Here is a 144,179-nt window from a genome sequence, read left to right on the forward strand (position 1 = left end):
AATACGGCGTTTACATAACATTTCTTACGCATTGGGGTTCGAACACTCGAACACCTATTCGGATTCTCCGGCACAGTGGCAGATATGTAAATACGGCGTCTACATACCATTTTTACGCATTACGGTTCGAACACTCGAACACCTATACGGATTCTGCTGCACAGTGGCAGATATGTAAATACGGCGTTTACAAACCATTTCTTACGCATTACAGTTCGAACACTCGAACACCTATATGGATTCTCCTGCACAGTGGCAGATATGTAAATACGGCGTCTACATACCATTTTTACGCATTACGGTTCGAACACTCGAACACCTATACGGATTCTCCTGCACAGTGACAGATATGTAAATACGGCGTTTACATACCATTTCTTACGCATTACGGTTCGAACATTCGAACACCTATACGGATTCTCCTGCACAGTGGCAGATATGTAAATACGGCGCTTACAAACCATTTCTTACGCATTGGGGTTCGAACACTCGAACACCTATACGGATTCTCCTGCACAGTGGCAGATATGTAAATACGACGTTTACATACCATTTCTTACGCATTACGGTTCGAACACTCGAACACCTATACGGATTCTCCTACACAGTGGCAGATATGTAAATACGGCGTTTACAAACCATTTCTTACGCATTACGGTTCGAACACTCGAACACCTATACGGATTCTCCTGCACAGTGGCAGATATGTAAATACGGCGTTTACATACCATTTCTTACGCATTGGGGTTCGAACACTCGAACACCTATACGGATTCTCCTGCACAGTGGCTGATATGTAAATACGGCGTTTACAAACCATTTCTTACGCATTACGGTTCGAACACTCGAACACCTATACGGATTCTCCTGCATAGTGGCAGATATGTAAATACGGCGTTTACATACCATTTCTTACGCATTGGGGTTCGAACACTCGAACACCTATACGGATTCTCCTGCACAGTGGCAGATATGTAAATACGACGTTTACTTACCATTTCTCACGCATTACGGTTCGAACACTCGAACACCTATACGGATTCTCCTGCACAGTGGCAGATATGTAAATACGGGGTTTACAAACCATTTCCTGCGCATTACGGTTCGAACACACGAACACCTATACGGATTCTCCTGCACAGTGGCAGATATGTAAATACGGGGTTTACATACCATTTCTTGCGCATTACGGTTCGAACACTCGAACACCTATACGGATTCTCCTGCACAGTGGCAGATATGTAAATACGACGTTTACTTACTATTTTTCACGCATTACGGTTCGAACACTCGAACACCTATACGGATTCTCCTGCATAGTGGCAGATATGTAAATACGGGGTTTCCATACCAATTCTTGCGCAATACGGTTCGAACACTCGAACACCTATACGGATTCTCCTGCACAGTGGCAGATATGTAAATACAGCGTTTACAAACCATTTCTTACGCATTACGGTTCGAACACTCGAACACCTATACGGATTCTCCTGCACAGTGGCAGATATGTAAACACGGCGTTTACATACCATTTGTTACGCATTACAGTTCGAACACTCGAACACCTATACGGATTCTCCTTCACAGTGGGAGATATGTAAATACGGCGTTTACATACCATTTGTTACGCATTACAGTTCGAACACTCGAACACCTAAACGGATTCTCCTGCACAGTGGCAGATATGCAAATGCGGCGTTTACAAACCATTTCTTACGCATTACGGTTCGAACACTCGAACACCTTTACGGATTCTCCTGCACAGTGGCAGATATGTAAATACGGCGTTTACATACCATTTGTTACGCATTACAGTTCGAACACTCGAACACCTATACGGATTCTCCTGCACAGTGGCAGATATGTAAATACGGCGTTTACAAACCATTTCTTACGCATTACGGATCGAACACTCGAACACCTATACGGATTCTCCTGCACAGTGGCAGATATGTAAATACGGCGTTTACATACCATTTCTTACGCATTGGGGTTCGAACACTCGAACACCTATACGGATTCTCCTGCACAGTGGCAGATATGTAAATACGGCGTTTACAAATCATTTCTTACGCATTACGGTTCGAACACTCGAACACCTATACGGATTCTCCTACACAGTGGCAGATATGTAAATACGGCGTTTACATACCATTTCTTACGCATTGGGATTCGAACACTCGAACACCTATACGGATTCTCCTGCACAGTGGCAGATATGTAAATACGGCGTTCACATACCATTTCTTACGCATTACGGTTCGAACACTCGAACACCTATACGGATTCTCCTGCACAGTGGCAGATATGTAAATACGGCGTTTACATAACATTTCTTACGCATTGGGGTTCGAACACTCGAACACCTATTCGGATTCTCCGGCACAGTGGCAGATATGTAAATACGGCGTCTACATACCATTTTTACGCATTACGGTTCGAACACTCGAACACCTATACGGATTCTGCTGCACAGTGGCAGATATGTAAATACGGCGTTTACAAACCATTTCTTACGCATTACAGTTCGAACACTCGAACACCTATATGGATTCTCCTGCACAGTGGCAGATATGTAAATACGGCGTCTACATACCATTTTTACGCATTACGGTTCGAACACTCGAACACCTATACGGATTCTCCTGCACAGTGACAGATATGTAAATACGGCGTTTACATACCATTTCTTACGCATTACGGTTCGAACATTCGAACACCTATACGGATTCTCCTGCACAGTGGCAGATATGTAAATACGGCGCTTACAAACCATTTCTTACGCATTGGGGTTCGAACACTCGAACACCTATACGGATTCTCCTGCACAGTGGCAGATATGTAAATACGGCGTTTACATACCATTTCTTACGCATTACGGTTCGAACACTCGAACACCTATACGGATTCTCCTACACAGTGGCAGATATGTAAATACGGCGTTTACAAACCATTTCTTACGCATTACGGTTCGAACACTCGAACACCTATACGGATTCTCCTGCACAGTGGCAGATATGTAAATACGGCGTTTACATACCATTTCTTACGCATTGGGGTTCGAACACTCGAACACCTATACGGATTCTCCTGCACAGTGGCTGATATGTAAATACGGCGTTTACAAACCATTTCTTACGCATTACGGTTCGAACACTCGAACACCTATACGGATTCTCCTGCACAGTGGCAGATATGTAAATACGGCGTTTACATACCATTTCTTACGCATTGGGGTTCGAACACTCGAACACCTATACGGATTCTCCTGCACAGTGGCAGATATGTAAATACGACGTTTACTTACCATTTCTCACGCATTACGGTTCGAACACTCGAACACCTATACGGATTCTCCTGCACAGTGGCAGATATGTAAATACGGGGTTTACAAACCATTTCCTGCGCATTACGGTTCGAACACACGAACACCTATACGGATTCTCCTGCACAGTGGCAGATATGTAAATACGGGGTTTACATACCATTTCTTGCGCATTACGGTTCGAACACTCGAACACCTATACGGATTCTCCTTCACAGTGGCAGATATGTAAATACGGGGTTTACATACCATTTCTCACGCATTACGGTTCGAACACTCGAACACCTATACGGATTCTCCTGCACAGTGGCAGATATGTAAATACGGCGTTTACATAACATTTCTTACGCATTAGGGTTCGAACACTCGAACACCTATACGGATTCTCCTGCACAGTGGCAGATATGTAAATACGGCGTCTACATACCATTTTTACGCATTACGGTTCGAACACTCGAACACCTATACGGATTTTGCTGCACAGTGGCAGATATGTAAATACGGCGTTTACAAACCATTTCTTACGCATTACAGTTCGAACACTCGAATACCTATACGGATTCTCCTGCACAGTGGCAGATATGTAAATACGGCGTCTACATACCATTTTTACGCATTACGGTTCGAACACTCGAACACCTATACGGATTCTCCTGCACAGTGACATATATGTAAATACGGCGTTTACATACCATTTCTTACGCATTACGGTTCGAACATTCGAACACCTATACGGATTCTCCAGCATAGTGGCAGATATGTAAATACGGCGCTTACAAACCATTTCTTACGCATTGGGGTTCGAACACTCGAACACCCATACGGATTCTCTTGCACAGTGGCAGATATGTAAATACGGCGTTTACATACCATTTCTTTCGCATTACGGTTCGAACACTCGAACACCTATACGGATTCTCCTGCACAGTGGCAGATATGTATATACGGTGTTTACAAACCATTTCTTACGCATTACGGTTCGAACACTCGAACACCTATACGGATTCTCCTGCACAGTGGCAGATATGTAAATACGGCATCTACATACCATTTTTACGCATTACGATTCGAACACTCGAACACCTATACGGATTCTCCTGCACAGTGGCAGATATGTAAATACGGCGTTTACAAACCATTTCTTACGCATTACGGTTCGAACACTCGAACACCTATACGGATTTTAATGTACAGTTGCAGATATGTAAATACGGCGTTTACATACCATTTCTTACGCAATACGGTTCGAACACTCGAACACCTATACGGATTCTCCTTCACAGTGGGAGATATGTAAATACGGCGTTTACATACCATTTGTTACGCATTACAGTTCGAACACTCGAACACCTATACGGATTCTCCTGCACAGTGGCAGATATGTAAATACGGCGTTTACAAACCATTTCTTACGCATTACGGTTCGAACACTCGAACACCTTTACGGATTCTCCTGCACAGTGGCAGATATGTAAATACGGCGTTTACATACCATTTGTTACGCATTACAGTTCGAACACTCGAACACCTATACGGATTCTCCTGCACAGTGGCAGATATGTAAATACGGCGTTTACAAACCATTTCTTACGCATTATGGTTCGAACACTCGAACACCTATACGGATTCTCCTGCACAGTGGCAGATATGTAAATACGGCGTTTACATACCATTTCTTACGCATTGGGGTTCGAACACTCGAACACCTATACGGATTCTCCTGCACAGTGGCAGATATGTAAATACGGCGTTTACAAATCATTTCTTACGCATTACGGTTCGAACACTCGAACACCTATACGGATTCTTCTACACAGTGGCAGATATGTAAATACGGCGTTTACATACCATTTCTTACGCATTGGGATTCGAACACTCGAACACCTATACGGATTCTCCTGCACAGTGGCAGATATGTAAATACGGCGTTCACATACCATTTCTTACGCATTACGGTTCGAACACTCGAACACCTATACGGATTCTCCTGCACAGTGGCAGATATGTAAATACGGCGTTTACATAACATTTCTTACGCATTGGGGTTCGAACACTCGAACACCTATTCGGATTCTCCGGCACAGTGGCAGATATGTAAATACGGCGTCTACATACCATTTTTACGCATTACGGTTCGAACACTCGAACACCTATACGGATTCTGCTGCACAGTGGCAGATATGTAAATACGGCGTTTACAAACCATTTCTTACGCATTACAGTTCGAACACTCGAACACCTATACGGATTCTCCTGCACAGTGGCAGATATGTAAATACGGCGTTTACAAACCATTTCTTACGCATTATGGTTCGAACACTCGAACACCTATACGGATTCTCCTGCACAGTGGCAGATATGTAAATACGGCGTTTACATACCATTTCTTACGCATTGGGGTTCGAACACTCGAACACCTATACGGATTCTCCTGCAGAGTGGCAGATATGTAAATACGGTGTTTACAAATCATTTCTTACGCATTACGGTTCGAACACTCGAACACCTATACGGATTCTCCTACACAGTGGCAGATATGTAAATACGGCGTTTACATACCATTTCTTACGCATTGGGATTCGAACACTCGAACACCTATACGGATTCTCCTGCACAGTGGCAGATATGTAAATACGGCGTTCACATACCATTTCTTACGCATTACGGTTCGAACACTCGAACACCTATACGGATTCTTCTGCACAGTGGCAGATATGTAAATACGGCGTTTACATAACATTTCTTACGCATTGGGGTTCGAACACTCGAACACCTATTCGGATTCTCCGGCACAGTGGCAGATATGTAAATACGGCGTCTACATACCATTTTTACGCATTACGGTTCGAACACTCGAACACCTATACGGATTCTGCTGCACAGTGGCAGATATGTAAATACGGCGTTTACAAACCATTTCTTACGCATTACAGTTCGAACACTCGAACACCTATACGGATTCTCCTGCACAGTGGCAGATATGTAAATACGGCGTCTACATACCATTTTTACGCATTACGGTTCGAACACTCGAACACCTATACGGATTCTCCTGCACAGTGACAAATATGTAAATACGGCGTTTACATACCATTTCTTACGCATTACGGTTCGAACATTCGAACACCTATACGGATTCTCCTGCACAGTGGCAGATATGTAAATACGGCGCTTACAAACCATTTCTTACGCATTGGGGTTCGAACACTCGAACACCTATACGGATTCTCCTGCACAGTGGCAGATATGTAAATACGGCGTTTACATACCATTTCTTACGCATTACGGTTCGAACACTCGAACACCTATACGGATTCTCCTGCACAGTGGCAGATATGTAAATGCGGCGTTTACAAACCATTTCTTACGCATTACGGTTCGAACACTCGAACACCTATACGGATTCTCCTGCACAGTGGCAGATATGTAAATACGGCGTTTACATACCATTTCTTACGCATTGGGGTTCGAACACTCGAACACCTATACGGATTCTCCTGCACAGTGGCTGATATGTAAATACGGCATTTACAAACCATTTCTTACGCATTACGGTTCGAACACTCGAACACCTATACGGATTCTCCTGCACAGTGGCAGATATGTAAATACGGCGTTTACATACCATTTCTTACGCATTGGGGTTCGAACACTCGAACACCTATACGGATTCTCCTGCACAGTGGCTGATATGTAAATACGGCATTTACAAACCATTTCTTACGCATTACGGTTCGAACACTCGAACACCTATACGGATTCTCCTGCACAGTGGCAGATATGTAAATACGGCGTTTACATACCATTTCTTACGCATTGGGGTTCGAACACTCGAACACCTATACGGATTCTCCTGCACAGTGGCAGATATGTAAATACGACGTTTACTTACCATTTCTCACGCATTACGGTTCGAACACTCGAACACCTATACGGATTCTCCTGCACAGTGGCAGATATGTAAATACGGGATTTACATACCATTTCCTGCGCATTACGGTTCGAACACACGAACACCTATACGGATTCTCCTGCACAGTGGCAGATATGTAAATACGGGGTTTACATACCATTTCTTGTGCATTACGGTTCGAACACTCGAACACCTATACGGATTCTCCTGCACAGTGGCAGATATGTAAATACGACGTTTACTTACTATTTTTCACGCATTACGGTTCGAACACTCGAACACCTATACGGATTCTCCTGCATAGTGGCAGATATGTAAATACGGGGTTTCCATACCAATTCTTGCGCAATACGGTTCGAACACTCGAACACCTATACGGATTCTCCTGCACAGTGGCAGATATGTACATACAGCGTTTACAAACCATTTCTTACGCATTACGGTTCGAACACTCGAACACCTATACGGATTCTCCTGCACAGTGGCAGATATGTAAATACGGCGTTTACATACCATTTGATACGCATTACAGTTCGAACACTCGAACACCTATACGGATTCTCCTTCACAGTGGGAGATATGTAAATACGGCGTTTACATACCATTTGTTACGCATTACAGTTCGAACACTCGAACACCTATACGGATTCTCCTGCACAGTGGCAGATATGCAAATACGGCGTTTACAAACCATTTCTTACGCATTACGGTTCGAACACTCGAACACCTTTACGGATTCTCCTCCACAGTGGCAGATATGTAAATATGGCGTTTACATACCATTTGTTACGCATTACAGTTCGAACACTCGAACACCTATACAGATTCTCCTGCACTGTGGCAGATATGTAAATACGGCGTTTACAAACCATTTCTTACGCATTCCGGTTCGAACACTCGAACACCTATATGGATTCTCCTGCACAGTGGCAGATATGTAAATACGGCGTTTACATACCATTTCTTACGCATTGCGGTTCGAACACTCGAACACCTATACGGATTCTCCTGCACAGTGGCAGATATGTAAATACGGCGTTTACAAATCATTTCTTACGCATTACGGTTCGAACACTCGAACACCTATACGGATTCTCCTACACAGTGGCAGATATGTAAATACGGCGTTTACATACCATTTCTTACGCATTGGGATTCGAACACTCGAACACCTATACGGATTCTCCTACACAGTGGCAGATATGTAAATACGGCGTTTACATACCATTTCTTACGCATTACGGTTCGAACACTCGAATACCTATACGGATTCTCCTGCACAGTGGCAGATATGTAAATACGGCGTTTACATAACATTTCCTACGCATTGGGGTTCGAACACTCGAACACCTATTCGGATTCTCCGGCACAGTGGCAGATATGTAAATACGGCGTCTACATACCATTTTTACGCATTACGGTTCGAACACTCGAACACCTATACGGATTCTGCTGGACAGTGGCAGATATGTAAATACGGCGTTTACAAACCATTTCTTACGCATTTCAGTTCGAACACTCGAACACCTATACGGATTCTCCTGCACAGTGGCAGATATGTAAATACGGCGTCTACATACCATTTTAACGCATTACGGTTCGAACACTCGAACACCTATACGGATTCTCCTGCACAGTGACAGATATGTAAATACGGCGTTTACATACCATTTCTTACGCATTACGGTTCGAACATTCGAACACCTATACGGATTCTCCTGCACAGTGGCAGATATGTAAATACGGCGCTTACAAACCATCTCTTACGCATTGGGGTTTGAACACTCGAACACCTATACGGATTCTCCTGCACAGTGGCAGATATGTAGATACGGCGTTTACATACCATTTCTTACGCATTACGGTTCGAACACTCGAACACCTATACGGATTCTCCTGCACAGTGGCAGATATGTAAATACGGCGTTTACAAACCATTTCTTACGCATTACGGTTCGAACACTCGAACACCTATACGGATTCTCCTGCACAGTGGCAGATATGTAAATACGGCGTTTACATACCATTTCTTACGCATTGGGGTTCGAACACGCGAACACCTATACGGATTCTCCTGCACAGTGGCTGATATGTAAATACGGCGTTTACAAACCATTTCTTACGCATTACGGTTCGAACACTCGAACACCTATACGGATTCTCCTGCACAGTGGCAGATATGTAAATACGGCATTTACATACCATTTCTTACGCATTGGGGTTCGAACACTCGAACACCTATACGGATTCTCCTGCACAGTGGCAGATATGTAAATACGACGTTTACTTACCATTTCTCACGCATTACGGTTCGAACACTCGAACACCTATACGGATTCTCCTGCACAGTGGCAGATATGTAAATACGGGGTTTACAAACCATTTCCTGCGCATTACGGTTCGAACACACGAACACCTATACGGATTCTCCTGCACAGTGGCAGATATGTAAATACGGGGTTTACATACAATTTCTTGCGCATTACGGTTCGAACACTCGAACACCTATACGGATTCTCCTGCACAGTGGCAGATATGTAAATACGACGTTTACTTACTATTTTTCACGCATTACGGTTCGAACACTCGAACACCTATACGGATTCTCCTGCATAGTGGCAGATATGTAAATACGGGGTTTCCATACCAATTCTTGCGCAATACGGTTCGAACACTCGAACACCTATACGGATTCTCCTGCACAGTGGCAGATATGTAAATACAGCGTTTACAAACCATTTCTTACGCATTACGGTTCGAACACTCGAACACCTATACGGATTCTCCTGCACAGTGGCAGATATGTAAATACGGCGTTTACATACCATTTGTTACGCATTACAGTTCGAACACTCGAACACCTATACGGATTCTCCTTCACAGTGGGAGATATGTAAATACGGCGTTTACATACCATTTGTTACGCATTACAGTTCGAACACTCGAACACCTATACGGATTCTCCTGCACAGTGGCAGATATGCAAATACGGCGTTTACAAACCATTTCTTACGCATTACGGTTCGAACACTCGAACACCTTTACGGATTCTCCTGCACAGTGGCAGATATGTAAATACGGCGTTTACATACCATTTGTTACGCATTACAGTTCGAACACTCGAACACCTATACGGATTCTCCTGCACAGTGGCAGATATGTAAATACGGCGTTTACAAACCATTTCTTACGCATTACGGTTCGAACACTCGAACACCTTTACGGATTCTCCTGCACAGTGGCAGATATGTAAATACGGCGTTTACATACCATTTGTTACGCATTACAGTTCGAACACTCGAACACCTATACGGATTCTCCAGCACAGTGGCTGATATGTAAATACGGCGTTTACAAACCATTTCTTACGCATTACGGTTCGAACACTCGAACACCTATACGGATTCTCCTGCACAGTGGCAGATATGTAAATACGGCGTTTACATACCATTTCTTGCGCATTACGGTTCGAACACTCGAACACCTATACGGATTCTCCTGCACAGTGGCAGATATGTAAATACGGCGTTTACTTACTATTTTTCACGCATTACGGTTCGAACACTCGAACACCTATACGGATTCTCCTGCATAGTGGCAGATATGTAAATACGGGGTTTCCATACCAATTCTTGCGCATTACGGTTCGAACACTCGAACACCTATACGGATTCTCCTGCACAGTGGCTGATATGTAAATACAGCGTTTACAAACCATTTCTTACGCATTACGGTTCGAACACTCGAACACCTATACGGATTCTCCTGCACAGTGGCAGATATGTAAATACGGCGTTTACATACCATTTGTTACGCATTACAGTTCGAACACTCGAACACCTATACGGATTCTCCTGCAAGGTGGCAAATATGTAAATACGGCGTTTACAAACCATTTCTTACGCATTACGGTTCGAACACTCGAACACCTATACGGATTCTCCTGCATAGTGGCAGATATGTAAATACGGCGTTTACATACCATTTCTTACGCATTGGGGTTCGAACACTCGAACACCTATACGGATTCTCCTGCACAGTGGCAGATATGTAAATACGGCGTTTACAAACCATTTCTTACGCATTACGGTTCGAACACTCGAACACCTATACGGATTCTCCTGCACAGTGGCAGATATGTAAATACGGCGTTTACATACCATTTCTTACGCATTGGGGTTCGAACACTCGAACACCTATACGGATTCTCCTACACAGTGGCAGATATGTAAATACGGCGTTTACATACCATTTCTTACGCATTACGGTTCGAACACTCGAACACCTATACGGATTCTCCTTCACAGTGGCAGATATGTAAATACGGGGTTTACATACCATTTCTCACGCATTACGGTTCGAACACTCGAACACCTATACGGATTCTCCTGCACAGTGGCAGATATGTAAATACGGCGTTTACATAACATTTCTTACGCATTAGGGTTCGAACACTCGAACACCTATACGGATTCTCCTGCACAGTGGCAGATATGTAAATACGGCGTCTACATACCATTTTTACGCATTACGGTTCGAACACTCGAACACCTATACGGATTTTGCTGCACAGTGGCAGATATGTAAATACGGCGTTTACAAACCATTTCTTACGCATTACAGTTCGAACACTCGAACACCTATACGGATTCTCCTGCACAGTGGCAGATATGTAAATACGGCGTCTACATACCATTTTTACGCATTACGGTTCGAACACTCGAACACCTATACGGATTCTCCTGCACAGTGACAGATATGTAAATACGGCGTTTACATACCATTTCTTACGCATTACGGTTCGAACATTCGAACACCTATACGGATTCTCCTGCATAGTGGCAGATATGTAAATACGGCGCTTACAAACCATTTCTTACGCATTGGGGTTCGAACACTCGAACACCCATACGGATTCTCTTGCACAGTGGCAGATATGTAAATACGGCGTTTACATACCATTTCTTTCGCATTACGGTTCGAACACTCGAACACCTATACGGATTCTCCTGCACAGTGGCAGATATGTAAATACGGTGTTTACAAACCATTTCTTACGCATTACGGTTCGAACACTCGAACACCTATACGGATTCTCCTGCACAGTGGCAGATATGTAAATACGGCATCTACATACCATTTTTACGCATTACGATTCGAACACTCGAACACCTATACGGATTCTCCTGCACAGTGGCAGATATGTAAATACGGCGTTTACAAACCATTTCTTACGCATTACGGTTCGAACACTCGAACACCTATACGGATTTTAATGTACAGTTGCAGATATGTAAATACGGCGTTTACATACCATTTCTTACGCAATACGGTTCGAACACTCGAACACCTATACGGATTCTCCTTCACAGTGGGAGATATATAAATACGGCGTTTACATACCATTTGTTACGCATTACAGTTCGAACACTCGAACACCTATACGGATTCTCCTGCACAGTGGCAGATATGTAAATACGGCGTTTACAAACCATTTCTTACGCATTACGGTTCGAACACTCGAACACCTTTACGGATTCTCCTGCACAGTGGCAGATATGTAAATACGGCGTTTACATACCATTTGTTACGCATTACAGTTCGAACACTCGAACACCTATACGGATTCTCCTGCACAGTGGCAGATATGTAAATACGGCGTTTACAAACCATTTCTTACGCATTATGGTTCGAACACTCGAACACCTATACGGATTCTCCTGCACAGTGGCAGATATGTAAATACGGCGTTTACATACCATTTCTTACGCATTGGGGTTCGAACACTCGAACACCTATACGGATTCTCCTGCACAGTGGCAGATATGTAAATACGGCGTTTACAAATCATTTCTTACGCATTACGGTTCGAACACTCGAACACCTATACGGATTCTTCTACACAGTGGCAGATATGTAAATACGGCGTTTACATACCATTTCTTACGCATTGGGATTTGAACACTCGAACACCTATACGGATTCTCCTGCACAGTGGCAGATATGTAAATACGGCGTTCACATACCATTTCTTACGCATTACGGTTCGAACACTCGAACACCTATACGGATTCTCCTGCACAGTGGCAGATATGTAAATACGGCGTTTACATAACATTTCTTACGCATTGGGGTTCGAACACTCGAACACCTATTCGGATTCTCCGGCACAGTGGCAGATATGTAAATACGGCGTCTACATACCATTTTTACGCATTACGGTTCGAACACTCGAACACCTATACGGATTCTGCTACACAGTGGCAGATATGTAAATACGGCGTTTACAAACCATTTCTTACGCATTACAGTTCGAACACTCGAACACCTATACGGATTCTCCTGCACAGTGGCAGATATGTAAATACGGCGTTTACAAACCATTTCTTACGCATTATGGTTCGAACACTCGAACACCTATACGGATTCTCCTGCACAGTGGCAGATATGTAAATACGGCGTTTACATACCATTTCTTACGCATTGGGGTTCGAACACTCGAACACCTATACGGATTCTCCTGCACAGTGGCAGATATGTAAATACGGTGTTTACAAATCATTTCTTACGCATTACGGTTCGAACACTCGAACACCTATACGGATTCTCCTACACAGTGGCAGATATGTAAATACGGCGTTTACATACCATTTCTTACGCATTGGGATTCGAACACTCGAACACCTATACGGATTCTCCTGCACAGTGGCAGATATGTAAATACGGCGTTCACATACCATTTCTTACGCATTACGGTTCGAACACTCGAACACCTATACGGATTCTTCTGCACAGTGGCAGATATGTAAATACGGCGTTTACATAACATTTCTTACGCATTGGGGTTCGAACACTCGAACACCTATTCGGATTCTCCGGCACAGTGGCAGATATGTAAATACGGCGTCTACATACCATTTTTACGCATTACGGTTCGAACACTCGAACACCTATACGGATTCTGCTGCACAGTGGCAGATATGTAAATACGGCGTTTACAAACCATTTCTTACGCATTACAGTTCGAACACTCGAACACCTATACGGATTCTCCTGCACAGTGGCAGATATGTAAATACGGCGTCTACATACCATTTTTACGCATTACGGTTCGAACACTCGAACACCTATACGGATTCTCCTGCACAGTGACAAATATGTAAATACGGCGTTTACATACCATTTCTTACGCATTACGGTTCGAACATTCGAACACCTATACGGATTCTCCTGCACAGTGGCAGATATGTAAATACGGCGCTTACAAACCATTTCTTACGCATTGGGGTTCGAACACTCGAACACCTATACGGATTCTCCTGCACAGTGGCAGATATGTAAATACGGCGTTTACATACCATTTCTTACGCATTACGGTTCGAACACTCGAACACCTATACGGATTCTCCTGCACAGTGGCAGATATGTAAATACGGCGTTTACAAACCATTTCTTACGCATTACGGTTCGAACACTCGAACACCTATACGGATTCTCCTGCACAGTGGCAGATATGTAAATACGGCGTTTACATACCATTTCTTACGCATTGGGGTTCGAACACTCGAACACCTATACGGATTCTCCTGCACAGTGGCTGATATGTAAATACGGCATTTACAAACCATTTCTTACGCATTACGGTTCGAACACTCGAACACCTATACGGATTCTCCTGCACAGTGGCAGATATGTAAATACGGCGTTTACATACCATTTCTTACGCATTGGGGTTCGAACACTCGAACACCTATACGGATTCTCCTGCACAGTGGCTGATATGTAAATACGGCATTTACAAACCATTTCTTACGCATTACGGTTCGAACACTCGAACACCTATACGGATTCTCCTGCACAGTGGCAGATATGTAAATACGGCGTTTACATACCATTTCTTACGCATTGGGGTTCGAACACTCGAACACCTATACGGATTCTCCTGCACAGTGGCAGATATGTAAATACGACGTTTACTTACCATTTCTCACGCATTACGGTTCGAACACTCGAACACCTATACGGATTCTCCTGCACAGTGGCAGATATGTAAATACGGGATTTACATACCATTTCCTGCGCATTACGGTTCGAACACACGAACACCTATACGGATTCTCCTGCACAGTGGCAGATATGTAAATACGGGGTTTACATACCATTTCTTGTGCATTACGGTTCGAACACTCGAACACCTATACGGATTCTCCTGCACAGTGGCAGATATGTAAATACGACGTTTACTTACTATTTTTCACGCATTACGGTTCGAACACTCGAACACCTATACGGATTCTCCTGCATAGTGGCAGATATGTAAATACGGGGTTTCCATACCAATTCTTGCGCAATACGGTTCGAACACTCGAACACCTATACGGATTCTCCTGCACAGTGGCAGATATGTACATACAGCGTTTACAAACCATTTCTTACGCATTACGGTTCGAACACTCGAACACCTATACGGATTCTCCTGCACAGTGGCAGATATGTAAATACGGCGTTTACATACCATTTGTTACGCATTACAGTTCGAACACTCGAACACCTATACGGATTCTCCTTCACAGTGGGAGATATGTAAATACGGCGTTTACATACCATTTGTTACGCATTACAGTTCGAACACTCGAACACCTATACGGATTCTCCTGCACAGTGGCAGATATGCAAATACGGCGTTTACAAACCATTTCTTACGCATTACAGTTCGAACACTCGAACACCTTTACGGATTCTCCTGCACAGTGGCAGATATGTAAATATGGCGTTTACATACCATTTGTTACGCATTACAGTTCGAACACTCGAACACCTATACAGATTCTCCTGCACTGTGGCAGATATGTAAATACGGCGTTTACAAACCATTTCTTACGCATTACGGTTCGAACACTCGAACACCTATACGGATTCTCCTGCACAGTGGCAGATATGTAAATACGGCGTTTACATACCATTTCTTACGCATTGCGGTTCGAACACTCGAACACCTATACGGATTCTCCTGCACAGTGGCAGATATGTAAATACGGCGTTTACAAATCATTTCTTACGCATTACGGTTCGAACACTAGAACACCTATACGGATTCTCCTACACAGTGGCAGATATGTAAATACGGCGTTTACATACCATTTCTTACGCATTGGGATTCGAACACTCGAACACCTATACGGATTCTCCTACACAGTGGCAGATATGTAAATACGGCGTTTACATACCATTTCTTACGCATTATGGTTCGAACACTCGAACACCTATACGGATTCTCGTGCACAGTGGCAGATATGTAAATACGGCGTTTACATAACATTTCCTACGCATTGGGGTTCGAACACTCGAACACCTATTCGGATTCTCCGGCACAGTGGCAGATATGTAAATACGGCGTCTACATACCATTTTTACGCATTACGGTTCGAACACTCGAACACCTATACGGATTCTGCTGGACAGTGGCAGATATGTAAATACGGCGTTTACAAACCATTTCTTACGCATTTCAGTTCGAACACTCGAACACCTATACGGATTCTCCTGCACAGTGGCAGATATGTAAATACGGCGTCTACATACCATTTTAACGCATTACGGTTCGAACACTCGAACACCTATACGGATTCTCCTGCACAGTGACAGATATGTAAATACGGCGTTTACATACCATTTCTTACGCATTACGGTTCGAACATTCGAACACCTATACGGATTCTCCTGCACAGTGGCAGATATGTAAATACGGCGCTTACAAACCATCTCTTACGCATTGGGGTTTGAACACTCGAACACCTATACGGATTCTCCTGCACAGTGGCAGATATGTAGATACGGCGTTTACATACCATTTCTTACGCATTACGGTTCGAACACTCGAACACCTATACGGATTCTCCTGCACAGTGGCAGATATGTAAATACGGCGTTTACAAACCATTTCTTACGCATTACGGTTCGAACACTCGAACACCTATACGGATTCTCCTGCACAGTGGCAGATATGTAAATACGGCGTTTACATACCATTTCTTACGCATTGGGGTTCGAACACGCGAACACCTATACGGATTCTCCTGCACAGTGGCTGATATGTAAATACGGCGTTTACAAACCATTTCTTACGCATTACGGTTCGAACACTCGAACACCTATACGGATTCTCCTGCACAGTGGCAGATATGTAAATACGGCATTTACATACCATTTCTTACGCATTGGGGTTCGAACACTCGAACACCTATACGGATTCTCCTGCACAGTGGCAGATATGTAAATACGACGTTTACTTACCATTTCTCACGCATTACGGTTCGAACACTAGAACACCTATACGGATTCTCCTGCACAGTGGCAGATATGTAAATACGGGGTTTACAAACCATTTCCTGCGCATTACGGTTCGAACACACGAACACCTATACGGATTCTCCTGCACAGTGGCAGATATGTAAATACGGGGTTTACATACAATTTCTTGCGCATTACGGTTCGAACACTCGAACACCTATACGGATTCTCCTGCACAGTGGCAGATATGTAAATACGACGTTTACTTACTATTTTTCACGCATTACGGTTCGAACACTCGAACACCTATACGGATTCTCCTGCATAGTGGCAGATATGTAAATACGGGGTTTCCATACCAATTCTTGCGCAATACGGTTCGAACACTCGAACACCTATACGGATTCCCCTGCACAGTGGCAGATATGTAAATACAGCGTTTACAAACCATTTCTTACGCATTACGGTTCGAACACTCGAACACCTATACGGATTCTCCTGCACAGTGGCAGATATGTAAATACGGCGTTTACATACCATTTGTTACGCATTACAGTTCGAACACTCGAACACCTATACGGATTCTCCTTCACAGTGGGAGATATGTAAATACGGCGTTTACATACCATTTGTTACGCATTACAGTTCGAACACTCGAACACCTATACGGATTCTCCTACACAGCGGCAGATATGCAAATACGGCGTTTACAAACCATTTCTTACGCATTACGGTTCGAACACTCGAACACCTTTACGGATTCTCCTGCACAGTGGCAGATATGTAAATACGGCGTTTACATACCATTTGTTACGCATTACAGTTCGAACACTCGAACACCTATACAGATTCTCCTGCACTGTGGCAGATATGTAAATACGGCGTTTACAAACCATTTCTTACGCATTACGGTTCGAACACTCGAACACCTATACGGATTCTCCTGCACAGTGGCAGATATGTAAATACGGCGTTTACATACCATTTCTTACGCATTGGGGTTCGAACACTCGAACACCTATACGGATTCTCCTGCACAGTGGCAGATATGTAAATACGGCGTTTACAAATCATTTCTTACGCATTACGGTTCGAACACTCGAACACCTATACGGATTCTCCTACACAGTGGCAGATATGTAAATACGGCGTTTACATACCATTTCTTACGCATTGGGATTCGAACACTCGAACACCTATACGGATTCTCCTACACAGTGGCAGATATGTAAATACGGCGTTTACATACCATTTGTTACGCATTACGGTTCGAACACTCGAACACCTATACGGATTCTCCTGCACAGTGGCAGATATGTAAATACGGCGTTTACATAACATTTCTTACGCATTGGGGTTCGAACACTCGAACACCTATTCGGATTCTCCGGCACAGTGGCAGATATGTAAATACGGCGTCTACATACCATTTTTACGCATTACGGTTCGAACACTCGAACACCTATACGGATTCTGCTGCACAGTGGCAGATATGTAAATACGGCGTTTACAAACCATTTCTTACGCATTTCAGTTCGAACACTCGAACACCTATACGGATTCTCCTGCACAGTGGCAGATATGTAAATACGGCGTTTACATAACATTTCTTACGCATTGGGGTTCGAACACTCGAACACCTATTCGGATTCTCCGGCACAGTGGCAGATATGTAAATACGGCGTCTACATACCATTTTTACGCATTACGGTTCGAACACTCGAACACCTATACGGATTCTGCTGCACAGTGGCAGATATGTAAATACGGCGCTTACAAACCATTTCTTACGCATTACAGTTCGAACACTCGAACACCTATACGGATTCTCCTGCACAGTGGCAGATATGTAAATACGGCGTTTACAAACCATTTCTTACGCATTATGGTTCGAACACTCGAACACCTATACGGATTCTCCTGCACAGTGGCAGATATGTAAATACGGCGTTTACATACCATTTCTTACGCATTGGGGTTCGAACACTCGAACACCTATACGGATTCTCCTGCACAGTGGCAGATATGTAAATACGGTGTTTACAAATCATTTCTTACGCATTACGGTTCGAACACTCGAACACCTATACGGATTCTCCTACACAGTGGCAGATATGTAAATACGGCGTTTACATACCATTTCTTACGCATTGGGATTCGAACACTCGAACACCTATACGGATTCTCCTGCACAGTGGCAGATATGTAAATACGGCGTTCACATACCATTTCTTACGCATTACGGTTCGAACACTCGAACACCTATACGGATTCTTCTGCACAGTGGCAGATATGTAAATACGGCGTTTACATAACATTTCTTACGCATTGGGGTTCGAACACTCGAACACCTATTCGGATTCTTCGGCACAGTGGCAGATATGTAAATACGGCGTCTACATACCATTTTTACGCATTACGGTTCGAACACTCGAACACCTATACGGATTCTGCTGCACAGTGGCAGATATGTAAATACGGCGTTTACAAACCATTTCTTACGCATTACAGTTCGAACACTCGAACACCTATACGGATTCTCCTGCACAGTGGCAGATATGTAAATACGGCGTCTACATACCATTTTTACGCATTACGGTTCGAACACTCGAACACCTATACGGATTCTCCTGCACAGTGACAGATATGTAAATACGGCGTTTACATACCATTTCTTAGGCATTACGGTTCGAACATTCGAACACCTATACGGATTCTCCTGCACAGTGGCAGATATGTAAATACGGCGCTTACAAACCATTTCTTACGCATTGGGGTTCGAACACTCGAACACCTATACGGATTCTCCTGCACAGTGGCAGATATGTAAATACGGCGTTTACATACCATTTCTTACGCATTACGGTTCGAACACTCGAACACCTATACGGATTCTCCTGCACAGTGGCAGATATGTAAATACGGCGTTTACAAACCATTTCTTACGCATTACGGTTCGAACACTCGAACACCTATACGGATTCTCCTGCACAGTGGCAGATATGTAAATACGGCGTTTACATACCATTTCTTACGCATTGGGGTTCGAACACTCGAACACCTATACGGATTCTCCTGCACAGTGGCTGATATGTAAATACGGCATTTACAAACCATTTCTTACGCATTACGGTTCGAACACTCGAACACCTATACGGATTCTCCTGCACAGTGGCAGATATGTAAATACGGCGTTTACATACCATTTCTTACGCATTGGGGTTCGAACACTCGAACACCTATACGGATTCTCCTGCACAGTGGCTGATATGTAAATACGGCATTTACAATCCATTTCTTACGCATTACGGTTCGAACACTCGAACACCTATACGGATTCTCCTGCACAGTGGCAGATATGTAAATACGGCGTTTACATACCATTTCTTACGCATTGGGGTTCGAACACTCGAACACCTATACGGATTCTCCTGCACAGTGGCAGATATGTAAATACGACGTTTACTTACCATTTCTCACGCATTACGGTTCGAACACTCGAACACCTATACGGATTCTCCTGCACAGTGGCAGATATGTAAATACGGGATTTACATACCATTTCCTGCGCATTACGGTTCGAACACACGAACACCTATACGGATTCTCCTGCACAGTGGCAGATATGTAAATACGGGGTTTACATACCATTTCTTGTGCATTACGGTTCGAACACTCGAACACCTATACGGATTCTCCTGCACAGTGGCAGATATGTAAATACGACGTTTACTTACTATTTTTCACGCATTACGGTTCGAACACTCGAACACCTATACGGATTCTCCTGCATAGTGGCAGATATGTAAATACGGGGTTTCCATACCAATTCTTGCGCAATACGGTTCGAACACTCGAACACCTATACGGATTCTCCTGCACAGTGGCAGATATGTACATACAGCGTTTACAAACCATTTCTTACGCATTACGGTTCGAACACTCGAACACCTATACGGATTCTCCTGCACAGTGGCAGATATGTAAATACGGCGTTTACATACCATTTGTTACGCATTACAGTTCGAACACTCGAACACCTATACGGATTCTCCTTCACAGTGGGAGATATGTAAATACGGCGTTTACATACCATTTGTTACGCATTACAGTTCGAACACTCGAACACCTATACGGATTCTCCTGCACAGTGGCAGATATGCAAATACGGCGTTTACAAACCATTTCTTACGCATTACGGTTCGAACACTCGAACACCTTTACGGATTCTCCTGCACAGTGGCAGATATGTAAATATGGCGTTTACATACCATTTGTTACGCATTACAGTTCGAACACTCGAACACCTATACAGATTCTCCTGCACTGTGGCAGATATGTAAATACGGCGTTTACAAACCATTTCTTACGCATTACGGTTCGAACACTCGAACACCTATACGGATTCTCCTGCACAGTGGCAGATATGTAAATACGGCGTTTACATACCATTTCTTACGCATTGCGGTTCGAACACTCGAACACCTATACGGATTCTCCTGCACAGTGGCAGATATGTAAATACGGCGTTTACAAATCATTTCTTACGCATTACGGTTCGAACACTCGAACACCTATACGGATTCTCCTACACAGTGGCAGATATGTAAATACGGCGTTTACATACCATTTCTTACGCATTGGGATTCGAACACTCGAACACCTATACGGATTCTCCTACACAGTGGCAGATATGTAAATACGGCGTTTACATACCATTTCTTACGCATTACGGTTCGAACACTCGAACACCTATACGGATTCTCCTGCACAGTGGCAGATATGTAAATACGGCGTTTACATAACATTTCCTACGCATTGGGGTTCGAACACTCGAACACCTATTCGGATTCTCCGGCACAGTGGCAGATATGTAAATACGGCGTCTACATACCATTTTTACGCATTACGGTTCGAACACTCGAACACCTATACGGATTCTGCTGGACAGTGGCAGATATGTAAATACGGCGTTTACAAACCATTTCTTACGCATTTCAGTTCGAACACTCGAACACCTATACGGATTCTCCTGCACAGTGGCAGATATGTAAATACGGCGTCTACATACCATTTTAACGCATTACGGTTCGAACACTCGAACACCTATACGGATTCTCCTGCACAGTGACAGATATGTAAATACGGCGTTTACATACCATTTCTTACGCATTACGGTTCGAACATTCGAACACCTATACGGATTCTCCTGCACAGTGGCAGATATGTAAATACGGCGCTTACAAACCATCTCTTACGCATTGGGGTTTGAACACTCGAACACCTATACGGATTCTCCTGCACAGTGGCAGATATGTAGATACGGCGTTTACATACCATTTCTTACGCATTACGGTTCGAACACTCGAACACCTATACGGATTCTCCTGCACAGTGGCAGATATGTAAATACGGCGTTTACAAACCATTTCTTACGCATTACGGTTCGAACACTCGAACACCTATACGGATTCTCCTGCACAGTGGCAGATATGTAAATACGGCGTTTACATACCATTTCTTACGCATTGGGGTTCGAACACGCGAACACCTATACGGATTCTCCTGCACAGTGGCTGATATGTAAATACGGCGTTTACAAACCATTTCTTACGCATTACGGTTCGAACACTCGAACACCTATACGGATTCTCCTGCACAGTGGCAGATATGTAAATACGGCATTTACATACCATTTCTTACGCATTGGGGTTCGAACACTCGAACACCTATACGGATTCTCCTGCACAGTGGCAGATATGTAAATACGACGTTTACTTACCATTTCTCACGCATTACGGTTCGAACACTCGAACACCTATACGGATTCTCCTGCACAGTGGCAGATATGTAAATACGGGGTTTACAAACCATTTCCTGCGCATTACGGTTCGAACACACGAACACCTATACGGATTCTCCTGCACAGTGGCAGATATGTAAATACGGGGTTTACATACAATTTCTTGCGCATTACGGTTCGAACACTCGAACACCTATACGGATTCTCCTGCACAGTGGCAGATATGTAAATACGACGTTTACTTACTATTTTTCACGCATTACGGTTCGAACACTCGAACACCTATACGGATTCTCCTGCGTAGTGGCAGATATGTAAATACGGGGTTTCCATACCAATTCTTGCGCAATACGGTTCGAACACTCAAACACCTATACGGATTCTCCTGCACAGTGGCAGATATGTAAATACAGCGTTTACAAACCATTTCTTACGCATTACGGTTCGAACACTCGAACACCTATACGGATTCTCCTGCACAGTGGCAGATATGTAAATACGGCGTTTACATATCATTTGTTACGCATTACAGTTCGAACACTCGAACACCTATACGGATTCTCCTTCACAGTGGGAGATATGTAAATACGACGTTTACATACCATTTGTTACGCATTACAGTTCGAACACTCGAACACCTATACGGATTCTCCTACACAGCGGCAGATATGCAAATACGGCGTTTACAAACCATTTCTTACGCATTACGGTTCGAACACTCGAACACCTTTACGGATTCTCCTGCACAGTGGCAGATATGTAAATACGGCGTTTACATACCATTTGTTACGCATTACAGTTCGAACACTCGAACACCTATACAGATTCTCCTGCACTGTGGCAGATATGTAAATACGGCGTTTACAAACCATTTCTTACGCATTACGGTTCGAACACTCGAACACCTATACGGATTCTCCTGCACAGTGGCAGATATGTAAATATGGCGTTTACATACCATTTCTTACGCATTGGGGTTCGAACACTCGAACACCTATACGGATTCTCCTGCACAGTGGCAGATATGTAAATACGGCGTTTACAAATCATTTCTTACGCATTACGGTTCGAACACTCGAACACCTATACGGATTCTCCTACACAGTGGCAGATATGTAAATACGGCGTTTACATACCATTTCTTACGCATTGGGATTCGAACACTCGAACACCTATACGGATTCTCCTACACAGTGGCAGATATGTAAATACGGCGTTTACATACCATTTCTTACGCATTACGGTTCGAACACTCGAACACCTATACGGATTCTCCTACACAGTGGCAGATATGTAAATACGGCGTTTACATAACATTTCTTACGCATTGGGGTTCGAACACTCGAACACCTATTCGGATTCTCCGGCACAGTGGCAGATATGTAAATACGGCGTCTACATACCATTTTTACGCATTACGGTTCGAACACTCGAACACCTATACGGATTCTGCTGCACAGTGGCAGATATGTAAATACGGCGTTTACAAACCATTTCTTACGCATTTCAGTTCGAACACTCGAACACCTATACGGATTCTCCTGCACAGTGGCAGATATGTAAATACGGCGTCTACATACTATTTTTACGCATTACGGTTCGAACACTCGAACACCTATACGGATTCTCCTGCACAGTGACAGATATGTAAATACGGCGTTTACATACCATTTCTTACGCATTACGGTTCGAACATTCGAACACCTATACGGATTCTCCTGCACAGTGGCAGATATGTAAATACGGCGCTTACAAACCATCTCTTACGCATTGGGGTTCGAACACTCGAACACCTATACGGATTCTCCTGCACAGTGGCAGATATGTAGATACGGCGTTTACATACCATTTCTTACGCATTGGGGTTCGAACACGCGAACACCTATACAGATTCTCCTGCACAGTGGCTGATATGTAAATACGGCGTTTACAAACCATTTCTTACGCATTACGGTTCGAACACTCGAACACCTATACGGATTCTCCTGCACAGTGGCAGATATGTAAATACGGCATTTACATACCATTTCTTACGCATTGGGGTTCGAACACTCGAACACCTATACGGATTCTCCTGCACAGTGGCAGATATGTAAATACGACGTTTACTTACCATTTCTCACGCATTACGGTTCGAACACTCGAACACCTATACGGATTCTCCTGCACAGTGGCAGATATGTAAATACGGGGTTTACAAACCATTTCCTGCGCATTACGGTTCGAACACACGAACACCTATACGGATTCTCCTGCACAGTGGCAGATATGTAAATACGGGGTTTACATACCATTTCTTGCGCATTACGGTTCGAACACTCGAACACCTATACGGATTCTTCTGCACAGTGGCAGATATGTAAATACGGCGTTTACTTACTATTTTTCACGCATTACGGTTCGAACACTCGAACACCTATACGGATTCTCCTGCATAGTGGCAGATATGTAAATACGGGGTTTCCATACCAATTCTTGCGCAATACGGTTCGAACACTCGAACACCTATACGGATTCTCCTGCACAGTGGCAGATATGTAAATACAGCGTTTACAAACCATTTCTTACGCATTACGGTTCGAACACTCGAACACCTATACGGATTCTCCTGCACAGTGGCAGATATGTAAATACAGCGTTTACATACCATTTGTTACGCATTACAGTTCGAACACTCGAACACCTATACGGATTCTCCTGCACAGTGGCTGATATGTAAATACGGCGTGTACAAACCATTTCTTACGCATTACGGTTCGAACACTCGAACACCTATACGGATTCTCCTGCACAGTGGCAGATATGTAAATACGGCGTTTACATACCATTTCTTACGCATTGGGGTTCGAACACTCGAACACCTATACGGATTTTCCTGCACAGTGGCAGATATGTAAATACGACGTTTACAAACCATTTCTTACGCATTACGGTTCGAACACTCGAACACCTATACGGATTGTCCTGCACAGTGGCAGATATGTAAATACGGCGTTTACATACCATTTCTTACGCATTGGGGTTCGAACACTCGAACACCTATACGGATTTTCCTGCACAGTGGCAGATATGTAAATACGGCGTTTACATACCATTTCTTACGCATTACGGTTCGAACACTCGAACACCTATACGGATTCTCCTGCACAGTGGCAGATATGTAAATACGGCGTTTACATAACATTTCTTACGCATTGGGGTTCGAACACTCGAACACCTATACGGATTCTCCTGCACAGTGGCAGATATGTAAATACGGCGTCTGCATACCATTTTTACGCATTACGGTTCGAACACTCGAACACCTATACGGATTCTGCTGCACAGTGGCAGATATGTAAATACGGCGTTTACAAACCATTTCTTACGCATTACAGTTCGAACACTCGAACACCTATACGGATTCTCCTGCACAGTGGCAGATATGTAAATACGGCGTCTACATACCATTTTTACGCATTACGGTTCGAACACTCGAACACCTATACGGATTCTCTTGCACAGTGACAGATATGTAAATACGGCGTTTACATACCATTTCTTACGCATTACGGTTCGAACATTCGAACACCTATACGGATTCTCCTGCACAGTGGCAGATATGTAAATACGGCGCTTACAAACCATTTCTTACGCATTGGGGTTCGAACACTCGAACACCTATACGGATTCTCCTGCACAGTGGCAGATATGTAAATACGGCGTTTACATACCATTTCTTACGCATTACGGTTCGAACACTCGAACACCTATACGGATTATCCTGCACAGTGGCAGATTTGTAAATACGGTGTTTACATACCATTTCTTACGCATTGGGGTTCGAACACTCGAACACCTATACGGATTCTCCTGCACAGTGGCAGATATGTAAATACGGCGTTTACAAACCATTTCTTACGCATTACGGTTCGAACACTCGAACACCTATACGGATTCTCCTGCACAGTGGCAGATATGTAAATACGGGGTTGACATACCATTTCCTGCGCATTACGGTTCGAACACTCGAACACCTATACGGATTCTCCTACATAGTGGCAGATTTGTAAATACGGGGTTTACATACCATTTCTTGCGCATTACGGTTCGAACACTCGAACACCTATACGGATTCTCCTGCACAGTGGCAGATATGTAAATATGGGGTTTCCATACCATTTCTTGCGGATTACGGTTCAAACACTCGAACACCTATACGGATTCTCCTACACTGTGGCAGATAAGTAAATACGGGGTTTACATACCATTTCTTGCGCTTTACGGTTCGAACACTCGAACACCTATACGGATTCTCCTGCACAGTGGCAGATTTGTAAATACGGGATTTCCATACCATTTCTTGCGCATTACGGTTCGAACACTCGAACACCTATACGGATTCTCCTGCACAGTGGCAGATATGTAAATACGGGGTTTACATACCATTTCTTGCACATTACGGTTCGAACACTCGAACACCTATACGGATTCTCCTGCACAGTCGCTGATATGTAAATACGGCGTTTACTTACCAATTCTCCCGCATTACGGTTCGAACACTCGAACACCTACACGGATTCTCCTGCACAGTGGCAGATATGTAAATACGTGGTTTACGTACAATTTCTTGCGCATTACGGTTAGAACACGCGAACACCTATACGGATTCTCCTGCACAGTGGCAGATATGTAAATACGAGGTTTCCATACCATTTCTTGCGCATTACGGTTCGAACACTCGAACACCTATACGGATTCTCCTGCACAGTGGCAGATATGTATATACGGGGTTTACATTCCATTTCTAGCGCATTACGGTTTGAACACTCGAGCAACTATACGGATTCTCCTGCACAGTGGCAGATATGTAAATACGGCGTTTACTTACCATTTCTCACGCATTACGGTTCGAACACTCGAACACCTATACGGATTCTCCTGCACAGTGGCAGATTTGTAAATACGGGGTTTGCATACCATTTCTTGCGCATTACGGTTCGAACACTCGAACACCTATACGGATTCTCCTGCACAGTGGCAGATATGTAAATATGGGGTTTCCATACCATTTCTTGCGCATTACGGTTCGAACACTCGAACATCTATACGGATTCTCCTGCACTGTGGCAGATAAGTAAATACGGGGTTTACATACCATTTCTTGCGCATTACGGTTCGAACACTCGAACACCTATACGGATTCTCCTGCACAGTGGCAGATATGTAAATACGGGGTTTACAAACCATTTCTTGCACATTACGGTTCGAACACTCGAACACCTATACGGATTCTCCTGCACAGTCGCCGATATGTAAATACGGCGTTTACTTACCATTTCTGCCGCATTACGGTTCGAACACTCGAACACCTATACGGATTCTCCTGCACAGTGGCAGATATGTAAATACGTGGTTTACATACAATTTCTTGCGCATTACGGTTCGAACACTCGAACACCTATACGGATTCTCCTGCACAGTGGCAGATATGTAAATACGGGGTTTCCGTACCATTTCTTGCGCATTACGGTTCGAACACTCGAACACCTATACGGATTCTCCTTCACAGTGGCAGATATGTAAATACGGGGTTTACATACCATTTCTTGCGCATTACGGTTTGAACACTCGAACAACTATACGGATTCTCCTGCACAGTGGCAGATATGTAAATACGGCGTTTACTTACCATTTCTCACGCATTACGGTTCGAACACTCGAACACCTATACGGATTCTCCTACACAGTGGCAGATATGTAAATACGGGGTTTCCATACCAATTCTTGCGCATTACGGTTCGAACACTCGAACACCTATACGGATTCTCCTGCACAGTGGCAGATATGTAAATACGGCGTTTACAAACCATTTCTTACGCATTACGGTTCGAACACTCGAACACCTATACGGATTCCCCTGCACAGTGGCAGATATGTAAATACGGCGTTTACATACCATTTCTTACGCATTGGGGTTCGAACACTCGAACACCTATACGGATTCTCCTGCACAGTGGCAGATATGTAAATACGGTGTTTACATACCATTTCTTACGCATTACGGTTCGAACACTCGAAAACCTATACAGATTCTCCTGCACAGTGGCAGATATGTAAATACGGCGTTTACAAACCATTTCTTACGCATTACGGTTCGAACACTCGAACACCTATACGGATTCTCCTGCACAGTGGCAGATATGTAAATACGGCGTTTACATACCATTTGTTACGCATTACAGTTCGAACACTCGAACACCTATACGGATTCTCCTGCACAGTGGAAGATATGTAAATACGGCGTTTACAAACGATTTATTACGCATTACGGTTCGAACACTCGAACACCTATACGGATTATCCTGCACAGTGGCAGATATGTAAATACGATATTTACATACCATTTCTTACGCATTGGGGTTCGAACACTCGAACACCTATACGGATTCTCCTGCACAGTGGCAGATATGTAAATACGGCGTTTACAAACCATTTCTTACGCATTACGGTTCGAACACTCGAACACCTATACGGATTCTCCTGCACAGTGGCAGATATGTAAATACGGGGTTGACATACCATTTCCTGCGCATTACGGTTCGAACACTCGAACACCTATACGGATTCTCCTACACAGTGGCAGATTTGTAAATACGGGGTTTACATACCATTTCTTGCGCATTACGGTTCGAACACTCGAACACCTATACGGATTCACCTGCACAGTCGCCGATATGTAAATACGGCGTTTACTTACCAATTCTCCCGCATTACGGTTCGAACACTCGAACACCTACACGGATTCTCCTGCACAGTGGCAGATATGTAAATACGTGGTTTACATACAATTTCTTGCGCATTACGGTTAGAACACTCGAACACCTATACGGATTCTCCTGCACAGTGGCAGATATGTAAATACGAGGTTTCCATACCATTTCTTGCGCATTACGGTTCGAACACTCGAACACCTATACGGATTCTCCTGCACAGTGGCAGATATGTATATACGGGGTTTACATTCCATTTCTAGCGCATTACGGTTTGAAAACTCGAGCAACTATACGGATTCTCCTGCACAGTTGCAGATATGTAAATACGGCGTTTACTAACCATTTCTCACGCATTACGGTTCGAACACTCGAACACCTATGCGGATTCTCCTGCACAGTGGCAGATTTGTAAATACGGGGTTTGCATACCATTTCTTGCGCATTACGGTTCGAACACTCGAACACCTATACGGATTCTCCTGCACAGTGGCAGATATGTAAATATGGGGTTTCCATACCATTTCTTGCGCATTACGGTTCGAACACTCGAACACCTATACGGATTCTCCTGCACTGTGGCAGATAAGTAAATACGGGGTTTACATACCATTTCTTGCGCATTACGGTTCGAACACTCGAACACCTATACGGATTCTCCTGCACAGTGGCAGATATGTAAATACGGGGTTTACAAACCATTTCTTGCACATTACGGTTCGAACACTCGAACACCTATACGGATTCTCCTGCACAGTCGCCGATATGTAAATACGGCGTTTACTTACCATTTCTGCCGCATTACGGTTCGAACACTCGAACACCTATACGGATTCTCCTGCACAGTGGCAGATATGTAAATACGTGGTTTACATACAATTTCTTGCGCATTACGGTTCGAACACTCGAACACCTATACGGATTCTCCTGCACAGTGGCAGATATGTAAATACGGGGTTTCCGTACCATTTCTTGCGCATTACGGTTCGAACACTCGAACACCTATACGGATTCTCCTGCACAGTGGCAGATATGTAAATACGGGGTTTACATACCATTTCTTGCGCATTACGGTTTGAACACTCGAACAACTATACGGATTCTCCTGCACAGTGGCAGATATGTAAATACGGCGTTTACTTACCATTTCTCACGCATTACGGTTCGAACACTCGAACACCTATACGGATTCTCCTGCACAGTGGCAGATATGTAAATACGTGGTTTACATACAATTTCTTGCGCATTACGGTTCGAACACTCGAACACCTATACGGATTCTCCTGCACAGTGGCAGATATGTAAATACGGGGTTTCCGTACCATTTCTTGCGCATTACGGTTCGAACACTCGAACACCTATACGGATTCTCCTGCACAGTGGCAGATATGTAAATACGGGGTTTACATACCATTTCTTGCGCATTACGGTTTGAACACTCGAACAACTATACGGATTCTCCTGCACAGTGGCAGATATGTAAATACGGCGTTTACTTACCATTTCTCACGCATTACGGTTCGAACACTCGAACACCTATACGGATTCTCCTACACAGTGGCAGATATGTAAATACGGGGTTTCCATACCAATTCTTGCGCATTACGGTTCGAACACTCGAACACCTATACGGATTCTCCTGCACAGTGGCAGATATGTAAATACGGCGTTTACAAACCATTTCTTACGCATTACGGTTCGAACACTCGAACACCTATACGGATTCCCCTGCACAGTGGCAGATATGTAAATACGGCGTTTACATACCATTTCTTACGCATTGGGGTTCGAACACTCGAACACCTATACGGATTCTCCTGCACAGTGGCAGATATGTAAATACGGTGTTTACATACCATTTCTTACGCATTACGGTTCGAACACTCGAAAACCTATACAGATTGTTCTGCACAGTGGCAGATATGTAAATACGGCGTTTACAAACCATTTCTTACGCATTACGGTTCGAACACTCGAATACCTATACGGATTCTCCTGCACAGTGGCAGATATGTAAATACGGCGTTTACATACCATTTGTTACGCATTACAGTTCGAACACTCGAACACCTATACGGATTCTCCTGCACAGTGGCAGATATGTAAATACGGCGTTTACAAACCATTTATTACGCATTACGGTTCGAACACTCGAACACCTATACGGATTATCCTGCACAGTGGCAGATATGTAAATACGGTGTTTACATACCATTTCTTACGCATTGGGGTTCGAACACTCGAACACCTATACGGATTCTCCTGCACAGTGGCAGATATGTAAATACGGCGTTTACAAACCATTTCTTACGCATTACGGTTCGAACACTCGAACACCTATACGGATTCTCCTGCACAGTGGCAGATATGTAAATACGGGGTTGACATACCATTTCCTGCGCATTACGGTTCGAACACTCAAACACCTATACGGATTCTCCTACACAGTGGCAGCTTTGTAAATACGGGGTTTACATACCATTTCTTGCGCATTACGGTTCGAACACTCGAACACCTATACGGATTCTCCTGCACAGTGGCAGATATGTAAATACGGGGTTTCCGTACCATTTCTTGCGCATTACGGTTCGAACACTCGAACACCTATACGGATTCTCCTGCACAGTGGCAGATATGTAAATACGGGGTTTACATACCATTTCTTGCGCATTACGGTTTGAACACTCGAACAACTATACGGATTCTCCTGCACAGTGGCAGATATGTAAATACGGCGTTTACTTACCATTTCTCACGCATTACGGTTCGAACACTCGAACACCTATACGGATTCTCCTACACAGTGGCAGATATGTAAATACGGGGTTTCCATACCAATTCTTGCGCATTACGGTTCGAACACTCGAACACCTATACGGATTCTCCTGCACAGTGGCAGATATGTAAATACGGCGTTTACAAACCATTTCTTACGCATTACGGTTCGAACACTCGAACACCTATACGGATTCCCCTGCACAGTGGCAGATATGTAAATACGGCGTTTACATACCATTTCTTACGCATTGGGGTTCGAACACTCGAACACCTATACGGATTCTCCTGCACAGTGGCAGATATGTAAATACGGTGTTTACATACCATTTCTTACGCATTACGGTTCGAACACTCGAAAACCTATACAGATTCTCCTGCACAGTGGCAGATATGTAAATACGGCGTTTACAAACCATTTCTTACGCATTACGGTTCGAACACTCGAATACCTATACGGATTCTCCTGCACAGTGGCAGATATGTAAATACGGCGTTTACATACCATTTGTTACGCATTACAGTTCGAACACTCGAACACCTATACGGATTCTCCTGCACAGTGGCAGATATGTAAATACGGCGTTTACAAACCATTTATTACGCATTACGGTTCGAACACTCGAACACCTATACGGATTATCCTGCACAGTGGCAGATATGTAAATACGGTGTTTACATACCATTTCTTACGCATTGGGGTTCGAACACTCGAACACCTATACGGATTCTCCTGCACAGTGGCAGATATGTAAATACGGCGTTTACAAACCATTTCTTACGCATTACGGTTCGAACACTCGAACACCTATACGGATTCTCCTGCACAGTGGCAGATATGTAAATACGGGGTTGACATACCATTTCCTGCGCATTACGGTTCGAACACTCAAACACCTATACGGATTCTCCTACACAGTGGCAGCTTTGTAAATACGGGGTTTACATACCATTTCTTGCGCATTACGGTTCGAACACTCGAACACCTATACGGATTCTCCTGCACAGTGGCAGATATGTAAATATGGGGTTTCCATACCATTTCTTGCGGATTACGGTTCGAACACTCGAACACCTATACGGATTCTCCTACACTGTGGCAGATAAGTAAATACGGGGTTTACATACCATTTCTTGCGCATTACGGTTCGAACACTCGAACACCTATACGGATTCTCCTGCACAGTGGCAGATATGTAAATACGGGATTTCCATACCATTTCTTGCGCATTACGGTTCGAACAGTCGAACACCTATACGGATTCTCCTGCACAGTGGCCGATATGTAAATACGGGGTTTACATACCATTTCTTGCACATTACGGTTCGAACACTCGAACACCTATACGGATTCTCCTGCACGGTCGCCGATATGTAAATACGGCGTTTACTTACCAATTCTCCCGCATTACGGTTCGAACACTCGAACACCTACACGGATTCTCCTGCACAGTGGCAGATATGTAAATACGTGGTTTACATACAATTTCTTACGCATTACGGTTAGAACACTCGAACACCTATACGGATTCTCCTGCACAGTGGCAGATATGTAAATACGAGGTTTCCATACCATTTCTTGCGCATTACGGTTCGAACACTCGAACACCTATACGGATTCTCCTGCACAGTGGCAGATATGTGTATACGGGGTTTACATTCCATTTCTTGCGCATTACGGTTTGAACACTCGAGCAACTATACGGATTCTCCCGCACAGTGGCAGATATGTAAATACGGCGTTTACTTACCATTTCTCACGCATTACGGTTCGAACACTCGAACACCTATACGGATTCTCCTGCACAGTGGCAGATATGTAAATATGGGGTTTACATACCATTTCTTGCGCATTACGGTTCGAACACTCGAACACCTATACGGATTCTCCTGCACAGTGGCAGATATGTAAATACGGGGTTTACAAACCATTTCCTGCACATTACGGTTCGAACACTCGAACACCTATACGGATTCTCCTGCACAGTCGCCGATATGTAAATACGGCGTTTACTTACCATTTCTGCCGCATTACGGTTCGAACACTCGAACACCTATACGGATTCTCCTGCACAGTGGCAGATATGTAAATACGGGGTTTACAAACCATTTCTTGCACATTACGGTTCGAACACTCGAACACCTATACGGATTCTCCTGCACAGTCGCCGATATGTAAATACGGCGTTTACTTACCATTTCTGCCGCATTACGGTTCGAACACTCGAACACCTATACGGATTCACCTGCACAGTGGCAGATATGTAAATACGTGGTTTACATACAATTTCTTGCGCATTACGGTTCGAACACTCGAACACCTATACGGATTCTCCTGCACAGTGGCAGATATGTAAATACGGGGTTTCCGTACCATTTCTTGCGCATTACGGTTCGAACACTCGAACACCTATACGGATTCTCCTGCACAGTGGCAGATATGTAAATATGGGGTTTCCATACCATTTGTTGCGCATTACGGTTCGAACACTCGAACACCTATACGGATTCTCCTGCACTGTGGCAGATAAGTAAATACGGGGTTTACATACCATTTCTTGCGCATTACGGTTCGAACACTCGAACACCTATACGGATTCTCCTGCACAGTGGCAGATATGTAAATACGGGGTTTACAAACCATTTCTTGCACATTACGGTTCGAACACTCGAACACCTATACGGATTCTCCTGCACAGTCGCCGATATGTAAATACGGCGTTTACTTACCATTTCTGCCGCATTACGGTTCGAACACTCGAACACCTATACGGATTCTCCTGCACAGTGGCAGATATGTAAATACGTGGTTTACATACCATTTCTTGCGCATTACGGTTCGAACACTCGAACACCTATACGGATTCTCCTGCACAGTGGCAGATATGTGTATACGGGGTTTCCGTTCCATTTCTTGCGCATTACGGTTTGAACACTCGAGCAACTATACGGATTCTCCTGCACAGTGGCAGATATGTAAATACGGGGTTTACATACCATTTCTTGCGCATTACGGTTCGAACACTCGAACAACTATACGGATTCTCCTGCACAGTGGCAGATATGTAAATATGGGGTTTACATACCATTTCTCACGCATTACGGTTCGAACACTCGAACACCTATACGGATTCTCCTGCACAGTGGCAGATATGTAAATACGTGGTTTACATACAATTTCTTGCGCATTACGGTTCGAACACTCGAACACCTATACGGATTCTCCTGCACAGTGGCAGATATGTAAATACGGGGTTTCCGTACCATTTCTTGCGCATTACGGTTCGAACACTCGAACACCTATACGGATTCTCCTGCACAGTGGCAGATATGTAAATACGGGGTTTACAAACCATTTCTTGCGCATTACGGTTTGAACACTCGAACACCTATACGGATTCTCCTGCACAGTGGCAGATATGTAAATACGGCGTTTACTTACCATTTCTGCCGCATTACGGTTCGAACACTCGAACACCTATACGGATTCACCTGCATAGTGGCAGATATGTAAATACGTGGTTTCCATACCAATTCTTGCGCATTACGGTTCGAACACTCGAACACCTATACGGATTCTCCTGCACAGTGGCAGATATGTAAATACGGGGTTTCCGTACCATTTCTTGCGCATTACGGTTCGAACACTCGAACACCTATACGGATTCCCCTGCACAGTGGCAGATATGTAAATATGGGGTTTCCATACCATTTCTTACGCATTGGGGTTCGAACACTCGAACACCTATACGGATTCTCCTGCACAGTGGCAGATATGTAAATACGGGGTTTACATACCATTTCTTACGCATTACGGTTCGAACACTCGAACACCTATACAGATTCTCCTGCACAGTGGCAGATATGTAAATACGGCGTTTACAAACCATTTCTTACGCATTACGGTTCGAACACTCGAACACCTATACGGATTCTCCTGCACAGTGGCAGATATGTAAATACGGCGTTTACATACCATTTGTTACGCATTACAGTTCGAACACTCGAACACCTATACGGATTCTCCTGCACAGTGGCAGATATGTAAATACGTGGTTTACAAACCATTTATTACGCATTACGGTTCGAACACTCGAACACCTATACGGATTCTCCTGCACAGTGGCAGATATGTAAATACGGTGTTTACATACCATTTCTTACGCATTGGGGTTCGAACACTCGAACACCTATACGGATTCTCCTGCACAGTGGCAGATATGTAAATACGGCGTTTACATACCATTTCTTGCGCATTACGGTTCGAACACTCGAACACCTATACGGATTCTCCTGCACAGTGGCAGATATGTAAATACGGCGTTTACTTACCATTTCCTGCGCATTACGGTTCGAACACTCAAACACCTATACGGATTCTCCTGCACAGTGGCAGATATGTAAATACGTGGTTTACATACAATTTCTTGCGCATTACGGTTCGAACACTCGAACACCTATACGGATTCTCCTGCACAGTGGCAGATATGTAAATACGGGGTTTCCGTACCATTTCTTGCGCATTACGGTTCGAACACTCGAACACCTATACGGATTCTCCTGCACAGTGGCAGATATGTAAATACGGGGTTTACATACCATTTCTTGCGCATTACGGTTTGAACACTCGAACAACTATACGGATTCTCCTGCACAGTGGCAGATATGTAAATACGGCGTTTACTTACCATTTCTCACGCATTACGGTTCGAACACTCGAACACCTATACGGATTCTCCTACACAGTGGCAGATATGTAAATACGGGGTTTCCATACCAATTCTTGCGCATTACGGTTCGAACACTCGAACACCTATACGGATTCTCCTGCACAGTGGCAGATATGTAAATACGGCGTTTACAAACCATTTCTTACGCATTACGGTTCGAACACTCGAACACCTATACGGATTCCCCTGCACAGTGGCAGATATGTAAATACGGCGTTTACATACCATTTCTTACGCATTTGGGTTCGAACACTCGAACACCTATACGGATTCTCCTGCACAGTGGCAGATATGTAAATACGGTGTTTACATACCATTTCTTACGCATTACGGTTCGAACACTCGAAAACCTATACAGATTCTCCTGCACAGTGGCAGATATGTAAATACGGCGTTTACAAACCATTTCTTACGCATTACGGTTCGAACACTCGAATACCTATACGGATTCTCCTGCACAGTGGCAGATATGTAAATACGGCGTTTACATACCATTTGTTACGCATTACAGTTCGAACACTCGAACACCTATACGGATTCTCCTGCACAGTGGCAGATATGTAAATACGGCGTTTACAAACCATTTATTACGCATTACGGTTCGAACACTCGAACACCTATACGGATTATCCTGCACAGTGGCAGATATGTAAATACGGTGTTTACATACCATTTCTTACGCATTGGGGTTCGAACACTCGAACACCTATACGGATTCTCCTGCACAGTGGCAGATATGTAAATACGGCGTTTACAAACCATTTCTTACGCATTACGGTTCGAACACTCGAACACCTATACGGATTCTCCTGCACAGTGGCAGATATGTAAATACGGGGTTGACATACCATTTCCTGCGCATTACGGTTCGAACACTCAAACACCTATACGGATTCTCCTACACAGTGGCAGCTTTGTAAATACGGGGTTTACATACCATTTCTTGCGCATTACGGTTCGAACACTCGAACACCTATACGGATTCTCCTGCACAGTGGCAGATATGTAAATACGGGGTTTCCGTACCATTTCTTGCGCATTACGGTTCGAACACTCGAACACCTATACGGATTCTCCTGCACAGTGGCAGATATGTAAATACGGGGTTTACATACCATTTCTTGCGCATTACGGTTTGAACACTCGAACAACTATACGGATTCTCCTGCACAGTGGCAGATATGTAAATACGGCGTTTACTTACCATTTCTCACGCATTACGGTTCGAACACTCGAACACCTATACGGATTCTCCTACACAGTGGCAGATATGTAAATACGGGGTTTCCATACCAATTCTTGCGCATTACGGTTCGAACACTCGAACACCTATACGGATTCTCCTGCACAGTGGCAGATATGTAAATACGGCGTTTACAAACCATTTCTTACGCATTACGGTTCGAACACTCGAACACCTATACGGATTCCCCTGCACAGTGGCAGATATGTAAATACGGCGTTTACATACCATTTCTTACGCATTGGGGTTCGAACACTCGAACACCTATACGGATTCTCCTGCACAGTGGCAGATATGTAAATACGGTGTTTACATACCATTTCTTACGCATTACGGTTCGAACACTCGAAAACCTATACAGATTCTCCTGCACAGTGGCAGATATGTAAATACGGCGTTTACAAACCATTTCTTACGCATTACGGTTCGAACACTCGAATACCTATACGGATTCTCCTGCACAGTGGCAGATATGTAAATACGGCGTTTACATACCATTTGTTACGCATTACAGTTCGAACACTCGAACACCTATACGGATTCTCCTGCAAAGTGGCAGATATGTAAATACGGCGTTTACAAACCATTTATTACGCATTACGGTTCGAACACTCGAACACCTATACGGATTATCCTGCACAGTGGCAGATATGTAAATACGGTGTTTACATACCATTTCTTACGCATTGGGGTTCGAACACTCGAACACCTATACGGATTCTCCTGCACAGTGGCAGATATGTAAATACGGCGTTTACAAACCATTTCTTACGCATTACGGTTCGAACACTCGAACACCTATACGGATTCTCCTGCACAGTGGCAGATATGTAAATACGGGGTTGACATACCATTTCCTGCGCATTACGGTTCGAACACTCAAACACCTATACGGATTCTCCTACACAGTGGCAGCTTTGTAAATACGGGGTTTACATACCATTTCTTGCGCATTACGGTTCGAACACTCGAACACCTATACGGATTCTCCTGCACAGTGGCAGATATGTAAATATGGGGTTTCCATACCATTTCTTGCGGATTACGGTTCGAACACTCGAACACCTATACGGATTCTCCTACACTGTGGCAGATAAGTAAATACGGGGTTTACATACCATTTCTTGCGCATTACGGTTCGAACACTCGAACACCTATACGGATTCTCCTGCACAGTGGCAGATATGTAAATACGGGATTTCCATACCATTTCTTGCGCATTACGGTTCGAACAGTCGAACACCTATACGGATTCTCCTGCACAGTGGCCGATATGTAAATACGGGGTTTACATACCATTTCTTGCACATTACGGTTCGAACACTCGAACACCTATACGGATTCTCCTGCACGGTCGCCGATATGTAAATACGGCGTTTACTTACCAATTCTCCCGCATTACGGTTCGAACACTCGAACACCTACACGGATTCTCCTGCACAGTGGCAGATATGTAAATACGTGGTTTACATACAATTTCTTACGCATTACGGTTAGAACACTCGAACACCTATACGGATTCTCCTGCACAGTGGCAGATATGTAAATACGAGGTTTCCATACCATTTCTTGCGCATTACGGTTCGAACACTCGAACACCTATACGGATTCTCCTGCACAGTGGCAGATATGTGTATACGGGGTTTACATTCCATTTCTTGCGCATTACGGTTTGAACACTCGAGCAACTATACGGATTCTCCCGCATAGTGGCAGATATGTAAATACGGCGTTTACTTACCATTTCTCACGCATTACGGTTCGAACACTCGAACACCTATACGGATTCTCCTGCACAGTGGCAGATATGTAAATATGGGGTTTACATACCATTTCTTGCGCATTACGGTTCGAACACTCGAACACCTATACGGATTCTCCTGCACAGTGGCAGATATGTAAATACGGGGTTTACAAACCATTTCTTGCACATTACGGTTCGAACACTCGAACACCTATACGGATTCTCCTGCACAGTCGCCGATATGTAAATACGGCGTTTACTTACCATTTCTGCCGCATTACGGTTCGAACACTCGAACACCTATACGGATTCTCCTGCACAGTGGCAGATATGTAAATACGGGGTTTACAAACAATTTCTTGCACATTACGGTTCGAACACTCGAACACCTATACGGATTCTCCTGCACAGTCGCCGATATGTAAATACGGCGTTTACTTACCATTTCTGCCGCATTACGGTTCGAACACTCGAACACCTATACGGATTCACCTGCACAGTGGCAGATATGTAAATACGTGGTTTACATACAATTTCTTGCGCATTACGGTTCGAACACTCGAACACCTATACGGATTCTCCTGCACAGTGGCAGATATGTAAATACGGGGTTTCCGTACCATTTCTTGCGCATTACGGTTCGAACACTCGAACACCTATACGGATTCTCCTGCACAGTGGCAGATATGTAAATACGGGGTTTACATACCATTTCTTGCGCATTACGGTTTGAACACTCGAACAACTATACGGATTCTCCTGCACAGTGGCAGATATGTAAATACGGCGTTTACTTACCATTTCTCACGCATTACGGTTCGAACACTCGAACACCTATACGGATTCTCCTACACAGTGGCAGATATGTAAATACGGGGTTTCCATACCAATTCTTGCGCATTACGGTTCGAACACTCGAACACCTATACGGATTCTCCTGCACAGTGGCAGATATGTAAATACGGCGTTTACAAACCATTTCTTACGCATTACGGTTCGAACACTCGAACACCTATACGGATTCCCCTGCACAGTGGCAGATATGTAAATACGGCGTTTACATACCATTTCTTACGCATTGGGGTTCGAACACTCGAACACCTATACGGATTCTCCTGCACAGTGGCAGATATGTAAATACGGTGTTTACATACCATCTCTTACGCATTACGGTTCGAACACTCGAAAACCTATACAGATTCTCCTGCACAGTGGCAGATATGTAAATACGGCGTTTACAAACCATTTCTTACGCATTACGGTTCGAACACTCGAATACCTATACGGATTCTCCTGCACAGTGGCAGACATGTAAATACGGCGTTTACATACCATTTGTTACGCATTACAGTTCGAACACTCGAACACCTATACGGATTCTCCTGCACAGTGGCAGATATGTAAATACGGCGTTTACAAACCATTTATTACGCATTACGGTTCGAACACTCGAACACCTATACGGATTATCCTGCACAGTGGCAGATATGTAAATACGGTGTTTACATACCATTTCTTACGCATTGGGGTTCGAACACTCGAACACCTATACGGATTCTCCTGCACAGTGGCAGATATGTAAATACGGCGTTTACAAACCATTTCTTACGCATTACGGTTCGAACACTCGAACACCTATACGGATTCTCCTGCACAGTGGCAGATATGTAAATACGGGGTTGACATACCATTTCCTGCGCATTACGGTTCGAACACTCAAACACCTATACGGATTCTCCTACACAGTGGCAGCTTTGTAAATACGGGGTTTACATACCATTTCTTGCGCATTACGGTTCGAACACTCGAACACCTATACGGATTCTCCTGCACAGTGGCAGATATGTAAATATGGGGTTTCCATACCATTTCTTGCGGATTACGGTTCGAACACTCGAACACGTATACGGATTCTCCTACACTGTGGCAGATAAGTAAATACGGGGTTTACATACCATTTCTTGCGCATTACGGTTCGAACACTCGAACACCTATACGGATTCTCCTGCACAGTGGCAGATATGTAAATACGGGATTTCCATACCATTTCTTGCGCATTACGGTTCGAACAGTCGAACACCTATACGGATTCTCCTGCACAGTGGCAGATATGTAAATACGGGGTTTACATACCATTTCTTGCACATTACGGTTCGAACACTCGAACACCTATACGGATTCTCCTGCACGGTCGCCGATATGTAAATACGGCGTTTACTTACCAATTCTCCCGCATTACGGTTCGAACACTCGAACACCTACACGGATTCTCCTGCACAGTGGCAGATATGTAAATACGTGGTTTACATACAATTTCTTACGCATTACGGTTAGAACACTCGAACACCTATACGGATTCTCCTGCACAGTGGCAGATATGTAAATACGAGGTTTCCATACCATTTCTTGCGCATTACGGTTCGAACACTCGAACACCTATACGGATTCTCCTGCACAGTGGCAGATATGTGTATACGGGGTTTACATTCCATTTCTTGCGCATTACGGTTTGAACACTCGAGCAACTATACGGATTCTCCCGCACAGTGGCAGATATGTAAATACGGCGTTTACTTACCATTTCTCACGCATTACGGTTCGAACACTCGAACACCTATACGGATTCTCCTGCACAGTGGCAGATTTGTAAATACGGGGTTTCCATACCATTTCTTGCGCAACACGGTTCGAACACTCGAACACCTATACGGATTCTCTTGCACTGTGGCAGATAAGTAAATACGGGGTTTACATACCATTTCTTGCGCATTACGGTTCGAACACTCGAACACCTATACGGATTCTCCTGCACAGTGGCAGATATGTAAATACGGGGTTTACATACCATTTCTTGCACATTACGGTTCGAACACTCGAACACCTATACGGATTCTCCTGTACGGTTGCAGATATGTAAATACGGCGTTTACATTCCATTTCTTACGCAATACGGTTCGAACACTCGAACACCTATACGGATTCTCCTACACAGTGGCAGATATGTAAATACGGCGTTTACAAACCATTTCTTACGCATTATGGTTCGAACACTCGAACACCTATACGGATTCTCCTGCACAGTGGCAAATATGTAAATATGGCGTTTACATAACATTTCTTACACATTGGGGTTCGAACAGTCGAACACCTATACGGATTCTCCTGCACAGTGGCAGATATGTAAATACGACGTCTACATACCATTTTTACGCATTACGGTTCGAACACTCGAACACCTATACGGATTCTCCTGCACAGTGGTACATATGCAAATACGGCGTCTACATTCCACTTTTACGCATTACGGTTCAAACACTCGAACACCTATACGGATTCTCCTGCACAGTGGTAGATATTTAAATACGACATTTACTTACCATTCCTCACGCATTACGGTTCGAATACTCGAACACCTATACGGATTCTCCTGCACAGTGGCAGATATGTAAATACGCGGTTGACATACCATTTCCTGCGCATTACGGTTCGAACACTCGAACACCTATACGGATTCTCCTGCACAGTGGCAGATTTGTAAATACGGGGTTTGCATACCATTTCTTGCGCATTACGGTTCGAACACTCGAACACCTATACGGATTCTCCTGCACAGTGGCAGATATGTAAATACGTGGTTTACAAACAATTTCTTGCGCATTACGGTTAGAACACTCGAACACCTATACGGATTCTCCTGCACAGTGGCAGATATGTAAATACGGGATTTCCATACCATTTCTTGCGCATTACGGTTCGAACACTCGAACACCTATACGGATTCTCCTGCACAGTGGCAGATATGTATATACGGGGTTTACATTCCATTTCTTGCGCATTACGGTTTGAACACTCGAGCAACTATACGGATTCTCCTGCACAGTGGCAGATATGTAAATACGGCGTTTACTTACCATTTCTCACGCATTACGGTTCGAACACTCGAACACCTATACGGATTCTCCTGCACAGTGGCAGATATGTAAATACGGGGTTTCTATACCAATTCTTGCGCATTACGGTTCGAACACTCGAACACCTATACGGATTCTCCTGCACAGTGGCAGATATGTAAATACAGCGTTTACAAACCATTTCTTACGCAATACGGTTCGAACACTCGAACACCTATACGGATTCTCCTGCACAGTGGCAGATATGTAAATACGGCGTTTACATACCATTTCTTACGAATTGGGGTTCGAACACTCGAACACCTATACGGATTCTCCTGCACAGTGGCAGATATGTAAATACGGCGTTTACATACCATTTCTTACGCATTACAGTTCGAACACTCGAAAACCTATACGGATTCTCCTGCACAGTGGCAGATATGTAAATACGGCGTTTACAAACCATTTCTTACGCATTACGGTTCGAACACTCGAACACCTATACGGATTCTCCTGCACAGTGGCAGATATGTAAATACGGCGTTTACAAACCATTTCTTGCGCATGACGGTTCGAACACTCGAACACCTGTACGGATTCTCCTGCACAGTGGCAGATATGTAAATACGGGGTTTACATACCATTTCCTGCGCATTACGGTTCGAACGCACGAACACCTATACGGATTCTCTTGCACAGAGGCAGATATGTAAATACGGGGTTTACATACCATTTCTTGCGCATTACGGTTCGAACACTCGAACACCTATACGGATTCTCCTGCACAGTGGCAGATATGTAAATACGGCGTTTACTGACTATTTTTCACGCATTACGGTTCGAACGCTCGAACACCTATACGGATTCTCCTGCATAGTGGCAGATATGTAAATACGGGGTTTCCATACCAATTCTTGCGCATTACGGTTCGAACACTCGAACTCCTATACGGATTCTCCTGCACAGTGGCAGATATGTAAATACGGGATTTACATACCATTTCTTGCGCATTACGTTTCGAACACTCGAACACCCGTACGGATTCTCCCGCACAGTGGCAGATATGTAAAAACGGGGTATACATTCCATTTCTGGCGCATTACGGTTCGAACACTCGAACACCTATACGGATTCTCCTGCACAGTGGCAGATATTTAAATACGGGGTTGACATACCATTTCCTGCGCATTACGGGTCGAACACTCGAACACCTATACGGATTCTCCTACACAGTGGCAGATTTGTAAATACGTGGTTGACATACCATTTCTTGCGTATTACGGTTCGAACACTCAAACACCTATACGGATTCTCCTGCACAGTGGCAGATATGTAAATATGGGGTTTCCATACCATTTCTTGCGCATTACGGTTCGAACACACGAACACCTATACGGATTCTCCTACACTGTGGCAGATAAGTAAATACGGGGTTTACATACCATTTCTTGCGCATTACGGTTCGAACACTTGAACACCTATACGGATTCTCCCGCACAGTGGCAGATATGTAAATACGGGATTTCCATACCATTTCTTGCGCATTACGGTTCGAGCAATCGAACACCTATACGGATTCTCCTGCACAGTGGCAGATATGTAAATACGGTGTCTACATACCATTTTTACGCATTACGGTTCGAACACTCGAACACCTATACGGATTCTCCTGCACAGTGGTACATATGCAAATACAGCGTCTACATTCTACTTTTACGCATTACGTTTCAAACACTCGAACACCTATACGGATTCTCCTGCACAGTGGTAGATATGTAAATACGACGTTTACTTACCATTCCTCACGCATTACGGTTCGAACGCTCGAACACCTATACGGATTCTCCTGCACAGTGGCAGATATGTAAATACGGGGTTGACATACCATTTCCTGCGCATTACGGTTCGAACACTCGAACACCTATACGGATTCTCCTGCACAGTGGCAGATTTGTAAATACGGGGTTTGCATACCATTTCTTGCGCATTACGGTTCGAACACTCGAACACCTATACGGATTCTCCTGCACAGTGGCAGATATGTAAATATGGGGTTTCCATACCATTTCTTGCGCATTACGGTTCGAACACTCGAACACCTATACGGATTCTCCTGCACTGTGGCAGATAAGTAAATACGGGGTTTACATACCATTTCTTGCGCATTACGGTTCGAACACTCGAACACCTATACGGATTCTCCTGCACAGTGGCAGATATGTAAATACGGGGTTTACATACCATTTCTGGCACATTTCGGTTCGAACACTCGAACACCTATACGGATTCTCCTGCACAGTCGCCGATATGTAAATACGGCGTTTACTTACCATTTCTGCCGCATTACGGTTCGAACAGTCGAATACCTACACGGATTCTCCTGCACAGTGGCAGATATGTAAATACGTGGTTTACATACAATTTCTTGCGCATTACGGTTCGAACACTCGAACACCTATACGGATTCTCCTGCACAGTGGCAGATATGTAAATACGGGGTTTCCATACCATTTCTTGCGCATTACGGTTCGAACACTCGAACACCTATACGGATTCTCCTGCACAGTGGCAGATATGTAAATACGGGGTTTACATACCATTTCTGGCACATTTCGGTTCGAACACTCGAACACCTATACGGATTCTCCTGCACAGTCGCCGATATGTAAATACGGCGTTTACTTACCATTTCTGCCGCATTACGGTTCGAACAGTCGAATACCTACACGGATTCTCCTGCACAGTGGCAGATATGTAAATACGTGGTTTACATACAATTTCTTGCGCATTACGGTTCGAACACTCGAACACCTATACGGATTCTCCTGCACAGTGGCAGATATGTAAATACGGGGTTTCCATACCATTTCTTGCGCATTACGGTTCGAACACTCGAACACCTATACGGATTCTCCTGCACAGTGGCAGATATGTAAATACGGCGTTTACAAACCATTTCTTACGCATTACGGTTCGAACACTCGAACACCTATACGGATTCTCCTACACAGTGGCAGATATGTAAATACGGGGTTTACATACCATTTCTTACGAATTGGGGTTCGAACACTCGAACACCTATACGGATTCTCCTGCACAGTGGCAGATATGTAAATACGGCGTTTACATACCATTTCTTACGCATTACAGTTCGAACACTCGAAAACCTATACGGATTCTCCTGCACAGTGGCAGATATGTAAATACGGCGTTTACAAACCATTTCTTACGCATTACGGTTCGAACACTCGAACACCTATACGGATTCTCCTGCACAGTGGCAGATATGTAAATACGGGGTTTACATACCATTTCCTGCGCATTACGGTTCGAACACACGAACACCTATACGGATTCTCCTGCACAGTGGCAGATATGTAAATACGGGGTTTACATACCATTTCTTGCGCATTACGGTTCGAACACTCGAACACCTATACGGATTCTCCTGCACAGTGGCAGATATGTAAATACGGCGTTTACTGACTATTTTTCACGCATTACGGTTCGAACACTCGAACACCTATACGGATTCTCCTGCATAGTGGCAGATATGTAAATACGGGGTTTCCATACCAATTCTTGCGCATTACGGTTCGAACACTCGAACACCTATACGGATTCTCCTGCACAGTGGCAGATATGTAAATACGGGATTTACATACCATTTCTTGCGCATTACGTTTCGAACACTCGAACACCCATACGGATTCTCCCGCACAGTGGCAGATATGTAAATACGGGGTATACATTCCATTTCTGGCGCATTACGGTTCGAACACTCGAACACCTATATGGATTCTCCTGCACAGTGGCTGATATTTAAATACGGGGTTGACATACCATTTCCTGCGCATTACGGTTCGAACACTCGAACACCTATACGGATTCTCCTGCACAGTGGCAGATTTGTAAATACGGGGTTTGCATACCATTTCTTGCGCATTACGGTTCGAACACTCGAACACCTATACGGATTCTCCTGCACAGTGGCAGATATGTAAATATGGGGTTTCCATACCATTTCTTGCGCATTACGGTTCGAACACTCGAACACCTATACGGATTCTCCTGCACTGTGGCAGTTAAGTAAATACGGGGTTTACATACCATTTCTTGCGCATTACGGTTCGAACACTCGAACACCTATACGGATTCTCCTGCACAGTGGCAGATATGTAAATACGGGGTTTACATACCATTTCTTGCACATTACGGTTCGAACACTCGAACACCTATACGGATTCTCCTGCACAGTCGCCGATATGTAAATACGGCGTTTACTTACCATTTCTGCCGCATTACGGTTCGAACACTCGAACACCTACACGGATTCTCCTGCACAGTGGCAGATATGTAAATACGTGGTTTACATACAATTTCTTGCGCATTACGGTTCGAACACTCGAACACCTATACGGATTCTCCTGCACAGTGGCAGATATGTAAATACGGGGTTTCCATACCATTTCTTGCGCATTACGGTTCGAACACTCGGACACCTATACGGATTCTCCTGCACAGTGGCAGATATGTAAATACGGGGTTTACATACCATTTCTTGCGCATTACGGTTTGAACACTCGAACAACTATACGGATTCTCCTGCACAGTGGCAGATATGTAAATACGGCGTTTACTTACCATTTCTCACGCATTACGGTTCGAACACTCGAACACCTATACGGATTCTCCTGCACAGTGGCAGATATGTAAATACGGCGTTTACAAACCATTTCTTACGCATTACGGTTCGAACACTCGAACACCTATACGGATTCTCCTGCACAGTGGCAGATATGTAAATACGGCGTTTACATACCATTTCTTACGCATTGGGGTTCGAACACTCGAACACCTATACGGATTCTCCTGCACAGTGGCAGATATGTAAATACGGTGTTTACATACCATTTCTTACGCATTACGGTTCGAACACTCGAAAACCTATACAGATTCTCCTGCACAGTGGCAGATATGTAAATACGGCGTTTACAAACCATTTCTTACGCATTACGGTTCGAACACTCGAACACCTATACGGATTCTCCTGCACAGTGGCAGATATGTAAATACGGCGTTTACAAACCATTTCTTACGCATTACGGTTCGAACACTCGAACACCTATACGGATTCTCCTGCACAGTGGCAGATATGTAAATACGGCGTTTACATACCATTTGTTACGCATTACAGTTCGAACACTCGAACACCTATACGGATTCTCCTGCACAGTGGCAGATATGTAAATACGGCGTTTACAAACCATTTCTTACGCATTACGGTTCGAACACTCGAACACCTATACGGATTATCCTGCACAGTGGCAGATATGTAAATACGGTGTTTACATACCATTTCTTACGCATTGGGGTTCGAACACTCGAACACCTATACGGATTCTCCTGCACAGTGGCAGATATATAAATACGGCGTTTACAAACCATTTCTTACGCATTACGGTTCGAACACTCGAACACCTATACGGATTCTCCTGCACAGTGGCAGATATGTAAATACGGGGTTGACATACCATTTCCTGCGCATTACGGTTCGAACACTCGAACACCTATACGGATTCTCCTACACAGTGGCAGATTTGTAAATACGGGGTTTACAGACCATTTCTTGCGCATTACGGTTCGAACACTCGAACACCTATACGGATTCTCCTGCACAGTGGCAGATATGTAAATACGGAATTTCCATACCATTTCTTGCGCATTACGGTTCGAACACTCGAACACCTATACGGATTCTCCTGCACAGTGGCAGATATGTAAATACGGGGTTTACATACCATTTCTTGCACATTACGGTTCGAACACTCGAACACCTATACGGATTCTCCTGCACAGTCGCCGATATGTAAATACGGCGTTTACTTACCAATTCTCCCGCATTACGGTTCGAACACTCGAACACCTACACAGATTCTCCTGCACAGTGGCAGATATGTAAATACGTGGTTTACAAACAATTTCTTGCGCATTACGGTTAGAACACTCGAACACCTATACGGATTCTCCAGCACAGTGGCAGATATGTAAATACGAGGTTTCCATACCATTTCTTGCGCATTACGGTTCGAACACTCGAACACCTATACGGATTCTCCTGCACAGTGGCAGATATGTATATACGGGGTTTACATTCCATTTCTTGCGCATTACGGTTTGAACACTCGAGCAACTATACGGATTCTCCTGCACAGTGGCAGATATGTAAATACGGCGTTTACTTACCATTTCTCACGCATTACGGTTCGAACACTCGAACACCTATACGGATTCTCCTGCACAGTGGCAGATATTTAAATACGGGGTTTCCATACCAATTCATGCGCATTACGGTTCGAACACGCGAACACCTATACGGATTCTCCTGCATAGTGGCAGATATGTAAATACAGCGTTTACAAACCATTTCTTACGCATTACGGTTCGAACACTCGAACACCTATACGGATTCTCCTGCACAGTGGCAGATATGTAAATACGGCGTTTACATACCATTTCTTACGAATTGTGGTTCGAACACTCGAACACCTATACGGATTCTCCTGCACAGTGGCAGATATGTAAATACGGCGTTTACATACCATTTCTTACGCATTACAGTTCGAACACTCGAAAACCTATACGGATTCTCCTGCACAGTGGCAGATATGTAAATACGGCGTTTACAAACCATTTCTTACGCATTACGGTTCGAACACTCGAACACCTATACGGATTCTCCTGCACAGTGGCAGATATGTAAATACGGCGTTTACATACCATTTGTTACGCATTACAGTTCGAACACTCGAACACCTATACGGATTCTCCTGCACAGTGGCAGATATGTAAATACGGTGTTTACATACCATTTCTTACGCATTACGGTTCGAACACTCGAACACCTATACGGATTCTCCTGCACAGTGGCAGATATGTAAATACGGCGTTTACATACCATTTCTTACGCATTGGGGTTCGAACACTCGAACACCTATACGGATTCTCCTGCACAGTGGCAGATATGTAAATACGGCGTTTACAAACCATTTCTTACGCATTACGGTTCGAACACTCGAACACCTATACGGATTCTCCTTCACAGTGGCAGATATGTAAATACGGGGTTGACATACCATTTCCTGCGCATTACGGTTCGAACACTCGAACACCTATACGGATTCTCCTACACAGTGGCAGATTTGTAAATACGGGGTTTACATACCATTTCTTGCGCATTACGGTTCGAACACTCGAACACCTATACGGATTCTCCTGCACAGTGGCAGATATGTAAATATGGGGTTTCCATACCATTTCTTGCGCATTACGGTTCGAACACTCGAACACCTATACGGATTCTCCTACACTGTGGCAGATAAGTAAATACGGGGTTTACATACCATTTCTTGCGCATTACGGTTCGAACACTCGAACACCTATACGGATTCTCCTGCACAGTGGCAGATATGTAAATACGGGATTTCCATACCACATCTTGCGCATTACGGTTCGAACACTCGAACACCTATACGGATTCTCCTGCACAGTGGCAGATATGTAAACACGGGGTTTACATACCATTTCATGCACATTACGGTTCGAACACTCGAACACCTGTACGGATTCTCCTGCACAGTCGCCGATATGTAAATACGGCGTTTACTTACCAATTCTCCCGCATTACGGTTCGAACACTCGAACACCTACACGGATTCTCCTGCACAGTGGCAGATATGTAAATACGTGGTTTACAAACAATTTCTTGCGCATTACGGTTAGAACACTCGAACACCTATACGGATTCTCCTGCACAGTGGCAGAGATGTAAATACGGGGTTTCCATACCATTTCTTGCGCATTACGGTTCGAACACTCGAACACCTATACGGATTCTCCTACACAGTGGCAGATATGTATATACAGGGTTTACATTCCATTTCTTGCGCATTACGGTTTGAACACTCGAGCAACTATACGGATTCTCCTGCACAGTGGCAGATATGTAAATACGGCGTTTACTTACCATTTCTCACGCATTACGGTTCGAACACTCGAACACCTATACAAATTCTCCTGCACAGTGGCAGATATGTAAATACGGGGTTTCCATACCAATTCTTGCGCATTACGGTTCGAACACTCGAACACCTATACGGATTCTCCTGCACAGTGGCAGATATGTAAATACAGCGTTTACAAACCATTTCTTACGCAATACGGTTCGAACACTCGAACACCTATACGGATTCTCCTGCACAGTGGCAGATATGTAAATACGGCGTTTACATACCATTTCTTACGCATTACAGTTCGAACACTCGAAAACCTATACGGATTCTCCTGCAGAGTGGCAGATATGTAAATACGGCGTTTACAAACCATTTCTTACGCATTACGGTTCGAACACTCGAACACCTATACGGATTCTCCTGCACAGTGGCAGATATGTAAATACGGCGTTTACAAACCATTTCTTACGCATTACGGTTCGAACACTCGAACACCTATACGGATACTCCTGCACAGTGGCAGATATGTAAATACGGGGTTTACATACCATTTCTTACGATTTGGGGTTCGAACACTCGAACACCTATACGGATTCTCCTGCACAGTGGCAGATATGTAAATACGGCGTTTACATACCATTTCTTACGCATTACAGTTCGAACACTCGAAAACCTATACGGATTCTCCTGCACAGTGGCAGATATGTAAATACGGCGTTTACAAACCATTTCTTACGCATTACGGTTCGAACACTCGAAAACCTATACGGATTCTCCTGCACAGTGGCAGATATGTAAATACGGCGTTTACAAACCATTTCTTACGCATTACGGTTCGAACACTCGAACACCTATACGGATTCTCCTGCACAGTGGCAGATATGTAAATACGGGGTTTACATACCATTTCCTGCGCATTACGGTTCGAACACACGAACACCTATACGGATTCTCCTGCACAGTGGCAGATATGTAAATACGGGGTTTACATACCATTTCTTGCGCATTACGGTTCGAACACTCGAACACCTATACGGATTCTCCTGCACAGTGGCAGATATGTAAATACGGCGTTTACTTACTATTTTTCACGCATTACGGTTCGAACACTCGAACACCTATACGGATTCTCCTGCATTGTGGCAGATATGTAAATACGGCGTTTACAAACCATTTCTTACGCATTACGGTTCGAACACTCGAACACCTATACGGATTCTCCTGCACAGTGGCAGATATGTAAATACGGCGTTTACAAACCATTTCTTACGCATTACGGTTCGAACACTCGAACACCTATACGGATACTCCTGCACAGTGGCAGATATGTAAATACGGGGTTTACATACCATTTCTTACGAATTGGGGTTCGAACACTCGAACACCTATACGGATTCTCCTGCACAGTGGCAGATATGTAAATACGGCGTTTACATACCATTTCTTACGCATTACAGTTCGAACACTCGAAAACCTTTACGGATTCTCCTGCACAGTGGCAGATATGTAAATACGGCGTTTACAAACCATTTCTTACGCATTACGGTTTGAACACTCGAAAACCTATACGGATTCTCCTGCACAGTGGCAGATATGTAAATACGGCGTTTACAAACCATTTCTTACGCATTACGGTTCGAACACTCGAACACCTATACGGATTCTCCTGCACAGTGGCAGATATGTAAATACGGGGTTTACATACCATTTCCTGCGCATTACGGTTCGAACACACGAACACCTATACGGATTCTCCTGCACAGTGGCAGATATGTAAATACGGGGTTTACATACCATTTCTTGCGCATTACGGTTCGAACACTCGAACACCTATACGGATTCTCCTGCACAGTGGCAGATATGTAAATACGGCGTTTACTTACTATTTTTCACGCATTACGGATCGAACACTCGAACACCTATACGGATTCTCCTGCATTGTGGCAGATATGTAAATACGGGGTTTCCATACCAATTCTTGCACATTACGGTTCGAACACTCGAACACCTATACGGATTCTCCTGCACAGTGGCAGATATGTAAATACGGGATTTACATACCATTTCTTGCGCATTACGTTTCGAACACTCGAACACCCATACGGATTCTCCCGCACAGTGGCAGATATGTAAATACGGGGTATACATTCCATTTCTGGCGCATTACGGTTCGAACACTCGAACACCTATACGGATTCTCCTGCACAGTGGCAGATATTCAAATACGACGTTTACTTACCATTTCTCACGCATTACGGTTCGAACACTCGAACACCTATACGGATTCTCCTGCACAGTGGCAGATATGTAAATACGGGGTTGACATACCATTTCCTGCGCATTACGGTTCGAACACTCGAACACCTGTACGGATTCTCCTACACAGTGGCAGATTTGTAAATACGGGGTTTACATACCATTTCTTGCGCATTACAGTTCGAACACTCGAACACCTATACGGATTCTCCTGCACAGTGGCAGATATGTAAATATGGGGTTTCCATACCATTTCTTGCGCATTACGGTTCGAACACTCGAACACCTATACGGATTCTCCTACACTGTGGCAGATAAGTAAATACGGGGTTTACGTACCATTTCTTGCGCATTACGGTTCGAACACTCGAACACCTATACGGATTCTCCAGCACAGTGGCAGATATGTAAATACGGGATTTCCATACCATTTCTTGCGCATTACGGTTCGAACACTCGAACACCTATACGGATTCTCCTGCACAGTGGCAGATATGTAAATACGGGGTTTACATATCATTTCTTGCACATTACGGTTCGAACACTCGAACACCTATACGGATTCTCCTGCACAGTCGCCGATATGTAAATACGGCGTTTACCTACCATTTCTCCCGCATTACGGTTCGAACCCTCGAACACCTACACGGATTCTCCTGCACAGTGGCAGATACGTAAATACGTGGTTTACATACAATTTCTTGCGCATTACGGTTCGAACACTCGAACACCTATACGGATTCTCCTGCACAGTGGCACATATGTAAATACGGGGTTTCCATACCATTTCCTGCGCATTACGGTTCGAACACTCGAACACCTATACGGATTCTCCTGCACAGTGGCAGATATGTATATACGGGGTTTACATACCATTTCTTGCGCATTACGGTTTGAACACTCGAACAACTATACGGATTCTCCTGCACAGTGGCAGATATGTAAATACGGCGTTTACTTACCATTTCTCACGCATTACCGTTCGAACACTCGAACACCTATACGGATTTTCCTGCACAGTGGCAGATATGTAAATACGGGGTTTCCATACCAATTCTTGCGCATTACGGTTCGAACACTCGAACACCTATACGGATTCTCCTGCACAGTGGCAGATATGTAAATACGGCGTTTACAAACCATTTCTTACGCATTACGGTTCGAACACTCGAACACCTATACGGATTCTCCTGCACAGTGGCAGATATGTATATACGGCGTTTACATACCATTTCTTACGAATTGGGGTTCGAACACTCGAACACCTATACGGATTCTCCTGCACAGTGGCAGATATGTAAATACGGCGTTTACATACCATTTCTTACGCATTACAGTTCGAACACTCGAAAACCTATACGGATTCTCCTGCACAGTGGCAGATATGTAAATACGGCGTTTACAAACCATTTCTTATGCATTACGGTTCGAACACTCGAACACCTATACGGATTCTCCTGCACAGTGGCAGATATGTAAATACGGCGTTTACATACCATTTGTTACGCATTACAGTTCGAACACTCGAACACCTATACGGATTCTCCTGCACAGTGGCAGATATGTAAATACGACGTTTACAAACCATTTCTTACGCATTACGGTTCGAACACTCGAACACCTATACGGATTCTCCTGCACAGTGGCAGATATGTAAATACGGCGTTTACATACCATTTCTTACGCATTGGGGTTCGAACACTCGAACACCTATACGGATTCTCCTGCACAGTGGCAGATATGTAAATACGGCGTTTACAAACCATTTCTTACGCATTACGGTTCGAACACTCGAACACCTATACGGATTCTCCTGCATAGTGGCAGATATGTAAATACGGCGTTTACATACCATTTCTTACGAATTGGGGTTCGAACACTCGAACACCTATACGGATTCTCCTGCACAGTGGCAGATATGTAAATACGGCGTTTACATACCATTTCTTACGCATTACAGTTCGAACACTCGAAAACCAATACGGATTCTCCTGCACAGTGGCAGATATGTAAATACGGCGTTTACAAACCATTTCTTACGCATTACGGTACGAACACTTGAACACCTATACGGATTCTCCTGCACAGTGGCAGATATGTAAATACGGCGTTTACATACCATTTCTTACGCATTGGGGTTCGAACACTCGAACACCTATACGGATTCTCCTGCACAGTGGCAGATATGTAAATATGGCGTTTACAAACCATTTCTTACGCATTACGGTTCGAACACTCGAACACCTATACGGATTCTCCTGCACAGTGGCAGATATGTAAATACGGCGTTTACATACCATTTCTTACGCATTGGGGTTCGAACACTCGAACACCTATACGGATTCTCCTGCACAGTGGCAGATATGTAAATACGACGTTTACTTACCATTTCTCACGCATTACGGTTCGAACACTCGAACACCTATACGGATTCTCCTGCACAGTGGCAGATATGTAAATACAGGGTTTACATACCATTTCCTGCGCATTACGGTTCGAACACTCGAACACCTATACGGATTCTCCTGCACAGTGGCAGATATGTAAATACGGGGTTTACATACCATTTCTTGCGCATTACGGTTCGAACACTCGAACACCTATACGGATTCTCCTGCACATTGGCAGATATGTAAATACGGCGTTTACTTACTATTTTTCACGCATTACGGTTCGAACACTCGAACAGCTATACGGATTCTCCTGCACAGTGGCAGATATTTAAATACGACGTTTACTTACCATTTCTCACGCATTACGGTTCGAACACTCGAACACCTGTACGGATTCTCCTGCACAGTAGCAGATATGTAAATACGGGGTTGACATACCATTTCCTGCGCATTACGGTTCGAACACTCGAACACTTATACGGATTCTCCTGCAGAGTGGCAGATATGTAAATATGGGGTTTCCATACCATTTCTTGCGCATTACGGTTCGAACACTCGAACACCTATACGGATTCTCCTACACTGTGGCAGATAAGTAAATACGGGGTTTACATACCATTTCTTGCGCATTATGGTTCAAACACTCGAACACCTATACGGATTCTCCTGCACAGTGGCAGATATGTAAATACGGGGTTGACATACCATTTCCTGCGCATTACGGTTCGAACACTCGAACACCTATACGGATTCTCCTGCACAGTGGCAGATTTGTAAATACGGGGTTTGCATACCATTTCTTGCGCATTACGGTTCGAACACTCGAACACCTATACGGATTCTCCTGCACAGTGGCAGATATGTAAATATGGGGTTTCCATACCATTTCTTGCGCATTACGGTTCGAACACTCGAACACCTATACGGATTGTCCTGCACTGTGGCAGATAAGTAAATACGGGGTTTACATACCATTTCTTGCGCTTTACGGTTCGAACACTCGAACACCTATACGGATTATCCTGCACAGTGGCAGATATGTAAATACGGGGTTTACATACCATTTCTTGCACATTACGGTTCGAACACTCGAACACCTATACGGATTCTCCTCCACAGTCGCCGATATGTAAATATGGCGTTTACTTACCATTTCTCCCGCATTACGGTTCGAACACTCGAACACCTACACGGATTCTCCTGCACAGTGGCAGATATGTAAATACGTGGTTTATATACAATTTCTTTCGCATTACGGTTCGAACACTCGAACACCTATACGGATTCTCCTGCACAGTGGCAGATATGTAAATACGGGATTTCCATACCATTTCTTGCGCATTACGGTTCGAACACTCGAACACCTATACGGATTCTCCTACACAGTGGCAGATATGTAAATACGGGGTTTACATACCATTTCTTGCGCATTACGGTTTGAACACTCGAACAACTATACGGATTCTCCTACACAGTGGCAGATATGTAAATACGGTGTTTACTTACCATTTCTCACGCATTACGGTTCGAACACTCGAACACCTATACGGATTCTCCTGCACAGTGGCAGATATGTAAATACGGGGTTTCCATACCAATTCTTGCGCATTACGGTTCAAACACTCGAACACCTATACGGATTCTCCTGCACAGTGGCAGATATGTAAATACGGCATTTACATACCATTTCTTACGCATTGGGGTTCGAACACTCGAACACCTATACGGATTCTCCTGCACAGTGGCAGATATGTAAATACGGTGTTTACATACCATTTCTTACGCATTACGGTTCGAACACTCGAAAACCTATACGGATTCTCCTGCACAGTGGCAGATATGTAAATACGACGTTTACAAACCATTTCTTGCGCATTACGGTTCGAACACTCGAACACCTATACGGATTCTCCTGCACAGTGGCAGATATGTAAATACGGCGTTTACATACCATTTGTTACGCATTACAGTTCGAACACTCGAACACCTATACGGATTCTCCTGCACAGTGGCAGATATGTAAATCCGGCGTTTACAAACCATTTCTTACGCATTACGGTTCGAACACTCGAACACCTATACGGATTCTCCTGCACAGTGGCAGATATTTAAATACGGCGTTTACATACCATTTCTTACGCATTGGGGTTCGAACACTCGAACACCTATACGGATTCTCCTGCACAGTGGCAGATATGTAAATACGGCGTTTACAAACCATTTCTTACGCATTATGGTTCGAACACTCGAACACCTATACGGATTCTCCTGCACAGTGGCAGATATGTAAATACGGCGTTTACATACCATTTCTTACCCATTACGGTTCGAACACTCGAACACCTATACGGATTCTCCTGCACAGTGGCAGATATGTAAATACGGCGTTTACAAACCATTTCTTACGTATTACGGTTCGAACACTCGAACACCTATACGGATTCTCCTGCACAATGGCAGATATGTAAATACGGCGTCTACATACCATTTTTACGCATTACGGTTCGAACACTCGAACACCTATACGGATTCTCTTGCACAGTGGCAGATTTGTAAATATGGCGTTTACATACCATTTCTTACGCATTACGGTTCGAACACTCGAACACCTATACGGATTCTCCTACACAGTGGCAGATATGTAAATACGGCGCTTACAAACCATTTCTTACGCATTGGGGTTCGAACACTCGAACACCTATACGGATTTTCCTGCACAGTGGCAGATATGTAAATACGGCGTTTACATACCATTTCTTACGCATTACGGTTCGAACACTCGAACACCTATACGGATTCTCCTGCACAGTGGCAGATATGTAAATACGGCGTTTACAAACCATTTCTTACGCATTACGGTTCGAACACTCGAACACCTATACGGATTCTCCTGCACAGTGGCAGATATGTAAGTACGGCGTTTACATACCATTTCTTACGCATTACGGTTCGAACACTCGAACACATATACGGATTCTCCTGCAGAGTGGCAGATATGTAAATATGGGGTTTCCATACCATTTCTTGCGCATTACGGTTCGAACACTCGAACACCTATACGGATTCTCCTACACTGTGGCAGATAAGTAAATACGGGGTTTACATACCATTTCTTGCGCATTATGGTTCAAACACTCGAACACCTATACGGATTCTCCTGCACAGTGGCAGATATGTAAATACGGGGTTGACATACCATTTCCTGCGCATTACGGTTCGAACACTCGAACACCTATACGGATTCTCCTGCACAGTGGCAGATTTGTAAATACGGGGTTTGCATACCATTTCTTGCGCATTACGGTTCGAACACTCGAACACCTATACGGATTCTCCTGCACAGTGGCAGATATGTAAATATGGGGTTTCCATACCATTTCTTGCGCATTACGGTTCGAACACTCGAACACCTATACGGATTGTCCTGCACTGTGGCAGATAAGTAAATACGGGGTTTACATACCATTTCTTGCGCTTTACGGTTCGAACACTCGAACACCTATACGGATTATCCTGCACAGTGGCAGATATGTAAATACGGGGTTTACATACCATTTCTTGCACATTACGGTTCGAACACTCGAACACCTATACGGATTCTCCTCCACAGTCGCCGATATGTAAATATGGCGTTTACTTACCATTTCTCCCGCATTACGGTTCGAACACTCGAACACCTACACGGATTCTCCTGCACAGTGGCAGATATGTAAATACGTGGTTTATATACAATTTCTTTCGCATTACGGTTCGAACACTCGAACACCTATACGGATTCTCCTGCACAGTGGCAGATATGTAAATACGGGATTTCCATACCATTTCTTGCGCATTACGGTTCGAACACTCGAACACCTATACAGATTCTCCTACACAGTGGCAGATATGTAAATACGGGGTTTACATACCATTTCTTGCGCATTACGGTTTGAACACTCGAACAACTATACGGATTCTCCTACACAGTGGTAGATATGTAAATACGGTGTTTACTTACCATTTCTCACGCATTACGGTTCGAACACTCGAACACCTATACGGATTCTCCTGCACAGTGGCAGATATGTAAATACGGGGTTTCCATACCAATTCTTGCGCATTACGGTTCAAACACTCGAACACCTATACGGATTCTCCTGCACAGTGGCAGATATGTAAATACGGCATTTACATACCATTTCTTACGCATTGGGGTTCGAACACTCGAACACCTATACGGATTCTCCTGCACAGTGGCAGATATGTAAATACGGTGTTTACATACCATTTCTTACGCATTACGGTTCGAACACTCGAAAACCTATACGGATTCTCCTGCACAGTGGCAGATATGTAAATACGACGTTTACAAACCATTTCTTGCGCATTACGGTTCGAACACTCGAACACCTATACGGATTCTCCTGCACAGTGGCAGATATGTAAATACGGCGTTTACATACCATTTGTTACGCATTACAGTTCGAACACTCGAACACCTATACGGATTCTCCTGCACAGTGGCAGATATGTAAATCCGGCGTTTACAAACCATTTCTTACGCATTACGGTTCGAACACTCGAACACCTATACGGATTCTCCTGCACAGTGGCAGATATTTAAATACGGCGTTTACATACCATTTCTTACGCATTGGGGTTCGAACACTCGAACACCTATACGGATTCTCCTGCACAGTGGCAGATATGTAAATACGGCGTTTACAAACCATTTCTTACGCATTATGGTTCGAACACTCGAACACCTATACGGATTCTCCTGCACAGTGGCAGATATGTAAATACGGCGTTTACATACCATTTCTTACACATTACGGTTCGAACACTCGAACACCTATACGGATTCTCCTGCACAGTGGCAGATATGTAAATACGGCGTTTACAAACCATTTCTTACGTATTACGGTTCGAACACTCGAACACCTATACGGATTCTCCTGCACAATGGCAGATATGTAAATACGGCGTCTACATACCATTTTTACGCATTACGGTTCGAACACTCGAACACCTATACGGATTCTCTTGCACAGTGGCAGATTTGTAAATATGGCGTTTACATACCATTTCTTACGCATTACGGTTCGAACACTCGAACACCTATACGGATTCTCCTACACAGTGGCAGATATGTAAATACGGCGCTTACAAACCATTTCTTACGCATTGGGGTTCGAACACTCGAACACCTATACGGATTTTCCTGCACAGTGGCAGATATGTAAATACGGCGTTTACATACCATTTCTTACGCATTACGGTTCGAACACTCGAACACCTATACGGATTCTCCTGCACAGTGGCAGATATGTAAATACGGCGTTTACAAACCATTTCTTACGCATTACGGTTCGAACACTCGAACACCTATACGGATTCTCCTGCACAGTGGCAGATATGTAAGTACGGCGTTTACATACCATTTCTTACGCATTACGGTTCGAACACTCGAACACATATACGGATTCTCCTGCAGAGTGGCAGATATGTAAATATGGGGTTTCCATACCATTTCTTGCGCATTACGGTTCGAACACTCGAACACCTATACGGATTCTCCTACACTGTGGCAGATAAGTAAATACGGGGTTTACATACCATTTCTTGCGCATTATGGTTCAAACACTCGAACACCTATACGGATTCTCCTGCATAGTGGCAGATATGTAAATACGGGGTTGACATACCATTTCCTGCGCATTACGGTTCGAACACTCGAACACCTATACGGATTCTCCTGCACAGTGGCAGATTTGTAAATACGGGGTTTGCATACCATTTCTTGCGCATTACGGTTCGAACACTCGAACACCTATACGGATTCTCCTGCACAGTGGCAGATATGTAAATATGGGGTTTCCATACCATTTCTTGCGCATTACGGTTCGAACACTCGAACACCTATACGGATTGTCCTGCACTGTGGCAGATAAGTAAATACGGGGTTTACATACCATTTCTTGCGCTTTACGGTTCGAACACTCGAACACCTATACGGATTATCCTGCACAGTGGCAGATATGTAAATACGGGGTTTACATACCATTTCTTGCACATTACGGTTCGAACACTCGAACACCTATACGGATTCTCCTCCACAGTCGCCGATATGTAAATATGGCGTTTACTTACCATTTCTCCCGCATTACGGTTCGAACACTCGAACACCTACACGGATTCTCCTGCACAGTGGCAGATATGTAAATACGTGGTTTATATACAATTTCTTTCGCATTACGGTTCGAACACTCGAACACCTATACGGATTCTCCTGCACAGTGGCAGATATGTAAATACGGGATTTCCATACCATTTCTTGCGCATTACGGTTCGAACACTCGAACACCTATACAGATTCTCCTACACAGTGGCAGATATGTAAATACGGGGTTTACATACCATTTCTTGCGCATTACGGTTTGAACACTCGAACAACTATACGGATTCTCCTACACAGTGGCAGATATGTAAATACGGTGTTTACTTACCATTTCTCACGCATTACGGTTCGAACACTCGAACACCTATACGGATTCTCCTGCACAGTGGCAGATATGTAAATACGGGGTTTCCATACCAATTCTTGCGCATTACGGTTCAAACACTCGAACACCTATACGGATTCTCCTGCACAGTGGCAGATATGTAAATACGGCATTTACATACCATTTCTTACGCATTGGGGTTCGAACACTCGAACACCTATACGGATTCTCCTGCACAGTGGCAGATATGTAAATACGGTGTTTACATACCATTTCTTACGCATTACGGTTCGAACACTCGAAAACCTATACGGATTCTCCTGCACAGTGGCAGATATGTAAATACGACGTTTACAAACCATTTCTTGCGCATTACGGTTCGAACACTCGAACACCTATACGGATTCTCCTGCACAGTGGCAGATATGTAAATACGGCGTTTACATACCATTTGTTACGCATTACAGTTCGAACACTCGAACACCTATACGGATTCTCCTGCACAGTGGCAGATATGTAAATCCGGCGTTTACAAACCATTTCTTACGCATTACGGTTCGAACACTCGAACACCTATACGGATTCTCCTGCACAGTGGCAGATATTTAAATACGGCGTTTACATACCATTTCTTACGCATTGGGGTTCGAACACTCGAACACCTATACGGATTCTCCTGCACAGTGGCAGATATGTAAATACGGCGTTTACAAACCATTTCTTACGCATTATGGTTCGAACACTCGAACACCTATACGGATTCTCCTGCACAGTGGCAGATATGTAAATACGGCGTTTACATACCATTTCTTACACATTACGGTTCGAACACTCGAACACCTATACGGATTCTCCTGCACAGTGGCAGATATGTAAATACGGCGTTTACAAACCATTTCTTACGTATTACGGTTCGAACACTCGAACACCTATACGGATTCTCCTGCACAATGGCAGATATGTAAATACGGCGTCTACATACCATTTTTACGCATTACGGTTCGAACACTCGAACACCTATACGGATTCTCTTGCACAGTGGCAGATTTGTAAATATGGCGTTTACATACCATTTCTTACGCATTACGGTTCGAACACTCGAACACCTATACGGATTCTCCTACACAGTGGCAGATATGTAAATACGGCGCTTACAAACCATTTCTTACGCATTGGGGTTCGAACACTCGAACACCTATACGGATTTTCCTGCACAGTGGCAGATATGTAAATACGGCGTTTACATACCATTTCTTACGCATTACGGTTCGAACACTCGAACACCTATACGGATTCTCCTGCACAGTGGCAGATATGTAAATACGGCGTTTACAAACCATTTCTTACGCATTACGGTTCGAACACTCGAACACCTATACGGATTCTCCTGCACAGTGGCAGATATGTAAGTACGGCGTTTACATACCATTTCTTACGCATTACGGTTCGAACACTCGAACACATATACGGATTCTCCTGCAGAGTGGCAGATATGTAAATATGGGGTTTCCATACCATTTCTTGCGCATTACGGTTCGAACACTCGAACACCTATACGGATTCTCCTACACTGTGGCAGATAAGTAAATACGGGGTTTACATACCATTTCTTGCGCATTATGGTTCAAACACTCGAACACCTATACGGATTCTCCTGCACAGTGGCAGATATGTAAATACGGGGTTGACATACCATTTCCTGCGCATTACGGTTCGAACACTCGAACACCTATACGGATTCTCCTGCACAGTGGCAGATTTGTAAATACGGGGTTTGCATACCATTTCTTGCGCATTACGGTTCGAACACTCGAACACCTATACGGATTCTCCTGCACAGTGGCAGATATGTAAATATGGGGTTTCCATACCATTTCTTGCGCATTACGGTTCGAACACTCGAACACCTATACGGATTGTCCTGCACTGTGGCAGATAAGTAAATACGGCGTTTACATACCGTTTCTTGCGCTTTACGGTTCGAACACTCGAACACCTATACGGATTCTCCTGCACAGTGGCAGATATGTAAATACGGGGTTTACATACCATTTCTTGCACATTACGGTTCGAACACTCGAACACCTATACGGATTCTCCTCCACAGTCGCCGATATGTAAATATGGCGTTTACTTACCATTTCTCCCGCATTACGGTTCGAACACTCGAACACCTACACGGATTCTCCTGCACAGTGGCAGATATGTAAATACGTGGTTTACATACAATTTCTTTCGCATTACGGTTCGAACACTCGAACACCTATACGGATTCTCCTGCACAGTGGCAGATATGTAAATACGGGATTTCCATACCATTTCTTGCGCATTACGGTTCGAACACTCGAACACCTATACGGATTCTCCTACACAGTGGCAGATATGTAAATACGGGGTTTACATACCATTTCTTGCGCATTACGGTTTGAACACTCGAACAACTATACGGATTCTCCTACACAGTGGCAGATATGTAAATACGGTGTTTACTTACCATTTCTCACGCATTACGGTTCGAACACTCGAACACCTATACGGATTCTCCTGCACAGTGGCAGATATGTAAATACGGGGTTTCCAGACCAATTCTTGCGCATTACGGTTCAAACACTCGAACACCTATACGGATTCTCCTGCACAGTGGCAGATATGTAAATACGGCGTTTACAAACCATTTCTTACGCATTACGGTTCGAACACTCGAACACCTATACGGATTCTCCTGCACAGTGGCAGATATGTAAATACGGCATTTACATACCATTTCTTACGCATTGGGGTTCGAACACTCGAACACCTATACGGATTCTCCTGCACAGTGGCAGATATGTAAATACGGTGTTTACATACCATTTCTTACGCATTACGGTTCGAACACTCGAAAACCTATACGGATTCTCCTGCACAGTGGCAGATATGTAAATACGACGTTTACAAACCATTTCTTGCGCATTACGGTTCGAACACTCGAACACCTATACGGATTCTCCTGCACAGTGGCAGATATGTAAATACGGCGTTTACATACCATTTGTTACGCATTACAGTTCGAACACTCGAACACCTATACGGATTCTCCTGCACAGTGGCAGATATGTAAATCCGGCGTTTAGAAACCATTTCTTACGCATTACGGTTCGAACACTCGAACACCTATACGGATTCTCCTGCACAGTGGCAGATATGTAAATACGGCGTTTACATACCATTTCTTACGCATTGGGGTTCGAACACTCGAACACCTATACGGATTCTCCTGCACAGTGGCAGATATGTAAATACGGCGTTTACAAACCATTTCTTACGCATTATGGTTCGAACACTCGAACACCTATACGGATTCTCCTGCACAGTGGCAGATATGTAAATACGGCGTTTACATACCATTTCTTACACATTACGGTTCGAACACTCGAACACCTATACGGATTCTCCTGCACAGTGGCAGATATGTAAATACGGCGTTTACAAACCATTTCTTACGTATTACGGTTCGAACACTCGAACACCTATACGGATTCTCCTGCACAATGGCAGATATGTAAATACGGCGTCTACATACCATTTTTACGCATTACGGTTCGAACACTCGAACACCTATACGGATTCTATTGCACAGTGGCAGATTTGTAAATATGGCGTTTACATACCATTTCTTACGCATTACGGTTCGAACACTCGAACACCTATACGGATTCTCCTACACAGTGGCAGATATGTAAATACGGCGCTTACAAACCATTTCTTACGCATTGGGGTTCGAACACTCGAACACCTATACGGATTCTCCTGCACAGTGGCAGATATGTAAATACGGCGTTTACATACCATTTCTTACGCATTACGGTTCGAACACTCGAACACCTATACGGATTCTCCTGCACAGTGGCAGATATGTAAATACGGCGTTTACAAACCATTTCTTACGCATTACGGTTCGAACACTCGAACACCTATACGGATTCTCCTGCACAGTGGCAGATATGTAAGTACGGCGTTTACATACCATTTCTTACGCATTACGGTTCGAACACTCGAACACCTATACGGATTATCCTGCACAGTGGCAGATATGTAAATACGGGATTTACATACCATTTTTTTCGCATTACGGTTCGAACACTCGAACACCTATACGGATTCTCCTGCACAGTGGCAGATATGTAAATACGGCGTTTACATACCATTTCTTACGCATTACGGTTCGAACACTCGAACACCTATACGGATTCTCCTGCACAGTGGCAGATATGTAAATATGGCGTCTACATACCATTTTTTACGCATTACGCTTCGAACACTCGAACACCTATACGGATTCTCCTGCACAGTGGCAGATATGTATATACGGCGTTTACATACCATTTCTTACGCATTACGGTTCGAACACTCGAACACCAATACGGATTCTGCTGCACAGTGGCAGATATGTAAATACGGCGTTTACAAACCATTTCTTACGCATTACGGTTCGAACACTCGAACACCTATACGGATTCTCCTGCACAGTGGCAGATATGTAAATACGGCGTCTACTTACCATTTTTACGCATTACGGTTCGAACACTCGAACACCTATACGGATTCTCCTGCACAGTGACAGATATGTAAATACGGCGTTTACATACCATTTCTTACGCATTACGGTTCGAACACTCGAACACCTATACGGATTCTCCTGCACAGTGGCAGATATGTAAATACGGGGCTTACAAACCATTTCTTACGCATTGGGGTTCGAACACTCGAACACCTATACGGATTCTCCTGCACAGTGGCAGATATGTAAATACGGCGTTTACATACCATTTCTTACGCATTACGGTTCAAACACTCGAACACCTATACGGATTCTCCTGCACAGTGGCAGATATGTAAATACGGAGTTTACAAACCAGTTCTTACGCATTACGGTTCGAACACTCGAACGCCTATAAGGATTCTCCTGCACTGTGGCAGATATGTAAATACGGCGTCTACATACCATTTTTACGCATTACGATTCGAACACTCGAACACCTATACGGATTCTCCTGCACAGTTGCAGATATGTAAATACGGCGTTTACAAACCATTTCTTACGCTTTACGGTTCGAACACTCGAACACCTATACGGATTCTCCTGCACAGTGGCAGATATGTAAATATGAGGTTTCCATACCATTTCTTGCGCATTACGGTTCGAACACTCGAACACCTATACGGATTCTCCGACACTGTGGCAGATAAGTAAATACGGCGTTTACATACCATTTCGTGCGCATTACGGTTCAAACACTCGAACACCTATACGGATTCTCCTGCACAGTGGCAGATATGTAAATACGGGGTTGACATACCATTTCCTGCGCATTACGGTTCGAACACTCGAACACCTATACGGATTCTCCTGCACAGTGGCAGATTTGTAAATACGGGGTTTGCATAAAATTTCTTGCGCATTACGGTTCGAACACTCGAACACCTATACGGATTCTCCTGCACAGTGGCAGATATGTAAATATGGGGTTTCCATACCATTTCTTGCGCATTACGGTTCGAACACTCGAACACCTATACGGATTCTCCTGCACTGTGGCAGATAAGTAAATACGGGGTTTACATACCATTTCTTGCGCTTTACGGTTCGAACACTCGAACACCTATACGGATTCTCCTGCACAGTGGCATATTTGTAAATACGGGGTTTACATACCATTTCTTGCACATTACGGTTCGAACACTCGAACACCTATACGGATTCTCCTGCACAGTCGCCGATATGTAAATATGGCGTTTACTTACCATTTCTCCCGCATTACGGTTCGAACACTCGAACACCTACACGGATTCTCCTGCACAGTGGCAGATATGTAAATACGTGGTTTACATACAATTTCCTGCGCATTACGGTTCAAACACTCGAACACCTATACGGATTCTCCTGCAGAGTGGCAGATATGTAAATATGGGGTTTCCATACCATTTCTTGCGCATTACGGTTCGAACACTCGAACACCTATACGGATTCTCCTACACTGTGGCAGATAAGTAAATACGGGATTTACATACCATTTCTTGCGCATTACGGTTCAAACACTCGAACACCTATACGGATTCTCCTGCACAGTGGCAGATATGTAAATACGGGGTTGACATACCATTTCCTGCGCATTACGGTTCGAACACTCGAACACCTATACGGATTATCCTGCACAGTGGCAGATTTGTAAATACGGGGTTTGCATACCATTTCTTGCGCATTACGGTTCGAACACTCGAACACCTATACGGATTCTCCTGCACAGTGGCAGATATGTAAATATGGGGTTTCCATACCATTTCTTGCGCATTACGGTTCGAACACACGAACACCTATACGGATTCTCCTGCACTGTGGCAGATAAGTAAATACGGGGTTTACATACCATTTCTTGCGCTTTACGGTTCGAACACTTGAACACCTATACGGATTCTCCTGCACAGTGGCAGATATGTAAATACGGGGTTTACATACCATTTCTTGCACATTACGGTTCGAACACTCGAACACCTACACGGATTCTCCTGCACAGTCGCCGATATGTAAATATGGCGTTTACTTACCATTTCTCCCGCATTACGGTTCGAACACTCGAACACCTACACGGATTCTCCTGCACAGTGGCAGATTTGTAAATACGTGGTTTACATACAATTTCTTTCGCATTACGGTTCGAACACTCGAACACCTATACGAATTCTCCTGCACAGTGGCAGATATGTAAATACGGGGTTTCCATACCATTTCTTGCGCATTACGGTTCGAACACTCGAACACTTATACGGATTCTCCTGCACAGTGGCAGATATGTAAATACGGCGTTTACATACCATTTCTTACGCATTACGGTTCGAACATTCGAACACCTATACGGATTTTCCTGCACAGTGGCAGATATGTAAATACGGCGTTTACATACCATTTCTTACGCATTGGGTTCGAACACTCGAACACCTATACGGATTCTCCTGCACAGTGGCAGATATGTAAATACGGCGTTTACATACCATTTCTTACGCATTACGGTTCGAACACTCGAACACCTATACGGATTCTCCTGCACAGTGGCAGATATGTAAATACGGCGTTTACAAACCATTTCTTACGTATTACGGTTCGAACACTCGAACACCTATACGAATTCTCCTGCCCAGTGGGAGATATGTAAATACGGCGTCTACATACCATTTCTCACGCATTACGGTTCGAACACTCGAACACCTATACGGATTCTCCGGCACAGTGGCAGATATGTAAATACGGGGTTTACATACCATTTCTTGCGCATTACGGTTCGAACACTCGAACACCTATACGGATTCTCCTGCATAGTGGCAGATATGTAAATACGGGGTTTACATACCATTTCTTGCGTATTACGGTTCGAACACTCGAACACCTATACGGATTCTCCTGCACAGTGGCAGATATGTAAATACGGCGTTTACTTACCATTTCTCACGCATTACGGTTCGAACACTCGAACACCTATACGGATTCTCCTGCACAGTGGCAGATACGTAAATACGGGGTTTACATACCATTTCTTGCGCATTACGGTTCGAACACTCGAACACCTATACGGATTCTCCTGCACAGTGGCAGACATGTAAATACGGGGTTTCCATACCATTTCTTGCGCATTACGGTTCGAACACTCGAACACCTATACGGATTCTCCTACACAGTGGCAGATATGTAAATACGGGGTTTACATACCATTTCTTGCGCATTACGGTTCGAACACTCGATCACCTATACGGATTCTCCTGCACAGTGGCAGATATGTAAATACGGGGTTTCCATACCATTTGTTGCGCATTACGGTTCGAACACTCGAACACCTATACGGATTCTCCTGCACAGTGGCAGATATGTAAATACGGGGTTTACATACCATTTCTTGCGCATTACGGTTCGAACACTCGAACACCTATACGGATTCTCCTGCACAGTGGCAGATATGTAAATACGGGGTTTCCATACCAATTCTTGCGCATTACGGTTCGAACACTCGAACACCTATACGGATTCTCCTGCACAGTGGCAGATTTGTAAATACTGCATTTACTTACCATTTCTCACGCATTAGGGTTCGAAGACTCGAACACCTATACGGATTCTCCTGCACAGTGGCAGATATGTAAATACGGGATTTACATACCATTTTTTGCGTATTACGTTTCGAACACTCGAACACAAATAGGGATTCTCCTGCACAGTGGCAGATATGTAAATACGGGGTTTCCATACCAATTCTTGCGCATTACGGTTCGAACACTCGAACACCTATACGGATTCTCCAGCACAGTGGCAGATATGTAAATACGGGGTTTACATACCTTTTCTTGCGCATTACGGTTTGAACACTCGAACACCTATACGGATTCTCCTGCACAGTGGCAGATATGTAAATACGGGGTATACATACCATTTCTTGCGCATTACGGTTCGAACACTCGAACACCTATGCGGATTCTCCTGCACAGTGGCAGATATGTAAATACAACGTTTACTTACCATTTCTCACGCATTACGGTTCGAACACTCGAGCACCTATACGGATTCTCCTGCGCAGTGGCAGATATGTAAATACGGTGTTTACATACCATTTCCTGCGCATTACGGTTCGAACACTCGAACACCTATACGGATTTTCCTGTACAGTGGCAGATATGTAAATACGGGGTTTACATACCATTTCTTGCGCATTACGGTTCGAACACTCGAACACCTATACGGATTCTCCTGCACAGTGGCAGATATGTAAATACGGGGTTTACATACCATTTCCTGCGCATTACGGTTCGAACACTCGAACACCTATGCGGATTCTCCGGCACAGTGGCAGATATGTAAATACGGCGTTTACATACCATTTCTTACGCATTACGGTTCGAACACTCGAACACCTGTACGGATTCTCCTGCACAGTGGCAGATATGTAAATACGGCGTTTACAAACCATTTCTTACGTATTACGGTTCGAACACTCGAACCCCTATACGGATTCTCCTGCACAGTGGCAGATATGTAAATACGGCGTCTACATACCATTTCTCACGCATTACGGTTCGAACACTCGAACACCTATACGGATTCTCCGGCACAGTGGCAGATATGTAAATACGGGGTTTACATACCATTTCTTGCACATTACGGTTCGAACACTCGAACACCTATACGGATTCTCCTGCACAGTGGCAGATATGTAAATACGGGGTTTGCATACCATTTCTTGCGTATTACAGTTCGAACACTCGAACACCTATACGGATTCTCCTGCACAGTGGCAGATATGTAAATACGGCGTTTACTTACCATTTCTCACGCATTACGGTTCGAACACTCGAACACCTATACGGATTCTCCTGCACAGTGGCAGATATGTAAATACGGGGTTTACATACCATTTCTTGCGCATTACGGTTTGAACACTCGAACACCTATACGGACTCTCCTGCACAGTGGCAGACATGTAAATACGGGGTTTCCATACTATTTCTTGCGCATTACGGTTCGAACACTCGAACACCTATACGGATTCTCCTGCACAGTGGCAGATATGTAAATACGGGGTTTCCATACCATTTGTTGCGCATTACGGTTCGAACACTCGAACACCTATACGGATTCTCCTGCACAGTGGCAGATATGTAAATACGGGGTTTACATACCATTTCTTGCGCATTACGGTTCGAACACTCGAACACCTATACGGATTCTCCTGCACAGTGGCAGATATGTAAATACGGGGTTTACATACCTTTTCTTGCGCATTACGTTTCGAACACTCGAACACCCATAGGGATTCTCCTGCACAGTGGCAGATATGTAAATACGGGGTTTCCGTACCAATTCTTGCGCATTACGGTTCGAACACTCGAACACCTATACGAATTCTCCTGCACAGTGGCAGATATGTAAATACGGGGTTTACATACCATTTCTTGCGCATTACGGTTCGAACACTCGAACACCTATACGGATTCTCCTGCACAGTGGCAGATATGTAAATACGGGGTTTACATACCATTTCTTGCGTATTACGTTTCTAACACTCGAACACCCATAGGGATTCTCCTGCACAGTGGCAGATATGTAAATACGGGGTTTCCATACCAATTCTTGCGCATTACGGTTCGAACACTCGAACACCTATACGGATTCTCCTGCACAGTGGCAGATATGTAAATACGGGGTTTACATACCATTTCTTGCGCATTACGGTTCGAACACTCGAACACCTATACGGATTCTCCTGCACAGTGGCAGATATGTAAATACGGGGTTTCCATACCAATTCTTGCGCATTACGGTTCGAACACTCGAACACCTATACGGATTCTCCTGCACAGTGGCAGATTTGTAAATACTGCGTTTACTTACCATTTCTCACGCATTAGGGTTCGAAGACTCGAACACCTATACGGATTCTCCTGCACAGTGGCAGATATGTAAATACGGGATTTACATACCATTTTTTGCGCATTACGTTTCGAACACTCGAACACCCATAGGGATTCTCCTGCACAGTGGCAGATATGTAAATACGGGGTTTCCATACCAATTCTTGCGCATTACGGTTCGAACACTCGAACACCTATACGGATTCTCCTGCACAGTGGCAGATATGTAAATACGGGGTTTACATACCATTTCTTGCGCATTACGGTTTGAACACTCGAACACCTATACGGATTCTCCTGCACAGTGGCAGATATGTAAATACGGGGTATACAAACCATTTCTTGCGCATTACGGTTCGAACACTCGAACACCTATGTGGATTCTCCTGCACAGTGGCAGATATGTAAATACGACGTTTACTTACCATTTCTCACGCATTACGGTTTGAACACTCGAACACCTATACGGATTCTCCTGCACAGTGGCAGATATGTAAATACGGTGTTTACATACCATTTCCTGCGCATTACGGTTCGAACACTCGAACACCTATACGGATTCTCCTGCACAGTGGCAGATATGTAAATACGGGGTTTCCATACCATTTGTTGCGCATTACGGTTCGAACACTCGAACACCTATACGGATTCTCCTGCACAGTGGCAGATATGTAAATACGGGGTTTACATACCATTTCTTGCGCATTACGGTTCGAACACTCGAACACCTATACGGATTCTCCTGCACAGTGGCAGATATGTAAATACGGGGTTTACATACCATTTCTTGCGCATTACGGTTCGAACACTCGAACACCTATACGGATTCTCCTGCACAGTGGCAGATATGTAAATACGGTGTTTACATACCATTTCCTGCGCATTACGGTTCGAACACTCGAACACCTATACGGATTCTCCTGCACAGTGGCAGATATGTAAATACGGGGTTTTCATACTATTTCTTGCGCATTACGGTTCGAACACTCGAACACCTATACGGATTCTCCTGCACAGTGGCAGATATGTAAATACGGGGTTTCCATACCATTTGTTGCGCATTACGGTTCGAACACTCGAACACCTATACGGATTCTCCTGCACAGTGGCAGATATGTAAATACGGGGTTTACATACCATTTCCTGCGCATTACGGTTCGAACACTCGAACACCAATGCGGATTCTCCGGCAAAGTGGCAGATATGTAAATACGGCGTTTACATACCATTTTTTACGCATCACGGTTCGAACACTCGAACACCTGTACGGATTCTCCTGCACAGTGGCAGATATGTAAATACAGCGTTTACAAACCATTTCTTACGTATACGGTTCGAACACTAGAACCCCTATACGGATTCTCCTGCACAGTGGCAGATATGTAAATACGGCGTCTACATACCATTTCTCACGCATTACGGTTCGAACACTCGAACACCTATACGGATTCTCCGGCACAGTGGCAGATATGTAAATACGGGGTTTACATACCATTTCTTGCGCATTACGGTTCGAACACTCGAACATCTATACGGATTCTCCTGCACAGTGGCAGATATGTAAATACGGGGTTTGCATACCATTTCTTGCGTATTACGGTTCGAACACTCGAACACCTATACGGATTCTCCTGCACAGTGGCAGATATGTAAATACGGCGTTTACTTACCATTTCTCACGCATTACGGTTCGAACACTCGAACACCTATACGGATTCTCCTGCACAGTGGCAGATATGTAAATACGGGGTTTACATACCATTTCTTGCGCATTACGGTTTGAACACTCGAACACCTATACGGATTCTCCTGCACAGTGGCAGACATGTAAATACGGGGTTTCCATACTATTTCTTGCGCATTACGGTTCGAACACTCGAACACCTATACGGATTCTCCTGCACAGTGGCAGATATGTAAATACGGGGTTTCCATACCATTTGTTGCGCATTACGGTTCGAACACTCGAACACCTATACGGATTCTCCTGCACAGTGGCAGATATGTAAATACGGGGTTTACATACAATTTCTTGCGCATTACGGTTCGAACACTCGAACACCTATACGGATTCTCCTGCACAATGGCAGATATGTAAATACGGGGTTTACATACCATTTCTTGCGCATTACGTTTCGAACACTCGAACACCCATAGGGATTCTCCTGCACAGTGGTAGATATGTAAATACGCGGTTTCCGTACCAATTCTTGCGCATTACGGTTCGAACACTCGAACACCTATACGAATTCTCCTGCACAGTGGCAGATATGTAAATACGGGGTTTACATACCATTTCTTGCGCATTACGGTTCGAACACTCGAACACCTATACGGATTCTCCTGCACAGTGGCAGATATGTAAATACGGGGTTTACATACCTTTTCTTGCGCATTACGTTTCGAACACTCGAACACCCATAGGGATTCTCCTGCACAGTGGCAGATATGTAAATACGGGGTTTCCGTACCAATTCTTGCGCATTACGGTTCGAACACTCGAACACCTATACGAATTCTCCTGCACAGTGGCAGATATGTAAATACGGGGTTTACATACCATTTCTTGCGCATTACGGTTCGAACACTCGAACACCTATACGGATTCTCCTGCACAGTGGCAGATATGTAAATACGGGGTTTACATACCATTTCTTGCGTATTACGTTTCGAACACTCGAACACCCATAGGGATTCTCCTGCACAGTGGCAGATATGTAAATACGGGGTTTCCATACCAATTCTTGCGCATTACGGTTCGAACACTCGAACACCTATACGGATTCTCCTGCACAGTGGCAGATATGTAAATACGGGGTTTACATACCATTTCGTGCGCATTACGGTTCGAACACTCGAACACCTATACGGATTCTCCTGCACAGTGGCAGATATGTAAATACGGGGTTTACATACCATTTCTTGCGCATTACGGTTCGAACACTCGAACACCTATACGGATTCTCCTGCACAATGGCAGATATGTAAATACGGGGTTTACATACCATTTCTTGCGCATTACGTTTCGAACACTCGAACACCCATAGGGATTCTCCTGCACAGTGGTAGATATGTAAATACGCGGTTTCCGTACCAATTCTTGCGCATTACGGTTCGAACACTCGAACACCTATACGAATTCTCCTGCACAGTGGCAGATATGTAAATACGGGGTTTACATACCATTTCTTGCGCATTACGGTTCGAACACTCGAACACCTATACGGATTCTCCTGCACAGTGGCAGATATGTAAATACGGGGTTTACATACCTTTTCTTGCGCATTACGTTTCGAACACTCGAACACCCATAGGGATTCTCCTGCACAGTGGCAGATATGTAAATACGGGGTTTCCGTACCAATTCTTGCGCATTACGGTTCGAACACTCGAACACCTATACGAATTCTCCTGCACAGTGGCAGATATGTAAATACGGGGTTTACATACCATTTCTTGCGCATTACGGTTCGAACACTCGAACACCTATACGGATTCTCCTGCACAGTGGCAGATATGTAAATACGGGGTTTACATACCATTTCTTGCGTATTACGTTTCGAACACTCGAACACCCATAGGGTTTCTCCTGCACAGTGGCAGATATGTAAATACGGGGTTTCCATACCAATTCTTGCGCATTACGGTTCGAACACTCGAACACCTATACGGATTCTCCTGCACAGTGGCAGATATGTAAATACGGGGTTTACATACCATTTCTTGCGCATTACGGTTCGAACACTCGAACACCTATACGGATTCTCCTGCACAGTGGCAGATATGTAAATACGGGGTTTCCATACCAATTCTTGCGCATTACGGTTCGAACACTCGAACACCTATACGGATTCTCCTGCACAGTGGCAGATTTGTAAATACTGCGTTTACTTACCATTTCTCACGCATTAGGGTTCGAAGACTCGAACACCTATACGGATTCTCCTGCACAGTGGCAGATATGTAAATACGGGATTTACATACCATTTTTTGCGCATTACGTTTCGAACACTCGAACACCCATAGGGATTCTCCTGCACAGTGGCAGATATGTAAATACGGGGTTTCCATACCAATTCTTGCGCATTACGGTTCGAACACTCGAACACCTATACGGATTCTCCTGCACAGTGGCAGATATGTAAATACGGGGTTTACATACCATTTCTTGCGCATTACGGTTTGAACACTCGAACACCTATACGGATTCTCCTGCACAGTGGCAGATATGTAAATACGGGGTATACAAACCATTTCTTGCGCATTACGGTTCGAACACTCGAACACCTATGTGGATTCTCCTGCACAGTGGCAGATATGTAAATACGACGTTTACTTACCATTTCTCACGCATTACGGTTTGAACACTCGAACACCTATACGGATTCTCCTGCACAGTGGCAGATATGTAAATACGGTGTTTACATACCATTTCCTGCGCATTACGGTTCGAACACTCGAACACCTATACGGATTCTCCTGCACAGTGGCAGATATGTAAATACGGGGTTTCCATACCATTTGTTGCGCATTACGGTTCGAACACTCGAACACCTATACGGATTCTCCTGCACAGTGGCAGATATGTAAATACGGGGTTTACATACCATTTCTTGCGCATTACGGTTCGAACACTCGAACACCTATACGGATTCTCCTGCACAGTGGCAGATATGTAAATACGGGGTTTACATACCATTTCTTGCGCATTACGGTTCGAACACTCGAACACCTATACGGATTCTCCTGCACAGTGGCAGATATGTAAATACGGTGTTTACATACCATTTCCTGCGCATTACGGTTCGAACACTCGAACACCTATACGGATTCTCCTGCACAGTGGCAGATATGTAAATACGGGGTTTTCATACTATTTCTTGCGCATTACGGTTCGAACACTCGAACACCTATACGGATTCTCCTGCACAGTGGCAGATATGTAAATACGGGGTTTCCATACCATTTGTTGCGCATTACGGTTCGAACACTCGAACACCTATACGGATTCTCCTGCACAGTGGCAGATATGTAAATACGGGGTTTACATACCATTTCCTGCGCATTACGGTTCGAACACTCGAACACCAATGCGGATTCTCCGGCACAGTGGCAGATATGTAAATACGGCGTTTACATACCATTTTTTACGCATCACGGTTCGAACACTCGAACACCTGTACGGATTCTCCTGCACAGTGGCAGATATGTAAATACAGCGTTTACAAACCATTTCTTACGTATTACGGTTCGAACACTCGAACCCCTACACGGATTCTCCTGCACAGTGGCAGATATGTAAATACGGCGTCTACATACCATTTCTCACGCATTACGGTTCGAACACTCGAACACCTATACGGATTCTCCGGCACAGTGGCAGATATGTAAATACGGGGTTTACATACCATTTCTTGCGCATTACGGTTCGAACACTCGAACATCTATACGGATTCTCCTGCACAGTGGCAGATATGTAAATACGGGGTTTGCATACCATTTCTTGCGTATTACGGTTCGAACACTCGAACACCTATACGGATTCTCCTGCACAGTGGCAGATATGTAAATACGGCGTTTACTTACCATTTCTCACGCATTACGGTTCGAACACTCGAACACCTATACGGATTCTCCTGCACAGTGGCAGATATGTAAATACGGGGTTTACATACCATTTCTTGCGCATTACGGTTTGAACACTCGAACACCTATACGGATTCTCCTGCACAGTGGCAGACATGTAAATACGGGGTTTCCATACTATTTCTTGCGCATTACGGTTCGAACACTCGAACACCTATATGGATTCTCCTGCACAGTGGCAGATATGTAAATACGGGGTTTCCATACCATTTGTTGCGCATTACGGTTCGAACACTCGAACACCTATACGGATTCTCCTGCACAGTGGCAGATATGTAAATACGGGGTTTACATACCATTTCTTGCGCATTACGGTTCGAACACTCGAACACCTATACGGATTCTCCTGCACAATGGCAGATATGTAAATACGGGGTTTACATACCATTTCTTGCGCATTACGTTTCGAACACTCGAACACCCATAGGGATTCTCCTGCACAGTGGTAGATATGTAAATACGCGGTTTCCGTACCAATTCTTGCGCATTACGGTTCGAACACTCGAACACCTATACGAATTCTCCTGCACAGTGGCAGATATGTAAATACGGGGTTTACATACCATTTCTTGCGCATTACGGTTCGAACACTCGAACACCTATACGGATTCTCCTGCACAGTGGCAGATATGTAAATACGGGGTTTACATACCATTTCTTGCGTATTACGTTTCGAACACTCGAACACCCATAGGGATTCTCCTGCACAGTGGCAGATATGTAAATACGGGGTTTCCATTCCAATTCTTGCGCATTACGGTTCGAACACTCGAACACCTATACGGATTCTCCTGCACAGTGGCAGATATGTAAATACGGGGTTTACATACCATTTCTTGCGCATTACGGTTCGAACACTCGAACACCTATACGGATTCTCCTGCACAGTGGCAGATATGTAAATACGGGGTTTCCATACCATTTGTTGCGCATTACGGTTCGAACACTCGAACACCTATACGGATTCTCCTGCACAGTGGCAGATATGTAAATACGGGGTTTACATACCATTTCTTGCGCATTACGGTTCGAACACTCGAACACCTATACGGATTCTCCTGCACAATGGCAGATATGTAAATACGGGGTTTACATACCATTTCTTGCGCATTACGTTTCGAACACTCGAACACCCATAGGGATTCTCCTGCACAGTGGTAGATATGTAAATACGCGGTTTCCGTACCAATTCTTGCGCATTACGGTTCGAACACTCGAACACCTATACGAATTCTCCTGCACAGTGGCAGATATGTAAATACGGGGTTTACATACCATTTCTTGCGCATTACGGTTCGAACACTCGAACACCTATACGGATTCTCCTGCACAGTGGCAGATATGTAAATACGGGGTTTACATACCTTTTCTTGCGCATTACGTTTCGAACACTCGAACACCCATAGGGATTCTCCTGCACAGTGGCAGATATGTAAATACGGGGTTTCCGTACCAATTCTTGCGCATTACGGTTCGAACACTCGAACACCTATACGAATTCTCCTGCACAGTGGCAGATATGTAAATACGGGGTTTACATACCATTTCTTGCGCATTACGGTTCGAACACTCGAACACCTATACGGATTCTCCTGCACAGTGGCAGATATGTAAATACGGGGTTTACATACCATTTCTTGCGTATTACGTTTCGAACACTCGAACACCCATAGGGATTCTCCTGCACAGTGGCAGATATGTAAATACGGGGTTTCCATACCAATTCTTGCGCATTACGGTTCGAACACTCGAACACCTATACGGATTCTCCTGCACAGTGGCAGATATGTAAATACGGGGTTTACATACCATTTCTTGCGCATTACGGTTCGAACACTCGAACACCTATACGGATTCTCCTGCACAGTGGCAGATATGTAAATACGGGGTTTCCATACCAATTCTTGCGCATTACGGTTCGAACACTCGAACACCTATACGGATTCTCCTGCACAGTGGCAGATTTGTAAATACTGCGTTTACTTACCATTTCTCACGCATTAGGGTTCGAAGACTCGAACACCTATACGGATTCTCCTGCACAGTGGCAGATATGTAAATACGGGATTTACATACCATTTTTTGCGCATTACGTTTCGAACACTCGAACACCCATAGGGATTCTCCTGCACAGTGGCAGATATGTAAATACGGGGTTTCCATACCAATTCTTGCGCATTACGGTTCGAACACTCGAACACCTATACGGATTCTCCTGCACAGTGGCAGATATGTAAATACGGGGTTTACATACCATTTCTTGCGCATTACGGTTTGAACACTCGAACACCTATACGGATTCTCCTGCACAGTGGCAGATATGTAAATACGGGGTATACAAACCATTTCTTGCGCATTACGGTTCGAACACTCGAACACCTATGTGGATTCTCCTGCACAGTGGCAGATATGTAAATACGACGTTTACTTACCATTTCTCACGCATTACGGTTTGAACACTCGAACACCTATACGGATTCTCCTGCACAGTGGCAGATATGTAAATACGGTGTTTACATACCATTTCCTGCGCATTACGGTTCGAACACTCGAACACCTATACGGATTCTCCTGCACAGTGGCAGATATGTAAATACGGGGTTTCCATACCATTTGTTGCGCATTACGGTTCGAACACTCGAACACCTATACGGATTCTCCTGCACAGTGGCAGATATGTAAATACGGGGTTTACATACCATTTCTTGCGCATTACGGTTCGAACACTCGAACACCTATACGGATTCTCCTGCACAGTGGCAGATATGTAAATACGGGGTTTACATACCATTTCTTGCGCATTACGGTTCGAACACTCGAACACCTATACGGATTCTCCTGCACAGTGGCAGATATGTAAATACGGTGTTTACATACCATTTCCTGCGCATTACGGTTCGAACACTCGAACACCTATACGGATTCTCCTGCACAGTGGCAGATATGTAAATACGGGGTTTTCATACTATTTCTTGCGCATTACGGTTCGAACACTCGAACACCTATACGGATTCTCCTGCACAGTGGCAGATATGTAAATACGGGGTTTCCATACCATTTGTTGCGCATTACGGTTCGAACACTCGAACACCTATACGGATTCTCCTGCACAGTGGCAGATATGTAAATACGGGGTTTACATACCATTTCCTGCGCATTACGGTTCGAACACTCGAACACCAATGCGGATTCTTCGGCACAGTGGCAGATATGTAAATACGGCGTTTACATACCATTTTTTACGCATCACGGTTCGAACACTCGAACACCTGTACGGATTCTCCTGCACAGTGGCAGATATGTAAATACAGCGTTTACAAACCATTTCTTACGTATTACGGTTCGAACACTCGAACCCCTATACGGATTCTCCTGCACAGTGGCAGATATGTAAATACGGCGTCTACATACCATTTCTCACGCATTACGGTTCGAACACTCGAACACCTATACGGATTCTCCGGCACAGTGGCAGATATGTAAATACGGGGTTTACATACCATTTCTTGCGCATTACGGTTCGAACACTCGAACATCTATACGGATTCTCCTGCACAGTGGCAGATATGTAAATACGGGGTTTGCATACCATTTCTTGCGTATTACGGTTCGAACACTCGAACACCTATACGGATTCTCCTGCACAGTGGCAGATATGTAAATACGGCGTTTACTTACCATTTCTCACGCATTACGGTTCGAACACTCGAACACCTATACGGATTCTCCTGCACAGTGGCAGATATGTAAATACGGGGTTTACATACCATTTCTTGCGCATTACGGTTTGAACACTCGAACACCTATACGGATTCTCCTGCACAGTGGCAGACATGTAAATACGGGGTTTCCATACTATTTCTTGCGCATTACGGTTCGAACACTCGAACACCTATACGGATTCTCCTGCACAGTGGCAGATATGTAAATACGGGGTTTCCATACCATTTGTTGCGCATTACGGTTCGAACACTCGAACACCTATACGGATTCTCCTGCACAGTGGCAGATATGTAAATACGGGGTTTACATACCATTTCTTGCGCATTACGGTTCGAACACTCGAACACCTATACGGATTCTCCTACACAATGGCAGATATGTAAATACGGGGTTTACATACCATTTCTTGCGCATTACGTTTCGAACACTCGAACACCCATAGGGATTCTCCTGCACAGTGGTAGATATGTAAATACGCGGTTTCCGTACCAATTCTTGCGCATTACGGTTCGAACACTCGAACACCTATACGAATTCTCCTGCACAGTGGCAGATATGTAAATACGGGGTTTACATACCATTTCTTGCGCATTACGGTTCGAACACTCGAACACCTATACGGATTCTCCTGCACAGTGGCAGATATGTAAATACGGGGTTTACATACCATTTCTTGCGTATTACGTTTCGAACACTCGAACACCCATAGGGATTCTCCTGCACAGTGGCAGATATGTAAATACGGGGTTTCCATTCCAATTCTTGCGCATTACGGTTCGAACACTCGAACACCTATACGGATTCTCCTGCACAGTGGCAGATATGTAAATACGGGGTTTACATACCATTTCTTGCGCATTACGGTTCGAACACTCGAACACCTATACGGATTCTCCTGCACAGTGGCAGATATGTAAATACGGGGTTTCCATACCATTTGTTGCGCATTACGGTTCGAACACTCGAACACCTATACGGATTCTCCTGCACAGTGGCAGATATGTAAATACGGGGTTTACATACCATTTCTTGCGCATTACGGTTCGAACACTCGAACACCTATACGGATTATCCTGCACAGTGGCAGATATGTAAATACGGGGTTTACATACCATTTCTTGCGCATTACGTTTCGAACACTCGAACACCCATAGGGATTCTCCTGCACAGTGGCAGATATGTAAATACGGGGTTTCCATACCAATTCTTGCGCATTACGGTTCGAACACTCGAACACCTATACGAATTCTCCTGCACAGTGGCAGATATGAAAATACGGGGTTTACATACCATTTCTTGCGCATTACGGTTCGAACACTCGAACACCTATACGGATTCTCCTGCAGAGTGGCAGATATGTAAATACGGGGTTTACATACCATTTCTTGCGCATTACGTTTCGAACACACGAACACCCATAGGGATTCTCCTGCACAGTGGCAGATATGTAAATACGGGGTTTCCATACCAATTTTTGCGCATTACGGTTCGAACACTCGAACACCTATACGGATTCTCCTGCACAGTGGCAGATTTGTAAATACAGCGTTTACTTACCATTTCTCACGCATTAGGGTTCGAAGACTCGAACACCTATACGGATTCTCCTGCACAGTGGCAGATATGTAAATACGGGATTTACATACCATTTTTTGCGCATTACGTTTCGAACACTCGAACACCCGTAGGGATTCTCCTGCACAGTGGCAGATATGTAAATACGGGGTTTCCATACCAATTCTTGCGCATTACGGTTCGAACACTCGAACACCTATACGGATTCTCCTGCACAGTGGCAGATATGTAAATACGGGGTATACATACCATTTCTTGCGCATTACGGTTCGAACACTCGAACACCTATGCGGATTCTCCTGCACAGTGGCAGATATGTAAATACGACGTTTACTTACCATTTCTCACGCATTACGGTTCGAACACTCGAACACCTATACGGATTCTCCTGCACAGTGGCAGATATGTAAATACGGCGTTTACAAACAATTTCTTACGCATTACGGTTCGAACACTCGAACACCTATACGGATTCTCCTGCACAGTGGCAGATATGTAAATACGGCGTTTACATACCATTTCTTACGCATTACGGTTCGAACACTCGAACACCTACACGGATTCTCCTGCACAGTGGCAGATATGTAAATACGGCGTTTACAAACCATTTCTTACGTATTACGGTTCGAAGATTCGAACACCTGTACGGATTCTCCTGCACAGTGGCAGATATGTAAATACGGCGTCTACATACCATTTTTACGCATTACAGTTCGAACACTCGAACACCTATACGGATTCTCCTGCACAGTGGCAGATTTGTAAATACGGCGTTTACATACCATTTCTTACGCATTACGGTTCGAACACTCGAACACCTATACGGATTCTCCTGCACAGTGGCAGGTATGTAAATACGGCGCTTACAAACCATTTCTTACGCATTGGGGTTCGAAGACTCGAACACCTATACGGATTCTCCTGCACAGTGGCAGATATGTAAATACGGCGTTTACATACCATTTCTTACGCATTACGGTTCGAACACTCGAACACCTATACGGATTCTCCTGCACAGTGGCAGATATGTAAATACGGCGTTTACAAACCATTTCTTACGCATTACGGTTCGAACAATCGAACACCTATACGGATTGTCCTGCACAGTGGCAGATATGTAAGTACGGCGTTTACATACCATTTCTTACGCATTACGGTTCGAACACTCGAATACCTATACGGATTCTCCTGCACAGTGGTAGATATGTAAATACGGCGTCTACATACCATTTCTTGCGCATTACGGTTTGAACACTCGAACAACTATACGGATTCTCCTGCACAGTGGCAGATATGTAAGTACGGCGTTTACTTACCATTTCTCACGCATTACGGTTCGAACACTCGAACACCTATACGGATTCTGCTGCACAGTGGCAGATATGTAAATACGGGGTTTCCATACCAATTCTTGCGCATTACGGTTCGAACACTCGAACACCTATACGGATTCTCCTGCACAGTGGCAGATTTGTAAATACTGCGTTTACTTACCATTTCTCACGCATTAGGGTTCGAAGACTCGAACACCTATACGGATTCTCCTGCACAGTGGCAGATATGTAAATACGGGATTTACATACCATTTTTTGCGCATTACGTTTAGAACACTCGAACACCCATAGGGATTCTCCTGCACAGTGGCAGATATGTAAATACGGGGTTTCCATACCAATTCTTGCGCATTACGGTTCGAACACTCGAACACCTATACGGATTCTCCTGCACAGTGGCAGATATGTAAATACGGGTTTTACATATCATTTCTTGCGCATTACGGTTTGAACACTCGAACACCTATACGGATTCTCCTGCACAGTGGCAGATATGTAAATACGGGGTATACAAACCATTTCTTGCGCATTACTGTTCGAACACTCGAACACCTATGTGGATTCTCCTGCACAGTGGCAGATATGTAAATACGACGTTTACTTACCATTTCTCACGCATTACGGTTCGAACACTCGAACACCTATACGGATTCTCCTGCACAGTGGCAGATATGTAAATACGGTGTTTACATACCATTTCCTGCGCATTACGGTTCGAACACTCGAACACCTATACGGATTCTCCTGCACAGTGGCAGATATGTAAATACGGGGTTTCCTTACCAATTCTTGCGCATTACGGTTCGAACACTCGAACACCTATACAGATTCTCCTGCACAGTGGCAGATTTGTAAATACTGCGTTTACTTTCCATTTCTCACGCATTAGGGTTCGAAGACTCGAACACCTATACGGATTCTCCTGCACAGTGGCAGACATGTAAATACGGGATTTACATACCATTTTTTGCGCATTACGTTTCGAACACTCGAACACCCGTAGGGATTCTCCTGCACAGTGGCAGATATGTAAATACGGGGTTTCCATACCAATTCTTGCGCATTACGGTTCGAACACTCGAACACCTATACGGATTCTCCTGCACAGTGGCAGATATGTAAATACGGGGTATACATACCATTTCTTGCGCATTACGGTTCGAACACTCGAACACCTATGCGGATTCTCCTGCACAGTGGCAGATATGTAAATACGACGTTTACTTACCATTTCTCACGCATTACGGTTCGAACACTCGAACACCTATACGGATTCTCCTGCACAGTGGCAGATATGTAAATACGGCGTTTACAAACAATTTCTTACGCATTGCGGTTCGAACACTCGAACACCTATACGGATTCTCCTGCACAGTGGCAGATATGTAAATACGGCGTTTACATACCATTTCTTACGCATTACGGTTCGAACACTCGAACACCTACACGGATTCTCCTACACAGTGGCAGATATGTAAATACGGCGTTTACAAACCATTTCTTACGTATTACGGTTCGAAGATTCGAACACCTATACGGATTCTCCTGCACAGTGGCAGATATGTAAATACGGCGTCTACATACCATTTTTACGCATTACGGTTCGAACACTCGAACACCTATACGGATTCTCCTGCACAGTGGCAGATTTGTAAATACGGCGTTTACATACCATTTCTTACGCATTACGGTTCGAACACTCGAACACCTATACGGATTCTCCTGCACAGTGGCAGGTATGTAAATACGGCGCTTACAAACCATTTCTTACGCATTGGGGTTCGAACACTCGAACACCTATACGGATTCTCCTGCACAGCGGCAGATATGTAAATACGGCGTTTACATACCATTTCTTACGCATTACGGTTCGAACACTCGAACACCTATACGGATTCTCCTGCACAGTGGCAGATATGTAAATACGGCGTTTACAAACCATTTCTTACGCATTACGGTTCGAACAATCGAACACCTATACGGATTGTCCTGCACAGTGGCAGATATGTAAGTACGGCGTTTACATACCATTTCTTACGCATTACGGTTCGAACACTCGAACACCTATACGGATTCTCCTGCACAGTGGTAGATATGTAAATACGGCGTCTACATACCATTTCTTGCGCATTACGGTTTGAACACTCGAACAACTATACGGATTCTCCTGCACAGTGGCAGATATGTAAGTACGGCGTTTACTTACCATTTCTCACGCATTACGGTTCGAACACTCGAACACCTATACGGATTCTCCTGCACAGTGGCAGATATGTAAATACGGGGTTTCCATACCAATTCTTGCGCATTACGGTTCGAACACTCGAACACCTATACGGATTCTCCTGCACAGTGGCAGATATGTAAATACGGCGTTTACAAACCATTTCTTACGCATTACGGTTCGAACACTCGAACACCTATACGGATTCTCCTGCACAGTGGCAGATATGTAAATACGGTGTTTACATACCATTTCTTACGCATTGGGGTTCGAACACTCGAACACCTATACGGATTCTCCTACACAGTGGCAGATATGTAAATACGGCGTTTACATACCATTTCTTACGCATTACGGTTCGAACACTCGAAAACCTATACGGATTCTCCTTCACAGTGGCAGATATGTAAATACGGCGTTTACAAACAATTTCTTACGCATTGCGGTTCGAACACTCGAACACCTATACGGATTCTCCTGCACAGTGGCAGATATGTAAATACGGCGTTTACATACCATTTCTTACGCATTACGGTTCGAACACTCGAACACCTACACGGATTCTCCTACACAGTGGCAGATATGTAAATACGGCGTTTACAAACCATTTCTTACGTATTACGGTTCGAAGATTCGAACACCTATACGGATTCTCCTGCACAGTGGCAGATATGTAAATACGGCGTCTACATACCATTTTTACGCATTACGGTTCGAACACTCGAACACCTATACGGATTCTCCTGCACAGTGGCAGATTTGTAAATACGGCGTTTACATACCATTTCTTACGCATTACGGTTCGAACACTCGAACACCTATACGGATTCTCCTGCACAGTGGCAGGTATGTAAATACGGCGCTTACAAACCATTTCTTACGCATTGGGGTTCGAACACTCGAACACCTATACGGATTCTCCTACACAGTGGCAGATATGTAAATACGGCGTTTACAAACAATTTCTTACGCATTGCGGTTCGAACACTCGAACACCTATACGGATTCTCCTGCACAGTGGCAGATATGTAAATACGGCGTTTACATACCATTTCTTACGCATTACGGTTCGAACACTCGAACACCTACACGGATTCTCCTACACAGTGGCAGATATGTAAATACGGCGTTTACAAACCATTTCTTACGTATTACGGTTCGAAGATTCGAACACCTATACGGATTCTCCTGCACAGTGGCAGATATGTAAATACGGCGTCTACATACCATTTTTACGCATTACGGTTCGAACACTCGAACACCTATACGGATTCTCCTGCACAGTGGCAGATTTGTAAATACGGCGTTTACATACCATTTCTTACGCATTACGGTTCGAACACTCGAACACCTATACGGATTCTCCTGCACAATGGCAGGTATGTAAATACGGCGCTTACAAACCATTTCTTACGCATTGGGGTTCGAACACTCGAACACCTATACGGATTCTCCTGCACAGCGGCAGATATGTAAATACGGCGTTTACATACCATTTCTTACGCATTACGGTTCGAACACTCGAACACCTATACGGATTCTCCTGCACAGTGGCAGATATGTAAATACGGCGTTTACAAACCATTTCTTACGCATTACGGTTCGAACAATCGAACACCTATACGGATTGTCCTGCACAGTGGCAGATATGTAAGTACGGCGTTTACATACCATTTCTTACGCATTACGGTTCGAACACTCGAACACCTATACGGATTCTCCTGCACAGTGGTAGATATGTAAATACGGCGTCTACATACCATTTCTTGCGCATTACGGTTTGAACACTCGAACAACTATACGGATTCTCCTGCACAGTGGCAGATATGTAAGTACGGCGTTTACTTACCATTTCTCACGCATTACGGTTCGAACACTCGAACACCTATACGGATTCTCCTGCACAGTGGCAGATATGTAAATACGGGGTTTCCATACCAATTCTTGCGCATTACGGTTCGAACACTCGAACACCTATACGGATTCTCCTGCACAGTGGCAGATATGTAAATACGGCGTTTACAAACCATTTCTTACGCATTACGGTTCGAACACTCGAACACCTATACGGATTCTCCTGCACAGTGGCAGATATGTAAATACGGTGTTTACATACCATTTCTTACGCATTGGGGTTCGAACACTCGAACACCTATACGGATTCTCCTACACAGTGGCAGATATGTAAATACGGCGTTTACATACCATTTCTTACGCATTACGGTTCGAACACTCGAAAACCTATACGGATTCTCCTTCACAGTGGCTGATATGTAAATACGGCGTTTACAAACCATTTCTTACGCATTACGGTTCGAACACTCGAACACCTATACGGATTCTCCTGCACAGTGGCAGATATCTAAATACGGCGTTTACATACCATTTGTTACGCATGACAGTTCGAACACTCGAACACCTATACGGATTCTCCTGCACAGTGGCAGATATGTAAATACGGCGTTTACAAACCATTTCTTACGCATTACGGTTCGAACACTCGAACACCTACACGGATTCTCCTGCACAGTGGCAGATATGTAAATACGGCGTTTACATACCATTTCTTACGCATTGGGGTTCGAACACTCGAACACCTATACGGATTCTCCTGCACAGTGGCAGATATGTAAATACGGGATTTACATACCATTTTTTGCGCATTACGTTTCGAACACTCGAACACCCATAGGGATTCTCCTGCACAGTGGCAGATATGTAAATACGGGGTTTCCATACCAATTCTTGCGCATTACGGTTCGAACACTCGAACACCTATACGGATTCTCCAACATAGTGGCAGATATGTAAATACGGGGTTTACATACCATTTCTTGCGCATTACGGTTCGAACACTCGAACACCTATACGGATTCTCCTGCACAGTGGCAGATATGTAAATACGGGGTTTTCATACCATTTCTTGCGCATTACGGTTCGAACACTCGAACACCTATACGGATTCTCCTGCACAGTGGCAGATATGTAAATACGGGGTTTACATACCATTTCTTGCGCATTACGGTTCGAACACTCGAGCACCTATACGGATTCTCCTGCACAGTGGCAGATATGTAAATACGGTGTTTACATACCATTTCCTGCACATTACGGTTCGAACACTCGAACACCTATACGGAATCTCCTGTACAGTGGCAGATATGTAAATACGGGGTTTACATACCATTTCTTGCGCATTACGGTTCGAACACTCGAACACCTATACGGATTCTCCTGCACAGTGGCAGATATGTAAATACGGCGTTTACAAACCATTTCTTACGCATTACGGTTCGAACACTCGAACACCTATACGGATTCTCCTGCACAGTGGCAGATATGTAAATACGGCGTTTACATACCATTTCTTACGCATTGGGGTTCGAACACTCGAACACCTATACGGATTCTCCTGCACAGTGGCAGATATGTAAATACGGCGTTTACATACCATTTCTTACGCATTACGGTTCGAACACTCGAACACCTATACGGATTCTCCTGCACAGTGGCAGATATGTAAATACGGCGTTTACAAACCATTTCTTACGCATTACGGTTCGAACACTCGAACACCTATACGGATTCTCCTGCACAGTGGCAGATAGGTAAATACGGCGTTTACATACCATTTGTTACGCATTACAGTTCGAACACTCGAACACCTATGCGGATTCTCCGGCACAGTGGCAGATATGTAAATACAGCGTTTACAAACCATTTCTTACGCATTACGGTTCGAACACTCGAACACTTATACGGATTCTCCTGCACAGTGGCAGATATGTAAATACGGCGTTTACATACCATTTCTTACGCATTGGGGTTCGAACACTCGACCACCTATACGGATTCTCCTGCACAGTGGCACATATGTAAATACGGCGTTTACAAACCATTTCTTACGCATTACGGTTCGAACATTCGAACACCTATACGGATTCTCCTACACAGTGGCAGATATGTAAATACGGCGTTTACATACCATTTCTAACGCATTGGGTTCGAACACTCGAACACCTATACGGATTCTCCTGCACAGTGGCAGATATGTAAATACGGCGTCTACATACCATTTCTTGCGCATTACGGTTTGAACACTCGAACAACTATACGGATTCTCCTGCACAGTGGCAGATATGTAAGTACGGCGTTTACTTACCATTTCTCACGCATTACGGTTCGAACACTCGAACACCTATACGGATTCTCCTACACAGTGGCAGATATGTAAATACGGGGTTTCCATACCAATTCTTGCGCATTACGGTTCGAACACTCGAACACCTATACGGATTCTCCTGCACAGTGGCAGATATGTAAATACGGCGTTTACAAACCATTTCTTACGCATTTCGGTTCGAACACTCGAACACCTATACGGATTCTCCTGCACAGTGGCAGATATGTAAATACGGTGTTTACATACCATTTCTTACGCATTGGGGTTCGAACACTCGAACACCTATACGGATTCTCCTACACAGTGGCAGATATGTAAATACGGCGTTTACATACCATTTCTTACGCATTACGGTTCGAACACTCGAAAACCTATACGGATTCTCCTTCACAGTGGCAGATATGTAAATACGGCGTTTACAAACCATTTCTTACGCATTACGGTTCGAACACTCGAACACCTATACGGATTCTCCTGCACAGTGGCAGATATCTAAATACGGCGTTTACATACCATTTGTTACGCATGACAGTTCGAACACTCGAACACCTATACGGATTCTCCTGCACAGTGGCAGATATGTAAATACGGCGTTTACAAACCATTTCTTACGCATTACGGTTCGAACACTCGAACACCTATACGGATTCTCCTGCACCGTGGCAGATATGTAAATACGGCGTTTACATACCATTTCTTACGGATTGGGGTTCGAACACTCGAACACCTATACGGATTCTCCTGCACAGTGGCAGATATGTAAATACGGCGTTTACAAACCATTTCTTACGCATTACGGTTCGAACACTCGAACACCTATACGGATTCTCCTGCACAGTGGCAGATATGTAAATACGGCGTTTACATACCATTTCTTACGCATTGGGGTTCGAACACTCGAACACCTATACGGATTCTCCTGCACAGTGGCAGATATGTAAATACGGGATTTACATACCATTTTTTGCGCATTACGTTTCGAACACTCGAACACCCATAGGGATTCTCCTGCACAGTGGCAGATATGTAAATACGGGGTTTCCATACCAATTTTTGCGCATTACGGTTCGAACACTCGAACACCTATACGGATTCTCCAGCATAGTGGCAGATATGTAAATACGGGGTTTACATACCATTTCTTGCGCATTACGGTTCGAACACTCGAACACCTATACGGATTCTCCTGCACAGTGGCAGATATGTAAATACGGGGTTTACATACCATTTCTTGCGCATTACGGTTCGAACACTCGAACACCTATACGGATTCTCCTGCACAGTGGCAGATATGTAAATATGGGGTTTACATACCATTTCTTGCGCATTACGGTTCGAACACTCGAGCACCTATACGGATTCTCCTGCACAGTGGCAGATATGTAAATACGGTGTTTACATACCATTTCCTGCACATTACGGTTCGAACACTCGAACACCTATACGGATTCTCCTGTACAGTGGCAGATATGTAAATACGGGGTTTACATACCATTTCTTGCGCATTACGGTTCGAACACTCGAACACCTATACGGATTCTCCTGCACAGTGGCAGATATGTAAATACGGCGTTTACAAACCATTTCTTACGCATTACGGTTCGAACACTCGAACACCTATACGGATTCTCCTGCACAGTGGCAGATATGTAAATACGGCGTTTACATACCATTTCTTACGCATTGGGGTTCGAACACTCGAACACCTATACGGATTCTCCTGCATAGTGGCAGATATGTAAATACGGCGTTTACATACCATTTCTTACGCATTACGGTTCGAACACTCGAACACCTATACGGATTCTCCTGCACAGTGGCAGATATGTAAATACGGTGTTTACAAACCATTTCTTACGCATTACGGTTCGAACACTCGAACACCTATACGGATTCTCCTGCACAGTGGCAGATATGTAAATACGGCGTTTACATACCATTTGTTACGCATTACAGTTCGAACACACGAACACCTATGCGGATTCTCCGGCACAGTGGCTGATATGTAAATACGGCGTTTACAAACCATTTCTTACGCATTACGGTTCGAACACTCGAACACTTATACGGATTCTCCTGCACAGTGGCAGATATGTAAATACGGCGTTTACATACCATTTCTTACGCATTGGGGTTCGAACACTCGACCACCTATACGGATTCTCCTGCACAGTGGCACATATGTAAATACGGCGTTTACAAACCATTTCTTACGCATTACGGTTCGAACATTCGAACACCTATACGGATTCTCCTACACAGTGGCAGATATGTAAATACGGCGTTTACATACCATTTCTAACGCATTGGGTTCGAACACTCGAACACCTATACGGATTCTCCTGCACAGTGGCAGATATGTAAATACGGCGTTTACATACCATTTCTTACGCATTACGGTTCGAACACTCGAACACCTGTACGGATTCTCCTGCACAGTGGCAGATATGTAAATATGGCGTTATCAAACCATTTCTTACGTATTACGGTTCGAACACTCGAACCCCTATACGGATTCTCCTGCACAGTGGCAGATATGTAAATACGGCGTCTACATACCATTTCTCACGCATTACGGTTCGAACACTCGAACACCTATACGGATTCTCCGGCACAGTGGCAGATATGTAAATACGGGGTTTACATACCATTTCTTGCGCATTACGGTTCGAACACTCGAACACCTATACGGATTCTCCTGCACAGTGGCAGATATGTAAATACGGGGTTTACATACCATTTCTTGCGTATTACGGTTCGAACACTCGAACACCTATACGGATTCTCCTGCACAGTGGCAGATATGTAAATACGGCGTTTACTTACCATTTCTCACGCATTACGGTTCGAACACTCGAAGACCTATACGGATTCTCCTGCACAGTGGCAGATATGTAAATACGGGGTTTACATACCATTTCTTGCGCATTACGGTTTGAACACTCGAACACCTATACGGATTCTCCTGCACAGTGGCAGACATGTAAATACGGGGTTTCCATACTATTTCTTGCGCATTACGGTTCGAACACTCGAACACCTATACGGATTCTCCTGCACAGTGGCAGATATGTAAATACGGGGTTTCCATACCGTTTGTTGCGCATTACGGTTCGAACACTCGAACACCTATACGGATTCTCCTGCACAGTGGCAGATATGTAAATACGGGGTTTACATACCATTTCTTGCGCATTACGGTTCGAACACTCGAACACCTATACGGATTCTCCTACACAGTGGCAGATATGTAAATACGGGGTTTACATACCATTTCTTGCGCATTACGTTTCGAACACTCGAACACCCATAGGGATTCTCCTGCACAGTGGCAGATATGTAAATACGGGGTTTCCATACCAATTCTTGCGCATTACGGTTCGAACACTCGAACACCTATACGGATTCTCCTGCACAGTGGCACATATGTAAATACGGCGTTTACAAACCATTTCTTACGCATTACGGTTCGAACACTCGAACACCTATACGGATTCTCCTGCACAGTGGCAGATATGTAAATACGGCATTTACATACCATTTGTTACGCATTACAGTTCGAACACTCGAACACCTATGCGGATTCTCCGGCACAGTGGCAGATATGTAAATACGGCGTTTACAAACCATTTCTTACGCATTACGGTTCGAACACTCGAACACTTATACGGATTCTCCTGCACAGTGGCAGATATGTAAATACGGCGTTTACATACCATTTCTTACGCATTGGGGTTCGAACACTCGACCACCTATACGGATTCTCCTGCACAGTGGCACATATGTAAATACGGCGTTTACAAACCATTTCTTACGCATTACGGTTCGAACATTCGAACACCTATACGGATTCTCCTACACAGTGGCAGATATGTAAATACGGCGTTTACATACCATTTCTAACGCATTGGGTTCGAACACTCGAACACCTATACGGATTCTCCTGCACAGTGGCAGATATGTAAATACGGCGTTTACATACCATTTCTTACGCATTACGGTTCGAACACTCGAACACCTGTACGGATTCTCCGGCACAGTGGCAGATATGTAAATACGGCGTTTACAAACCATTTCTTACGTATTACGGTTCGAACACTCGAACCCCTACACGGATTCTCCTGCACAGTGGCAGATATGTAAATACGGCGTCTACATACCATTTCTCACGCATTACGGTTCGAACACTCGAACACCTATACGGATTCTCCGGCACAGTGGCAGATATGTAAATACGGGGTTTACATACCATTTCTTGCGCATTACGGTTCGAACACTCGAACACCTATACGGATTCTCCTGCACAGTGGCAGATATGTAAATACGGGGTTTACATACCATTTCTTGCGTATTACGGTTCGAACACTCGAACACCTATACGGATTCTCCTGCACAGTGGCAGATATGTAAATACGGCGTTTACTTACCATTTCTCACGCATTACGGTTCGAACACTCGAACACCTATACGGATTCTCCTGCACAGTGGCAGATATGTAAATACGGGGTTTACATACCATTTCTTGCGCATTACGGTTTGAACACTCGAACACCTATACGGATTCTCCTGCACAGTGGCAGACATGTAAATACGGGGTTTCCATACTATTTCTTGCGCATTACGGTTCGAACACTCGAACACCTATACGGATTCTCCTGCACAGTGGCAGATATGTAAATACGGGGTTTCCATACCGTTTGTTGCGCATTACGGTTCGAACACTCGAACACCTATACGGATTCTCCTGCACAGTGGCAGATATGTAAATACGGGGTTTACATACCATTTCTTGCGCATTACGGTTCGAACACTCGAACACCTATACGGATTCTCCTACACAGTGGCAGATATGTAAATACGGGGTTTACATACCATTTCTTGCGCATTACGTTTCGAACACTCGAACACCCATAGGGATTCTCCTGCACAGTGGCAGATATGTAAATACGGGGTTTCCATACCAATTCTTGCGCATTACGGTTCGAACACTCGAACACCTATACGGATTCTCCTGCACAGTGGCAGATATGTAAATACGGGGTTTACATACCATTTCTTGCGCATTACGGTTCGAACACTCGAACACCTATACGGATTCTCCTGCACAGTGGCAGATATGTAAATACGGGGTTTACATACCATTTCTTGCGCATTACGTTTCGAACACTCGAACACCCATAGGGATTCTCCTGCACAGTGGTAGATATGTAAATACGGGGTTTCCATACCAATTCTTGCGCATTACGGTTCGAACACTCGAACACCTATACGGATTCTCCTGCACAGTGGCAGATATGTAAATACGGGGTTTACATACCATTTCTTGCGCATTACGGTTCGAACACTCGAACACCTATACGGATTCTCCTGCACAGTGGCAGATATGTAAATACGGGGTTTCCATACCAATTCTTGCGCATTACGGTTCGAACACTCGAACACCTATACGGATTCTCCTGCACAGTGGCAGATTTGTAAATACTGCGTTTACTTACCATTTCTCACGCATTAGGGTTCGAAGACTCGAACACCTATACGGATTCTCCTGCACAGTGGCAGATATGTAAATACGGGATTTACATACCATTTTTTGCGCATTACGTACCATTTTTTGCGCATTACGTTTCGAACACTCGAACACCCATAGGGATTCTGCTGCACAGTGGCAGATATGTAAATACGGGGTTTCCATACCAATTCTTGCGCATTACGGTTCGAACACTCGAACACCTACACGGATTCTCCTGCACAGTGGCAGATGTGTAAATACGGGGTTTACATACCATTTCTTGCGCATTACGGTTTGAACACTCGAACACCTATACGGATTCTCCTGCACAGTGCCAGATATGTAAATACGGGGTATACATACCATTTCTTGCGCATTACGGTTCGAACATTCGAACACCTATGCGGATTCTCCTGCACAGTGTCAGATATGTAAATACGACGTTTACTTACCATTTCTCACGCATTACGGTTCGAACGCTCGAACACCTATACGGATTCTCCTGCACAGTGGCAGATATGTAAATACGGGGTTTACATACCATTTCTTGCGCATTACGGTTCGAACACTCGAGCACCTATACGGATTCTCCTGCACAGTGGCAGATATGTAAATACGGTGTTTACATACCATTTCCTGCACATTACGGTTCGAACACTCGAACAACTATACGGATTCTCCTTTACAGTGGCAGATATGTAAATACGGGGTTTACATACCATTTCTTGCGCATTACGGTTCGAACACTCGAACACCTATACGGATTCTCCTGCACAGTGGCAGATATGTAAATACGGCGTTTACAAACCATTTCTTACGCATTACGGTTCGAACACTCGAACACCTATACGGATTCTCCTGCACAGTGGCAGATATGTAAATACGGCGTTTACATACCATTTCTTACGCATTGGGGTTCGAACACTCGAACACCTATACGGATTCTCCTGCACAGTGGCAGATATGTAAATACGGCGTTTACATACCATTTCTTACGCATTACGGTTCGAACACTCGAACACCTATACGGATTCTCCCGCACAGTGGCAGATATGTAAATACGGCGTTTACAAACCATTTCTTACGCATTACGGTTCGAACACTCGAACACCTATACGGATTCTCCTGCACAGTGGCAGATATGTAAATACGGCATTTACATACCATTTGTTACGCATTACAGTTCGAACACTCGAACACCTATGCGGATTCTCCGGCACAGTGGCAGATATGTAAATACGGCGTTTACAAACCATTTCTTACGCATTACGGTTCGAACACTCGAACACTTATACGGATTCTCCTGCACAGTGGCAGATATGTAAATACGGCGTTTACATACCATTTCTTACGCATTGGGGTTCGAACACTCGACCACCTATACGGATTCTCCTGCACAGTGGCACATATGTAAATACGGCGTTTACAAACCATTTCTTACGCATTACGGTTCGAACATTCGAACACCTATACGGATTCTCCTACACAGTGGCAGATATGTAAATACGGCGTTTACATACCATTTCTAACGCATTGGGTTCGAACACTCGAACACCTATACGGATTCTCCTGCACAGTGGCAGATATGTAAATACGGCGTTTACATACCATTTCTTACGCATTACGGTTCGAACACTCGAACACCTGTACGGATTCTCCTGCACAGTGGCAGATATGTAAATACGGCGTTTACAAACCATTTCTTACGTATTACGGTTCGAACACTCGAGCCCCTACACGGATTCTCCTGCACAGTGGCAGATATGTAAATACGGCGTCTACATACCATTTCTCACGCATTACGGTTCGAACACTCGAACACCTATACGGATTCTCCGGCACAGTGGCAGATATGTAAATACGGGGTTTACATACCATTTCTTGCGCATTACGGTTCGAACACTCGAACACCTATACGGATTCTCCTGCACAGTGGCAGATATGTAAATACGGGGTTTACATACCATTTCTTGCGTATTACGGTTCGAACACTCGAACACCTATACGGATTCTCCTGCACAGTGGCAGATATGTAAATACGGCGTTTACTTACCATTTCTCACGCATTACGGTTCGAACACTCGAACACCTATACGGATTCTCCTGCACAGTGGCAGATATGTAAATACGGGGTTTACATACCATTTCTTGCGCATTACGGTTTGAACACTCGAACACCTATACGGATTCTCCTGCACAGTGGCAGACATGTAAATACGGGGTTTCCATACTATTTCTTGCGCATTACGGTTCGAACACTCGAACACCTATACGGATTCTCCTGCACAGTGGCAGATATGTAAATACGGGGTTTCCATACCGTTTGTTGCGCATTACGGTTCGAACACTCGAACACCTATACGGATTCTCCTGCACAGTGGCAGATATGTAAATACGGGGTTTACATACCATTTCTTGCGCATTACGGTTCGAACACTCGAACACCTATACGGATTCTCCTACACAGTGGCAGATATGTAAATACGGGGTTTACATACCATTTCTTGCGCATTACGTTTCGAACACTTGAACACCCATAGGGATTCTCCTGCACAGTGGCAGATATGTAAATACGGGGTTTCCATACCAATTCTTGCGCATTACGGTTCGAACACTCGAACACCTATACGGATTCTCCTGCACAGTGGCAGATATGTAAATACGGGGTTTACATACCATTTCTTGCGCATTACGGTTCGAACACTCGAACACCTATACGGATTCTCCTGCACAGTGGCAGATATGTAAATACGGGGTTTACATACCATTTCTTGCGCATTACGTTTCGAACACTCGAACACCCATAGGGATTCTCCTGCACAGTGGTAGATATGTAAATACGGGGTTTCCATACCAATTCTTGCGCATTACGGTTCGAACACTCGAACACCTATACGGATTCTCCTGCACAGTGGCAGATATGTAAATACGGGGTTTACATACCATTTCTTGCGCATTACGGTTCGAACACTCGAACACCTATACGGATTCTCCTGCACAGTGGCAGATATGTAAATACGGGGTTTCCATACCAATTCTTGCGCATTACGGTTCGAACACTCGAACACCTATACGGATTCTCCTGCACAGTGGCAGATTTGTAAATACTGCGTTTACTTACCATTTCTCACGCATTAGGGTTCGAAGACTCGAACACCTATACGGATTCTCCTGCACAGTGGCAGATATGTAAATACGGGATTTACATACCATTTTTTGCGCATTACGTTTCGAACACTCGAACACCCATAGGGATTCTCCTGCACAGTGGCAGATATGTAAATACGGGGTTTCCATACCAATTCTTGCGCATTACGGTTCGAACACTCGAACACCTACACGGATTCTCCTGCACAGTGGCAGATATGTAAATACGGGGTTTACATACCATTTCTTGCGCATTACGGTTTGAACACTCGAACACCTATACGGATTCTCCTGCACAGTGCCAGATATGTAAATACGGGGTATACATACCATTTCTTGCGCATTACGGTTCGAACACTCGAACACCTATGCGGATTCTCCTGCACAGTGGCAGATATGTAAATACGACGTTTACTTACCATTTCTCACGCATTACGGTTCGAACACTCGAACACCTATACGGATTCTCCTGCACAGTGGCAGATATGTAAATACGGTGTTTACATACCATTTTCTGCGCATTACGGTTCGAACACTCGAACACCTATACGGATTCTCCTCCACAGTGGCAGATATGTAAATACGGGGTTTCCATACCAATTCTTGCGCATTACGGTTCGAACACTCGAACACCTATACAGATTCTCCTGCACAGTGGCAGATTTGTAAATACTGCGTTTACTTACCATTTCTCACGCATTAGGGTTCGAAGACTCGAACACCTATACGGATTCTCCTGCACAGTGGCAGATATGTAAATACGGGATTTACATACCATTTTTTGCGCGTTACGTTTCGAACACTCGAACACCCGTAGGGATTCTCCTGCACAGTGGCAGATATGTAAATACGGGGTTTCCATACCAATTCTTGCGCATTACGGTTCGAACACTCGAACACCTATACGGATTCTCCTGCACAGTGGCAGATATGTAAATACGGGATATACATACCATTTCTTGCGCATTACGGTTCGAACACTCGAACACCTATGCGGATTCTCCTGCACAGTGGCAGATATGTAAATACGACGTTTACTTACCATTTCTCACGCATTACGGTTCGAACACTCGAACACCTATACGGATTCTCCTGCACAGTGGCAGATATGTAAATACGGCGTTTACAAACAATTTCTTACGCATTGCGGTTCGAACACTCGAACACCTATACGGATTCTCCTGCACAGTGGCAGATATGTAAATACGGCGTTTACATACCATTTCTTACGCATTACGGTTCGAACACTCGAACACCTACACGGATTCTCCTGCACAGTGGCAGATATGTAAATACGGCGTTTACAAACCATTTCTTACGTATTACGGTTCGAAGATTCGAACACCTATACGGATTCTCCTGCACAGTGGCAGATATGTAAATACGTCGTCTACATACCATTTTTACGCATTACGGTTCGAACACTCGAACATCTATACGGATTCTCCTGCACAGTGGCAGATTTGTAAATACGGCGTTTACATACCATTTCTTACGCATTACGGTTCGAACACTCGAACACCTATACGGATTCTCCTGCACAGTGGCAGGTATGTAAATACGGCGCTTACAAACCATTTCTTACGCATTGGGGTTCGAACACTCGAACACCTATACGGATTCTCCTGCACAGTGGCAGATATGTAAATACGGCGTTTACAAACCATTTCTTACGCATTACGGTTCGAACAATCGAACACCTATACGGATTGTCCTGCACAGTGGCAGATATGTAAGTACGGCGTTCACATACCATTTCTTACGCATTACGGTTCGAACACTCGAACACCTATACGGATTCTCCTGCACAGTGGTAGAAATGTAAATACGGCGTCTACATACCATTTTTGCGCATTACGGTTTGAACACTCGAACAACTATACAGATTCTCCTGCACAGTGGCAGATATGTAAATACGGCGTTTACTTACCATTTCTCACGCATTACGGTTCGAACACTCGAACACCTATACGGATTCTCCTGCATAGTGGCAGATATGTAAATACGGGGTTTCCATACCAATTCTTGCGCATTACGGTTCGAACACTCGAACACCTATACGGATTCTCCTGCACAGTGGCAGATATGTAAATACGGCGTTTACAAACCATTTCTTACGCATTACGGTTCGAACACTCGAACACCTATACGGATTCTCCTGCACAGTGGCAGATATGTAAATACGGCGTTTACATACCATTTCTTACGCATTGGGGTTCGAACACTCCAACACCTATACGGATTCTCCTACACAGTGGCAGATATGTAAATACGGCGTTTACATACCATTTCTTACGCATTACGGTTCGAACACTCGAAAACCTATACGGATTCTCCTGCACAGTGGCAGATATGTAAATACGGCGTTTACAAACCATTTCTGACGCATTACGGTTCGAACACTCGAACACCTATACGGATTCTCCTGCACAGTGGCAGATATGTAAATACAGCGTTTACATACCATTTGTTACGCATGACAGTTCGAACACTCGAACACCTATCCGGATTCTCCTGCACAGTGGCAGATATGTAAATACGGCGTTTACAAACCATTTCTTACGCATTACGGTTCGAACACTCGAACACCTATACGGATTCTCCTGCACCGTGGCAGATATGTAAATACGGCGTTTACATACCATTTCTTACGCATTGGGGTTCGAACACTCGAACACCTATACGGATTCTCCTGCACAGTGGCAGATATGTAAATACGGCGTTTACAAACCATTTCTTACGCATTACGGTTCGAACACTCGAACACCTATACGGATTCTCCTGCACAGTGGCAGATATGTAAATACGGCGTTTACATACCATTTGTTACGCATGACAGTTCGAACACTCGAACACCTATACGGATTCTCCTGCACAGTGGCAGATATGTAAATACAGCGTTTACAAACCATTTCTTACGCATTACGGCTCGAACACTTGAACACCTATACGGATTCTCCTGCACAGTGGCAGATATGTAAATACGGCGTTTACATACCATTTCTTACGCATTGGGGTTCGAACCCTCGAACACCTATACGGATTCTCCTGCACAGTGGCAGATATGTAAATACGGCGTTTACAAACCATTTCTTACGCATTACGGTTCGAATACTCGAACACCTATACGGATTCTCCTGCACAGTGGCAGATATGTAAATACGGCGTCTACATACCATTTTTACGCATTACGGTTCGGACACTCGAACACCTATACGGATTCTGCTGCACAGTGGCAGATATGTAAATACGGCGTTTACAAACCATTTTTTACGCATTACGGTTCGAACACTCGAACACCTATACGGATTCTCCTGCACAGTGGCAGATATGTAAATACGGCGTCTACTTACCATTTTTACGCATTACGGTTCGAACACTCGAACACCTATACGGATTCTCCTGCACAGTGACAGATATGTAAATACGGCGTTTACATACCATTTCTTACGCATTACGGTTCGAACAATCGAACACCTATACGGATTCTCCTGCACAGTGGCAGATATGTAAATACGGGGCTTACAAACCATTTCTTACGCATTGGGGTTCGAACACTCGAACACCTATACGGATTCTCCTGCACAGTGGCAGATATGTAAATACGGCGTTTACATACCATTTCTTACGCATTACGGTTCGAACACTCGAACACCTATACGGATTCTCCTGCACAGTGGCAGATATGTAAATACGGCATTTACAAACCACTTCTTACGCATTACGGTTCGAACACTCGCACACCTATACGGATTCTCCTGCACAGTGGCAGATATGTAAATACGGCGTCTACATACCATTTTTACGCATTACGATTCGAACACTCGAACACCTATACGGATTCTCCTGCACAGTGGCAGATATGTAAATACGGCGTTTACAAACCATTTCTTACGCATTACGGTTCGAACACTCGAACACCTATACGGATTCTCCAGCACAGTGGCAGATATGTAAATACGGCGTCTACATACCATTTTTACGCATTACGGTACGAACACTCGAACACCTATACGGATTCTCCAGCACAGTCACCGATATGTAAATACGGGGTTTACATACCATTTCTTGCGTATTACGGTTCGAACACTCGAACACCTATACGGATTCTCCTGCACAGTGGCAGATATGTAAATACGGCCTTTACTTACCATTTCTCACGCATTACGGTTCGAACACTCGAACACCTATACGGATTCTCCTGCACAGTGGCAGATATGTAAATACGGGGTTTCCATACCAATTCTTGTGCATTACGGTTCGAACACTCGAACACCTATACGGATTCTCCTGCACAGTGGCAGATATGTAAATACGGCGTTTACAAACCATTTCTTACGCATTACGGTTCGAACACTCGAACACCTATACGGATTCTCCTGCACAGTGGCAGATATGTAAATACGGCGTTTACATACCATTTCTTACGCATTGGGGTTCGAACACTCGAACACCTATACGGATTCTCCTACACAGTGGCAGATATGTAAATACGGCGTTTACATACCATTTCTTACGCATTATGGTTCGATCACTCGAAAACCTATACGGATTCTCCTGCACAGTGGCAGATATGTAAATACGGCGTTTACAAACCATTTCTTACGCATTACGGTTCGAACACTCGAACACCTATACGGATTCTCCTGCACAGTGGCAGATATGTAAATACGGCGTTTACATACCATTTGTTATGCATTACAGTTCGAACACTCGAACACCTATACGGATTCTCCTGCACAGTGGCAGATATGTAAATACGGCGTTTACAAACCATTTCTTACGCATTACGGTTCGAACACTCGAACACCAATACGGATTCTCCTGCACAGTGGCAGATATGTAAATACGGCGTTTACATACCATTTCTTACGCATTGGGGTTCGAACACTCGAACACCTATACGGATTCTCCTGCACAGTGGCAGATATGTAAATACGGCGTTTACAAACCATTTCTTACGCATTACGGTTCGAACACTCGAACACCTATACGGATTCTCCTGCACAGTGGCAGATATGTAAATACGGCGTTTACATACCATTTCTTACGCATTGGGGTTCGAACACTCGAACACCTATACGGATTCTCCTACACAGTGGCAGATATGTAAATACGGCGTTTACATACCATTTCTTATGCATTATGGTTCGAACACTCGAAAACCTATACGGATTCTCCTGCACAGTGGCAGATATGTAAATACGGCATTTACAAACCATTTCTTACGCATTACGGTTCGAACAATCGAACACCTATACGGATTCTCCTGCACAGTGGCAGATATGTAAATACGGCGTTTACATACCATTTGTTACGCATTACAGTTCGAACACTCGAACACCTATACGGATTCTCCTGCACAGTGGCAGATATGTAAATACGGCATTTACAAACCATTTCTTACGCATTACGGTTCGAACACTCGAATACCTATACGGATTCTCCTGCACAGTGGCAGATATGTAAATACGGCGTTTACATACCATTTCTTACGCATTGGGGTTCGAACACTCGAACACCTATACGGATTTTCCTGCACAGTGGCAGATATGTAAATACGGCGTTTACAAACCATTTCTTACGCATTACGGTTCGAACACTCGAACACCTATACGGATTCTCCTGCACAGTGGCAGATATGTAAATACGGCGTTTACATACCATTTCTTACGCATTACGGTTCGAACACTCGAACACCTATACGGATTCTCCTGCACAGTGGCAGATATGTAAATACGGCGTTTACAAACCATTTCTTACGTATTACGGTTCGAACACTCGAACACCTATACGGATTCTCCTGCACAGTGGCAGATATGTAAATACGGCGTCTACATACCATTTTTACGCATTACGGTTCGAACACTCGAACACCTATTCGGATTCTCCTGCACAGTGGCAAATATGTAAGTACGGCGTTTACATACCATTTCTTACGCATTACGGTTCGAACACTCGAACACCTAAACGGATTCTCCTGCACAGTGGCAAATATGTAAATACGGCGTCAAAATACCATTTTTTACGCATTACGGTTCGAACACTCGAACACCTATACGGATTCTCCTGCACAGTGGCAGATATGTAAATACGGCGTTTACATTCCATTTCTTACGCATTACGGTTCGAACACTCGAACACCTATACGGATTCTCCTGTACAGTGGGAGATATGTAAATACGGCGTTTACATACCATTTCTTACGCATTACTGTTCGAACACTCGAACACCTATACGGATTCTCCTGCACAGTGGCAGATATGTAAATACGGCGTTCACATTCCATTTCTTACGCATTACGGTTCGAACACTCGAACACCTATACGGTTTCTCCTGCACAGTGGCAGGTATGTAAATACGGCGTTTACATAACATTTCTTACGCATTGGGGTTCGAACACTCGAACACCTATACGGATTCTCCTGCACAGTGGCAGATATGTAAATACGGCGTCTACATACCATTTTTACGCATTACGGTTCGGACACTCGAACACCTATACGGATTCTGCTGCACAGTGGCAGATATGTAAATACGGCGTTTACAAACCATTTCTTACGCATTACGGTTCGAACACTCGAACACCTATACGGATTCTCCTGCACAGTGGCAGATATGTAAATACGGCGTCTACTTACCATTTTTACGCATTACGGTTCGAACACTCTAACACCTATACGGATTCTCCTGCACAGTGACAGATTTGTAAATACAGCGTTTACATACCATTTCTTACGCGTTATGGTTCGAACAATCGAACACCTATACGGATTCTCCTGCACACTGGCAGATATGTAAATACGGGGCTTACAAACCATTTCTTACGCATTGGGGTTCGAACACTCGAACACCTATACAGATTCTCCTGCACAGTGGCAGATATGTAAATACGGCGTTTACATACCATTTCTTACGCATTACGGTTCAAACACTCGAACACCTATACGGATTCTCCTGCACAGTGGCAGATATGTAAATACGGCGTTTACAAACCACTTCTTACGCATTACGGTTCGAACACTCGAACACCTATACGGATTCTCCTGCACAGTGGCAGATATGTAAATACGGCGTCTACATACCATTTTTACGCATTACGATTCGAACACTCGAACACCTATACGGATTCTCCTGCACAGTGGCAGATATGTAAATACGGCGTTTACAAACCATTTCTTACGCATTACGGTTCGAACACTCGAACACCTATACGGATTCTCCTGCACAGTGGCAGATATGTAAATACGGCGTCTACATACCATTTTTACGCATTACGGTTCGAACAGTCGAAAACCTATACGGATTCTCCAGCACAGTCGCCGAAATGTAAATAGGGCGTTTACTTACCATTTCTCCCACATTACGGTTCGAACACTCGAACACCTACACGGATTCTCCTGCACAGTGGCAGATATGTAAATACGTGGTTTACATACCATTTCTTGCGCATTACGGTTCGAACACTCGAACACCTATAGGGATACTCCTGCACAGTGGCAGATATGTAAATACGGGGTTTCCATACCAATTCTTGCGCATTACGGTTCGAACACTCGAACACCTATACGGATTCTCCTGCACAGTGGCAGATATGTAAATACGGCGTTTACAAACCATTTCTTACGCATTACGGTTCGAACACTCGAACACCTATACGGATTCTCCTGCACAGTGGCAGATATGTAAATACGGCGTTTACATACCATTTCTTACGCATTGGGGTTCGAACACTCGAACACCTATACGGATTCTCCTACACAGTGGCAGATATGTAAATACGGCGTTTAAATACCATTTCTTACGCATTGGGGTTCGAACACTCGAACACCTATACGGATTCTCCTACACAGTGGCAGATATGTAAATACGGCGTTTACATACCATTTCTTATGCATTATGGTTCGAACACTCGAAAACCTATACGGATTCTCCTGCACAGTGGCAGATATGTAAATACGGCGTTTACAAACCATTTCTTACGCATTACGGTTCGAACACTCGAACACCTATACGGATTCTCCTGCACAGTGGCAGATATGTAAATACGGCGTTTACATACCATTTGTTACGCATTACAGTTCGAACACTCGAACACCTATACGGATTCTCCTGCACAGTGGCAGATATGTCAATACGGCATTTACAAACCATTTCTTACGCATTACGGTTCGAACACTCGAACACCTATACGGATTCTCCTGCACAGTGGCAGATATGTAAATACGGCGTTTACATACCATTTCTTACGCATTGGGGTTCAAACACTCGAACACCTATACGGATTTTCCTGCACAGTGGCAGATATGTAAATGCGGCGTTTACAAACCATTTCTTACGCATTACGGTTCGAACACTCGAACACCTATACGGATTCTCCTGCACAGTGGCAGTTATGTAAATACGGCGTTTACATACCATTTCTTACGCATTACGGTTCGAACACTCGAACACCTATACGGATTCTCCTGCACAGTGGCAGATATGTAAATACGGCGTTTACAAACCATTTCTTACGTATTACGGTTCGAACACTCGAACACCTATACGGATTCTCCTGCACAGTGGCAGATATGTAAATACGGCGTCTACATACCATTTTTACGCATTACGGTTCGAACACTCGAACACCTATACGGATTCTCCTGCACAGTGGCAGATATGTAAATACGGCGTTTACATACCATTTCTTACGCATTACGGTTCGAACACTCGAACACCTATACGGATTCTCCTGTACAGTGGGAGATATGTAAATACGGCGTTTACATACCATTTCTTACGCATTACGGTTCGAACACTCGAACACCTACACGGATTCTCCTGCACAGTGGCAGATATGTAAATACGGCGTTTACATACCATTTCTTACGCATTACGGTTCAAACACTCGAACACCTATACGGATTCTCCTGCACAGTGGCAGATATGTAAATACGGCGTTTACATAACATTTCTTACGCATTGGGGTTCGAACACTCGACCACCTATACGGATTCTCCTGCACAGTGGTAGATATGTAAATACGGCGTCTACTTACCATTTTTACGCATTACGGTTCGGACACTCGAACACCTATACGGATTCTGCTGCACAGTGGCAGATATGTAAATACGGCATTTACAAACCATTTCTTACGCATTACGGTTCGAACACACGAACACCTATACGGATTCTCCTGCACAGTGGCAGATATGTAAATACGTCGTCTACTTACCATTTTTACGCATTACGGTTCCAACACTCGAACACCTATACGGATTCTCCTGCACAGTGACAGATATGTAAATACGGCGTTTACATACCATTTCTTACGCATTACGGTTCGAACAATCGAACACCTATACGGATTCTCCTGCACAGTGGCAGATATGTAAATACGGGGCTTACAAACCATTTCTTACGCATTGGGGTTCGAACACTCGAACACCTATATGGATTCTCCAGCACAGTGGCAGATATGTAAATACGGGGTTTACATACCATTTCTTGCGCATTACGGTTTGAACACTTGAACAACTATACGGATTCTCCTGCACAGTGGCAGATATGTAAATACGGCGTTTACTTACCATTTCTCACGCATTACGGCTCGAACACTCGAACACCTATACGGATTCTCCTGCACAGTGGCAGATATGTAAATACGGGGTTTCCATACCAATTCTTGCGCATTACGGTTCGAACACTCGAACACCTATACGGATTCTCCTGCACAGTGGCAGATATGTAAATACGGGGTTACCATACCATTTCCTGCGCATTACGGTTCGAACACTCGAAGACCTATACGGATTCTCCTGCACAGTGGTAGAAATGTAAATACGGGGTTTCCATAACGTTTCTTGCGCGTTACGGTTCGAACACTCGAACACCTATACGGATTCTCCTGCACAGTGGCAGATATGTAAATACGGAGTTTACATAACAATTCTTGCGCATTACGATTTGAACACTCGAACAACTATACGGATTCTCTTGCACAGTGGCAGATATGTAAATACGGCGTTTACTTACCATTTCTTACGCATTACGGCTCGAACACTCGAACACCTATACGGATTCTCCTGCACAGTGGCATATATGTAAATACGGGGTTTCCATACCAATTCTTGCGCATTACGGTTCGAACACTCGAACACCTATACGGATTCTCCTGCACAGTGGCAGATATGTAAATACGGGGTTACCATACCATTTCTTGCGCATTACGGTTCGAACAGTCGAACACCTATACGGATTCTCCTGCACAGTGGCAGAAATGTAAATACGGGGTTTCCATAACGTTTCTTCCGCATTACGGTTCGAACACTCAAACACCTATACGGATTCTCCTGCACAGTGGCAGATATGTAAATACGGGGTTTACATACCATTTCTTGCGCATTACGGTTTGAACACTCGAACAACTATACGGATTCTCCTGCACAGTGGCAGATATGTAAATACGGCGTTTACTTACCATTTCTCACGCATTACGGTTCGAACACTCGAACACCTATACGGATTCTCCTACACAGTGGCAGATATGTAAATACGGGGTTTCCATACCAATTCTTGCGCATTACGGTTCGAACACTCGAACACCTATACGGATTCTTCTGCATAGTGGCAGATATGTAAATACGGGGTTACCATACCTTTTCTTGCGCATTACGGTTCGAACACTCGAACACCTATACGGATTCTCCTTCACAGTGGCAGATATGTAAATACGGGGTTTACATACCATTTCTCACGCATTACGGTTCGAACACTCGAACACCTATACGGATTCTCCGGCACAGTGGCAGATATGTAAATACAGGGTTTACATACTATTTCTTGCGCATTACGGTTCGAACACTCGAACACCTATACGGATTCTCCTGCACAGTGGCAGATATGTAAATACGGGGTTTACATACCATTTCTTGCGTATTACGGTTCGAACACTCGAACACCTATACGGATTCTCCTGCACAGTGGCAGATATGTAAATACGGCCTTTACTTACCATTTCTCACGCATTACGGTTCGAACACTCGAACACCTATACGGATTCTCCTGCACAGTGGCAGATATGTAAATACGGGGTTTACATACCATTTCTTGCGCATTACGGTTCGAACACTCGAACACCTATGCGGATTCTCCTACACAGTGGCAAATATGTAAATACGGGATTTACATACCATTTCTTGCGCATTACGGTTCGAACACTCGATCACCTATACAGATTCTCCTGCACAGTGGCAGATATGTAAATACGGGGTTTCCATACCATTTCTTGCGCATTACGGTTCGAATACTCGAACACCTATACGGATTCTCCTGCACTGTGGCAGATACGTAAATACGGGGTTTACATACCATTTCTTGCGCATTACGGATCGAACACTCGAACACCTATACGGATTCTCCTGCACAGTGGCAGATATGTAAATACGGGATTTCCATACCATTTCTTGCGCATTACGGTTCGAACACTCGAACACCTATACGGATTCTCCTGTATAGTGGCAGATATGTAAATACGGGGTTTACATACCATTTCTTGCACATTACGGTTCGAACACTCGAACACCTATACGGATTCTCCAGGACAGTCGCCGATATGTAAATACGGCGTTTACTTACCATTTCTCCCGCATTACAGTTCGAACACTCGAACACCTACACGGATTCTCCTGCACAGTGGCAGATATGTAAATACGTGGTTTACATACCATTTCTTGCGCATTACGGTTCGAACACTCGAACACCTATACGGATTCTCCTGCACAGTGGCAGATATGTAAATACAGTGTTTCCATACCGTTTCTTGCGCATTAAGGTTCGAACACTCGAACACCTATACGGATTCTCCTGCACAGTGGCAGATATGTAAATACGGCGTTTACTTACCATTTCTCACGCATTACGGTTCGAACACTCGAACACCTATACGGATTCTCCTGCATAGTGGCAAATATGTAAATACGGGGTTTACATACCATTTCTTGCGCATTACGGTTCGAACACTCGAACACCTATACGGATTCTCCTACACAGTGGTAGATATGTAAATACAGGGTTTCCATACCATTTCTTGCGCATTACGGTTCGAGCACTCGAACACCTATGCGGATTCTCCTACACAGTGGCAGATATGTAAATACGGGGTTTACATACCATTTCTTGCGCATTACGGTTCGAACACTCGATCACCTATACGGATTCTCCTGCACAGTGGCATGTAAATACGGGGTTTCCATACCATTTCTTGCGCATTACGGTTCGAACACTCGAACGCCTATACGGATTCTCCTGCACAGTGGCAGATATGTAAATACGGGATTTCCATACCATTTCTTGCGCATTACGGTTCGAACACTCGAACACCTATACGGATTCTCCTGCATAGTGGCAGATATGTAAATACGGGGTTTACATACCATTTCTTGCACATTACGGTTCGAACACTCGAACACCTATACGGATTCTCCAGCACAGTCGCCGATATGTAAATACGGCGTTTACTTACCATTTCTCCCGCATTACGGTTCGAACACTCGAACACCTACACGGATTCTCCTGCACAGTGGCAGATATGTAAATACGTGGTTTACATTCCATTTCTTGCGCATTACGGTTCGAACACTCGAACACCTATACGGATTCTCCTGCACAGTGGCAGATATGTAAATACGGTGTTTCCATACCGTTTCTTGCGCATTACGGTTCGAACACTCGAACACCTATACGAATTCTCCTGCACAGTGGCAGATATGTAAATACGGGGTTTACATACCATTTCTTGCGCATTACGGTTTGAACACTCGAACAACTATACGGATTCTCCTGCACAGTCGCAGAAATGTAAATACGGCGTTTACTTACCATTTCTCACGCATTACGGTTCGAACACTCGAACACCTATACGGATTCTCCTGCACAGTGGCAGATATGTAAATACGGGGTTTCCATACCAATTCTTGCGCATTACGGTTCGAACACTCGAACACCTATACGGATTCTCCTGCACAGTGGCAGAGATGTAAATACGGGGTTACCATACCATTTCTTGCGCATTACGGTTCGAACACTCGAACACCTATACGGATTCTCCTTCACAGTGGCAGATATGTAAATACGGGGTTTACATACCATTTCTTGCGCATTACGGTTCGAACACTCGAACACCTATACGGATTCTCCTGCACAGTGGCGGATATGTAAATACGGGGTTTACATACCATTTCTTGCGTATTACGGTTCGAACACTCGAACACTGTAGACACCCCATTTTTGACCGACCTTAAGACTCAGACGTCGCCGATTGAGCGCTTGGTGATGTTGCATAATGTGCTCGTTCAGAAGTTTCAGAGTCGCGGTCGTAAGCCCTGCCTCCGGACTTCCGAACCCTTTTCTGTGCCTTGTCTCGGTTTGCGAACCAGACCCGGTTTTCTCTGTTTCTTTTCCTGAAGGGAGGGAGATGTCTCGTAGACCATCTCTCAATGTTCGTAGGCTACATTTGGTGGCCGTAGGCCATTTTGCCAATTTCGGAGTCCGGTTCCCGGTTTTCGGAGCCGTCAGGCCGTGTGCCTCGGTTCGGGACCGCTTAACCATCTCCTATTGCTCTGATTTTTGGCATACATCTTATTTCATCCATTTTGAGGGACACTGGGGGCTGAGAAACCCACTTCGAGGTCGAATACCATTTTCGGTGCTTAACAGCCCATTTCCGGGACCCCGAACTGCGTGCTTTGGCTCCGGAACATTCGTTTTGCAACGGTTTTCGCTCATTTTTGGCAGGTACCTCTGTTTTATCACAGGGAAGGTCACTGAAGGGCGGGAGGCCAGCAATTGTTGCAGCAGCCAGTTATTTCTCTTCCGGAGCCTCCCGGCGCCCGTTTTTCGCACTTCCGGGCTAATGTTGAATACCTTAGAGCTAGTGTTGCCAACTTTCAACCACATATCTGTGATCCACACATCTGGGAGGCCACTAAAAGTTGGTGGCCGGCCATTAAGGTCACCTGACCCTTTTGACCCCTTTCTTCCGGGCTAATGTTGAACCCCTTGGACCTTTTTTCTCGAACTTTGAACCACATATCTGTGATGTACACACCTGAGAGGCCCCTAAAAGTTCATGGCCGGCCAGTAAGTCAACTTGACCCTTTTGACCCCCTCTTTCCGAGCCATTGTTGAACCCCTTGGGCCCACTTTCTTGGAATTTCAATTACATGGTTGTGTTGTACACACATAGGGCTACCTCCCCAATACCTGGCCGGCCAGAAAATATGGTTGACCCTTTTGACCCCTAGCCGGCCGGCTAGGGGGTGTGGCCGGCCGGCCACCTCCAGCAAAAGTGAGCGGCCGGCCGTGCTCTCCTCACTGTGCCCCTTCCAGCTGTGGGGCAATATCCCCCAGATATTTTCTGTATCCGGGGGATATTTTGGGAGAGAGTTTTCCTCTCCATTTGACCCCCCTTTTACACCCCTTTCTTGACCATATAACCAGCTGAGGGCCTTCTTCTTTAGGGTTAGAAAATTTCCTCTCCAAGGCTCAACCCTAAACTCCATTGTTATAGCTCTCAAATCTCCAAAAAACCCTAACTTCTTAATCTTCATTCCTTCTACACCACCAAGCTCTACCACCACCATCTCATTTCTAGCAGCTAGGAGGGATTCTTGAAGGCTAAAGAAGCTGCAAATCAACCCAAGAAGCAACAAAAGCTTGGATCTTCAAGGGTAAGTTACACTTTGATCCTTTTGACCCTTTCCTTTGATCTATTTCTAAACCTCATCTCTTTTTGGTTTCAAGCTTCGGCCCTAACTAAAAAGGGCCATATTTTGAGCTCATCTTCACTTCTCATTAAGGGATCAACCCTGTTTGAGCCCTCCATAATACACTTGCTTCATTGATCATCTTGTATGTCATAGTTTTGCATGCTATTTTTGACCCATGAGAAATTTATTTTCGAGCATGTTGTAAACTGATATGAGGCATATTTTGAGCCCCTCTTCAACATTGGAGAAGGGCTCAACATTGTTTGGTGTTTCCATATGTCACTTGTAGTTATATCCCCTATTCGGCCCCATTTTTGCATAAATTAGTAGCCCTCTTTGCTTCTGTTTTTGGACCTTGGTCCGAACTGAAAGTGGTCTTATTTTGGCCTATACTTCATGTTTCATTCACACTTTTTTTCTGTTTGGTGATTATTTTATATACTTCATGTTATAGCACCTTTTGAGCCTTGTTTTGCATCACATTTTTAGCATGTTTGTATACTGATTTGAGGTCTTCCATACACTGTAAATATTCATATTTTTGGTTCATCTTCAATGTTATAGAAGGAAATTTTTCAGTTTGAGTTTTGATTATACCACTTGCTTCATTACCTCTCTTTTGGCCCCTATTCTTGCATGCTATGTTTCCCTTATCTATGCTTGCTGTTTGGCCATGTTTATAACTGTGAAAGTGCATCTTTTGGGACTGTCTAGCTTCTGTCTTTGCATTGCATGTCCATATTGTGCATGTTTGGCATGGCTATAGGCCATTTCGGGTGCTTAATGTTGCATTTCGGGACAATTTCGTGCATTCGGTATCATTTCGCTACATTTCGGGACTGTTTTTCCCCGTATTTTGTTGCTGAAATTCTGTTAGTGTGCTTGCATATCATTTTTGCCATGTTGCATGTCATTTTAGCACTGCCTCGGTTTGCGTGCCCGTGTGCACGCATTTCGAGGCACTTCATTTTTTTATCCGACGGCATCCGATGTGAGTGTGGCTGAGGCTCACTCATGTTGGTATAAGCCCATTTGCCTTGTTGCATGTCATTTTAGCACTGCCTCGATTTGCGTGCCCGTGTGCACGCATTTCGAGGCACTTCATTTTTATCCGACGGCATCCGATGTGAGTGTGGCTGAGGTTCACTCATGTTGGTATAAGCCCATTTGTCATTTCCATGTCATTTTAGCATCGCCTCGGTTTGCGTGCCCGTGTGGACGCACTTCGAGGCATCTCATTTCCATTGTATCTATCATTGCCTCGGTTTGCGTGCCCGTGTGAACGCACTTCGAGGCATCTCATTTTTCAGTGCATTTATCATCGCCTCGGTCTGCGTGCCCGTGTGCACGTATTTCGAGGCATCTCATTCTCATTGTATCTGTCATCGCCTCGGTTTGCGTGCCCGTGTGCACGTACTTCGAGGCATCTCATTTTCATTGTATCTATCATCGCCTCGATTTGCGTGCCCGTGTGCACGCACTTCGAGGCATCTCATTTTTCAGTGCATTTATTATCGCCTCGATTTGCGTGCCCGTGTGCACGCACTTCGAGGCATCTCATTTTCATTGCACATATCATCGCCTCGGTTTGCGTGCCCGTGTGCACGCATTTCGAGGCACCTCATTTTCAGCGTTCCGTCATTTTCTCGGTTTGCGTGCCCGCGTGCACATATTTCGAGGCATCTCTTTTCCATAGCATTCTGTATGTTAGGATTATATCTTAGTTGCATTTCATGCATATCATGCATATTGCATCGTGTCCGGAATAGGAGTTAGCCCGGGCACGGGAAACGAGGTACATTTCGTACTCCGAGTGACGGAATGTGTCTCAATTCCCCCAGTCACCGACACTCCGGATTATCCATGATGGAGTTAGGTTTTAGCTGTAGTTTCATGTGCATTCATCCTATATTGAGTTGTGCATTTCGATTCCTCGGCCATCATGCCTCGGTATGCGTGATTGGTGGCACAAGGATCGAGGCATGCATATATCTGTGCAAATACATTGCTATGCCCCTTTCCTGCTCTCTGTTGCAGCAAAATCAGGGATCAGCAACTTTTTGGGAATTGGCACGCATTTCAAGAACAAGTGTAAACAGAGGCTAATTGGGGCATTCCGGTGGATTTCCGCGCAAGACAACCCGGACATGCATCATCCACCAGAAGCAAGACAGTCCCTGGCTTGCACGCCAGTTTATTTGCTTTCTAGTTAATTCATTAATTAATTAGAATTCTGTAATATTTTGGACTGTAATATTCTTTTTTTTTTTGGGACTGTAATATTTGGACTGTATTATTTATTCGGACCCTCCGAGTGAGGGCACAACTGTAATAAGTGTGCGTGAGTGTGATGTATGTCTTCCAACCCCACGTCTTTCTCCCTTTTATTTATCCGCATACGATGGTTAGATTAGGGCATATTTAAATTGGCATACAGTATGACAGCATGTTTGCATTCATTCATCTGTATTGCATGCACCAGGCTCGGCGCATCATACTAACTGCATTGTACTTTCAATTTCAAAGTTGAATACATGTTAGTTGTAGCATTTCATATGCCATCTTAGAATAGCCGAGCCTACTATAGTTGCATTTTGCATGTGTTGCATTAAGCATTTTTGTATACTTAGGATCATGCATGATTTCTAATGTAGTTTCTGTTTTTGGCTTGGAGTACTCGGTAAGCTTTATGCTTTAGCATCCTCGCATGCGTGTGAATGAATGCCATGATAGCATGCTTACCATGAGGCTATGTGCTTATCTGATATATCTGCCTGAATGCCTGTGGGTGAAGGTTGGGTTATCTGAATTGGAATGAATCATCAAAATGTTTCAAGCCTACCTGCGGGTAGCAAACCAATTTCAAAAACAAGCATGAAATGTTTTGTTCCAATTCGGGCGACCCGGTCTATATTTATATGCTGTGAGCATCACGTAGTAACCTAGGCTAATAAACCGGAATAAGAACTCGCAATGTTTTCAAAAATTGATATCATGGTTAGTAGAGGCCGGTCTATGACCGGGCGAGCGGGGGTGCTCACGAAGTGACCTTCCCCAATCGTACCCAAGTTCCCGAGCCGAGGCAACTTTGGTGATGACGGACACGTGGCCTTTTGGCACCGAGTCAGGGTTTCCTAAATTTCCCAAAATAAAATATTTAGGTGGCGACTCTGTATCTGGCAAAGCAGTCCATGTTTGGCACTTCTTTCAAAAATCTGTTTTCTCAAAACGATTTGCCGGATTTGGACTCTTTGGTTCAGACTTAGAACCGTGACATTTTGAGAGTCCGAGCTGTAGTGACCCCAAATGAACAGAACGGGACCTAAACCCTCCCGGGGCGTTCGGGGGACGTCTACAGTTTCTGGCGACTCTGCTGGGGAATTAGAGAACTTGACTCGAACTCATGATATCTGTTTTTGACTACACTTGTGTGTTTCTTTGCATTGCATTTGCATCGGTGCGCCTAGGACACCGTGTTTGCCATCTGCTATTCCTGAACGGTTTGCCGGAGGCTTGTCTTGTCAAGGCATGACCATAAGGCTGACCGGTTGTGGGCTCTGCCAGTATGGGAACACAAACCCCGGTTTTACCGGGGCACCCTCTTTGACCATTCGGCCTAGTGCATATTCGGATCCATAGTGACTATTCCAAATTAGGACAGGTTGCTTACCCGTTTATAAGTTGTTTGAAACCGCTGTGTGCATAGTGAAACCCTAGCTCCTGACAAAATAGGACAGGGAAACCTTACCCCAACATAGGGGTGTTTTGGCTCTCACTTATCTGTTATGTGCTTTAGAGTGCGTCTCTACAGGAATGCATGTATCAGTATATGAGTTTGGGCATCAGGCCTGCGGGCTTCCGTTCAAGTATTGGCAGTATCAGGCCTGCGGGCATCAGATCAGTATATGAGTTTGAGTATCGAGCCTGCGGGCATCAGTTCAGTATTGATAGTATCAGGCCTACGGGCATCAGTTCAGCATTGTCGACATCAGGCCTGCGGGCATCAGTTTTGTATTACGGGTATCAAGCCTGCGGGCATCAGCCAGTATTTGAGGATTATTTATCTGCGGATATCAGATTCTGTTTTAGGGAACAATGATACAGGGATGATAATCAGTGTTTGAGGACAGTGTATATTTCAGCTTATTGACTGTGTGTTAATTATGCCCGACTATGTGTCTTGCATTTTATTTTAAGCTGTTATGCTGCCCGTTTATCTGTTTATTTATTTCCTTTTCGCTTTATTTATCTTTTGCTAGGTCAGTTTTAGCACGATTGCTTCCGACCCAACAGGCATTCCCCAAGCACCTTGGACACGAGGTCGTCGACTCCACCGATCTGAGGATCTGATAGACGGACAGCCAGTGTTCTATTCTCTACCCCCTGTTATCAGAAGGAAGCCGAAAAGGCGCAGTGTGTCAGAACAGAGGTTGTCAGGGCAGTGGGTTACTCCATCAGAGGACTATAGGACTGAGGTCTCAATTACTGTTGCAGAAATAGACATACCAGTTAGACAGATGGAGCAACCGAATACATCGGGGATGGAGGCTCTAATGCGCCAGATGCAGGAGAGCATGAAACAGATGCACGATGATGCCGTCCGTCAAGCGGAATTCTCCAAACAGCAGGCCACAGTCATGGCCCAACAGGCTGAGTTGATTACCAGATTGCAACAACAGAACACAGCGTCTGCTTCACAACAAATCCCTCCTCCGACGGGGGTCCCATTACCCGAGAAGGCTCCTGCTATTCAGGACGCTCCTCTGAACACCCAAAATACTGTACCGACTGTCCAAAATTTACAAGAGGACACGAGTCTTCCAACGGGGCCAGCACCACCCCCGATTCCATTACAACTGTCCAAGGCTCATACATCCAATCACCCGGACTCTCCATCCGAGGACGAGGTTGATCCTACGGCTCTGAAATTGAACAAATTGGAGAAACTCTTTAAGAAATCCCAAGGGGCTAAGGCTATGCCGGATATCAGAGATGGATATACCGAGGAGGCCGTGACACTCCCCGATAGGTTCAAAATGCCACAAATAGACCGTTTTGACGGGACTGGTGACCCCATGGTCCATATCCGACTGTTTGCGGATGTCTTGCGGCCAATGGGCCTAACACGACAACAGAAGCTCTCACTATTCGGCCGAACCCTGTCAGGTGTGGCCTCCCATTGGTACGCAAGATTATCGGATGAGGTGAAGAAGAATTGGGACGAGATGGCTGAGGCCTTTGTCACGCAATATTCATACAACACTCAGATCGAGATCACAACCCGCGATCTTGAAACGACGAGGCAAGAGCCCAAGGAATCTTTCTCGGACTTTGTGATCCGATGGAGGGCAAAAGCGTCGACGATGACTTTAAGGCCCACTGACAGAGATCAAATTCGGATGATTGTGCGCAATCTCCACCCGAAGTTAATGCAAAGAATGATTGTGGTCCCCTTCCCAACTTTCGCAGATTTACATGATATGGGGGTGCAAATAGAAGATGCTATGAGGCAAGGACTGCTTGACCAGGACAGAGAACAACCGAGGAGGACCTTCAATCGCAATAACAATGCAGGCCCGAGTGGCGCTGCAAATACGAGAGCCTCGGAAGTTGGTATGGTCGCCACCACTCCCCCTCCCCCTCTAAGACCTATGACTGCCACACCATTCTCCGGCGCGTCCGGAAGCAACTCACAAAACAGCCGATTCCAACCCCGAGGCCAAAGAACCTTTACTCCACTATATATGCCTCTGACCAAAGTTCTGGGAATATTGATCAGGAAAAATCATTTGAAACCCCTGGAACCAAAGCCATTGCCAAATCCACTTCCCCCCTCTTATGACTCATCAAAGTACTGTGCATACCACCAACAACACGGTCATGACACCGACCGTTGTTACAGACTGCGTCATGAGATCCAAGATCTTATTGACAAACAGGTGATCGCACCTCCCGACCAACCCAATGTTACGACCAACCCTCTCCCATCACATAACCAAGCTCCTCCTCCTAAAAGAATTAACTTTATCCAGACTGGGGTCGCATCTTACGATCCTAGCATCTACATTACTCCCACCCACCTACCCAAGCCGGAGGTGCTCCTCCCTGATTGCACTGACTTCTTGTGCATGATGGACACCTCCAAAACCCAACCAGAACCGATGGTGGTGACCGTCGAAGGCAGGGCAGGGCAGGTTTTGGGAGAGACCGAATCTGTTCAATCTGGGACTGGGCAGAGTTTTGCTGAGAGGGCTTATGATCCAAGCAAGTACATCCTATCAACGAGCCGAACTGGGATAAGTGTAAAATTTCCCGAGACAGGAGAGCTATGCATGATCCGAGGGGAGGGATCTGAGTTATGGGCAGATGAGCCGACAACTGTAGAAGAGGACTTTGCTAACTTGCAATTTCTCAATGATCAGGAGCTGGAGGATGCATCCATTAACTGGAATGATTATGAGGGATCAGAGGAGGCCACGGGATGGCTCGAAGATCAACCGAATGCAGTGGGGGAAGCTCAACCAAAACAGAGCCCGGCAGGGGCAGAAATATCAGTTGTGGCCGGAACGGCCGAAAATCAAGTTGTACCGCCGAAGAGCGCCGGTGTTAATAATTCCGCTCAGGACATGGGCATTACGGATGTAGGAAGTATTGAACAAACAGCTGTACTGACGCAGTTGGAACAAGGAAAGTTTGAGGAAACTGAGAGAGCCAGAAAGGCGAAGGGCCCTGAGGAGACCGAAAGTGCTGTGTGCACAAAGACAAGCAATGCTGTGAGCATGTGGACAGAGAGCACTGAGAGTGCGAGTGGACCGGAGCCAGACAGGTGTCTGTTGGCTGCCAGTGGAATGTGGTGGGAAGATGACGATTTGTGTCTTGCCCACACCGATGATGACTGGGGGAATAACCAACCGGATGATACTTGGTATCTGGATGAAGTGGACCATATGACAAGAAGTGGGCGGTACTTCAAACCCCCACACTTAGACCAACCCGAGGCGTCCGGGAAAGACAGAGAAGCAGAGAGACAGAAGGAGAAGCAGATTGAAGAGGAAGCTGTGCTGAAACAGTTAAAGAAAATACAAGCAGACATCTCCATCTGGGGACTGCTAATGGCATCACGAGTGCACAGAGAAGCTGTCCTATCTGCCATGGACAAGTCCAAACTTTCTATAGACACCACGCCTGAACAGCTGGTTGGGCTGGTTTTTCCGGGAGGAGGTTCCCCGGCATTAACTTTTTCGGACAAGGAGCTACCACCTGAGGGCACAAGTCATAACAAGCCTCTCTACATCTCTGTGGAATGTAGAGATAAGTGGATACCGGTGGTACTTGTTGATACCGGGTCTGCGATTAACGTCTGCCCAACCAGAACGGCGTATGCAATCGGGTTAAAACCCGCAGACTTCATCCCAACCACTCAAGTGATTAGGGCATATGACAATACCAGCAGAGAGGTGATGGGGACTGTTAAAATTCAAACCAAGGTTGGTCCAGGACAACACAGTATCGAATTTCATATCTTGGACGTTCCCGCAACCTTTAACTTACTTTTGGGGCGACCGTGGTTGCACCAGGTCAAAGCAGTCTCTTCCACCCTACATCAAATGCTGAAATACCCTCACGGGAAAGGGGTAGCAATCGTTTTTGGAAATTCATCGATCCATCCGCCGTCGGAGGTGTCTACACCCGTCTTGGAGATCGAGCACGGCACGGAGGATGTGTTTTTGTCGGGGTTCACTTTGGCCGAGGCTCAAGTGGTGCAGAATGTCATGGCTGCGAATGAGGGCATGTATGTTAGTGCACAATCCATATACCTCATGAACAAGCTAAAACATACCCCTGGGATGGGATTAGGGAGAAGCGGCCGGAAGGGCCTCTCAGTGTTGGCCGAAGTGCCACACAACCCCCACGCCTTTGGACTGGGTTATCTGCCCACCAAGGAAGATTGGGTGAGGAAAGGGAAGGAAATGGCCGGAAGGGCCAGAGCAAAGAAGGCCGGGAAGCCATTTGATTTAATGCACAGGCCCATCTGGGGTACCCTAAACGGACGCTTCGTCCGGGAGGGGGAAGATTTTCCGTTCTGCGGCTTCCCGGAGCCATGGCTAAACGCGAAGGGGGAGCGCGTGCCTGGTTTTGAAATCTTCTTCGACATACAATTATCTGGGGATGACGTTGCCGAAGCGCAGACAGACCCACCAACTGAGATTGAGCAATGTGAAGCAGTGGATCCTGAGAGTACAGAGCTGGAAATGGGGGTAGCACTGGCGAGTCTACTATCAGATCCTCCGATCAGCCAAGAGTGCTTGGGGGATAACTCTTCGGTTTCTGTGATTGGAGATGAAATAGCTGCGGGCTTTCCAGCGCCGATCTTGGATGCATCTATCGCACCTTCTCTCATCTGGCAATATGAAGAAGGCTTTTTATCTAGCAGTTCCGGGTCAGGTAGTGAGCCGGAATCTGATTCTGCCGAATCTTCTGCGTCGGAATCAGATTCCAGCTCGACTGAGTCTGAGTCCGGTATTCCTGGGGGTGATAACCCGGATACCACAGTCCTGTCTAGGTCGTCTTTTTCATTTTCTTTTGAGTCTGTTGTAACAGAGGAATCTGACGGCTTAGAAGTATTTAATGAGAATGATGTGGATGTGGTTTCCGAGTATTTTTCTGTGCCTTTGATTTATTGCTTAAATCAGGATTTTCAAAATTTTGATGAAAACAGTGAGGAAGAAATTCCTCCAGTTTTGCAACGATTAATTGATCAAGAGCAGGAAAGATTTGTTAAACCTTTAATGGATGAAATCACTACTGTGAATGTTGGTACTGAGAAGGACCCGCGGCTGGTCCAGATCGGGTCCACGTTGTCTTCAGAGGAGCGCGAGCGCCTAGTCGCTTTATTAAAAGATTTCAAAGATGTTTTCGCGTGGTCCTATGAAGACATGCCTGGAATCGATCCTGAGATTGTACAGCACCGGATCCCTCTTGATCCAGAGGCCCGCCCTGTCAAACAGAAACTCAGAAGGATTCGCCCGGACTGGGCCCTCAAGATTAAGGAAGAGGTCACCAAACAAATTGACGCAGGGTTCCTGCTGGTATCCGAATATCCAACTTGGTTGGCCAACATAGTCCCGGTGCCAAAGAAGGACGGCAGAATTCGGGTCTGCGTAGACTTCAGAGATTTGAACAAGGCCAGTCCGAAGGACGACTTCCCCTTTCCGCACATCGATGAATTGGTGGATTTCACGGCAGGACACGCCTTGCTTTCGTTTATGGATGGTTTCTCAGGCTATAATCAGATAGTAATGGCACCCGAAGACCGGGAGAAGACTGCGTTCACTACCCCGTGGGGTACATATTGTTATCGAGTGATGCCATTCGGGTTGAAAAATGCTGGAGCTACGTATCAACGGGCAGCAACTACAATATTGCATGATATGATCCATAAGGAGGTCGAAGTGTACGTGGACGACATGATTGTCAAGTCCAAAGATAGAGAGGGCCACTACACCGCCTTACAAAAATTCTTTCAGAGGATCAAAGAGTTTCGGCTGCGACTGAACCCCCAGAAATGCACGTTTGGTGTTACAGCAGGGAAGATGTTAGGGTTTCTGATCACACAAAGGGGCATCGAGGTCGACCCTTCCAAAATCAAGGCCATCTTAGAAATGCCACCACCAAAGACTGAAAAGGAGGTGCGAGGCTTTCTGGGTAAAGTGCAATTCATAAGACGGTTTATTTCTAAATTAACCTTAACTTGTGAACCACTTTTTGGTCTCCTAAAGAAAGGAAAGAAATTCCAATGGGACGGCCGATGTCAAGTAGCTTTTGAGCAGATCAAAGAATATCTACAGAACCCACCCGTGTTGTCACCGCCAGAACCTGGGAGACCGTTGATACTGTACCTTTCGGTAACTGAGACTACCATGGGCTGCATGCTCGCGCAGGAGTCAGAAGACAAAGTAGAAAGGGCCATATACTATCTGAGCAAAAAGATGTTGGATTACGAGACCCGCTATACACCGCTGGAGAAGGCTTGTCTGGCCTTGGTATGGGCAACCAGGAAGCTGCGGCACTACCTGTTAGCCCACTCAGTAATGTTGGTTTCGCGTTTGGATCCTATCAAATATCTCTTCGAGAAACCAGCACTTATGGGTAGGCTAGCTCGTTGGTTGCTGTTGCTCTCCGAATTTGATTTGAAGTATGTAACGCGCAAGTCAGTAAAAGGCAGAGCGGTAGCGGAGTTCCTTGCCGACCACCCGGTTGAGGGGGATGAAGCGGTTGAGTATCTATTCCCAGATGAAGCAATTCTGCACGTCGAAGATGAAACTTGGACAATGTACTTTGACGGAGCGTCAAACCAGTATGGGTATGGGATAGGGGTGTTGCTAATAGCGCCTGATGATTCCCGTATCCCTTTAGCATTCAAGCTCCGATTCAAAGTTTCCAACAATGAAGCAGAGTATGAGGCATGTATTGCTGGCCTGGAAGCAGCCTTAGAACTAGGGGCAAGACGAGTGGACGTCATTGGGGACTCGAACCTTGTTGTGTCTCAAGCAAAAGGAGATTGGAAAGTCAAGGAGGAAAGGATGATAATCTACCACCAAACCTTGGATTTGTTAATTCCTCGGTTTGAGAAGCTAAATTTTACCCACCTCGTAAGAGAGAACAACAGGTTTGCAGATTCACTAGCAACTCTATCTTCTATGATAGACATCCCGTCCGGAGTCCGGATGCGTCCAGTCATTATTGATCAGAAGTTCGCGCCGGCATACGAGTCGATTTCCGCCATAGATGAGGTTCAAGACGGCAACCCTTGGTATTACGACATCTGGAACTTCTTGGAAAAGGAGACATACCCACTAGGGGCAAATGCCAAGGATAAGAGGGCTGTCCGAAGAATGGCTGCTCAGTTCATTATCTGCGGGGGAAATTTGTACAAAAGGGGCCATCTGGGAATGCATAAGCTCTGTGTAGAAGCTGAAGAGTCAAAACGCCTGATGGAAGCCATCCATGGGGGGGAGTGCGGTGCACACATGAATGGAGTAATGCTGGCCAGAAAGATCCTCAGACAGGGCTACTACTGGTCAACCATGGAGGAAGATTGCATTGGTTTTGTTCGGCGATGCCACAAATGTCAAATTCATGCAAATCGCATGAACATCCCGCCGTCAAAACTGTACAACATGATTTCGCCGTGGCCTTTTTCGGTCTGGGGGATTGACGTGATCGGAGCTGTTACCCCGAAGGGGTCAAACGGGCATGAGTTTATCCTAGTAGCGATAGATTATTTCACAAAGTGGGTTGAGGCCCAATCATACGCAGTGTTGAAGGCATCGCATGTCGCAAAGTTCATCAGGAACAACATCATCTGTCGCTACGGGGTGCCAAACGAAATAATTTCAGACAATGGTTCCCACTTCAAGAAAGAAGTGATAAACTTGTTGGAGAAATACAATGTGGCTTTCCATAAGTCATCTACATACAGGCCGCAGACCAACGGAGCGGTTGAGGCCGCCAACAAGAATATCAAGCATATACTACAGAAGATGGTGGAAACCTATCGAGATTGGCCAGACAAGCTGCCATTTGCTCTGTGGGGCTACAGGACTTCAATCAGAACTTCTACTGGAGCAACTCCATATTCATTGGTCTATGGAATGGAGGCTGTTCTACCCATTGAGATTGAGGTTCCATCGTTACGAGTATTGGCTGAATGCCAGATAGCCGAAGCAGATTGGCAGCAAAGCAGATTCGAAGAACTCATGCTCTTTGATGAAAGAAGACTGAAAGCACTGTACCACATCCAAGGCTATCAACGCAGAATCGCCCGGGCTTTCAACAAGAAGGTTAAGTCCAGGAATCTGAAAGAAGGAGATTTGGTGCTCAAAGACAACCGAGCTCCCATCCACGACCCAAGGGGCAAGTTCAAACCCAATTGGACTGGTCCTTACATCATCAAAGCTATCTGGTCAGGTGGGGCTGTGGTTCTGATGGATCTAGATGGCTTGGAGTTCTCACAACCGATCAATATGGACAAGTTGAAAAAATACTATCCTTGAGAGGCACGCTAGGCCGAAAACCCGAAAGGGCGACCTAGGCAAGATTCAGAGCACAAAAAAATTAGAAAATATAAAAACTGAGCTCGCAAGGTTGAAAACCCGCAAAGGGCGGCCTTGGCAAAAGTTAGAGCGCAAAAGGAGAGTGAAAATACTCGAGCGAACCTAAGCCTGAACTACGTAAGACTTGATTCCCATCTTTGGGATACGTAGGCAGCTTCGTCTTGAAGTTCAGTCATAAACTTTTCCCCGATCAACTTTGTCCATTTCGATCATCTCAGTCATCTTTATCTATCAGCATTTACCGTGATCTCCGGTACAGTGCTGTTCAAACTAGGGGCAACTTTCCGTTGCTTTGGAGTGCCGCATTGTTCTTCAGACTAGGGGCAACTTTCCAGTTGCAGGGATCTGGGGTTGTGCATCTCAGTGACAGATTTTCGGCATGTCCAGTTCTGATCCACATCGAAAATAGTTTTGAAAAGTTTTAATAAAAGTTGACTTTGTTCAAATCAATCTTTTTACGACTTAGACCATTTTTGGACCAAAAGTGGAAAATTTTCAGTACCATAACTTTCAATTTCATTGATTTCAAAATAGAGTTCTCCTGCTCTTGCATTACAATCGAGGTTGCTTATTTTAGTACAGTCATAAAGAAAACTTGAAAATGCTAAATAAGCAATAAATTTGGGGCATAGTTGAATCAAGTATCTCTGTGTCCCCTTCCAGAGCTGGACGGAGCATCTGATGCCAAGCTGGGCCCAACTTATACCTCCTCTTTGAGCCAATCCACGCATTCATCTGAGAAAGTGCAACTGAAGGTTGAAGCAGGGGCCAGAAGCTCTCTAGTCCTCCATGCCGTGGCATATCTCTGGCTGGCCAGCCATTCACTTTTTGCAAAAATGGCCGGCCAGCTCCCAGGGATGGTTGGCAATGCTGCAGTGTGTCTCCTCGGCCCTGTTTTGCTCTTCAAAGGAGAACTCTAAGCATTTCCATGCAACGGGAGAGTCGAAGGCCTTCATCTCAGACGCGTTCCGATGCCCAGATCGTCAGGAGTACACTTTGTTGTTGTTGAGTTTTGCTTATCGAGTTGTCGCATTTTGCTTATCGAGTTGTTCGTCGAGCGGACGTGTTTTGTGTTTTGAGTCATTGCTCTCTGTTTAAGCAATTTTTGTTAAAGTCTTGTTTATTTGCGTTATTGCCTTTTGCTTATCGAGTTGTAAACTTACTAAAGATTCTGTTATATCTTAGTAGGTTGAGTTGTTTAGTTTGTTGCGTCGGTTCACTACCTGATTTGGTGATTACAATGCGCATTACCATTCAATTTCATTCTTATGCGAAACAAATTGATGCGATATGATGCTAAAAGTTCAAAATACAAACACCTTTCCAAAAGCTATTTCATTTCATCATGCTTTACAACAAATAAAGGTACGAGTTTTACAAAAATAAAACTGCCTAACAATGTGCAAAGTGCTATCAAACTACTAGTAAAAAGAAAAATAAAGCATGGAAATAGCAGCATCAAAATCCTCGGGAGCGGGAACGAGAAGCACGCCTAGTCCTCTTTTGCGGGACAACCTCCACACCATCGTCAGAGTCGGAGCTGTCATCCTCAGGATCCTCCTCAGCCTCGCCTCTGTTCCCCGAGCCAAAACCGGAGCCTCCCTCCTCAACAGATGTCTCGAACTGACGGTCGGTAGCCCCCTCCTCCTCCTCCTCCTCCTCCTCATCAGGCTCCACCTCCACAACATGAGCTCTGCGTCTGCGGACAGGCCCTCCTCGAGCTCCTCGATAAGGCCTAGATGGCCCGGCTCCTCGGGGAGGCCGAGATGACCCCTCCCCCTGATAAGGCCCGGATGGCCCAGCTCCCTGATAAGGCCCAGATGGCCCAGCTCCCCAATGAGGCCCAGGTGGCCTGGCCTGCGGCTGACCGGACCATGTAGGCATCTGGAAACAAGGAGTTCAAATCAAATACATCAGTCCAAACATGTACATCGGATACAGATATAAGCAAAGGCTACATGAAGTGGGTGCATGTAAATACAGTGTACAAGTGAGGTGTGTGTCAGATGTGCTCTACACAAATAGTCTATCAATGCAATAGAAATCAGCATGTCATCAGAAGTATGATAAATGCCAGGAAAACTGAAAGATACCTGAATGCCTGCAACAGACAACTGTGCCTCCCTACGTAGGACCATGCCCTCGAGCGTGGCCACCAGCCCAACCACTTCCTCCATGTACCCTCGCGATGGCTGCAAAAATGAGCTCATAATCATCAGTGAACAGAAGAGTGTCTAAACATCTGAATGATGAATGAAAAGTGGAGCATACCGGCGGTGAGTCCGGATCAATGGCGTATCGATCACTGGGCATCAGAGGCTCTAGCGGAATCGGAATCGGAGAGCTAGCCCCGTACTGCCACGCCATCAACTCAGTGGGCATATCTGGCCATCCGACATGAGGATGAATCGACGGAGCCGGGGGAGCTGGTCTACTCCCACCTCTAGATGTGCCAGCCCGGCTAGAAGAAGGGATGTCTGTAGCTCGAGCCCGAGCCTGGTCCGAGAATGACATACCGGCAGGTCTCATCATCGGAATACGAGCTTCTGTCAACGGAGGCATCAAATAAATGTGACGATAGGTGGCGTAGTCCCCCTCTGCAACATACAGCAAAGCATCGCTGCCCAGCATGGCGCCAACTACCTCTGAGTAAGAGAGCCTGTCAGCGGTCCGCATACTGGCTGGAGGTACCGCAGGAACATCCTGAGAAAGATACCCCCGTACCTGGCACAGAAAGCGCTCCCCCAGGAACCAGACTCTGCCAACTGGCCCTTCGAGCAGGACCCTATACCGGGAGATGCCTGATGCTCCGGTATACTGAAGTAGGAGATCATCACCCAGAGGTGCCCAAGGCTGCCAAGTAATCTGCGGATGATAAATGTATAAACCAATCAGAGAACGAGAATATACAGAGCAAGTCAAAGATGAAAATGAAAAGAACTGAAAGTTCTAAAGTACCTCTGAGTGTCGCACAGTGTCGAAGTACTGTCGCAGGCGAACCAGGGTCTCTCGAGGCCTCGCCCGGTGTGGGCCCTCAAATATCAATGAATATGGGGTCACGGGAATCCCCACCACCTCCAGCACTGGGGCTAACGATGGGAAGTATACATAAGCCCATAGCTGAGAAAAGCAGTGCAGAATGTAAGTACGAAATGATGAGAGCAAAATGCAGACTGTAAAAGTGTGCTGTATGTGCAATGTACAAGAAATGAAGAGCAGAAATGTAAATCAAGGAGACAGAAAGTACCTCCCAAGCTCTCCAGTAGCCGCCAAGCAAATCGCCCCGCCCGCGGGAGGTCGCGCTCATGTAAAAGTAGAGGGTAGCCAGGCCAGCGCCCCCCCAATCATATCTACTGACCTGTGATAGGTCTACTAGAGCGCTCAGCAGATATAGCCCAATGGTGTTCCCTCTGTCGGCGAACAGGGTAGTCCCGAAGAGGAACATCAGGAAGCCACGAGCATACTGCTCTGTCTCCTCAGGAGTCTCGGGCACCATCTCCGCCCGCCGAAAATGGGAGGAGAACCAAGTGTATCTGACTCTCCCTGAAACCCTATCAACAGGTGGGCGAGCCCCCAACAAATACATCCAGGCGGCCTCCCACTCGCCCATATCCTCATCGTAGGGGATGGCCCAACCTCCGACATCAAGGCCGGTCAATACAGCAAAGTCAAAAGGGGTCATGGTCATGTCCCCGGTAGCAGAGAAATGAAAGGAATTGGTGGTGTCCCACCATCTCTCTACTAGAGCTGCCATCAATGTCCTCCTGGCAGGACAACGTGACAACCCGGCACAGAAGGGGCCAAACCCCGCCAAGTCTACTAAGTCTCTGACGCCCTCCGGGAGCTCAGCATACCAATCCCGCGCCATGGTAGAGCCATATCCCCGCACACTGCGGGAACCACCCTGCATTCAGAATGAATATATGTGTCAATAATGAACTGGGCTGTATGCCAATGATAATGAAATGGGCTGCGTGTTCAGAGAATTTGAATTTTTGGCTGCGTGTTCGACTTTCAGTTTAATTGTGGGCTGCGTGTTCACTATCTACCTGGGCTGCGTGTTCAGAGAATTTGAATTTTGGGCTGCGTGTTCAACTTTCAGTTTAATTGTGGGCTGCGTGATCACTATCTACCTGGGCTGCGTGTTCAGAGAATTTGAATTTTGGGCTGCGTGTTCAACTTTCAGTTTAATTGTGGGCTGCGTGTTCACTATCTACCTGGGCTGCGTGTTCAGAGAATTTGAATTTTGGGCTGCGTGTTCAACTTTCAGTTTAATTGTGGGCTGCGTGTTCACTATCTACCTGGGCTGCGTGTTCAGAGAATTTGAATTTTGGGCTGCGTGTTCAACTTTCAGTTTAATTGTGGGCTGCGTGTTCACTATCTACCTGGGCTGCGTGTTCAGAGAATTTGAATTTTGGGCTGCGTGTTCAACTTTCAGTTTAATTGTGGGCTGCGTGTTCACTATCTACCTGGGCTGCGTGTTCAGAGAATTTGAATTTTGGGCTGCGTGTTCAACTTTCAGTTTAATTGTGGGCTGCGTGTTCACTATCTACCTGGGCTGCGTGTTCAGAGAATTTGAATTTTGGGCTGCGTGTTCAACTTTCAGTTTAATTGTGGGCTGCGTGTTCACTATCTACCTGGGCTGCGTGTTCAGAGAATTTGAATTTTGGGCTGCGTGTTCAACTTTCAGTTTAATTGTGGGCTGCGTGTTCACTATCTACCTGGGCTGCGTGTTCAGAGAATTTGAATTTTGGGCTGCGTGTTCAACTTTCAGTTTAATTGTGGGCTGCGTGTTCACTATCTACCTGGGCTGCGTGTTCAGAGAATTTGAATTTTGGGCTGCGTGTTCAACTTTCAGTTAATTTGTGGGCTGCGTGTTCACTATCTACCTGGGCTGCGTGTTCAGAGAATTTGAATTTTGGGCTGCGTGTTCAACTTTCAGTTAATTTGTGGGCTGCGTGTTCACTATCTACCTGGGCTGCGTGTTCAGAGAATTTGAATTTTGGGCTGCGTGTTCAACTTTCAGTTAATTTGTGGGCTGCGTGTTCACTATCTACCTGGGCTGCGTGTTCAGAGAATTTGAATTTTGGGCTGCGTGTTCAACTTTCAGTTAATTTGTGGGCTGCGTGTTCACTATCTACCTGGGCTGCGTGTTCAGAAAATTTGAAGTTTGGGCTGCGTGTTCAACTTCCATTTAAAGTGTGGGCTGGGTGTTCACTTTCGAATTCGGGCTGTGTGTTCGACAAGTCAGTGTTTGAGCCATGTGTTTTAATGTGGGCTGTGTGATCGCAATTAATTAATGAACCGAGTGTTCGGAAATTTGAATGTTGAAACTACATGTTCAAAGATGTAAGGCAAGTACTATGTCACAAGCTGAATGTTTAAACATGGCAAGGGTGCGAAATGTAAAATACAGAAGATGAGGTAAATACCTCTCGGGCCTCGTGAGAGAGATGCTGCTCCGGCTCTCTGAGAAGCAGATCCGCGGGTGCTCTCTCGTCGAAACTGGTAAAATGACGGAAAACGGCACGAGGGAGGACGTGCACTGCCGGACGGTACCTCTCGGGCATGAAAGGTCGAGTCCTCGGAGGTAGAGCCGTAGGATCGAAATCATCTCCGGCACCCGGGAAACCTCCGCCGTGAGGAGAATTGCCTGCCATTTTCGAGAATCTGCAAAAGGGGAGCAAAAATGAGCAAAATGAGCAAAAATTGGCAAAAGTCAACAAAAGTCAACTCTCGGGAAATAAAAAGTCAACAAAAGTCAACTCCCGAGAAAATATTCTAAATATTAAGATGAACTTACCTCAAGTGGTGAAAATGCAAAAAGAAGCTCCGAAGCCGGAATTTAATCGCTCCAAAGTGTTTAAAACTAAGTGTTTTTACGAAAAACAATTTGCGCGGGGCGTTGGAAAACGCGCGTAAAACTCAAAACTGGAGAGAAAAGTGTTGAAAGAGGCAAGAAATGAAGTGAGGTTCGGCTGCCATTTATAGGCCTCAAGCCTTGGGTGAAAAGGGATGCAAGAAGGAGGCAAAAAGACCGAAATGCCCTCGGAAAAAGGGCATGGCCGGCCGGCCCCTGTTTCTAGCTGGCCAGCCATCTGCTTTTTGCAGAAATGGCCGGCCAGCCATTAGCTTTTGTGGAAAACGGTTGGCCACCTCCCCTTGGGAAGATAAACGGCCGGCCATCATCCCCACATGCTCACCTAGCTCTCTGCAAATTTTGAGGAAGATCGGAGTTCCCGGGACCTGAAAAAGTTCAAGAAACGTACACTTCCGGTCGCAAAATTGCTCCGTCGGGACTTCGGTTTCAAGTGCTGACATGTGTCTCATCATCATTCATCGAAATCAAAGTGTATCCTTTTTGAATGAGCTGTAACCTTTCAAAGAAGCAGATCGGAGGCCGTGATCGAGTTACCCTCGCCGAAACACGCGTTTCCATACTCGTTGTTTCACGACGAATGACACTCTGATTCATGCTCGTTTTTGTACTTTCATGCACACATCTTGCATTCTCATGGGCATACTCACATTGTCATGTACATTTCTTGATATTGGCGTACCTCCGTGTTTGAGCATGCGTTGTCACACATATTCCATTCTTGCATTGCGATGCATTCACTCACCAACACTGCGTGTGTCGAACTTCCAGAATCACATCAAATATGTGTTGTTAGCATATTATACTTGTTGCAATTTCTCTCTTTTGCAGGCACGATATTGTGTGTACGGTTCAATTGAGGCTGGTGCGACTAGACGAATCGCGCAGGTATCGTATCTTCTCCGTGTGAGACGTGGCGGGGATTGAATAATCCTCCGCATTCTTAACTGCATGAAATGTAGTTGTTGCTTTGCATCCTTGCTTAAAACTGTTGCATCTATTCGCGAATACTTGCTTCATTACAGCTTGCTGCATTTGCACGATCATTGGGGTACCTTCGGCTTCTTGCATATCATTTGCATTTTGCCCCCTGCCTGCGGGCACATCTCTGTTTATCCTGTATGTTTGTCTAAGTCTTCGGCCTTGTCAAAAATGGGTCGTCTCTTGGCTTTGACATTCACTCCCGTCACTTGTGACTTCCGAGTTCTGTCAAAGAGGGGCAACTGTAGACACCCCATTTTTGACCGACCTTAAGACTCAGACGTCGCCGATTGAGCGCTTGGTGATGTTGCATAATGTGCTCGTTCAGAAGTTTCAGAGTCGCGGCCGTAAGCCCTGCCTCCGGACTTCCGAACCCTTTTCTGTGCCTTGTCTCGGTTTGCGAACCAGACCCGGTTTTCTCTGTTTCTTTTCCTGAAGGGAGGGAGAGGTCTCGTAGACCATCTCTCAATGTTCGTAGGCTACATTTGGTGGCCGTAGGCCATTTTGCCCATTTCGGAGTCCGGTTCCCGGTTTTCGGAGCCGTCAGGCCGTGTGCCTCGGTTCGGGACCGCTTAACCATCTCCTATTGCTCTGATTTTTGGCATACATCTTATTTCATCCATTTTGAGGGACACTGGGGCTGAGAAACCCACTTCGAGGTCGAATACCATTTTCGGTGCTTAACAGCCCATTTTCGGGACCCCGAACTGCGTGCTTTGGCTCCGGAACCATGGTTTTCAGACCCGGACCGGCCCGGCCGGTCGAACCGGTGGAACCGGGAACCGGTCCCCTCTCCGGTCCGGAAAACCCTCAAGACCCGGGGTTGGCCAAAAACCGGTGTTATTAGTGAAAACCGGAATGACCGGTGGTCCAACCGGGAAAACCGGTGAACCGGCGCCGGTTCGGTGGACCAACCCGGTTGGTTTTTGTTTTTTTTTTCGGTTTTCTTTTTTTTTTCTTTCTTTCTTTTCTTTCTTTCTTTCTTATATATTTATATATATATATATATATTATATCAAAATTTTGACTAAAAATTCTTACTTCAAGAGTCTCCTCTCATGAGGAGGAGTCTCATTGGAAGCTTGAAGAAATAATGAAAGTCTATTCCTATTTATAGGAAAACAATTGTTCAAAGAGAACCTAAAAATTGAATATGGGATTCAATCAAATTGTTTGAATCATATTTGATTGGAGGGAAAGTTGAAAATTTTATTTCCCTCCAAAATTAAATCTAGCATTCAATCAATTTGTTTGGAGGGAATGTTAAATTTTTTTAATTTCTTTAAAACTAGTGACTTTTTTTTAACAATTATGACTTTATTAAATATTATTAGTAAATATTATGCAACACTTTTTTTTATTATTTCAGTAATTATATATATTTTTATTTATTTATAATTTATAATTATATTTTTAATTATATAATATTTATTATGACGTCACGGTTCGACCGCTTCGACCCGACGGTTGAACCAGTGACCCATCCACCCGGTCCCTTTTCCGGTTCGCTCACCGGTCCGGTTTTCAAAACAATGTCCGGAACATTCGTTTTGCAACGGTTTTCGCTCATTTTTGGCAGGTACCTCTGTTTTATCACAGGGAAGGTCACTGAAGGGCGGGAGGCCAGCAATTGTTGCAGCAGCCAGTTATTTCTCTTCCGGAGCCTCCCAGCGCCCGTTTTTCGCACTTCCGGGCTAATGTTGAATACCTTAGAGCTAGTGTTGCCAACTTTCAACCACATATCTGTGATCCACACATCTGGGAGGCCACTAAAAGTTGGTGGCCGGCCATTAAGGTCACCTGACCCTTTTGACCCCTTTCTTCCGGGCTAATGTTGAACCCCTTGGACCTTTTTTCTCGAACTTTGAACCACATATCTGTGATGTACACACCTGAGAGGCCCCTAAAAGTTCATGGCCGGCCAGTAAGTCAACTTGACCCTTTTGACCCCCTCTTTCCGAGCCATTGTTGAACCCCTTGGGCCCACTTTCTTGGAATTTCAATTACATGGTTGTGTTGTACACACATAGGGCTACCTCCCCAATACCTGGCCGGCCAGAAAATATGGTTGACCCTTTTGACCCCTAGCCGGCCGGCTAGGGGGTGTGGCCGGCCGGCCACCTCCAGCAAAAGTGAGCGGCCGGCCGTGCTCTCCTTACTGTGCCCCTTCCAGCTGTGGGGCAATATCCCCCAGATATTTTCTGTATCCGGGGGATATTTTGGGAGAGAGTTTTCCTCTCCATTTGACCCCCCTTTTACACCCCTTTCTTGACCATATAACCAGCTGAGGGTCTTCTTCTTTAGGGTTAGAAAATTTCCTCTCCAAGGCTCAACCCTAAACTCCATTGTTATAGCTCTCAAATCTCCAAAAAACCCTAACTTCTTAATCTTCATTCCTTCTACACCACCAAGCTCTACCACCACCATCTCATTTCCAGCAGCTAGGAGGGATTCTTGAAGGCTAAAGAAGCTGCAAATCAACCCAAGAAGCAACAAAAGCTTGGATCTTCAAGGGTAAGTTACACTTTGATCCTTTTGACCCTTTCCTTTGATCTATTTCTAAACCTCATCTCTTTTTGGTTTCAAGCTTCGGCCCTAACTGAAAAGGGCCATATTTTGAGCTCATCTTCACTTCTCATTAAGGGCTCAACCCTGTTTGAGCCCTCCATAATACACTTGCTTCATTGATCATCTTGTATGTCATAGTTTTGCATGCTATTTTTGACCCATGAGAAATTTATTTTCGAGCATGTTGTAAACTGATATGAGGCATATTTTGAGCCCCTCTTCAACATTGGAGAAGGTCTCAACATTTTTTGGTGTTTCCATATGTCACTTGTAGTTATATCCCCTATTTGGCCCCATTTTTGCATAAATTAGTAGCCCTCTTTGCTTCTGTTTTTGGACCTTGGTCCGAACTGAAAGTAGTCTTATTTTGGCCTATACTTCATGTTTCATTCACACGTTTTTTCTGTTTGGTGATTATTTTATATACTTCATGTTATAGCACCTTTTGAGCCTTGTTTTGCATCACATTTTTAGCATGTTTGTATACTGATTTGAGGTCTTCCATACACTGTAAATATTCATATTTTTGGTTCATCTTCAATGTTATAGAAGGAAATTTTTCAGTTTTAGTTTTTCTTATACCACCTGCTTCATTACCTCTCTTTTGGCCCCTATTCTTGCATGCTATGTTTCCCTTATCTATGCTTGCTGTTTGGCCATGTTTATAACTGTGAAAGTGCATCTTTTGGGACTGTCTAGCTTCTGTCTTTGCATTGCATGTCCATATTGTGCATGTTTGGCATGGCTATAGGCCATTTCGGGTGCTTAATGTTGCATTTCGGGACAATTTCGTGCATTCGGTATCATTTCGCTACATTTCGGGACTGTTTTTCCCCGTATTTTGTTGCTGAAATTCTGTTAGTGTGCTTGCATATCATTTTTGCCATGTTGCATGTCATTTTAGCACTGCCTCGGTTTGCGTGCCCGTGTGCACGCATTTCGAGGCACTTCATTTTTTTATCCGACGGCATCCGATGTGAGTGTGGCTGAGGCTCACTCATGTTGGTATAAGCCCATTTGCCTTGTTGCATGTCATTTTAGCACTGCCTCGGTTTGCGTGCCCGTGTGCACGCATTTCGAGGCACTTCATTTTTATCCGACGGCATCCGATGTGAGTGTGGCTGAGGTTCACTCATGTTGGTATAAGCCCATTTGTCATTTCCATGTCATTTTAGCATCGCCTCGGTTTGCGTGCCCGTGTGGACGCACTTCGAGGCATCTCATTTCCATTATATCTATCATTGCCTCGGTTTGCGTGCCCGTGTGAACGCACTTCGAGGCATCTCATTTTTCAGTGCATTTATCATCGCCTCGGTCTGCGTGCCCGTGTGCACGTATTTCGAGGCATCTCATTCTCATTGTATCTGTCATCGCCTCGGTTTGCGTGCCCGTGTGCACGTACTTCGAGGCATCTCATTTTCATTGTATCTATCATCGCCTCGATTTGCGTGCCCGTGTGCACGCACTTCGAGGCATCTCATTTTTCAGTGCATTTATTATCGCCTCGATTTGCGTGCCCGTGTGCACGCACTTCGAGGCATCTCATTTTCATTGCACATATCATCGCCTCGGTTTGCGTGCCCGTGTGCACGCATTTCGAGGCACCTCATTTTCAGCGTTTCGTCATTTTCTCGGTTTGCGTGCCCGCGTGCACATATTTCGAGGCATCTCTTTTCCATAGCATTCTGTATGTTAGGATTATATCTTAGTTGCATTTCATGCATATCATGCATATTGCATCGTGTCCGGAATAGGAGTTAGCCCGGGCACGGGAAACGAGGTACATTTCGTACTCCGAGTGACGGAATGTGTCTCAATTCCCCCAGTCACCGACACTCCGGATTATCCATGATGGAGTTAGGTTTTAGCTGTAGTTTCATGTGCATTCATCCTATATTGAGTTGTGCATTTCGATTCCTCGGCCATCATGCCTCGGTATGCGTGATTGGTGGCACAAGGATCGAGGCATGCATATATCTGTGCAAATACATTGCTATGCCCCTTTCCTGCTCTCTGTTGCAGCAAAATCAGGGATCAGCAACTTTTTGGGAATTGGCACGCATTTCAAGAACAAGTGTAAACAGAGGCTAATTGGGGCATTCCGGTGGATTTCCGCGCAAGACAACCCGGACATGCATCATCCACCAGAAGCAAGACAGTCCCTGGCTTGCACGCCAGTTTATTTGCTTTCTAGTTAATTCATTAATTAATTAGAATTCTGTAATATTTTGGACTGTAATATTCTTTTTTTTTTTGGGATTGTAATATTTGGACTGTATTATTTATTCGGACCCTCCGAGTGAGGGCACAACTGTAATAAGTGTGCGTGAGTGTGATGTATGTCTTCCAACCCCACGTCTTTCTCCCTTTTATTTATCCGCTTACGATGGTTAGATTAGGGCATATTTAAATTGGCATACAGTATGACAGCATGTTTGCATTCATTCATCTGTATTGCATGCACCAGGCTCGGCGCATCATACTAACTGCATTGTACTTTCAATTTCAAAGTTGAATACATGTTAGTTGTAGCATTTCATATGCCATCTTAGAATAGCCGAGCCTACTATAGTTGCATTTTGCATGTGTTGCATTAAGCATTTTTGTATACTTAGGATCATGCATGATTTCTAATGTAGTTTCTGTTTTTGGCTTGGAGTACTCGGTAAGCTTTATGCTTTAGCATCCTCGCATGCGTGTGAATGAATGCCATGATAGCATGCTTACCATGAGGCTATGTGCTTATCTGATATATCTGCCTGAATGCCTGTGGGTGAAGGTTGGGTTATCTGAATTGGAATGAATCATCAAAATGTTTCAAGCCTACCTGCGGGTAGCAAACCATTTTCAAAAACAAGCATGAAATGTTTTGTTCCAATTCGGGCGACCCGGTCTATATTTATATGCTGTGAGCATCACGTAGTAACCTAGGCTAATAAACCGGAATAAGAACTCGCAATGTTTTCAAAAATTGATATCATGGTTAGTAGAGGCCGGTCTATGACCGGGCGAGCGGGGGTGCTCACGAAGTGACCTTCCCCAATCGTACCCAAGTTCCCGAGCCGAGGCAACTTTGGTGATGACGGACACGTGGCCTTTTGGCACCGAGTCAGGGTTTCCTAAATTTCCCAAAATAAAATATTTAGGTGGCGACTCTGTATCTGGCAAAGCAGTCCATGTTTGGCACTTCTTTCAAAAATCTGTTTTCTCAAAACGATTTGCCGGATTTGGACTCTTTGGTTCAGACTTAGAACCGTGACATTTTGAGAGTCCGAGCTGTAGTGACCCCAAATGAACAGAACGGGACCTAAACCCTCCCGGGGCGTTCGGGGGACGTCTACAAACACCTATACGGATTCTCCTGTACAGTGGCAGATATGTAAATACGGCGTCTACTTACCATTTCTCACGCATTACGGTTCGAACACTCGAACACCTATACGGATTCTCCTGCACAGTGGCAGATATGTAAATACGGGGTTTACATACCATTTCTTGCGCATTACGGTTCGAACACTCGAACACCTATACGGATTCTCCTGCACAGTGGCAGATATGTAAATACAGGGTTTCCATACCATTTCTTGCGCATTACGGTTCGAACACTCGAACACCTATGCGGATTCTCCTACACAGTGGCAGATATGTAAATACGGGGTTTACATACCATTTCTTGCGCATTACGGTTCGAACACTCGATCACCTATACGGATTCTCCTGCACAGTGGCAGATATGTAAATACGGGGTTTCCATACCATTTCTTGCGCATTACGGTTCGAACACTCGAACACCTATACGGATTCTCCTGCACTGTGGCAGGTACGTAAATACGGGGTTTACATACCATTTCTTGCGCATTACGGATCGAACACTCGAACACCTATACGGATTCTCCTGCATAGTGGCAGATATGTAAATACGGGATTTCCATACCATTTCTTGCGCATTACGGGTCGAACACTCGAACACCTATACGGATTCTCCTGCATAGTGGCAGATATGTAAATACGGGGTTCACATACCATTTCTTGCACATTACGGTTCAAACACTCCAACACCTATACAGATTCTCCAGCACAGTCGCCGATATGTAAATACGGCGTTTACTTACCATTTCTCCCGCATTACAGTTCGAACACTCGAACACCTACATGGATTCTCCTGCACAGTGGCAGATATGTAAATACGTGGTTTACATACCATTTCTTGCGCGTTACGGTTCGAACACTCGAACACCTATACGGATTCTCCTGCACAGTGGCAGATATGTAAATACAGTGTTTCCATACCGTTTCCTGCGCATTACGGTTCGAACACTCGAACACCTATACAGATTCTCCTGCACAGTGGCAGATATGTAAATACGGGGTTTACATACCATTTCTTGCGCATTACGGTTTGAACACTCGAACAACTATACGGATTCTCCTGCAGAGTGGCAGATATGTCAATACGGCGTTTACTTACCATTTCTCACGCATTACGGTTCGAACACTCGAACACCTATACGGATTCTCCTGCACAGTGGCAGATATGTAAATACGGGGTTTCCATACCAATTCTTGCGCATTACGGTTCGAACACTCGAACACCTATACGGATTCTCCTGCACAGTGGCAGATATGTAAATACGGGGTTACCATACCATTTCTTGCGCATTACGGTTCGAACACTCGAACACCTACACGGATTCTCCTTCACAGTGGCAGATATGTAAATACGGGGTTTACATACCATTTCTCACGCATTACGGTTCGAACACTCGAACACCTATACGGATTCTCCGGCACAGTGGCAGATATGTAAATATGGGGTTTACATACCATTTCTTGCGCATTACGGTTCGAACACTCGAACACCTATACGGATTCTCCTGCACAGTGGCAGATATGTAAATACGGGGTTTACATACCATTTCTTGCGTATTACGGTTCGAACACTCGAACACCTATACGGATTCTCCTGCACAGTGGCTGATATGTAAATACGGCGTTTACTTACCATTTCTCAAGCATTACGGTTCGAACACTCGAACACCTATACGGATTCTCCGGCGCAGTGGCAGATATGTAAATACGGGGTTTACATACCATTTCTTGCGCATTACGGTTCGAACACTCGAACACCTATACGGATTCTCCTGCACAGTGGCAGATATGTAAATACGGGGTTTACATACCATTTCTTGCGCATTACGGTTTGAACACTCGAACAACTATACGGATTCTCCTGCACAGTGGCAGATATGTAAATACGGCGTTTACTTACCATTTCTCACGCATTACGGTTCGAACACTCGAACACCTATACGGATTCTCCTGCACAGTGGCAGATATGTAAATACGGGGTTTCCATACCAATTCTTGCGCATTACGGTTCGAACACTCGAACACCTATACGGATTCTTCTGCATAGTGGCAGATATGTAAATACGGGGTTACCATACCATTTCTTGCGCATTACGGTTCGAACACTCGAACACCTATACGGATTCTCCTTCACAGTGGCAGATATGTAAATACGGGGTTTACATACCATTTCTCACGCAGTATGGTTCGAACACTCGAACACCTATACGGATTCTCCGGCACAGTGGCAGATATGTAAATACGGGGTTTACATACCATTTCTTGCGCATTACGGTTCGAACACTCGAACACCTATACGGATTCTCCTGCACAGTGGCAGATATGTAAATACGGGGTTTACATACCATTTCTTGCGTATTACGGTTCGAACACTCGAACACCTATACGGATTCTCCTGCATAGTGGCAGATATGTAAATACGGCGTTTACTTACCATTTCTCACGCATTACGGTTCGAACACTCGAACACCTATACGGATTCTCCTGCACAGTGGCAGATATGTAAATACGGGGTTTCCATACCAATTCTTGCGCATTACGGTTCGAACACTCGAACACCTATACGGATTCTTCTGCATAGTGGCAGATATGTAAATACGGGGTTACCATAGCATTTCTTGCGCATTACGGTTCGAACACCTATACGGATTCTCCTTCACAGTGGCAGATATGTAAATACGGGGTTTACATACCATTTCTCACGCATTACGGTTCGAACACTCGAACACCTATACGGATTCTCCGGCACAGTGGCAGATATGTAAATACGGGGTTTACATACCATTTCTTGCGCATTACGGTTCGAACACTCGAACACCTATACGGATTCTCCTGCACAGTGGCAGATATGTAAATACGGGGTTTACATACCATTTCTTGCGTATTACGGTTCGAACACTCGAACACCTATACGGATTCTCCGGCACAGTGGCAGATATGTAAATACGGGGTTTACATACCATTTCTTGCGCATTACGGTTCGAACACTCGAACACCTATACGGATTCTCCTGCACAGTGGCAGATATGTAAATACGGGGTTTACATACCATTTCTTGCGTATTACGGTTCGAACACTCGAACACCTATACGGATTCTCCTGCACAGTGGCAGATATGTAAATACGGGGTT

This window comes from Camellia sinensis, chromosome 6, assembly GCF_055761805.1.
Source record: "Camellia sinensis isolate YWXY chromosome 6, ASM5576180v1, whole genome shotgun sequence".
In the NCBI taxonomy this organism is placed as follows: Eukaryota; Viridiplantae; Streptophyta; class Magnoliopsida; order Ericales; family Theaceae; genus Camellia; species Camellia sinensis.